This window comes from Hemiscyllium ocellatum, unplaced genomic scaffold (assembly GCF_020745735.1).
Source record: "Hemiscyllium ocellatum isolate sHemOce1 unplaced genomic scaffold, sHemOce1.pat.X.cur. scaffold_1614_pat_ctg1, whole genome shotgun sequence".
Lineage (NCBI taxonomy): Eukaryota > Metazoa > Chordata > Chondrichthyes > Orectolobiformes > Hemiscylliidae > Hemiscyllium > Hemiscyllium ocellatum.
The window spans coordinates 1-101,303 of NW_026867834.1; the positions used below are offsets into that span (position 1 = coordinate 1).

The 101,303-nt window shown below is 46.1% G+C and overlaps 1 protein-coding gene and 15 non-coding genes across 16 annotated transcripts; 15 read left to right on the forward strand and 1 right to left on the reverse strand.

The window, feature by feature from the left end:
- Positions 1 to 23,226: 23,226 nt before the first annotated feature.
- On the reverse strand, positions 23,227 to 23,298 carry trnae-uuc (transfer RNA glutamic acid (anticodon UUC)). Its single transcript has one exon. It is a non-coding gene; the product is annotated as a tRNA-Glu (tRNA).
- A 13,051-nt stretch (positions 23,299 to 36,349) lies between these two features.
- On the forward strand, positions 36,350 to 36,423 carry trnan-guu (transfer RNA asparagine (anticodon GUU)). Its single transcript has one exon. It is a non-coding gene; the product is annotated as a tRNA-Asn (tRNA).
- Positions 36,424 to 38,656: 2,233 nt separating this feature from the next.
- On the forward strand, positions 38,657 to 38,730 carry trnan-guu (transfer RNA asparagine (anticodon GUU)). Its single transcript has one exon. It is a non-coding gene; the product is annotated as a tRNA-Asn (tRNA).
- A 2,229-nt stretch (positions 38,731 to 40,959) lies between these two features.
- trnan-auu (transfer RNA asparagine (anticodon AUU)) lies at positions 40,960 to 41,033 on the forward strand. The gene has a single exon. It is a non-coding gene; the product is annotated as a tRNA-Asn (tRNA).
- Positions 41,034 to 43,261: 2,228 nt separating this feature from the next.
- trnan-guu (transfer RNA asparagine (anticodon GUU)) lies at positions 43,262 to 43,335 on the forward strand. The gene has a single exon. It is a non-coding gene; the product is annotated as a tRNA-Asn (tRNA).
- Positions 43,336 to 45,564: 2,229 nt separating this feature from the next.
- Positions 45,565 to 45,638, forward strand: trnan-guu (transfer RNA asparagine (anticodon GUU)). Its single transcript has one exon. It is a non-coding gene; the product is annotated as a tRNA-Asn (tRNA).
- Positions 45,639 to 47,872: 2,234 nt separating this feature from the next.
- Positions 47,873 to 47,946, forward strand: trnan-auu (transfer RNA asparagine (anticodon AUU)). Its single transcript has one exon. It is a non-coding gene; the product is annotated as a tRNA-Asn (tRNA).
- Positions 47,947 to 50,175: 2,229 nt separating this feature from the next.
- On the forward strand, positions 50,176 to 50,249 carry trnan-guu (transfer RNA asparagine (anticodon GUU)). Its single transcript has one exon. It is a non-coding gene; the product is annotated as a tRNA-Asn (tRNA).
- Positions 50,250 to 52,478: 2,229 nt separating this feature from the next.
- trnan-guu (transfer RNA asparagine (anticodon GUU)) lies at positions 52,479 to 52,552 on the forward strand. The gene has a single exon. It is a non-coding gene; the product is annotated as a tRNA-Asn (tRNA).
- Positions 52,553 to 54,781: 2,229 nt separating this feature from the next.
- On the forward strand, positions 54,782 to 54,855 carry trnan-guu (transfer RNA asparagine (anticodon GUU)). The gene has a single exon. It is a non-coding gene; the product is annotated as a tRNA-Asn (tRNA).
- A 2,234-nt stretch (positions 54,856 to 57,089) lies between these two features.
- trnan-guu (transfer RNA asparagine (anticodon GUU)) lies at positions 57,090 to 57,163 on the forward strand. The gene has a single exon. It is a non-coding gene; the product is annotated as a tRNA-Asn (tRNA).
- Positions 57,164 to 59,397: 2,234 nt separating this feature from the next.
- trnan-guu (transfer RNA asparagine (anticodon GUU)) lies at positions 59,398 to 59,471 on the forward strand. Its single transcript has one exon. It is a non-coding gene; the product is annotated as a tRNA-Asn (tRNA).
- Positions 59,472 to 61,700: 2,229 nt separating this feature from the next.
- trnan-guu (transfer RNA asparagine (anticodon GUU)) lies at positions 61,701 to 61,774 on the forward strand. The gene has a single exon. It is a non-coding gene; the product is annotated as a tRNA-Asn (tRNA).
- A 2,234-nt stretch (positions 61,775 to 64,008) lies between these two features.
- Positions 64,009 to 64,082, forward strand: trnan-guu (transfer RNA asparagine (anticodon GUU)). Its single transcript has one exon. It is a non-coding gene; the product is annotated as a tRNA-Asn (tRNA).
- Positions 64,083 to 66,311: 2,229 nt separating this feature from the next.
- trnan-guu (transfer RNA asparagine (anticodon GUU)) lies at positions 66,312 to 66,385 on the forward strand. Its single transcript has one exon. It is a non-coding gene; the product is annotated as a tRNA-Asn (tRNA).
- An 11,415-nt stretch (positions 66,386 to 77,800) lies between these two features.
- Positions 77,801 to 88,478, forward strand: LOC132810309 (gastrula zinc finger protein XlCGF8.2DB-like). Its single transcript, XM_060822643.1, has 2 exons — positions 77,801 to 77,901; positions 86,989 to 88,478. The coding sequence occupies exon 2, from the start codon at positions 87,388 to 87,390 to the stop codon at positions 88,309 to 88,311; it is 924 nt and encodes a 307-aa protein (XP_060678626.1). The 5' UTR covers positions 77,801 to 77,901; positions 86,989 to 87,387; the 3' UTR covers positions 88,312 to 88,478.
- The last annotated feature ends 12,825 nt before the right edge of the window (positions 88,479 to 101,303 follow it).

Below are 101,303 nucleotides of genomic sequence, written 5' to 3' on the forward strand. Positions count from 1 at the left end.
CTTCTTCTCTCTGCAGCTTCCAGTTGTCAGTTCCAGCTGTCCGCAGCAGTGGCCAGTATATTGGGTCCAGCTCCATGTGTTTGTTGATAGAATCTGTGAATGAGTGCCATGCCTCTAGGAATTCCCTGGCTGTTCTCTGTTTGGCTTGCCCTATAATAGTAGTGTTGTCCCAGTTGAATTCATGTTGCTTGTCATCGGCATGTGTGGCTACTAAGGATAGCTGGTCGTGTCGTTTCATGTCTAGTTGGTGTTCATGGATGCAGATCGTTAGCTGTCTTCCTGTTTGTCCTATGTAGTGTTTTGTGCAGTCCTTGCATGTGATTTTGTAAACTACATTGGTTTTGCTGATGCTGAGTATCGGGTCCTTCCTTCTGATGAGTTGTTGTCTGAGAGTGGCTGTTGGTTTGTGTGCTGTTATGAGTCCTAGTGGTCGCAGTAGTCTGGCTGTCAGTTCTGAAATGCTCCTTATGTATGGTAGTATGGCTAGTCCTTCGGGTTGCGGCATGTCCTCGTTCCGTTGTCTTTCTCTTAGGCATCTGTTGATGAAATTGCGTGGGTATCCGTTTTTGGCGAATACAGTGTTCTTCTCGCTCTTTTTGCAGTTCTGGTGTGCTGCAGTGTGTTGTGGCCCTTTTGATTAGTGTCTTGATGCAACTTCGTTTGTGTGTGTTGGGGTGGTTGCTTTCATAGTTCAGGACTTGGTCTGTGTGTGTGGCTTTCCTGTATACCTTTATGGTGAATTCTCCGTTCGGTGTTCTCTGTACCATCACGTCTAGGAATGGGAGTTGGTTATTCTTTTCTTTCCTCTCTCGTGAATCAGATTCCTGTGAGTGTGGCGTTGATGATCCGGTGTGTGTTCTCTATTTCTGTGTTCTTAATGATTACAAAGGTGTCATCCACATATCTGACCCAGAGTTTGGATTGAATTTTGTTTGACTGTTTGTTCTAACCTTTGCATTACTGCTTCTGCTATGAGTGCAGAGATCGGTGGGCCCATGGGGTGTTCCGTTGATTTGTTCGTATATCTGGTTGTTGAATGTGAAGTGTGTTGTGAGGCACAGGTCCAGTAGTTTAAGTATGCCGTCTTTGTTGATAGGTTCAATGGCCTGTTGTCTGTTCTGTATGTCCAGCAGGTTGGCTATTGTTTCTCTGGCTAGAGTTTTGTCAGTAGAGGTGAACAGTGCTGTTACATCGAATGAGACCATGGTATCTTCTTTGTCTATGTGTATATTTCTGATGATGTCCAAGAATTCCTGGATTGATTGTATAGAGTGTCTGGATCCGCTGATCAGGTGTTTCAGTTTCTGCTGCAGCTCTTCAGCCAGTTTGGTAGGTGTTGGTATCTGCAAGTAGTTGTTGCGCTTTTTGGATGTACTCTGCTTTGTCCAGGATGACCGTAATTCTGCCTTTGTCTGTTGGTCGTATGATTATGTTCTTATCGTTTCTTAGTGATTTTAGTGCTTCTCCCTCCTTGGTGTTGAGGTTATGTGTTTGTCTTTTCCTTGTTATCAGAGGTGCGATACTTTGTCTCACTGTTTGTTGTGTCTCTTCTGTCAGTCCATTGTTCCTGAGTGTGCATTCTAGTGATGCTAGGAAGTCTGCTGTCTTGGCGTCCCTGTGGTTGTAGTTAAGTCCCTTGGCCAGTATTATTCATTCCGTGTCTGTGAGCTGTCTGTGGGAGAGGTTTTTAACCCAGGTGTGTGTTGTGATGTCCTCTTCATTGTGTGTTAGTTTGGCCATTTTTTCTTTTAGTGCCTTTTTTTGCGGTGTTTGGTCCTGTTCTGTCCTATGGTGACGGCCTGTTCTATGGTCCGGGTCCATTCCTTCCATCCATTGGTGGATTTTGAAATTAACGATTTTTGGCACGGAATTTCTTGTATGTATTTTTGAAGTCTGTTGTGAGCGTCTGTAATCATTACCTGATCATCCCGAGTCCGTTCTGTCTGGCTGTGTCCCTGGCTTGTGGATTGTTGACTGGTGGGACCTCTATAAACAGGATGGTCTACACCTTAACCTGAGGGGCACCAGTATCCTTGGGGGGAGGTTTGCTAGTGCTGTCTGGTGGGGTTTAAACTAACTCTGCAGGGGCATGTGAACCTAGACGGTCGCTTTATGGTGTAGGACCTTGAGTGTAGGGAGGTTAGGTTCATGGCATCAATCTCGAAGGAGGGTGCCTGTAAACAGGAAGGTGATTTGAAGTGTGTATACTTCAATGCAAGAAGTATACGAAATAAAGTAGGTGAACTTGCAGCGTGGGTTGGTACCTGGGAGTTCAATGTTGTGGCTATGATGGAGACATGGGACAGAATTGGCTGTTGCAGATTCCAGTGTTTAAATGCTTTAGTAGGGTCAGAGGTGGGGTAAAAGAGGGGGAGGTGTGGCATTGTTTGTCAAGGATAGTATTACAGCGGTGAAAGGACGATAGATGAAGACTCGCCATCTGAGGTAGTTTGGGCTGAGGTTAGAAATAGGAAAGGTGAGGTCACCCTGTTAGGAGTTTTCTACAGGCCTCCTAATAGTCCAAGAGACATAGAAGACAGGATTGCGAATATGATTCAGGAGAAGAGGGAAAGTAATAGGGTGGTTGTTTTGGGGGTCTTTAACTTTCCAGATATTGACTGGAAAGCTATAGCTTGAGTACGTTAGATGGGTCGGTGTTTGTCCAATGTGTGCAGGAGGGTTTCCTGACACAATATGTTGACAGGCCAACAAGAGGTGAGGTCATACTGGATTTGTTTCTGGGTAACAAATCAGGCCAGGTGTTAGAATTGGAGTTAGGTGAGCGCTTTAGGAACAGTGACCACAATTCGGTGAATTCTACTCTGGTGATGAAGAGGGATAAGTGTGCACTGCAGGGCAAGAGTTATAGCTGGGGCAGGGAAATTGTGATGTGGTGAGGCATGACTTAGGATGCATGGCTTGGAAAAGTAGGCTTCAAGGGAAGGGCACAATCGATATGTGGAGCTTGTTCAAGGAGCAACTATTGAGTGTCCTTGATAAATATGTACCTGTCAGGCAGGGAGGAAAGGGTCGTGTGAGGGAGCCGTGGTTTTATAATGAATTGGAATCGCTTGTTAAAGCGACGAGGGCGGCTGATGTAAAGATGAGGCGTGAAGGTTCAATTGGGGTGATTGAAGGTTATAAGGTAGCCAGGAAGGAGCTAAAGAGAGAGCTAAGAGCAGCAAGGAGGGAACATGAAAAGTCCTTGGTTGGTAGGATTAGGGAAAACCCAAAGGCTTTCTATAGGTATGTCAGGAATAAAAGAATGACTAGGGTAGGAATAGGTCCAGTCAAGGATAGTAGTGGGAAGTTGCGCTTGGAGGCTGAAGAGATTGGGGAGACACTGAATGAATACTTTTAGTCAGTATTCACTCAGGAACAGGACATTGTTGCCAATGTGAATATTGAGTCACAATTAATTAGAATGGACGGCTTTGAAGTATGTAGGGAAGAGGTATTGGAAATTCTGAAAGGGTGAAAATAGATAAGTCCTCTGGGCCTGATGCATTTATCCTAGGATTCTCTGGGAAGCAAATGAGTTTGCAGAGCCATTGGCCTTGATTTTTATGTCCTCGTTGTCTACAGGAATAGTGCCAGAAGACTGGAGGATAGCAAATGTGGTTCCCTTGTTCAAGAAGGGTAGTAGAGACAACCCTGGTCTTCCACTTGATATCCTTCAGAAAAATTAACAAAGTGAGTGTACTGTTAAATGAAAATAGCATAGGCACCAAATTCCTGTAAACTGCCAGGTGCCTTCTGATCACACGTTATCCAGGACACCAAAACTGAAAACTGTCATGCAGCCAGTCAGCCAGCCTTAAGAAGCACCTAAGTGAAGCTTTCCTCCATACACAATGACCTAGAACAAGATGCTGTCAAAGATGCTGCAAATGGAGCTGAATCAAGGACATGAAAATGAAATATCAAGGCCGCTTGAGAAAAGAAAGCCATTTAAGTTGCTGAATGACTTCCTTCTATTCTATTAAATGAAAAAATGACAAGAAATATAGAATGTTATTAGAAGGTGAAACATATAAGCCATTAAACTTTTACAACAGTGAATAATCTTAGATATACTCAAAATGAAGCAACACATATGTACTTTTTATAACAATGTGCTAATCCCTTAAATGCTGCTCATTCCATGAGAAACTACGCTTTTAATTGTATAGGTGAGTAAAGAAGCTATCCATTTCTAGGGTGCAAATTGTATTCAAATGAATGTGTCAAATTAAGGAAAAAAGTGAAAATACATTTAAGAGGGACAGAGAGCATCTGAGCACCTTTGCAGAGTCTTGTCCCTCCCTGGATTCACTGCAGTTGCAATCAGTGAATAGTTTCCCCCATCTCTCCCTCCCAAGATGAAGAATGGAAAAGGGGAGACATTGCTTTGCTCCTCGGTGTTGTCTAGAGGAGGGAGTTTTACTCTGAAATTGAATGAAGATAGAGCTTCATTCCGGACTGCAACTTCCTTCCATTGTCCAACATGTGAGTACGGCACTTTCTGAGGAGGGGAGGCTTGTCAGGATAGATGCCAATAAAATGCTTCCTTGTCAGAGAATCTAGAACTCGATGACACAGATTATAAATAAGGGCTTTCCCATATCAGGCAGAATGAGGAATTTATTCTCTCTTCTTTATTGCAATGCTCTCACACAGAGAGTAATAGCGACAGGCTCTTTGAATGTATTCAAGGCTGAATTGAACTGAATTTTGAGTGACAGGGAATGAAAGGTTATTGAGTGCAGGTAGCAAATGAAGTTAACACTACAGCAGGACATGCATGATCTTCTTAATTGGAAAGTAAGCCTGGTGAATGGCAGTGGCAAGAGATTTAACACGTTCCATGTCTGAGTAGTCCTTCAAACAGTTGTCGAAGCTGGACAGAGACATGGATTCCCACATCATAGAGAAACCGTGGAAATGTGAGGACTGTGGGAAGGAATTCAAAATTCCATATTTGTTTGAACGTCATTGCCATGGTCACACTGGGGAGCAGCCATTCGCCTGCTCCATGTGCGGCAAGGGCTTCATTCATTTAATCCACCCTGATGATCCACCTGAAGAGTTTCACGAGGAAAGACCTTTTTTCTGCTTCGTGGGAAGGAGTTCATTTATTTATCACCCTGGTGACCCACCAGCCGGCTCACACCGGAGAGAGGCCGTTCGCCTGCCCTAAGTGCATGAACGGATTCACCCAGTCATCCGCCTTGCTGATCCACCAATAGGGCCATACCAGGGAAGAGACCACCCTCCTGCTCTGTCTGCATGAAGGTATTCATTAATTTGTCTGCCCTGCTTATGCACCTTCGGGTTCACACCAGGGAGAGACTGTTCTCCTGCTCCATGTGCAGGAAGGGGTTCATTCATTTATCCACCCTGGTGACTCACCAGCAGGTTCACACCGGGGAGAGGTCATTCACTCGGTCCAAGTGTGGGAAGGGATCCACTAAACCCACTGACCTGCAGACAAACTGGCACATTCACACCAGGGAGAGGCTGTTCATCTGCTTCGTCTGTGGGAAAGGGTTTAGCCATTCATCCATCCTGCTGGCGCACAGGCGCATCCACACTGAGGATAGACCGTTCTCCTGGTCTGTGTGTGGTAGGGGATTTACAGATTATTCCAGTTGCAGAGACACCAGCGGGTTCACACTGGGGAAAGGCCTTTCACCTGCTCCGTGTGCGGAAAGGGATTTAGTCAGTCATCCCATCTGCTCAGACACCAATCCAATCACACCAAGCAGAGCACGTTTGGATTCTTTGTGGGTGTGACTTGTATTAGTATCAAGAGGAAGGGGAGTATTGCTGAGGCAGAACTGACTGCAGGTAGAGTAGGTGGCGGTGCATGGCTGACAGCATGGAGCATAGGATCCGGAAAGAGAATTCTTGCTGAAGGTTTTGAATTTGTAGTGTGTACTGGGTATCCTGTTCAGGTTCAAACTGTGTTGGGCTGAATGTGGTCCGGAGTCCATGTGAGATCAGATGGTTCCATATGCAGTTCTGAGGAATAGCTCTGAAAACGTGTTGCTGGTTAAAGCACAGCAGGTTAGGCAGCATCCTAGGAACAGGAAATTCGACGTTTCGGGCCAGAGCCCTTCATTAGGAATGAGGAATTTCTGGCAGTTCTGAGGAATAGCTGATTTTGATGAAGAGCTTATGACTGAACATCGATCCTGATGAAGGTCATATGCCCAAAACATCGATTCTCCTGCTCCTGGGATGCTGCCTGACCTGCCGTCCTTTTCCAGCAACGCACTCTCGACTATTAATACTCAAGAGTGCTTACATTCACTGGTCAGTTGAGCACCTATTAAGACACACTTACTGATTTGGAACATGCAGCAGAGTCGGGAGATGTAAACCTTTTATGTTTGACTCTGTGAAGAAATCAATCCCATGGAAAGATTGGCTCCAGTTTGTCCCTTCCCCAGGAGGCTGTCGGGACGATAACATGGGAAACAGAGAATGATTGTCCATTACTGAAGGTTGAACAAATTGGAAAAATGACAGTTTCTGATAATGTCTTACAATCCTGGTGGCTTTTGGAGGTATTTTTGAAATTGTCATGGCCTGTGTGACCCACTGATGTTCCCAGAGTCTGAGCCACACCACAAATGGCAGGATGGAGAAGAGAATGCAGACATGGGTTATATCCCTACCATAGACTCATAGAACCTGACCGCATGGAAACAGACCTTTCTGTCCAACTCATCCATGCTGACCAGTTATCCCAAATTGGTGAGGCCACTTTTGAAATATTGTGTTCAATTCTGGCCTTCTTGCTATCAGGAGGATGTTAACGTTGAAAGGGTTCAGAAAAGATGCACAAGGATGTTGCCAGGCTTGGAGGGTTTGAGCTCCAGGGAGAGTCATAGAGCCTTAGAATCATGGAGATGTACATACGGAAACAGACCATTCATTCCAAATTGTCCATGCTGACTAGACATCCAATCCTTAACGAGTCCCACTTGCCAGCATTTGGCCCATATCCCTCAATCCCTTCCTATTCATATACCCATCCAGATGCCATTTTGAATGTTGTCATTGTAGCAGCCTCCACCACTTCCTTTAAGAGCGCATTCCATACATGTGCCACCCTCTGCGTGAAAAAGTTGCCCCTTAGGTCCCTTTTCTCACCGTAAACTTATGCCTGCTAGTTCTGGACTCCCCCATCCAGGGAAAAAAAACCTTGTCTATTTCCTCTCTCCGTGCCCCTCATGATTTTATAAACCCGTATAATGTCACCCCTCACCCTCTGACACTCCAGAGAAAGTAGCCCTATATTGGTCAGAGCATTGAGTATATGAATTGGGAGGTCTCTGTCCAATGATCACTTACTGTTCCCTTCAATAATTCCATAATTGGAAGTATATGACATAGCTAAAGGACATAAATACAACAGATAATTGTATTTGAATCTCGGAGGCTAGCACATTGAATATATAACCATTTAATAACACTAGATAGATCTCTGTCCCATCTCAAGTTCCAGTCCTGATAAATGCCTTGCGGATCTGAAAGCCTTGAGAGACAGAGAGAATCTGAAACCGCTTCTATTTGATTCATTTCCTCTTTTTCCAGCTGCTATCTTGAATAGTTTTACCCTTCCCCCTCTCATTCCCCGTCTCCAAGCCAGGATGAGGAATGGAAAGGGGAGACATTGATTTGTTCTGAAACTGGCCTCGTCCCGCGTGGTGACGTTCGCGATGGAGGGCGGGGCGTCGTGAAGGAGCCAATAGGAATCGCAGCGCCGAGCGGCGATGTCGCTGTGTTCTAAGTCCTTTTGGCCAACGGCCCGTACGTCGCACTGACCAATTGCAAACCCTGGAGAACCTGAAAGGAGTCTGGTCCTCCTGCCAATCAGAGCTCACCTATTGTCTAAATGAGCTCGGGAAGCTGCTACTACTTCTCTGAATGAAGATGGAGCTTCACCCCAGACTGCAACTCCCTTCCTCTGTCCAACATCTGTGACTACGGCACTTTTTTTCTACACCCTTCCCATCCTTTTCAATTTCTTTTCTCATTCTGGGGTTAAACTGATATCCCAGCCTTACCTCAGCTTCTCAGAGCACATCTCTGTTATGCTCATCCCAGTATACAGGCGTGTCAGACCGGTTCTGAAGCAGGTAAAACCTGGCCAGGTGGAGCCATTTCTGCTCTTCAAGACTGTTTTGAGCGCACTGACTGGTGGGTGTTCAGGGAGACCACAAATGATAGCGATTCCATCAATTTAGAGGAGTACATGGTGTCGGTGATTTCCTACGTTAGCAAGTGTATTGACGGTGTAATTGTGTTCAAGACCATCACTTCTTGCCCCAACCAGAAGCCATGAATGACTGCAAAGGTGTGTGCAATGCTGAGGGCCTGTGATTCTACCTTCATAGCAGATGACAAGGTGGGCCTGACAACAGTGAGGGCCAACCTGACCCAGGCATCAAAGAGTAAAAAATGAGGTCTGCAGATGCTGGAGATCACAGCTGCAAATGTGTTGCTGGTCAAAGCACAGCAGGTTAGGCAGCATCTCAGGAATAGAGAATTCGACGTTTCGAGCATAAGCCCTTCATCAGGAATAAGAGAGAGAGAGCCAAGCAGGCTGAGATAAAAGGTAGGGAGGAGGGACTAGGGGGAGGGGCGATGGAGGTGGGATAGGTGGAAGGAGGTCAAGGTGAGGGTGATAGGCCGGAGTGGGGTGGGGGCGGAGAGGTCAGGAAGAGGATTGCAGGTTAGGAGGGCGGTGCTGAGTTGAGGGAACCGACTGAGACAAGGTGGGGGGAGGGGGGGAAATGAGGAAGCTGGAGAAATCTGAATTCATACCTTGTGGTTGGAGGGTTCCCAGACGGAAGATGAGGCGCTCCTCCTCCAGCCGTCGTGTAGTTGTGTTCTGCCGGTGGAGGAGTCCAAGGACCTGCATGTCTTCGGTGGAGTGGGAGGGGGAGAAAGAGTCAAAATGTACATACACACAAAAAATACACAGCCACTTTCAGGACAGCAGTGATAAACTGAGCGTGTGGAAGGGCACCCAGGCCAACACTAACCACCGAACAGCATTGCCTGGTTGTGCTGGTGGTGCCTCCCCACTGCTGGATGAGTTGAACAACTTTTTATGCATAATTTGAGGCTCAAAATGATGTGGCAGTGAGGAACTCTAACCCCCACCCCCCCTCACAACCCACCTCCCAATTCAGTCTCTCACGACCAGACTGTGCAACAGTTTCCTCCCCCAAACCATCTGACTCCTTAACACTGTATGATTGGACTCTTTTTCTATCTGAAATTTTTTGCACAACTTCGAATTGCTGCTAGAAAAATGTCTATTCTTTATCATTCTTTTATTATGCGGTAACTTGTGTGTTTTGCACTCTGGTCCCTCGAAGTAGAGGAGATGACAGAAACATTGGAAGCTTCTGAGAGAGCGTTCTCAAAATTAATCCTGGGAATTGACGTGTTTGCTAATGATGCAATGTTGAGTAGCTTAGTTGAGCATTCGTTCGAGTTTGGAAGAATGAGAGGAGATCTTAATGAATAAATATCAGAATCTTAGTGGGCCTGAAAGGTTAGTTGCCAAAAAGGTAGTGTTCATTTGTGGGAGAGTCTCAGACCAGAAGGAATAGCCTCTAATCTTAACCGTTTGCATATTTATTATGGAGATGATGTGGATATCTTCTCTCAGCGGTTAATGAATGACAGGGCTACTGAAGTTCTATCACTAAGTATAGTCAAGGCATATGGTGGGCAGAATTTTAATCAATAAGGGAATCAATAATAAGGCATGAATGTGGATTTTTAGATTATAATATTAATAAATGGTGGAGCAGATTCAATGGGCTGAATGGATTATTTTGGTCAAAGATTTTATAAACATCCTGTGGGATCTTGACAGGGCAGATATGGATAAAGTGCTTCAACCTATGCACGATATTCAGACCTAGGGTTCCACAGGAACCAGAATTGTCTGTTTTGAATTTCTATCCTGTGCAGATGGTGATGCTTCCTGTAATCTCCTTTTACAGGATATGAGAAAGGGAAGGAATTGCAGCCAGAAATATCAAAACAAGATCTGATAGAGACAATCATCATCAGCCTTTGAATCTCTCAGGATTTATTATGTCTCTGCTGCCCTGTCTGCTTCAAAAGGTTTCAAACATCAGTGAGACTGAGGCACACTGAGTGAGAGTGTCGCAGTGAACTGACTGTGGGAAGAGCTCTAAGCGGATACACAGCCTGAAATAGTAACATCCCATTTGCAGTGACAAGAGACAGAACACATTCCGTGTGTGAGTGGTCTTTCAACTGATTGTCAAACCTGGAGAGAGACCAGGACTTCCACGTGATGGAGAAACCATGGAAATGTGAGGATTGGAGGAAAGACTTCAAATTCCTGTGTCTGCTTGATTCCCATCATCGTGGTCACACTGGGGAGAGGCCATTCACCTGCTCAGCGTATGGGAAGGCATTCGTTCACCTATCCACCTAGTGACTCACCGGCGGGTTCACACCGGGGAGAAGCCATTAATTTGCTCAGTGTGTGAGAAGGTCTTCACCCATTCGACTTCTCTGCTAACTCACCAGCACATTCACACCTGCGAGAAGCCATTCTCCTGCTCCACCTGCAGGGAGCACAGATTCCTCCGCCCCGCAGATACAGCAGTGTGTTCACACCGGGGAAAGACCATTTACCTGCTCAGTGTGTGGGAAGGCCTTCAGTCGGTCGTCCCATCTGCTGAGACACCTCTTCAGCCACACCGAGTAGAGAGTTTTTAAACTCTTTATGTAGGTGTGACTTGTATTTATATTCAAGATAGCACACATTCACTGGTCAGTTGAGCATCTATTAAGAGGCTCTTAACGATTTGGAACATGCAGTGACATCAGGAGGTATATACCTGAAATGTTTGACTCTTTGAAGAAATCTGAGTTGAAAAGTGTGGCACTGTAAGAAGTACAGCAGGCCAGGCAGCATCCGAGGGGCAGGAGAGTTGATGTTTCAAGCATAAGCCCTACATCACATTCCAGTGCCATACTTTTTGACACTGACTTTCTAGTATCTGCAGTCACTCGACTGCTCTGAGTCTGTGACGAAATCTGCCCCGTGTAAAGATTAGCTCCACTTTCTCCTTTCTCAGTAAGGCTGTCAGGATGACTACATGGGTAAAAGAGAGAGCTCTTCCAGTGCTGAAGGTTGGACAATTAAATTTAGGTAAAATAAAGTTTCTTACTGCGGCTACAATCCTGGTAGCTTATGTGAGAAATGCCTCAAGGTATTTGGACATTGTCAGAATCTGGTGACCAACTGAGATCCATGGTTTGAACCACACAACAAGTGGCAGGATGGAGGGGGGGGAATGTAGCCATGGGTTATGTCCCGACCATAGAGCCATAAAACTCCACTGCACAGAAACAGACCTTTCAGTCCAACACGTCTATGCCGACCAGATATCCCAAATTGATGAGGCTATTTCTGGAATACTATGTTCAGCTCCAGTCTCTCTGCTTTGGGAAGGATTTAACACTTAAACGATTCAGAAAAAGTTTACAAGGCTGTTGCCAAGATTGAAGAGTTTGAGGTAAAGAGAGAGGATGAATAGGCTGGGATTGGTTTTCTCTGAAGCATCAGAAGTTGAGGGGTGACCTTACTAAGGTTAAAAAATCATGAGTGGTATGGATAGGGTGAATACTGATGTTGTTTCCCCAGTGTGGGCGACTCCAAACCCACCCACCCCCACACCCCCGCCCCCGGATAAGGAATGGAAAGAGACATTGCTTTGTTCCCAGATGTTGCCCAGAGGGAGTCTCCCTTTGAAACAGGTAGATAAGATAGTGAAGAACATGTTTGTTATGCCTTCATTTTTTGGTCAGAGCATTCAGTATAGGAGTTGGGAGGTCGTGTTGCAGCTGTACAGGACGTTGGTAAGGCCACTTTTGGAATATTGCGTGCAATTCTGGTCTCCTTCCTATTGAAAGAATGTTATGAAACTTGAAATGATTCAGAAAAGATTTACAAGAATGTTGCCAGGGTTGGAGGATTTGAGCTATATTGAGAGGCTGAAAAGTCTGGGGCTGTTTTCCCTGGAGTGTCGGAGGCTAAGTGACCTTATAGGGGATTATAAAATAAGGGGCATGGGTAGGATAGAAATATTGGAACACAGACTTTAACCTAATGCATTATCTGAGCTGAGATGGCACCTATTGTTAAAGCTATCTTGAGAATGTAACTTTTAAAAAGTTGTGGGATTTACATATGAAGGAAACAAAACTAATGTGAACTTTGAATTGGTGGGGGGTAAATGACATCTGATTCACTCATATCCTTTTTAGGGAAGGAAATTGCCGTTGTGGGAAAGGATTCACTCAGTTGTCCTAGCTGCATTCTTTACCCAGTCTGGACTACATGTGACTTCAGACCCACAGCAGAATGGTTCACTCTTGATTGTCCCTCTTCCACCCAGGGAGACATTTACTTGAATGGCAGCACGGTGGCTCAGTAGTTACCACTGCTGCTTCACAGCACCGAAGTTCCCGGTTCGATTCCAGCCTCGGGTGACTGTCAGTGTGGAATTTGCACGTTCTCTGTGTCTGCGTGGGTTTCCTCAGAGTGCTCCGGTTTCCTCCCACAGTACAAGTATGTGCAGGTCAGGTGAATTGTCCATGTTAAATTGCCCATTGTGTTAGGTGTATTAGTCAGAGAGAAATGGGTCTGGGTGTGTTACTCTTCGGAGGGTTGGTGTGGACTGGTTGGGCTGAAGAGCCTGTTTCCACACTGTAGGGAATTTAACTAATCTAACCATATCCGAACTTAACCGTATCTCTCTAAACCCTTCCTATTCATATACCTATCCAGATTCCTATTAAACATTGTAAATGCACCAGCCTCCCCCACTTCGCCTGGCAGTTCATTCCGTACACACACCACACTCTGTGCGAAAAAGGTGCCTCTTCGGGCCATTTTAAATATTTCTCCCCTCACCTTAAACCGATGTCCTCCAGTTTACAACTTCATCTGCCCTGGTGAAAAGACTTACAAAAGTTGAGCAGCCAGACAAAATGAAAAAAGAATACAACGTCGAGCCACCCGGAAAAATAAAATTGTGGCTCCAGCCGTTTTTTCTCCTTTTGGCCTTTACATTCTTTACATCTGTCAGTAACAGTAGTCACCAAAGCGCACACTGCGCATGCTCCGAGGTGTCGGCGAGGAAGGCGCATGCTCATCGGTGTCAGCAAAGTAGTACGCATGCTCCTCGAAGTCCGAAGAACGGCACGCGACTTCCTTTAGATGGACCAATGGTAAAGCCTGGAGGACCGGATGGAGATTGGTCCTTCTGCCAGTTAGAGCACCCCTATTGTCTGAATGCAGAAGGAGGAGAATGAGCTTCTGTCGCTGCTGTGAAGATTGAGCTTCACCCCAGATTGTAACTTCCTTCTCTCTAATATCTGTGAGTACAGCACTTTCTTTTCTCATCCCCTTTTCCATTTAGTTTTCATTTTGGTGTTCAATTATAGTCATAGAGATGGACAATACGGAAACAGACCCTTCGGTCCAACTCGTCCATGTCGGCCAGATATTGCAACCTAATCTCGTCCTGCTTGCCAGCACCCAGCCGATATCCCTGTTCATGTAGTGTTGACTTGCAGCAACTGAAAGGAAAGGGAGTGATTCTCTGGGGTGCAGACAGACTCTGGAAATGTTGGACACAGTTGGCAAACACATGGCAAATGCAGTACCTCAATGTGAAGCTATAGCCTTTGTTGTGCAGAAAGGAGGTGCGTTTTTAAATGTGATACATTGGGATGTGGAGAAAGTGAGGATTGCAGATGCTGAAGATCAGAGTCGCAGTGTGGCATTGGAAAAATACAGCTAGTCAGGCAGTATGAGAGTTGATGTTTTGGGCACGAGCCCTTCATGAAGGATGATGTGTAGATGTACAATGGGACTTCAGTGTCCTTCTGCACCAGTCACTGCCAGTTGTCAGACAGGTGAAACAAGCAATCAGCAAGGCAAGTGGTATATTAGCAAGAGGAATTGAGTTCAGAAGTGGGGATGTCTTCCTGCAGTTAGGGGGTCATTGAACGTATTCACTGCTGAGTCCATCTGATATTTTGAACAAGAATGAAATGGGTGTTTATGGGGGATGTCAAGAAAATGGTTTCAAGACCAGTATAGAACTGTTCCAGTGTCAGACAGCACAGAAACAGACCCTTCAGTCCAACCAGTCCATGCTGACTATGTTCTCAAACTAAACTAGTCCCACCCGCCAGTATTTGGTCCATATCCTCTGAATCTTTCCTATTCAGATACCTAGCCAAATGTCCTTTAAGTGCGATAACTGCACCTGCATCACTTCCTCTGAACATTCATTCCACACATGAACCACTCTCTGTGTAAAACGAAAAATAGTGTCCCTCGTGTCTTTCAAATCTTTCTCCTCTCTCCTTCAAAATTTGTTCCCTAATCTTGAAACCCCCACCCAAGGGAAAGGACACCTGCCATTCATGTTAGCTATATCAGTCATGATTTAACCAACCTCAGCAATGTCACCTCTCAACATCCTATGTTCCAATGAAAACTGTCCCAGCCTATCCACCAAATTGTAGGTATTTTCATATCCAGTTATGATCTGTGCAATACTGGTCCAGGCTTGAAAAATCAAATGTCCTAGTCCTGCTCCCAATTCTCACCCTCTGTGTCCAGGACAGCAAGAGACCATAAGACATAGGAGTTGAGATTAGGCCATTCAGCCCATCAGGTCTGCTGATAGCACACAATCGCAGCTGACAAGTTTCTCAGCCCCATTCTCCTGCTTTCTCCCCGTAACTCTTGATCCTCAAGAACCTGTCTACCTCCGTCTTAAATATTCTCAATGACCTGTCCTTTACAGCCTTCTGTGGCAATGAATTCCAAAGATTCACCACTTTCCGGATGAAGAAGTTTCTCCTTATCGCTGTTCCAAAAGGGCCTTCCCTTTACTGTAAGGCTGTGCCTTCAGGTTCTTGTCTCTCCTACCAATGGAAACATCTTCCCAACGTCCAGTCTGTCCAGGCCATTCAGTATTCTGTATGTTTCAATTAGAGTGTGGGCCTGTGGATCAACATGAACCAAACCCTTCAGGATGAGATGCAGCAGGAATTAGGTTCAGCAAAGTGAGAATGGAGGGAATGTGTGTGGGAAGGAGATTTTCAGCTTCTAGGGAATAAGAGAGGAAAGAGAGTTTGCTATAAATGGGAATTGAGCAGATGGGTCATTGGGCCAAGGAGTGGGAGATGGAGTTTAATTTAGCCAAATGTGAGGAGTTGCATTTTGGTCAAGCAATCCAGGCAGAACTGACACAGTTGAGGGGAGTGTTGCTGAACAAAGACCTTGGAGTGCAGGTTCATAATTCTTTGAAAGTGGAGTCTTGGGTAGCTAGGGTAGTAAAGAAGGCATTCGGTATGCTTTCCTTTATTGGTCAGAACATTGAGTATGGGAGTTGGGAGGTCATGTGGCCGCTGCACACGAAATTGGTTGGGCCACTTTTGAAACACTGCATTCAAGTCTGGTCTCCTTGATATAGGAAAGATGTTGTGAAACTTTGAAAGAGGTTGGAAAAGATTTACAAGGCTGTTACCAGAGTTGGAGGGTTTGAACTACTGGGAGAGGCAGAATAGGCCAGGGATATTTTCCCTGGAGCATCAGAGACTGATGGATGACCTTATTGAGGTTGTAACGGGCATGGATAGGGTGAGTACCCAAGATCTTTTCCCCAGGATGGTGCAGTCCAAAACTAGACAGTGCATATTTGAGGTGAGAGGAGAATGATTCACAAGTGTGGTTGTGAAGACTGGACCTTCAGAACAGCTGTCAAAGATGTTTTGCCCTGACTGGGAGCAGAAGTTGTAACAGTGAAATCTTTCATTTAAGAGCAAACAACTGAGTGAGTCCGTCTATCCCAGATTTTGGTGGAAAGTGGGAATTCGTTGCTGTTGGGCGAGATAACACCTCAAGATTAGGGGGAGTAGCTTTCAAACAAGGATTAGGAGGAACTGTTTTTCCTGGAGAGTAGTGAATCTGTGGAATTTTCTGCCCAGTGAAGCAGTAGAGGCCACTTCAGTATATTGAAGACACAGTTGGATGGGTTTTTGCATGGTTGGTGAATTAAGGATAGCTTTGACAATGCAGGGAGGAGGAACTGCGATGGTGGATTGATCAGCCATGATCTTAATGAATGGCAGAGTAGGCCTGACAGGACAAGTGGCCTACTCCTGCTTTTATTACTGTGGAACTATAACCCTGCATTTCCAATGGCTAACCCAGCTTCAGGATGACAAGGATTGTATCCTGAATATTGAGGGGATAGTCAAATGGGAAGCGAGGTAAAGGTCGAGGGTTGGCACAGCTAATCAAAGTATTGATCCCAGGGTAGTCTGGTGTCAGCTCAGATTTCAGGTCCTGATTTCTCTCTCCTCTGTTGATCTCCCTGTTCGCTAAGAATAAGATGTTAGTCTGTCAGCTCTGCTGGATTTCTGCTGAAGCTTTGACACCCATTTTACACCATTTGGAACAATAAAACATTGAAGTCAATCGAGACCCAACACACCATCTCAGCCTGTCAACCATCCAGATACAGTGTTGTCATGGCAGGGAATCAAACAAGAAAAACGAAACAAAATTAGAAATAAATAGATACTTGTGCTTAATGTTTGTTCACTAGTAAGTAAACCAGAATAGGGTTCTCCCACGTTACTTATAGTGCCCTATTTTGAGGAATTCTGTCCCTTACATCTACTATTAGTACCCAGCTATAAATTACAACAACATTTACAACCACAGAAATAAAGCATCTGTTATCTCAATGTCTGTGTGATATGCAGCACAGAAATAGACATTTTATTTCTGTCATGCGTTTGTGTGTACACACAAGTCCATGGCAATGAATTTGTGTTTGCAGCATTATATTTGCTGATTCATTCTATTTTGCTCCTAAAATGAACAATCTCCAGGTAGTCAATACATGTAGTATTATGTAAATTCAACTTTGAAAATAGAACCAGGCTGACTCAAGGTTAGGATAGACAGGCTCTGATCTTACACCTTTCATGCATTGTCTGAGCTGAAACAGAGTCGTAGAGATGTACAGCACAGAAACAGACCCTGCGATCCAACTTGTCCATGCTGACTAGATATCCCAACCTATCTCGTCCAACCTTCCCACACCCAGCCCATATCCCTCCAAACCTTTGCTATTCATATATTCCATCCAGATCCCTTTCAAAGGTTGCAATTGTACTAGCCTCCACCTCTTCCTCTTGCAGAACATTCCATACACGTACCACCCTCTTTGTGAAAAGGTTGCCCCTTAGGTCTCTTTTATATCTTTCCCCTCTCACCCTAAACCTATGCCTTCTAGTTCTGCCCTCCGGTTCGGGTGGATTAGTCAGAGGGTGAATGTAGAGGAATGGGCGTGGACTCGTTGGGCCGAAATGCTTGCTTCCACCCTATGGGGATTTGTTGAAGGGAAGAGATTTTCCCAACTGTGCAGGGCAGCGCAGGTCCTGCGGCGGCCGTCTGGAGCGGGCGTAATGCGGGTCAGTCTGACACCGACCGCAGCAGGCGCAGTGAGGGCCAGCCGGATGCCGTCCGACCGCAGCAGGCGCAGTGAGGGCAGCCGGACGCCGGCCGTCTGGAGTAGGTGCAGTGAGGGTCAGCCGGATGCTGCCGTCTGGAGTAGGCACAGTGAGGGTCAGCCGGATGCTGCCGTCCCTCCGGAGCAGGTCCGTCGGATGCCGGCCATCTGGACCAGGCGTAATGCGGGTCAGTCGCACGCCGGCGTCCGGAGCCGGCGCAGTGCGGGGGCTGTGTGTTGGCCTAGGTCTGATCTTGTGAATCATTATTAATGTCACAACGTGGAAGTGGCCCTGTCAGTTTCAGAGTGAAATTCTTTCCGTCTGGGTAACTCTTTATCCTGGGGGCGAGAGAGAGAAGGGAGGGACCTTTGTTCACTTGAGCAACTGGAGTGAATTCAGGGAGGGAGCAAACTCAGGTATGAATCTTAATTATCCGGGTGAGTGAAGATGGAAGTATAGGATGGGGTTGTTTTCCCTAGTGCGGCAGAGTCTGAGGGGTGACTCACTGAGTAGAATTGCTTGTTCGGAGTTTCTACTCCGACTGACAGTGATGACATTTATAATCTCTTTTTACAGAGTATTTGAAGATAGAAGTTTCAAATCAACAGATGAAGGACTTATGCCCAAAACATCAACTCTCCTGCTCCTCAGATGCTGCCTGACCTGATGTGCTTTTCCAGCACACTTCTCGACTCACTGTACAGCATCTGCAATCCTCGCTTTGACATCAATATCTGAAAGTCACTCAATCCATCAGACCTCAGCTATTTTCAACTTAGATTCTGTGAGAAGGAGCAAAGCTTTTTGGTTCCTGTTTCAATACATTTTCAGCATCAGTGGGACTGGATGAGAGACCCGACTGTTGAACTGCACTGAGTGTGGAGCCTGGAAGAGTGATACGGCCAGGAACGAGGAATTCACGGCGGGGAGGAGCTATACACGTGTTTGTGTGCAGCTGAAGCTTTGGCCATGGAGAATCCCGAGGAATCTCGCCCTGTGGAGAAACCGTGGAAGTGTGGCGACTGTGGAATAGGCTTCCGTGTCCCGTCTGCCCTGGAGATTCATCAGCGCAGTCGCACCAGGGAGAGGCCATTCTCCTGCACGGCCGCCACCCTGCTGAGGCACCAGCAGGTCCACACGAGGGAGAGGCCATTCTCCCGCCCCGAGTGCGGGAAGGGCTTTACCCAGGCCTCCTCCATGCTGACCCACCAGCGGGTCCACACAGGAGAGAGGCCCTTCAACTGTCCCGAGTGTGGGAAGGGATTCAGTCAAGTGGGCACCATGCGGGAGCACCATCTGCTCCACACCGGGGGGGAGGCCCTTCAGCTGCCCCGAGTGCTGGAAAGCTTTCAGTGATTCCTCTGCCCTGCTGAGGCATCAGCTGGTCCACACGGGGTAATGGCCTTTCAGTTGTCCCGAGTGTGGGAAGGCCTTCAGCGATTCCTCTAATCTTCAGACCCACCGGCGGGTTCACACGACATCTGCAATTCTTTCAGATTTTTATTGAGAGAGAGTTGGAAATTGTTTCGAGAGACCTAAAGAGAGGGGGGAGAAACAGAACAGACATGAACTGTTGATCTCCGTTGTTACTCATAACGTAAAATCATTGTAGTGCGATCACTTCCCTCAAGCATGAATAGAGGGCCTTGGTGACACGTGAGTTTGTGGCGTAACGGTAGTACGTCTGACTCCAGATTAGAAGGTTGCATGTTCAAATCGTGTCAGGCTCACAAACAATCAGCTTCTTACCTTTCAAATCAAGGAAGGGTTACATTCACTTCATGTGGAAACTTTCGATCACACGTGAAGCTTTGCTGTCAGTTTGATTTGTGAACACTGTGTCAGGGAGGTGGTGTACCCAGTGTTTGGGTAAATGCTCAGCTCTCCCCAATGTGAGAATGAAAACACCAGCTATTCATCACTCGATTTAAACACAATGCCGCTTCCCTCTGCTGGTGACTGCGTGGTGTGAATAACATTATACCGATATTTTTACAACATAATCAAGAGATTACCAGTTTTGTGTTTCAATCTATCAGGGGTTTCCAGCTCCTCCTGTCATAGCAGAGTGACAGCGAGTTAATGTATGTTATTTGTTAACTTCCATGGAGCAGTTTCTCATCGGCCCTTTCGTTTCTTGGTCCAGAAAGAGTTATTGCTGACTCATGAAGCTATCAAAGTTCTGGAGTTTACAGGACCACACCACATTCCTCTCTGCCTCCGCCAGGAATAACGATTGCTCCTGAGACACTCGCATTTCCTGACATTCCTTGGTATCCCCAAATACAATCCATATGTCAGGAAATCACTGGTGCTGCCCTGACATCAGATAGTCGCTGTTGGAACAGAGGAATTATGGGGAGAAAATGAAGAAATCCGAAGTGCAAAGAGACTTGGGAGTTCAAGTCCAGTGTTTTCTCAGTGTAAACTTGCAGGTTGAGATGCACTTTCGCCTGCAACTGCCGAATGTGTGACACCAGCCCATTTACCTATTCCCTCCTCGCTATCTAAGGGGCCAAACTTACCTTCCAGGTGAAGTGGCACTTTACCTGCACTACCCACAACTCAGTGTACTGCATTTACTGCTCACAATATAGGCTCATCTCCATTGGGGAAAACGAAGCATAAACTGGGTGACTGCTTCGCAGAACATCTACGTTCTGCCTGCAAAAAAGACCCTGAGCTTCCAGTTGCCTGCCAATACCACACCCCATCCTATTCCCTGGCCAACATCTCTGTCTCAGGTTTGCTGTGTTGTCCCAGCGAAGCTCAGCACCAGCAGAACGAAGAGCACCGAATATTCCACTTGGAGACCATACATCCCTCCGGTCCCAATATCGAATTCAATAATTCTAGGGCCTGAACGAGACTCTTTTCACTGTCCCGCGTCAGTAAAAGTCCCTGAGAACATCAGAGACACGTCGCAGCGCTGTCAGAGGAGGGGAAGCTGAAATGGAACCACACGCTGCTCATGGGCACATTTCACTATCCCCAACTCACCGCCGCAACTCTTGGGAGAGGAAAGGGAACAAACACCAAAACGCAGTCTCCGTTTTGTGAATCTTCAGAAAATAAGAAACTTATTCATCCCTTCGGATTTTCTATCCTTGGCTGACAGGAATAGGTTTGTCACTCTTTTAGGAGAACATTGCAAGTGGATGCTTTGCAGAAAAGCACCACAATACAATCTGACAGTGACACCTGGTTAATCAGGACCTGGATGTTTTCGATCTTTGAATGTGATGTGCTCCAGAACATTGTTGTTCACAGTTTATATTACTTTTCTTCCCAGTCCCCTGTATCACTTGCTGAAAATGTTTAATCTGCGTCTTGTAATCCTTTCACTGTCTGCTAATGAGAACAGCATTTCTTTGCTTTACCTAAATTACTTTGATCTTGCATACGTCAAGCCTCAAGCTAATTTCACTGGAAACCTCCTCCAGTTCAAAAGCCACCTGATAATGATAGCTCTGTTTTCTGTCACGTAACAAATTTCAGATCGATGTTGTTATTATCGCTTTTACTACTTCAGGTCCCGATTTCGCTCACAGGGCTAGAACAGAACAGTTATAAAATACATTTACCAATCTACGTTCATCCTATCGATTGTATTCACATCATCAACACTTCTCATCAAAATAACTCCAGAGACTTTCATCACAATTTTCTGTGAACATTTCTACTTTAGCTTTCCTGAAAGAACCCCAAATTTCTTTATGTGTTTTCTTATTTTCGGCCTTAATTATTAATCTCTCTTTACATGGAAATGGATCTTTCCCACCCGCTCTACCTCTCATCAATGTGTGCAGTTCAGTTCAGTTTTCCATTAGCCTCCGCTGTTCTGATCAAATCCAGGAGAACAGGAAGCATTGGGGTTATGGTGCAGACATGACAAGCCCAATACTCACCTTTCCTGTTGGACCCATTCCATGAGAAATATTAGACCACAACTTGGGGTCTCTGGTTGTGGCTGAAAAACGTTGCTGCCTTAGACATCCTTTGAGATTCCCCCGACCAGGTTGGAATCCTGCTGAATTTGTTTACTTCGCTGGCGATTTTCAATGACTTCCTGTTGGCTGCATCATCGCTCAAACTTCACAAAACTCTTCTCAATAAAGCCATGTTTTCTCACATCAGGGAATTTATTGCCATGCAGGAAACTCGAGTTCTGAACAAAAAACATAGCACACCCAAAACGTCAGCTCCGTTTACCTTTCCACAGATGCTGCTCGACCCGTTTGCTTTCTGTAGTATTCGCTGTGTTTGTTCTACACAAATGCTGAATTCCATTAAAGAATCTCAAACCCTGTACTCTGGTAACTGACCCTGGTCAGTGGCAATAGGTTCTTCTGTCCATTCCCACCACTTCTTCTCCCATCATTGCCAACAGCCCCTGGATATCTCCAGTTAAACTTCTTCGCTGCAAAGAGAACATTCCCAAACTTGGGAATGTCTCCACAAAGTGGAAATGCCTCATCCATGAACATGATGCAAGTGTTACATGAGGGAAGAGATGTTGGCAAAAAGTTGTCAGTTAGCAGATGTTAAAATGTTCAGGAAATGAAACAGAAATCCCAGTCTCCAGCTTTGTGAATCTTGAGAAACTCTTTGCGAAGTGGAATTAGAGGAGAATGAAAGATGAACTGTCCGACTGAGCAGAGACAGTCCAGACATCATCCCCTTGTTTAAGACACCGGGAGATTGACTCTATAATTCTCGGGACATGAACTGAACAGAAACATTGAAAAAATTCTCGTTCATGCACATCAGGAAAACAAACCCCTTCTTGGCTCCAGATCAATGTGAAAAGTCAGGAACAGGCAAAACACTGAAAGGCACGATGGGCGATGGCCCCGGTGTTGGAGGGCTAATTCCTCGTGACATGGATGTGCCTGCCGATGGTGGGATCAGATTGTCCACCCAACCCACCCCCCGCCCCACACCCCCACACCTCCCCCCCCCCCCCGTCTTCACAATGAAGGGCGTAGGATTTATTATACAAAAGTAGAGGGCAATGATAATTCTGGGCACGGGAGGCTGAATTATGAATGAAAACAGCCTCCTCTAAGAGATTGTGCAAGCGGCAGTAAGAAGACTTTCACCAGTACATAAATCAATGTAATGTTTTGAAACCAAATGCTCGCGATGCGATCTCTGCAACATTGGGGAGACTGGAGAGTCAAGTCACATCTCCGGGACTCACCTGCGCGCCTTTATTGGAAAAAAGCACGGACCGGACCCGGAAGCTGGTGTAGCGCAAGCTTACCTGGGTAGGTTTTTTTTCCGATAAAGGCGCGCAGGAGAGTCCCAGAGATGTGACTTGACTCTCCAGTCTTCCCAATGTGATAGAGATCGCTTCGGGAGCAATGGATACAAAAATATTAAATTTAAACTGTTAAACAAACATAACCGCGTCTATAAACAGACATTGCCAAAAAGCACTGACCTGCTCCGCTGAGAGAGTGAGGATTGTTCACTCTTTTGTAGCTGCAGAAGCAATCATCCCAACACATGCAAACAAATCTGCATCAGGATGCTATTTCAACGAGCTACTTCACATTGCAGTGCCCAGGAATAACGAAGATCAAGAAACAACTGTACAGCGCATTAAGACCCGTTGAAAACTGCTTCCCTGACCGGGAATCGAACCCGGGCCGCGGCGGTGAAAGCGCCAAATCCTAACCACTAGACCACCAGGGAGACGTAAATCCGTTCTTGTAGCTGTGCTGAAAATTGCCTCGCTGCCTGGGAATCGAATCCGGGCTGCGGCAGGAAGAAGACTTTATCCGATCTCGAGAACATTGGGGAGACTGGAGAGTCAAGTCACATCTTCGGGACTCACCTGCGCGCCTTTATTGAAAAAAAGTGCGGACCGGACCCAGAAGCTGGTGGAGCGCAAGCTTACCTGGGTAGGTTTTTTTTTCCGATAAAGGCGCGCAGGAGAGGATCCCGAGGAACTACAGTGATAGTGCCTCCCACCCGCCCTCCTCCTCTAACCTTATAATAAGACCCATTGTGGTAAGCAGGTCAGTGCTGCATTTTGCTTGTTCTATTCTTCAGACCTAGTTTTTCTTAAAAGTTACTTTTAGAGGGATGGCAGTGAAGACAGTGCAATGTTCCTCTTGCAACATGTTTGAGGGGAGGGATGCCATGGTCGTCCCTGATGATTACACTTGCCGTAAGTGCACCCATCTCCAGCTCCTCCAAGAGCATGTTCGCGAACTGGAGCTGGAGTTGGATGAATTTAGAATCATTCGGGAGGCAGAGGGGGTCATAGATCGGTGCTTTAGGAAAGTAGCAACTCCAAAGATTGCAGACAGATGGGTGACAGTGAGGGTCTTGGAGAAAGCAGCCAATGCAGAGACCTCCTGCGGTCGTTCCCCTCAAGAACAAGTATACCATTTTGGATACTTGTTGGTACGACGACTTACCGGGGTAAGCAGTGGGGTTCAGGGCTCTGGCACGGAGCCTGTTCCTGTTGCTCAGAAGGGAAGGTTGGAGAAGAGCAGAGCAAGAGTTATTGGGGACTCGATAGTTTGGGGCACAGATAGCCGGTTTCGTGGGGGCGAGAGAGACTCACTTTTGGTATGTTGCCTCCCAGGTGCAAGGGTAAGTGACGTTTCTGATCGTGTTTTCCGGTTCCTTAAGGGGGGTGGGGGAGCAGCCCGAAGTCGTGGTCCACATTGGCAGCAACGACATAGGTAGGAAGAAGCATGAGGATGTTAGGCAGGCTTTCAGGGAGCTAGGTTGGAAGCGCAGTGTTCGAACAAACAGAGTTGTTGTCTCCGGTTTGTTACCCGTGCCACGTGATAGAGAGTTGAGGAATAGTGAGAGAGAACAGTTAAATGCGTGGCTACAGGGTTGGTGCAGGAGGGAGGGATTCCAGTATCTGGATAACTGGGGTTCTTTCTGGGGAAGGTGGTATCTGTATAAACAGGATGGTCTCCACCTGAGCCTGAGGTGCACCACCATCCTTTGGGGGAGGTTTGCTAGTGCTCTTTGGGAGGGTTTAAACTAACTCTGCAGGGACATGTAGACTGCAGCTTTAGGGTGCAGGACCTTGAGTGTAGGGAGGTTAGGAACATGGCATCAATCTCGAAGGAGGTTGCCTCTAAACAGGAAGGTGGCTTGAAGTGTATATACGTCAATGTGAGAAGTATACGAAATAAGGAAGGTGAACTTGCAATGTGGGTTGGTACCTGGGATTTCGATGTTGTGGCTATCACGGAGACATGGGTAGAACAGGGACAGGATTGGCTGTTGCAGGTTCCAGTTTTTAAATGTTTTAGTAGGGTCAGAGGTGGGGGTAAAAGAGGGTGTGTGTGGCATTGCTTGTAAAGGATAGTATTACAGCGGTGGAAAGGACGATGAATGAAGACTCGCCATTTGAGGTAGTTTGGGCTGAGGTTGGAAATAGGAAAGGTGAGGAGTTTTCTACAGGCCTAATAGTCCTAGAGACGTAGAAGAAAGGATTGCCGAGGTGATTCAGGAGAAGAGTGTAAGTAATAGGGTGGTTGTTATGGGGGTCTTTAACTTTCCAGATATTGACTGGGAAAGCTATAGCTCTAGTACGTTAGATGACACAATATGTTGACAGGCCAACAAGAGGTGAGGCCGTACTAGATTTGGTTCTGGGTAACGAACCAGGCCAGGTGTTAGAATTGGAGGTAGGTGAGCACTTTGGGGACAGTGACCACAATTCTGTGACTTTTACTCTGGTGATGAAGAGGGATAAGTGTGCACTGTAGGGCAAGATTTATAGCTGGGGACTGGGAAATTATGATGCGGTGAGGCATGACTTAGGATGCGTGGCTTGGAAAAGTAGGCTTCAATGGAAGGGTGCAATCGATATGTGGAGCTTGTTCAAGGAGCAACTATTGAGTGTCCTTGATAAGTATGTACCTGTCAGGCAGGGAGGAAAGGGTCATGTGAGTGAGCCATGGTTTAATAATGAATTGGAATCCCTTGTTAAAGTGAAGAGGGCGGCCTATGTAAAGATGAGGCATGAAATTCAATTGGGGCGATTGAGAGTTATAAGTTAGCCAGGGAGGATCTAAAGAGAGAGTTAAGAGCAGCAAGGAGGGGACACGAAAAGTAATTGGTTGGTAGGATTAGGGAAAACCCAAAGGCTTTCTATAGGTATGTCAGGAATAAAAGAATGACTCGGGTAGGAATAGGTCCAGTCAAGGATAGTAGTGGGAAGTTGCGCATGGAGGCCGAAGAGATTGGGGAGACACTGAATGAATACTTTTCATCAGAATTCACTCAGGAACAGGACATTGTTGCCGATATGAATATTGAAAATTGATGGCTTTGAAGTATGTAGGGAAGAGGTATTGGAATTTCTGGAAAGGGTGAAAATAGATAAGTCCCCTGGGCCTGATGGCATTAATACTAGGATTCTCTGGGAAGCAAGGGAGGAGATTGCAGAGCCATTGGCCTTGATTTTTATGACCTCGTTGTCTACAGGAATAGTGCCAGAAGACTGGAGGATAGCAAATGTGGTTTCCTTGTTCAAGGAGCAGAGTAGGGATAACCCTAGTAAGTATAAGCCGGTGAGTCTCACTTCTTTTGTGGGCAAAGTCTTAGAGAAAATTGTAAGGGATAGGATTTATGAACATCTGGATAAGAATAATGTGATCAAGGATACTCAGCATGGTTTTGTGAACTACGAAGAGCAGAAGAGAAAGATGTATATAGTGTATTTAAGGAGAACAGGTACCTAATAAACCCAGTCCGCTGATTTCTCAATTATGCTTCCAAGTTGACTTCAAAAATTCGGTTTGTCCTTCCCTTTTTTTCCTATTTTATTTTGCGAGTTTTAAAAACTTTCACAATCCTCTAACTTGAGTATAGGAGTTGGGAAGTTTCGTTGTGGCTGGACAGGACACTGGAATATTGTGGAATACATTTGGAATATTGTGTGCAATTCTGGTCTCACTCCTATCAGAAGGATATTGTGAAATTTGAAACGGTTCTGAAGCACCAATGAGTCCACAGTGAGGAGAGGCCCTTCTGCTGCCCCGAGTGCGGGAAGGCCTTTAGTGATTCCTCTGCCATGCGGACGCACTGGTTGATCCACACCTGGGACAACTGTTCTCAAGCCCTGAGTGCGAGATGGCCTTTAGCAGTTCTTCCCACCTGCTGAGACGCCAGTGGGTCCACACCGAGGAGAGGCCGTTCTTCTGCCCCGAGTGCATGAAGGGCTTTGCTCTTTCTTCTGACCTGCTGGCCCACTCGTGGGTCCACATGGGGGAGAGGTTGTTCAGTTGCTCTAAGTGCAGGAAGGCCTTCATCAAACCTCAGACCTGCATGTCTTTGGACAGGACCACCCAGAGAAAACCCACGCAGACACTGGGAGAATGTGCAAACTCCTCACAGACAGTCACTCAAGGCTGGAATCAAACCTGGATCTGCGGCACAGTGAGGCTGCGGTGGTAACCACTGAGCCACTACCTATTGCAACCCGAAGTAGGCAAGCAGGAGGTCGGGAGAATACAGCAAGCCAGGCAGCACCAGGATGTGGAGTAGTCAGCATTTTGGGTATTAACGCTTCTTCAGGGCTTAAACGTTGACTTCTCTATGAGAAACGATTTACGAAATGTTGCTGGGGGTTGGAGGGTTTGAGCTACAGGGAGAGTCTGAATAGGCTGGGGCTGTTTTCAGTGGAGCATTGGAAGTAGAGGAGTGACCTAATAGAGGTTACAAATTCATGAGAGGGATGGACAGGGTAAAAGACAAGGTATTTTCCCTGGGATGGAGGAGTCCAGAACTAGAGGGCATAGGTTAGGGTGAGAGGCGAAATATGTTAAAGGGTCAACTTCTTCATGCAGAGGGTGGTACATACATGAAATGAGCTGCCAGAGTATATGGGTCAGGTGCTGTCAAATGGGACTAGATTAATTTAGGTTATCAGGTCAGCATGGAAAAGTTGGACTGAAGGGTCTGTTTCCATGTTGTATGTGTCTCTGACTACTGGTCCCGATGTAAGTTTAAAAGAGAGTCCAAGTAACTTTGAATACTTCAATCTTGTTGAACTCACCTCCTCAAATATTTCAAATGACTCCCTCCGAGCGATACTGTTTAAACATGCTGAGTTGGACAAAATATCCTATCAAGTTCAACACAAACCCAGAGTTGAAGATGTCAGAAATCACACGATACCGAGGGGACCAAAACTGATCACAATATTCCAGGTGCAGCCTCATCAACGTTCTGTATAACTACACTATATCTTGCCAACATCTATACTCAATTCCCTAACTGATGAAGATTAGTGTGCCTAAACCTTTCTTCACTGCCTTGTGCAGCGATGTTATCAGAGATATAGGATCGACTTTAAACTGATCCACAATCCTGCGACTGGGAGCACTGAAGCAGAGTAGTGCAGTATGAGTGTGCTGGGCGCATAACCGAGGGGTCAAGACCATGTGATGCTATTGCTCAATGTCTCCATAAGCTGCTTTCCTTGGCAAAGGTGCTCTGTTCTGTATCTTGCCTTTGCATCTGCTTCCCAAAGCTTCTTCAGTAGAGCAGTGGCTGCTAGAGCCCAGGAGCTCAACAACCCCCCGGAGCTGGAGAAAACTCCGAGTTCCAAAAGGGGGGCTGGATTTGCTCAAGGCTTGTATCTATTAACTTATTTAAATGGTACCTACTGTATGGGGCTTTTGTTCACATTAAAACCGGAGGGTCATGTCAGAGTGTTTGTTTATATTTAGCAGTGGTAGTTCGTAAAATACACTCCCTGGAGGAGCACCTTCTGTGATGCTGCATTTCTTGCTTTCTGCACTTCCCCATTTATTATCTCCCATCTTGATTGTATATTTTTTTGGTCAAATTTGATTTCATATTTATCAGGCTTGGTATTCACTGTGTGCTACTAATTTGTTTGTTCGAATATTGTCAGTCAAAATTAATGTTGTAATTTCATTTCTGATGTCAGAGTTTGACATTGAATGTGCAGGTGTGAATACCAGTAAGTTGTGAAAATAAATCAAAAACTTGTGGTTTTACAGCAAAAAGAGCAGTTCACCGCTATCAATGGCATTTTCTCATTTCAAGGGGATGAGTTGAGCCTGACCAACAAACCGTTTCAAACAGTCACCCAATTTTATTAATATTTTCGTTATCTTCATTAAAGATAATAACTCCAGCATGCTAAAATTTATACAATTTGTTTATAAAATTTATTTATATGTCCATTGCTCTGCCACATTGGGGAGACTGGATGCCAACTTGCAGAACATTTCAGGAAACAGCTCTCGGACTCCAAACCTAAACGACCCCACCGCCCTGTGGCTGAATACTTTAACTTCCCCTCCCAATCCGTCAAGGGCATGCAAGTCCTGTGCCGCATCCCCCTGCAAGCTCTAGCTACCTGACGCTTGTAGGAAGAACACTTCATCTTTCGCCTTGGGACCCAGCAACTACATGGGATCAATATCGATCTCACCAGTTTCCATATTTCTCCTCACTCTCACTCCCACACCACGCGCCTTGTCCCAGATCCAACCTTCCAACTCGGCATTGGTCTCTTGAGCTGTCCTATATTTTCATCTTGCTTCCCACCTATTCGCTCCACCCTCCTGTCTTACCTCTCACGATAAATCAGCACCTCCATCGACCTATTTCATTCACAGCTACCTCCCCTCCATCCCCATCCCCTTCCCAATTATCTCTCAGCCCCGTTGGACCAACCTTCATTCCTGATGAAGAACTTATGCTCTGAACCAAGACTGTGGTGAAGGAACATCCTTAATAAGAAAGAGTTCCCAATTCAGATTTATTCCCCATTTGTTCCCCCGTTCTTCGAGAATTAAGAAATGTCTTTTTCTTCCACTAGAAAGTGATCTTACACTTTGCGGTGTCTGAAGTGTTATACCACTCCACTTTGTTGCCCACCTTTTAAGAATCCTTTCAACCTGTTTTTCAGACAATGGTGGCGGTGACCAAAAGCAATCATTTCACTCCTCTTCAATGCCCCATTTCTCCTCCTATGAACCACTTTTACAAGTTGTCTGAGTGTACTTGGTTTTCAAAATGTAATTTGGCCGTTGAAGTAAACAGGGTTAGTCTTTATCGATCGCTAGCTTTGTTTGCACCAACTGTAATTATCCACCAATTTGCTGGTTTTTTTTGTTCCAGCAGAGCTGGAAACAATGATCTATATTTATTTTGCACTCAGGTGTGAAAACTCATCCCAAGAATCGTCATATTATTATAGTTGATTGATGCTATAACAGGAGGAATTGTGTGGCAGTTTCAGACTAAACTCTTGGCTGGAAAGAATGTAGATTGATGATGAAAGTCAAAAAGCAGAATCTCTGGCCACAATCTATCAGTCTGGCTTGATTAATTGGTGGCTCTTCAAAAGCACTTCCAAGCCATCACCTCAACCACCAAGAGCAGGTAAGTGTGAACACAGCATTCCAACTGTGAAATATATCGCATTGCTTCTTTGTTATTGATCAACAACCTGGAACTCGCTCCTGAACATTATTGCAGACCAAATTATGTGAAGCAATTTAAGTGGCAGCTCAGCGCCACATTTTCAAGGACAGTTTGGGAAGGGTTATTGGCAGAGCCAATGATATTCACATCTCATGAAATAATAAGCAAAGAGGCATGGATAGAGGATTGGCTAACCAATGATACAATTGGGATAAGGGGCATGTTCAGGATAGCAAATTGTAATCAGTAGTTTGCCACAGGGATCAGTGCTGGGGCCAAAATTATTTACAATATGTATTATTTACAATTATTTACTTGGATAAGTGAAGTGAATGCACTGTTGCCAAGATTGCAGAAAAGATGGTTGATAGGAAGGCAGGTGGTGAGAAGACATGAAATATCTGCAGAGGTATATAGACAGGTTAAGCAAATGGCAAATGGAATAGAATTTGGGGAAATGAGGTTGTGCACTTTGCCAGGACGAACAGTGCTGAATGTTAAATGGAGAAAGCTGTTGAGGGGTTTGGAAGCCCATACCCATGCATCTCTTCATCCAAATTCAGTGAGTAATAGGGAAGGCAAATGGGAGGTTGACCTTTAAATAGAGTATAAATGTCGGGAGGTTATAGTGAACCTCTATCAGGCAACAGTCAGGCCAAAACTGAACACTGGGTGGGTCCTTTACCCAAGGAAAGATATACTGACTTTGGTGGCAGTCCAGAGAAGTTTGACCAGGATGAAAAGAATATCATATGAAGAGAAGTGAATTGGTTGGGCCTATACTTATTAGAAGTGAGAAGATTTAGAGGTAACCTTATTTTCACATAAGCGCTTCTGAGGAGACTTGACAGGCTTGATGTGGAAAAGTTTACCTTTGTGGGTGAGTCTAGCACCAGAGGGAATAACCTGCAAATGAGAGATTGCATGTTGAAGACAGATAGGAATTTTTACTGGGGACTGTAAATCTGTGGACCATGTTACTACAGGGGGTTGTTGAGCTTGGGTCGTTAAGTACATCCAAGGCTGTCAGTTTTTGTTTAACTAGTGAGGGAATCGAGGATTATGTGGAAATAGCAAGAAAGTGGAGTTGATCTTTACCAGAGCTAACGTGATCTGAATAAATGGCAGAATTGATTCAATGAGCTGAATTGAATAGTTAATAATAAAGGGGCCAGTACATCCTTCCTGATATATGGGACCCAAAATTGCGTTCAATACTCCAAATGCGGCTTGACCGGAGCCTTACAGAGCCTCAGAAGTATATCCCTGCCTTTATATTCAAGTCTGATCAAAATAAATGCCATCATTGCATTTGCCTCCCCAACTAGTGATTCAACCTTCAAGTTTACCTTGAGAGAATCCTGGAATAGAACTCCATCGTCTCTTTGCACATCTGATTTCTGAATTTTCTCCCCATAATCCTTCTGTTCCAGAGTAGCAGCAGAGATTTTCTGACAAACCGATTTTATTCAGGGATACCAAGGTGTCTCTGGAATTTCCAATATCTCAGAAGGAATAGTTATTCCTGGACAATGCAGAGAGGAATATGGTGTGGTCCTGTAAACTCCAGAACTTTCCAAACTACCTGGGTCAGCAATAACTCTTTCTGGACCAAGAAACAAAAGGGCCACTGAGAAACTGCAAAATCATAAGCCCTCAGAAGCAGAAATTAGGCAATTCAGCCCATTGAGTCTGCTCCACCATATAATCATTCTTAAGTATCAAGGGTTACGGGGAGAATGGGGATGAGAAAGTTATCAGCCAGGATTGAATGGTGGAGCAGATTCAATGGGCTGAATGGCCTAAATTCTGCCAGTTAACTATCCCTGGGAAGAAGGATGTATAACAACAAGCTGTTTCCTGGGACAGATGAGATAAGTTTTTAATAAACTCGTGACAAAAGGACAAGTTAGTCTGTCTGTGGAAGGATGGCCTTGACACCAAGAGGTTAATTGCAGGACAGGCTGTTTCAAACAGACAGCTAAACCTCAAGGCTAAGAAGGTATGCTACACACTGGAGGTCTCTAGCAATGTGGGGAGATGGTGTTAGGATCTAAAGAAACATCACACCACAGATTTCAAAGTGAGGAATCTCCACCAGAATTTAAACCCAGAAAGATGCAGCAGCAGTACTTGGAAGAACAACACTGCAGTGAATCCCTGAACACTTCCAGAGACAGATATTGTCGGTGGAAAGTCAGTTAAATTCTGCCATCAATTGGGTGATACCCAAGTTGGGACTGAGGTTGAACTTGGTGACTTGGTGGGGGGGGGGGGGTTATTTTTAGTTGCTACATACAATAAAGTGTAAATCATTGTTTCAGCAGTTGATTCTCTGCGCAGTTTCTGAGTCAGGAGCCAAATTAAGGCAATTCACCCACAGCCACAGTGAGGCTAGGATTAATATTGACTCCATTGCATTCAGCAGGACATCACAGCAGCATTCAAGATCTCAAACAGAAACACCCAGAGGAACATGTTGCCCTACATTAGGTAAAATTAGCCTGAAAAGTGGTGTAACCTGTTCTAGTGATAAAAATAAATCCCCAACACTTTAAAATCAATTATCAGCAATTTTTTTTATCCAATCGTTACAGTTAAAAAATAAACACAACTATTAACAAACTGGTTATAGGCCAGGAGCAGCCAGGTGGCATTAGTTTAGTTGGGGATCATGGACTGGTTGGTCTGAAGGGTATGTTTCTGGCCTACATGACTCCATAGCACTGGATGAATGGAGATCCATCCCAAAGATGATAAAGGTTTCGAGCACCACTTTACGCAAATATGTGGACCCCCCTCCTGAGGGCAGTAGGGCACTGAGGTTCAGTAGTTCAGACAGTCAGCCAGCAACATCTCTCTGGGAGACTTCTCTCAAGAAAAGAAGCGGTTTCCTGTCACATCAGTTAGATTATCCAGTTTGGAGCAGGTCCGATATGTCCAACAAAATAGGTAGACAGGGCAGTGAAGAAGGCTTAAGCCTCACTGGCCTTCATCAGTCAGGGCATTGAGTATAGAAGTTGACAAGTTATGTTGCAGTTAATCAGGATATTGGTGAGGCCACACTTGGAGTATTGTGATTCGTTTTGATCACCTTGCGAAACAAAGATGTTATTAAACTTGAAAAGAGTGCAGAAGACATTTACAAGAAACCAGGACTCAAGGTCTGAGTAATAAGGAGAGGTTGGACAAGCTAAGACGTTTTTATTTCGAGCATAAGAGCCTCGTGGGCGGGGTGGGGGGGTGTTGGGGCGGGCTTATAGATGTGAAGAGATCCTGAGAGGCATGGAGAGGGTGAATGCACTCAATCTTATTTCCCAGGATTGGGGAATTTCGAATATCAACATGCATTGAGAATCCCCATGAATACACGCAGCCTGCGTGGGAGTGCTCAAGGGCTCTAATTGCAGAGAGAACTTTAATTCTTTGGCGAAATGTGGACTAGTGTTCTCGCTGTAGACGAGCCTTTCATTGGATTGTTGAATCTGGCGGGTAACAACGACCCCTGCCCCGTGGAAACTCTATGGAAGCAAATTGATTTCCTCAAACTGACTGGAGTGTCACCAGGATTGGGCAGAAGCCAATCGGTTGCCGAGTGCTGGAGAGGGGATTCCTTGCAGCGCCAGGGACCTGGGTTTGAACCCACCCTCATGGTGACAGTGTGGATTTTGCCCTTTCCTACCCCTCCCCCACTCCCTGTCTACGTGGGTTTCCTCTGGGTGCTTGGTTTTCCTCCCATGTTCCAAAAATGTACTGGCTAGAATGGATTGGGAGTTCGAAATTCAGGGATAAGCTGTGGGGGTTATCGGGTGGGTCGGGGAGGGTATGTTCTTCCGAGTGTCAGTATGGACTTGGTGGGCCAAACGGCCTGTATCCACAGTGATTCCCCCAACGTGTCTCCAGCCTGGCTTCCAGCTCCATCTCTCTGTGCCGAAGGTCCTCCAGTGTGTGTTTTCCCTAGTTTCCAGCACCCAGAACGTCCCACCTTCTGCAAATCGAAAGACAAGTCCCACCCTGCCCTCTCCCATGTGTGTTGTGTAACTGCTTAATCACTTTTAGTGGCCCAGCAAAGGCTAATAGCCAATTTGGCAAACCAGGAGGATGGCCTCAACCGCGACCTTGGGTTCATGTCACATGACAGGTAACCCCACTTCACTGTTATGCTCTCTCTCTCTCTCTCTCACTCACACACACACACACTTACACACTCACACGCTCGTGCAGAGCCTTTCCGGAAGACATGCTCTCTCTCAGACACACAATAATATGTCCCTCCACTCACACCAATGCATACATCTTCGCACATGATTATATTCCATCTCACACACACACTTTACCCAGCATGCACACGCACTTACACACACACTCTCTCTCTCATGCACGCACTCACGCATTTGGAGTGAATTTGCATTTGCAGGATTATATATTTGGAAGTAGAACCAGTCTGACTCAAGATTGGGTTACAGACAGACTCTAACCTCACAGCTTTCATGCATTGTTTGACGTGAGGTGCTACCTCCTTTTATAAAACATTAAGTTTCCTGGAAAACGTGACTTAAAAGAAGTTCTGGAATGTACAGATTAATTAGCCGAAATCTGCAATCCATTTTGAAAGATGAATGATTTAACAGAAATCTAGGTTTCTTCAATTCATCACTTATGTTGCATGACACTATAATCTTTTTGCACTATATTCTGTGCCTTGTGATCCTACTCCACAGCTACCTGATGAAGGAGCAGCACTTCGAAACCCAGTGCCTCCAAATAAATCTGTTGGACTATACCCTGGTGTTTGTGAGATTTTAAAACTTTATTTCCAGTGAATACAGCCCACACCTCAAACTGTTGCCAGTAAACTTTGCAATGCAAATGAAACAATGAACCTGTAGTCCTGAAAAATATACAATTTCTAACAAGATTAGCTACTCATTCACTGATCCTTCTGAGACATGACACTAGTGCTGGAGGCTGAAAGAAATGAGCAGCTTTAAAACAAAAACCTGTTGGACCTCGCAGAGTCTGAACCTGGCGGTATGTTCAGGTAACCTTTACTACGACCTTATTTTATTACAGCTTCAGAATTCCCCAGGAAAAAAGGTATACAATAAGTGCTTTTAAAAGAAAACACCTCCAGCTCAAAGTGCACCCAGCCCCCCGACCCCACTTTCTTTGTTGGTCAGGTGAAATGTCCGTTTGTTACTGAATCCCTGGTACAGCCAGGTAAAGCATGCAGCTGGGATGACTGAGTGGACCCTTTCCTGCAACGGCAGTTTCCTTCACTAAAAAGGGACAGGAGTGAATCAGATGGTGTTTTTCTCCCCCACTGCGGCTCCTGGGAGTGGAAAGGAAACAATCACTAAAACCCAGTCTTAGCTTTGTGAATCTTCAGAAAATAAGCCAACGTTCATCCCTTCAGATTTTCTATCCTGAGCTTTGTCACTCTTTTGTAGGACATTACAAGTGGAAGTTTTGCAGAAGAGCACCACAATGCAATCTGATTTATCAGGACCTGGATGTTTTCAGTCTTTGAATGTGTGTGTTGTACTCCAGAACTTTGGTGTTCACAGTTTATATTACTTATCTTCCCAGTCCCCTGTATCACTTGTCGAAAATGTTTAATTTGCGTCTTGTAATCCTTTCACTGTCTGCTAAAGAGGCAAGTGTTTGCGTGTTTTCCCTAAGTTATGTTGACCTTGCATACCTCGAGCCTCCAGCTAATTTCACGAGAAACCTTCTCCAGTTCAAAAGCAAACTGTTAGTGATGGCTCTGTTTCTTGTCACGTATCCAATTTCAGATCGATGTTGTTAATGACCCTTTTATTCCTTCAGATCCACGTTTCGCTCACAGGGCTAGAACAGAACTGTCACCAAATACATTTACCAATCTACATTCATCCTACCGATTGTCCAGAGACAGTCCAGACATCGACCCCTTGTTGTAGAGGCCGGGAGGTTGACTCTGATGTCCTCGGGGTATGAACTGATCTGAGACATTGAAAGAATCGTCGTTCCTGCACATCAGGAATTCAAACCCCTTCTCTCCTCCGAGCCAATGAGAGAACTCGGGAACAGGCAAAACACTGAAAGGCTGGAAGGGCGACGGCCCCGGAGCACAAAGCTAGTTCCTCGTGACATGGATGTGTCTGCAGACTGTCCCCGGTGTCTCCACAATGAATGTCCCAGGCTTTATTATGTAAAAGTAAAACTGATAGACGACAATTGTAATTCTCGGTGGGGCCGGCTGAATTATGAACTCACTAACAGCCTCCCCTAAGCGATGGTGCGGCCCACACTCGCACCTGCCTCTGTGGCGCAATTGGTTAGCGCGTTCGGCTGTTAACCGAAAGGTTGGTGGTTCGAGCCCACCCAGGGGCGGTGTGTTTGCTGCCCGTTCTTGGCTTTGAAACCGTCCGCTTTTAATGGGGTCAGGAAAATGTTCCCCAAACAGAAATCTTTTCCCCAAAGGGGTTTCTGGTTTGAATTAATGTCTGACGTGAGGGAATGCGGATGCTGAGAAGCCGAGACAAAAAAGAAACTCGACAGTCCCTGTCGGAGAAAACTGAATTCTGAAACGCTGTCTCTGATTCTCATTCCACCGATGTTGCCTGACCTTCTCAGTTCCTCCTGCAGTCTCGTGTTTTGTTTTTGACTGAAAGTTCATTTCATCTTTTGCGATGAAACACCTAGACTCGCCGTGTGCAGATATTTAACCCTTTCGAATCACTGTGAAATGATTGGATTCAAACAAACTCTGCGATAATTCACTCTTTCTCTGCTCCACAGGCAGACAGACCTGGGAAGTGAAGCTGTCAGTGTGGTTCTGTATTCGTGGGCGGAGTGGTTAATGCGATGGACTTGAAATCCATTGCGCTTTCCCCACGCAGGTGTGAACCCCGCCGACTACAAAATGAGAAATGTCGCCGAAAAGAAAGGGAGCTTGCTCCCCGGCTTCTTCTTTAAGATTCAAATCAGTGGAGGGGGAAAAATATTTCACTCACATTGGGAGTGGTGGGAAACTGTAACCCACTGCCTGTTCGAGTGGAACAAGCAGATACACGCAGAGCTTCTTTTGAGGCTATGAGCCAAGTGTTTGGAAATGAGACTAGAACAGTGAGGGGCTGGAAATCGTGATCGAAATGAAGCAGGCACCTGAGGACAAGGGTGTTTCCTTTGCCAGTGAAAGATACTGCTTCACAAAGTTGTGACTGTGGAAGGGAAGCAGTGACACTGATTATCTTTGGTTGTTGACCTTGTGACTGTTCCCATTGCTGCGCATGTCCGTGTTAACGTCAGAACTCTGCAGCATGGTGGCGTAAGATACGCAAAGGGCCGGGGCGCAATGGATGACGCATCTGAGTCCACCTAACTGTTTGAAATGCAGCTCACAGCTTCTTCACACACCCCAATTAATCTTTCTCATTGTCCTGAAGCCGGCAAACGGTTTGAATTCCCGATCTGCGGGAATGAGAATCTTCTCATTGTCTCGCGTCAATAAATATCTCTGAGAACATCGGAGTCAAGTCACAGCGTTGTCAGATGAGAGGAAGCTGAAATAACCCCACACGCTGCTGACGGGCACGTTTTACTTTTCCCAACCCACCGCCCCAACCACTGCGGCTCCTGGGAGTGGAAAGGAAACAATCACCAAAACCCAGTCTTGGCTTTGTGAGTCTTCAGAAAATAAGCAAACGTTCATCCCTTCGGATTTTCTATCCTGGGCTGACAGGGATGGGTTTTGTCACTCTTTTGTAGGACATTACAAGTGGAAGTTTTGCAGAAAAGTACCACAATGCAATCTGATTAATCAGGACCTGGATGTTTTCGGTCTTTGAATGTAAGTATTGTGCTCCAGAACATTGGTGTTCACAGTTTATAATACTTATCTTCCCAGTCCCCTGTATCACTTGTCGAAAATGTTTAATTTGCGTCTTGTAATCCTTTCACTGTCTGCTAAAGAGGCAAGTGTTTGCGTGTTTTACCTAAGTTATGTTGACCTTGCATACCTCGAGCCTCAAGCTAATTTCACGAGAAACCTTCTCCAGTTCAAAAGCAAACTGTTAGTGATGGCTCTGTTTCTTGTCACGTATCCAATTTCAGATCGATGTTGTTAATGACCCTTTTATTCCTTCAGATCCACGTTTCGCTAGATCCACAGGGCTAGAACAGAACTGTCACCAAATACATTTACCAATCTACATTCATCCTAACGATTGTCCAGAGACAGTCCAGACAACGTCCTCTTGTTGTAGAGGCCGGGAGATTGACTCTGATGTTCTCGGGGTATGAACTGATCTGAGACATTGAAAGAATTGTCGTTCCTGCACATCAGGAATTCAAACCCCTTCTCTCCTCCGAGCCAATGAGAGAACTCGGGAACAGGCAAAACACTGAAAGGCTGGAAGGGCGACGGCCCCGGAGCACAAAGCTAGTTCCTCGTGACATGGATGTGTCTGCAGACTGTCCCCGGTGTCTCCACAATGAATGTCCCAGGCTTTATTATGTAAAAGTAAAACTGATGGACGACAATTGTAATTCTCGGTGGGGCCGGCTGAATTATGAACTCACTAACAGCCTCCCCTAAGCGATGGTGCAGCCCACACTCGCACGTGCCTCTGTGGCGCAATTGGTTAGCGCGTTCGGCTGTTAACCGAAAGGTTGGTGGTTCGAGCCCACCCAGGGGCGGTGTGTTTGCTGCCCGTTCTTGGCTTTGAAACCGTCCGCTTTTAATGGGGTCAGGAAAATGTTCCCCAAACAGAAATCCTTTCCCCAAAGGGGTTTCTGGATTGAATTAATGTCTGACGTGAGGGAATGCGGATGCTGAGAAGCCGAGACAAAAAGAGAAACTCGACAGTCCCTGTCGGAGAAAACGGAATTCTGAAACGCTGTCTCTGATTCTCATTCCACCGATGTTGCCTGACCTTCTCAGTTCCTCCTGCAGTCTCGTGTTTTGTTTTTGACTGAAAGTTCATTTCATCTTTTGCGATGAAACACCTAGACTCGCCGTGTGCAGATATTTAACCCTTTCGAATCACTGTGAAATGATTGGATTCAAACAAACTCTGCGATAATTCACTCTTTCTCTGCTCCACAGGCAGACAGACCTGGGAAGTGAAGCTGTCAGTGTGGTTCTGTATTCGTGGGCGGAGTGGTTAATGCGATGGACTTGAAATCCATTGCGCTTTCCCCACGCAGGTGTGGACCCCGCCGACTACAAAATGAGAAATGTCGCCGAAAAGAAAGGGAGCTTGCTCCCCGGCTTCTTCTTTAAGATTCAAATCAGTGGAGGGGGAAAAATATTTCACTCACATTGGGAGTGGTGGGAAACTGTAACCCACTGCCTGTTCGAGTGGAACAAGCAGATACACGCAGAGCTTCTTTTGAGGCTATGAGCCAAGTGTTTGGAAATGAGACTAGAACAGTGAGGGGCTGGAAATCGTGATCGAAATGAAGCAGGCACCTGAGGACAAGGGTGTTTCCTTTGCCAGTGAAAGATACTGCTTCACAAAGTTGTGACTGTGGAAGGGAAGCAGTGACACTGATTATCTTTGGTTGTTGACCTTGTGACTGTTCCCATTGCTGCGCATGTCCGTGTTAACGTCAGAACTCTGCAGCATGGTGGCATAAGATACGCAAAGGGCCGGGGCGCAATGGATGACGCATCTGAGTCCACCTAACTGTTTGAAATGCAGCTCACAGCTTCTTCACACACCCCAATTAATCTTTCTCATTGTCCTGAAGCCGGCAAACGGTTTGAATTCCCGATCTGCGGGAATGAGAATCTTCTCATTGTCTCGCGTCAATAAATATCTCTGAGAACATCGGAGTCAAGTCACAGCGTTGTCAGATGAGAGGAAGCTGAAATAACCCCACACGCTGCTGACGGGCACGTTTTACTTTTCCCAACCCACCGCCCCAACCACTGCGGCTCCTGGGAGTGGAAAGGAAACAATCACCAAAACCCAGTCTTGGCTTTGTGAGTCTTCAGAAAATAAGCAAACGTTCATCCCTTCGGATTTTCTATCCTGGGCTGACAGGGATGGGTTTTGTCACTCTTTTGTAGGACATTACAAGTGGAAGTTTTGCAGAAAAGTACCACAATGCAATCTGATTAATCAGGACCTGGATGTTTTCGGTCTTTGAATGTAAGTATTGTGCTCCAGAACATTGGTGTTCACAGTTTATAATACTTATCTTCCCAGTCCCCTGTATCACTTGTCGAAAATGTTTAATTTGCGTCTTGTAATCCTTTCACTGTCTGCTAAAGAGGCAAGTGTTTGCGTGTTTTACCTAAGTTATGTTGACCTTGCATACCTCGAGCCTCAAGCTAATTTCACGAGAAACCTTCTCCAGTTCAAAAGCAAACTGTTAGTGATGGCTCTGTTTCTTGTCACGTATCCAATTTCAGATCGATGTTGTTAATGACCCTTTTATTCCTTCAGATCCACGTTTCGCTCACAGGGCTAGAACAGAACTGTCACCAAATACATTTACCAATCTACATTCATCCTAACGATTGTCCAGAGACAGTCCAGACAACGTCCTCTTGTTGTAGAGGCCGGGAGATTGACTCTGATGTTCTCGGGGTATGAACTGATCTGAGACATTGAAAGAATTGTCGTTCCTGCACATCAGGAATTCAAACCCCTTCTCTCCTCCGAGCCAATGAGAGAACTCGGGAACAGGCAAAACACTGAAAGGCTGGAAGGGCGACGGCCCCGGAGCACAAAGCTAGTTCCTCGTGACATGGATGTGTCTGCAGACTGTCCCCGGTGTCTCCACAATGAATGTCCCAGGCTTTATTATGTAAAAGTAAAACTGATGGACGACAATTGTAATTCTCGGTGGGGCCGGCTGAATTATGAACTCACTAACAGCCTCCCCTAAGCGATGGTGCGGCCCACACTCGCACGTGCCTCTGTGGCGCAATTGGTTAGCGCGTTCGGCTATTAACCGAAAGGTTGGTGGTTTGAGCCCACCCAGGGGCGGTGTGTTTGCTGCTGGTTCTTGGCTTTGAAACCGTCCGCTTTTAATGGGGTCAGGAAAATGTTCCCCAAACAGAAATCCTTTCCCCAAAGGGGTTTCTGGGTTGAATTAATGTCTGACGTGAGGGAATGCGGATGCTGAGAAGCCGAGACAAAAAGAGAAACTCGACAGTCCCTGTCGGAGAAAACTGAATTCTGAAACGCTGTCTCTGATTCTCATTCCACCGATGTTGCCTGACCTTCTCAGTTCCTCCTGCAGTCTCGTGTTTTGTTTTTGACTGAAAGTTCATTTCATCTTTTGCGATGAAACACCTAGACTCGCCGTGTGCAGATATTTAACCCTTTCGAATCACTGTGAAATGATTGGATTCAAACAAACTCTGCGATAATTCACTCTTTCTCTGCTCCACAGGCAGACAGACCTGGGAAGTGAAGCTGTCAGTGTGGTTCTGTATTCGTGGGCGGAGTGGTTAATGCGATGGACTTGAAATCCATTGCGCTTTCCCCACGCAGGTGTGAACCCGCCGACTACAAAATGAGAAATGTCGCCGAAAAGAAAGGGAGCTTGCTCCCCGGCTTCTTCTTTAAGATTCAAATCAGTGGAGGGGGAAAGATATTTCACTCACATTGGGAGTGGTGGGAAACTGTAACCCACTGCCTGTTCGAGTGGAACAAGCAGATACACGCAGAGCTTCTTTTGAGGCTATGAGCCAAGTGTTTGGAAATGAGACTAGAACAGTGAGGGGCTGGAAATCGTGATCGAAATGAAGCAGGCACCTGAGGACAAGGGTGTTTCCTTTGCCAGTGAAAGATACTGCTTCACAAAGTTGTGACTGTGGAAGGGAAGCAGTGACACTGATTATCTTTGGTTGTTGACCTTGTGACTGTTCCCATTGCTGCGCATGTCCGTGTTAACGTCAGAACTCTGCAGCATGGTGGCGTAAGATACGCAAAGGGCCGGGGCGCAATGGATGACGCATCTGAGTCCACCTAACTGTTTGAAATGCAGCTCACAGCTTCTTCACACACCCCAATTAATCTTTCTCATTGTCCTGAAGCCGGCAAACGGTTTGAATTCCCGATCTGCGGGAATGAGAATCTTCTCATTGTCTCGCGTCAATAAATATCTCTGAGAACATCGGAGTCAAGTCACAGCGTTGTCAGATGAGAGGAAGCTGAAATAACCCCACACGCTGCTGACGGGCACGTTTTACTTTTCCCAACCCACCGCCCCAACCACTGCGGCTCCTGGGAGTGGAAAGGAAACAATCACCAAAACCCAGTCTTGGCTTTGTGAGTCTTCAGAAAATAAGCAAACGTTCATCCCTTCGGATTTTCTATCCTGGGCTGACAGGGATGGGTTTTGTCACTCTTTTGTAGGACATTACAAGTGGAAGTTTTGCAGAAAAGTACCACAATGCAATCTGATTAATCAGGACCTGGATGTTTTCGGTCTTTGAATGTAAGTATTGTGCTCCAGAACATTGGTGTTCACAGTTTATAATACTTATCTTCCCAGTCCCCTGTATCACTTGTCGAAAATGTTTAATTTGCGTCTTGTAATCCTTTCACTGTCTGCTAAAGAGGCAAGTGTTTGCGTGTTTTACCTAAGTTATGTTGACCTTGCATACCTCGAGCCTCGAGCTAATTTCACGAGAAACCTTCTCCAGTTCAAAAGCAAACTGTTAGTGATGGCTCTGTTTCTTGTCACGTATCCAATTTCAGATCGATGTTGTTAATGACCCTTTTATTCCTTCAGATCCACGTTTCGCTCACAGGGCTAGAACAGAACTGTCACCAAATACATTTACCAATCTACATTCATCCTAACGATTGTCCAGAGACAGTCCAGACAACGTCCTCTTGTTGTAGAGGCCGGGAGATTGACTCTGATGTTCTCGGGGTATGAACTGATCTGAGACATTGAAAGAATTGTCGTTCCTGCACATCAGGAATTCAAACCCCTTCTCTCCTCCGAGCCAATGAGAGAACTCGGGAACAGGCAAAACACTGAAAGGCTGGAAGGGCGACGGCCCCGGAGCACAAAGCTAGTTCCTCGTGACATGGATGTGTCTGCAGACTGTCCCCGGTGTCTCCACAATGAATGTCCCAGGCTTTATTATGTAAAAGTAAAACTGATGGACGACAATTGTAATTCTCGGTGGGGCCGGCTGAATTATGAACTCACTAACAGCCTCCCCTAAGCGATGGTGCAGCCCACACTCGCACGTGCCTCTGTGGCGCAATTGGTTAGCGCGTTCGGCTGTTAACCGAAAGGTTGGTGGTTCGAGCCCACCCAGGGGCGGTGTGTTTGCTGCCCGTTCTTGGCTTTGAAACCGTCCGCTTTTAATGGGGTCAGGAAAATGTTCCCCAAACAGAAATCCTTTCCCCAAAGGGGTTTCTGGATTGAATTAATGTCTGACGTGAGGGAATGCGGATGCTGAGAAGCCGAGACAAAAAGAGAAACTCGACAGTCCCTGTCGGAGAAAACTGAATTCTGAAACGCTGTCTCTGATTCTCATTCCACCGATGTTGCCTGACCTTCTCAGTTCCTCCTGCAGTCTCGTGTTTTGTTTTTGACTGAAAGTTCATTTCATCTTTTGCGATGAAACACCTAGACTCGCCGTGTGCAGATATTTAACCCTTTCGAATCACTGTGAAATGATTGGATTCAAACAAACTCTGCGATAATTCACTCTTTCTCTGCTCCACAGGCAGACAGACCTGGGAAGTGAAGCTGTCAGTGTGGTTCTGTATTCGTGGGCCGAGTGGTTAATGCGATGGACTTGAAATCCATTGCGCTTTCCCCACGCAGGTGTGGACCCCGCCGACTACAAAATGAGAAATGTCGCCGAAAAGAAAGGGAGCTTGCTCCCCGGCTTCTTCTTTAAGATTCAAATCAGTGGAGGGGGAAAAATATTTCACTCACATTGGGAGTGGTGGGAAACTGTAACCCACTGCCTGTTCGAGTGGAACAAGCAGATACACGCAGAGCTTCTTTTGAGGCTATGAGCCAAGTGTTTGGAAATGAGACTAGAACAGTGAGGGGCTGGAAATCGTGATCGAAATGAAGCAGGCACCTGAGGACAAGGGTGTTTCCTTTGCCAGTGAAAGATACTGCTTCACAAAGTTGTGACTGTGGAAGGGAAGCAGTGACACTGATTATCTTTGGTTGTTGACCTTGTGACTGTTCCCATTGCTGCGCATGTCCGTGTTAACGTCAGAACTCTGCAGCATGGTGGCGTAAGATACGCAAAGGGCCGGGGCGCAATGGATGACGCATCTGAGTCCACCTAACTGTTTGAAATGCAGCTCACAGCTTCTTCACACACCCCAATTAATCTTTCTCATTGTCCTGAAGCCGGCAAACGGTTTGAATTCCCGATCTGCGGGAATGAGAATCTTCTCATTGTCTCGCGTCAATAAATATCTCTGAGAACATCGGAGTCAAGTCACAGCGTTGTCAGATGAGAGGAAGCTGAAATAACCCCACACGCTGCTGACGGGCACGTTTTACTTTTCCCAACCCACCGCCCCAACCACTGCGGCTCCTGGGAGTGGAAAGGAAACAATCACCAAAACCCAGTCTTGGCTTTGTGAGTCTTCAGAAAATAAGCAAACGTTCATCCCTTCGGATTTTCTATCCTGGGCTGACAGGGATGGGTTTTGTCACTCTTTTGTAGGACATTACAAGTGGAAGTTTTGCAGAAAAGTACCACAATGCAATCTGATTAATCAGGACCTGGATGTTTTCGGTCTTTGAATGTAAGTATTGTGCTCCAGAACATTGGTGTTCACAGTTTATAATACTTATCTTCCCAGTCCCCTGTATCACTTGTCGAAAATGTTTAATTTGCGTCTTGTAATCCTTTCACTGTCTGCTAAAGAGGCAAGTGTTTGCGTGTTTTACCTAAGTTATGTTGACCTTGCATACCTCGAGCCTCGAGCTAATTTCACGAGAAACCTTCTCCAGTTCAAAAGCAAACTGTTAGTGATGGCTCTGTTTCTTGTCACGTATCCAATTTCAGATCGATGTTGTTAATGACCCTTTTATTCCTTCAGATCCACGTTTCGCTCACAGGGCTAGAACAGAACTGTCACCAAATACATTTACCAATCTACATTCATCCTAACGATTGTCCAGAGACAGTCCAGACAACGTCCTCTTGTTGTAGAGGCCGGGAGATTGACTCTGATGTTCTCGGGGTATGAACTGATCTGAGACATTGAAAGAATTGTCGTTCCTGCACATCAGGAATTCAAACCCCTTCTCTCCTCCGAGCCAATGAGAGAACTCGGGAACAGGCAAAACACTGAAAGGCTGGAAGGGCGACGGCCCCGGAGCACAAAGCTAGTTCCTCGTGACATGGATGTGTCTGCAGACTGTCCCCGGTGTCTCCACAATGAATGTCCCAGGCTTTATTATGTAAAAGTAAAACTGATGGACGACAATTGTAATTCTCGGTGGGGCCGGCTGAATTATGAACTCACTAACAGCCTCCCCTAAGCGATGGTGCAGCCCACACTCGCACGTGCCTCTGTGGCGCAATTGTTTAGTGCGTTCGGCTGTTAACCGAAAGGTTGGTGGTTCGAGCCCACCCAGGGGCGGTGTGTTTGCTGCCCGTTCTTGGCTTTGAAACTGTCCGCTTTTAATGGGGTCAGGAAAATGTTCCCCAAACAGAAATCCTTTCCCCAAAGGGGTTTCTGGATTGAATTAATGTCTGACGTGAGGGAATGCGGATGCTGAGAAGCCGAGACAAAAAGAGAAACTCGACAGTCCCTGTCGGAGAAAACGGAATTCTGAAACGCTGTCTCTGATTCTCATTCCACCGATGTTGCCTGACCTTCTCAGTTCCTCCTGCAGTCTCGTGTTTTGTTTTTGACTGAAAGTTCATTTCATCTTTTGCGATGAAACACCTAGACTCGCCGTGTGCAGATATTTAACCCTTTCGAATCACTGTGAAATGATTGGATTCAAACAAACTCTGCGATAATTCACTCTTTCTCTGCTCCACAGGCAGACAGACCTGGGAAGTGAAGCTGTCAGTGTGGTTCTGTATTCGTGGGCGGAGTGGTTAATGCGATGGACTTGAAATCCATTGCGCTTTCCCCACGCAGGTGTGAACCCCGCCGACTACAAAATGAGAAATGTCGCCGAAAAGAAAGGGAGCTTGCTCCCCGGCTTCTTCTTTAAGATTCAAATCAGTGGAGGGGGAAAAATATTTCACTCACATTGGGAGTGGTGGGAAACTGTAACCCACTGCCTGTTCGAGTGGAACAAGCAGATACACGCAGAGCTTCTTTTGAGGCTATGAGCCAAGTGTTTGGAAATGAGACTAGAACAGTGAGGGGCTGGAAATCGTGATCGAAATGAAGCAGGCACCTGAGGACAAGGGTGTTTCCTTTGCCAGTGAAAGATACTGCTTCACAAAGTTGTGACTGTGGAAGGGAAGCAGTGACACTGATTATCTTTGGTTGTTGACCTTGTGACTGTTCCCATTGCTGCGCATGTCCGTGTTAACGTCAGAACTCTGCAGCATGGTGGCGTAAGATACGCAAAGGGCCGGGGCGCAATGGATGACGCATCTGAGTCCACCTAACTGTTTGAAATGCAGCTCACAGCTTCTTCACACACCCCAATTAATCTTTCTCATTGTCCTGAAGCCGGCAAACGGTTTGAATTCCCGATCTGCGGGAATGAGAATCTTCTCATTGTCTCGCGTCAATAAATATCTCTGAGAACATCGGAGTCAAGTCACAGCGTTGTCAGATGAGAGGAAGCTGAAATAACCCCACACGCTGCTGACGGGCACGTTTTACTTTTCCCAACCCACCGCCCCAACCACTGCGGCTCCTGGGAGTGGAAAGGAAACAATCACCAAAACCCAGTCTTGGCTTTGTGAGTCTTCAGAAAATAAGCAAACGTTCATCCCTTCGGATTTTCTATCCTGGGCTGACAGGGATGGGTTTTGTCACTCTTTTGTAGGACATTACAAGTGGAAGTTTTGCAGAAAAGTACCACAATGCAATCTGATTAATCAGGACCTGGATGTTTTCGGTCTTTGAATGTAAGTATTGTGCTCCAGAACATTGGTGTTCACAGTTTATAATACTTATCTTCCCAGTCCCCTGTATCACTTGTCGAAAATGTTTAATTTGCGTCTTGTAATCCTTTCACTGTCTGCTAAAGAGGCAAGTGTTTGCGTGTTTTACCTAAGTTATGTTGACCTTGCATACCTCGAGCCTCGAGCTAATTTCACGAGAAACCTTCTCCAGTTCAAAAGCAAACTGTTAGTGATGGCTCTGTTTCTTGTCACGTATCCAATTTCAGATCGATGTTGTTAATGACCCTTTTATTCCTTCAGATCCACGTTTCGCTAGATCCACAGGGCTAGAACAGAACTGTCACCAAATACATTTACCAATTTACATTCATCCTAACGATTGTCCAGAGACAGTCCAGACAACGTCCTCTTGTTGTAGAGGCCGGGAGATTGACTCTGATGTTCTCGGGGTATGAACTGATCTGAGACATTGAAAGAATTGTCGTTCCTGCACATCAGGAATTCAAACCCCTTCTCTCCTCCGAGCCAATGAGAGAACTCGGGAACAGGCAAAACACTGAAAGGCTGGAAGGGCGACGGCCCCGGAGCACAAAGCTAGTTCCTCGTGACATGGATGTGTCTGCAGACTGTCCCCGGTGTCTCCACAATGAATGTCCCAGGCTTTATTATGTAAAAGTAAAACTGATGGACGACAATTGTAATTCTCGGTGGGGCCGGCTGAATTATGAACTCACTAACAGCCTCCCCTAAGCGATGGTGCGGCCCACACTCGCACGTGCCTCTGTGGCGCAATTGGTTAGCGCGTTCGGCTATTAACCGAAAGGTTGGTGGTTTGAGCCCACCCAGGGGCGGTGTGTTTGCTGCCGGTTCTTGGCTTTGAAACCGTCCACTTTTAATGGGGTCAGGAAAATGTTCCCCAAACAGAAATCCTTTCCCCAAAGGGGTTTCTGGGTTGAATTAATGTCTGACGTGAGGGAATGCGGATGCTGAGAAGCCGAGACAAAAAGAGAAACTCGACAGTCCCTGTCGGAGAAAACGGAATTCTGAAACGCTGTCTCTGATTCTCATTCCACCGATGTTGCCTGACCTTCTCAGTTCCTCCTGCAGTCTCGTGTTTTGTTTTTGACTGAAAGTTCATTTCATCTTTTGCGATGAAACACCTAGACTCGCCGTGTGCAGATATTTAACCCTTTCGAATCACTGTGAAATGATTGGATTCAAACAAACTCTGCGATAATTCACTCTTTCTCTGCTCCACAGGCAGACAGACCTGGGAAGTGAAGCTGTCAGTGTGGTTCTGTATTCGTGGGCGGAGTGGTTAATGCGATGGACTTGAAATCCATTGCGCTTTCCCCACGCAGGTGTGGACCCCGCCGACTACAAAATGAGAAATGTCGCCGAAAAGAAAGGGAGCTTGCTCCCCGGCTTCTTCTTTAAGATTCAAATCAGTGGAGGGGGAAAGATATTTCACTCACATTGGGAGTGGTGGGAAACTGTAACCCACTGCCTGTTCGAGTGGAACAAGCAGATACACGCAGAGCTTCTTTTGAGGCTATGAGCCAAGTGTTTGGAAATGAGACTAGAACAGTGAGGGGCTGGAAATCGTGATCGAAATGAAGCAGGCACCTGAGGACAAGGGTGTTTCCTTTGCCAGTGAAAGATACTGCTTCACAAAGTTGTGACTGTGGAAGGGAAGCAGTGACACTGATTATCTTTGGTTGTTGACCTTGTGACTGTTCCCATTGCTGCGCATGTCCGTGTTAACGTCAGAACTCTGCAGCATGGTGGCGTAAGATACGCAAAGGGCCGGGGCGCAATGGATGACGCATCTGAGTCCACCTAACTGTTTGAAATGCAGCTCACAGCTTCTTCACACACCCCAATTAATCTTTCTCATTGTCCTGAAGCCGGCAAACGGTTTGAATTCCCGATCTGCGGGAATGAGAATCTTCTCATTGTCTCGCGTCAATAAATATCTCTGAGAACATCGGAGTCAAGTCACAGCGTTGTCAGATGAGAGGAAGCTGAAATAACCCCACACGCTGCTGACGGGCACGTTTTACTTTTCCCAACCCACCGCCCCAACCACTGCGGCTCCTGGGAGTGGAAAGGAAACAATCACCAAAACCCAGTCTTGGCTTTGTGAGTCTTCAGAAAATAAGCAAACGTTCATCCCTTCGGATTTTCTATCCTGGGCTGACAGGGATGGGTTTTGTCACTCTTTTGTAGGACATTACAAGTGGAAGTTTTGCAGAAAAGTACCACAATGCAATCTGATTAATCAGGACCTGGATGTTTTCGGTCTTTGAATGTAAGTATTGTGCTCCAGAACATTGGTGTTCACAGTTTATAATACTTATCTTCCCAGTCCCCTGTATCACTTGTCGAAAATGTTTAATTTGCGTCTTGTAATCCTTTCACTGTCTGCTAAAGAGGCAAGTGTTTGCGTGTTTTACCTAAGTTATGTTGACCTTGCATACCTCGAGCCTCGAGCTAATTTCACGAGAAACCTTCTCCAGTTCAAAAGCAAACTGTTAGTGATGGCTCTGTTTCTTGTCACGTATCCAATTTCAGATCGATGTTGTTAATGACCCTTTTATTCCTTCAGATCCACGTTTCGCTCACAGGGCTAGAACAGAACTGTCACCAAATACATTTACCAATCTACATTCATCCTAACGATTGTCCAGAGACAGTCCAGACAACGTCCTCTTGTTGTAGAGGCCGGGAGATTGACTCTGATGTTCTCGGGGTATGAACTGATCTGAGACATTGAAAGAATTGTCGTTCCTGCACATCAGGAATTCAAACCCCTTCTCTCCTCCGAGCCAATGAGAGAACTCGGGAACAGGCAAAACACTGAAAGGCTGGAAGGGCGACGGCCCCGGAGCACAAAGCTAGTTCCTCGTGACATGGATGTGTCTGCAGACTGTCCCCGGTGTCTCCACAATGAATGTCCCAGGCTTTATTATGTAAAAGTAAAACTGATGGACGACAATTGTAATTCTCGGTGGGGCCGGCTGAATTATGAACTCACTAACAGCCTCCCCTAAGCGATGGTGCAGCCCACACTCGCACGTGCCTCTGTGGCGCAATTGGTTAGCGCGTTCGGCTGTTAACCGAAAGGTTGGTGGTTCGAGCCCACCCAGGGGCGGTGTGTTTGCTGCCCGTTCTTGGCTTTGAAACCGTCCGCTTTTAATGGGGTCAGGAAAATGTTCCCCAAACAGAAATCCTTTCCCCAAAGGGGTTTCTGGATTGAATTAATGTCTGACGTGAGGGAATGCGGATGCTGAGAAGCCGAGACAAAAAGAGAAACTCGACAGTCCCTGTCGGAGAAAACGGAATTCTGAAACGCTGTCTCTGATTCTCATTCCACCGATGTTGCCTGACCTTCTCAGTTCCTCCTGCAGTCTCGTGTTTTGTTTTTGACTGAAAGTTCATTTCATCTTTTGCGATGAAACACCTAGACTCGCCGTGTGCAGATATTTAACCCTTTCGAATCACTGTGAAATGATTGGATTCAAACAAACTCTGCGATAATTCACTCTTTCTCTGCTCCACAGGCAGACAGACCTGGGAAGTGAAGCTGTCAGTGTGGTTCTGTATTCGTGGGCGGAGTGGTTAATGCGATGGACTTGAAATCCATTGCGCTTTCCCCACGCAGGTGTGGACCCCGCCGACTACAAAATGAGAAATGTCGCCGAAAAGAAAGGGAGCTTGCTCCCCGGCTTCTTCTTTAAGATTCAAATCAGTGGAGGGGGAAAAATATTTCACTCACATTGGGAGTGGTGGGAAACTGTAACCCACTGCCTGTTCGAGTGGAACAAGCAGATACACGCAGAGCTTCTTTTGAGGCTATGAGCCAAGTGTTTGGAAATGAGACTAGAACAGTGAGGGGCTGGAAATCGTGATCGAAATGAAGCAGGCACCTGAGGACAAGGGTGTTTCCTTTGCCAGTGAAAGATACTGCTTCACAAAGTTGTGACTGTGGAAGGGAAGCAGTGACACTGATTATCTTTGGTTGTTGACCTTGTGACTGTTCCCATTGCTGCGCATGTCCGTGTTAACGTCAGAACTCTGCAGCATGGTGGCGTAAGATACGCAAAGGGCCGGGGCGCAATGGATGACGCATCTGAGTCCACCTAACTGTTTGAAATGCAGCTCACAGCTTCTTCACACACCCCAATTAATCTTTCTCATTGTCCTGAAGCCGGCAAACGGTTTGAATTCCCGATCTGCGGGAATGAGAATCTTCTCATTGTCTCGCGTCAATAAATATCTCTGAGAACATCGGAGTCAAGTCACAGCGTTGTCAGATGAGAGGAAGCTGAAATAACCCCACACGCTGCTGACGGGCACGTTTTACTTTTCCCAACCCACCGCCCCAACCACTGCGGCTCCTGGGAGTGGAAAGGAAACAATCACCAAAACCCAGTCTTGGCTTTGTGAGTCTTCAGAAAATAAGCAAACGTTCATCCCTTCGGATTTTCTATCCTGGGCTGACAGGGATGGGTTTTGTCACTCTTTTGTAGGACATTACAAGTGGAAGTTTTGCAGAAAAGTACCACAATGCAATCTGATTAATCAGGACCTGGATGTTTTCGGTCTTTGAATGTAAGTATTGTGCTCCAGAACATTGGTGTTCACAGTTTATAATACTTATCTTCCCAGTCCCCTGTATCACTTGTCGAAAATGTTTAATTTGCGTCTTGTAATCCTTTCACTGTCTGCTAAAGAGGCAAGTGTTTGCGTGTTTTACCTAAGTTATGTTGACCTTGCATACCTCGAGCCTCAAGCTAATTTCACGAGAAACCTTCTCCAGTTCAAAAGCAAACTGTTAGTGATGGCTCTGTTTCTTGTCACGTATCCAATTTCAGATCGATGTTGTTAATGACCCTTTTATTCCTTCAGATCCACGTTCCGCTCACAGGGCTAGAACAGAACTGTCACCAAATACATTTACCAATCTACATTCATCCTAACGATTGTCCAGAGACAGTCCAGACAACGTCCTCTTGTTGTAGAGGCCGGGAGATTGACTCTGATGTTCTCGGGGTATGAACTGATCTGAGACATTGAAAGAATTGTCGTTCCTGCACATCAGGAATTCAAACCCCTTCTCTCCTCCGAGCCAATGAGAGAACTCGGGAACAGGCAAAACACTGAAAGGCTGGAAGGGCGACGGCCCCGGAGCACAAAGCTAGTTCCTCGTGACATGGATGTGTCTGCAGACTGTCCCCGGTGTCTCCACAATGAATGTCCCAGGCTTTATTATGTAAAAGTAAAACTGATGGACGACAATTGTAATTCTCGGTGGGGCCGGCTGAATTATGAACTCACTAACAGCCTCCCCTAAGCGATGGTGCAGCCCACACTCGCACGTGCCTCTGTGGCGCAATTGGTTAGCGCGTTCGGCTGTTAACCGAAAGGTTGGTGGTTCGAGCCCACCCAGGGGCGGTGTGTTTGCTGCCCGTTCTTGGCTTTGAAACCGTCCGCTTTTAATGGGGTCAGGAAAATGTTCCCCAAACAGAAATCCTTTCCCCAAAGGGGTTTCTGGATTGAATTAATGTCTGACGTGAGGGAATGCGGATGCTGAGAAGCCGAGACAAAAAGAGAAACTCGACAGTCCCTGTCGGAGAAAACGGAATTCTGAAACGCTGTCTCTGATTCTCATTCCACCGATGTTGCCTGACCTTCTCAGTTCCTCCTGCAGTCTCGTGTTTTGTTTTTGACTGAAAGTTCATTTCATCTTTTGCGATGAAACACCTAGACTCGCCGTGTGCAGATATTTAACCCTTTCGAATCACTGTGAAATGATTGGATTCAAACAAACTCTGCGATAATTCACTCTTTCTCTGCTCCACAGGCAGACAGACCTGGGAAGTGAAGCTGTCAGTGTGGTTCTGTATTCGTGGGCGGAGTGGTTAATGCGATGGACTTGAAATCCATTGCGCTTTCCCCACGCAGGTGTGGACCCCGCCGACTACAAAATGAGAAATGTCGCCGAAAAGAAAGGGAGCTTGCTCCCCGGCTTCTTCTTTAAGATTCAAATCAGTGGAGGGGGAAAAATATTTCACTCACATTGGGAGTGGTGGGAAACTGTAACCCACTGCCTGTTCGAGTGGAACAAGCAGATACACGCAGAGCTTCTTTTGAGGCTATGAGCCAAGTGTTTGGAAATGAGACTAGAACAGTGAGGGGCTGGAAATCGTGATCGAAATGAAGCAGGCACCTGAGGACAAGGGTGTTTCCTTTGCCAGTGAAAGATACTGCTTCACAAAGTTGTGACTGTGGAAGGGAAGCAGTGACACTGATTATCTTTGGTTGTTGACCTTGTGACTGTTCCCATTGCTGCGCATGTCCGTGTTAACGTCAGAACTCTGCAGCATGGTGGCGTAAGATACGCAAAGGGCCGGGGCGCAATGGATGACGCATCTGAGTCCACCTAACTGTTTGAAATGCAGCTCACAGCTTCTTCACACACCCCAATTAATCTTTCTCATTGTCCTGAAGCCGGCAAACGGTTTGAATTCCCGATCTGCGGGAATGAGAATCTTCTCATTGTCTCGCGTCAATAAATATCTCTGAGAACATCGGAGTCAAGTCACAGCGTTGTCAGATGAGAGGAAGCTGAAATAACCCCACACGCTGCTGACGGGCACGTTTTACTTTTCCCAACCCACCGCCCCAACCACTGCGGCTCCTGGGAGTGGAAAGGAAACAATCACCAAAACCCAGTCTTGGCTTTGTGAGTCTTCAGAAAATAAGCAAACGTTCATCCCTTCGGATTTTCTATCCTGGGCTGACAGGGATGGGTTTTGTCACTCTTTTGTAGGACATTACAAGTGGAAGTTTTGCAGAAAAGTACCACAATGCAATCTGATTAATCAGGACCTGGATGTTTTCGGTCTTTGAATGTAAGTATTGTGCTCCAGAACATTGGTGTTCACAGTTTATAATACTTATCTTCCCAGTCCCCTGTATCACTTGTCGAAAATGTTTAATTTGCGTCTTGTAATCCTTTCACTGTCTGCTAAAGAGGCAAGTGTTTGCGTGTTTTACCTAAGTTATGTTGACCTTGCATACCTCGAGCCTCAAGCTAATTTCACGAGAAACCTTCTCCAGTTCAAAAGCAAACTGTTAGTGATGGCTCTGTTTCTTGTCACGTATCCAATTTCAGATCGATGTTGTTAATGACCCTTTTATTCCTTCAGATCCACGTTCCGCTCACAGGGCTAGAACAGAACTGTCACCAAATACATTTACCAATCTACATTCATCCTAACGATTGTCCAGAGACAGTCCAGACAACGTCCTCTTGTTGTAGAGGCCGGGAGATTGACTCTGATGTTCTCGGGGTATGAACTGATCTGAGACATTGAAAGAATTGTCGTTCCTGCACATCAGGAATTCAAACCCCTTCTCTCCTCCGAGCCAATGAGAGAACTCGGGAACAGGCAAAACACTGAAAGGCTGGAAGGGCGACGGCCCCGGAGCACAAAGCTAGTTCCTCGTGACATGGATGTGTCTGCAGACTGTCCCCGGTGTCTCCACAATGAATGTCCCAGGCTTTATTATGTAAAAGTAAAACTGATGGACGACAATTGTAATTCTCGGTGGGGCCGGCTGAATTATGAACTCACTAACAGCCTCCCCTAAGCGATGGTGCGGCCCACACTCGCACTTGCCTCTGTGGCGCAATTGTTTAGTGCGTTCGGCTGTTAACCGAAAGGTTGGTGGTTCGAGCCCACCCAGGGGCGGTGTGTTTGCTGCCCGTTCTTGGCTTTGAAACCGTCCGCTTTTAATGGGGTCAGGAAAATGTTCCCCAAACAGAAATCCTTTCCCCAAAGGGGTTTCTGGATTGAATTAATGTCTGACGTGAGGGAATGCGGATGCTGAGAAGCCGAGACAAAAAGAGAAACTCGACAGTCCCTGTCGGAGAAAACGGAATTCTGAAACGCTGTCTCTGATTCTCATTCCACCGATGTTGCCTGACCTTCTCAGTTCCTCCTGCAGTCTCGTGTTTTGTTTTTGACTGAAAGTTCATTTCATCTTTTGCGATGAAACACCTAGACTCGCCGTGTGCAGATATTTAACCCTTTCGAATCACTGTGAAATGATTGGATTCAAACAAACTCTGCGATAATTCACTCTTTCTCTGCTCCACAGGCAGACAGACCTGGGAAGTGAAGCTGTCAGTGTGGTTCTGTATTCGTGGGCGGAGTGGTTAATGCGATGGACTTGAAATCCATTGCGCTTTCCCCACGCAGGTGTGAACCCCGCCGACTACAAAATGAGAAATGTCGCCGAAAAGAAAGGGAGCTTGCTCCCCGGCTTCTTCTTTAAGATTCAAATCACTGGAGGGGGAAAAATATTTCACTCACATTGGGAGTGGTGGGAAACTGTAACCCACTGCCTGTTCGAGTGGAACAAGCAGATACACGCAGAGCTTCTTTTGAGGCTATGAGCCAAGTGTTTGGAAATGAGACTAGAACAGTGAGGGGCTGGAAATCGTGATCGAAATGAAGCAGGCACCTGAGGACAAGGGTGTTTCCTTTGCCAGTGAAAGATACTGCTTCACAAAGTTGTGACTGTGGAAGGGAAGCAGTGACACTGATTATCTTTGGTTGTTGACCTTGTGACTGTTCCCATTGCTGCGCATGTCCGTGTTAACGTCAGAACTCTGCAGCATGGTGGCGTAAGATACGCAAAGGGCCGGGGCGCAATGGATGACGCATCTGAGTCCACCTAACTGTTTGAAATGCAGCTCACAGCTTCTTCACACACCCCAATTAATCTTTCTCATTGTCCTGAAGCCGGCAAACGGTTTGAATTCCCGATCTGCGGGAATGAGAATCTTCTCATTGTCTCGCGTCAATAAATATCTCTGAGAACATCGGAGTCAAGTCACAGCGTTGTCAGATGAGAGGAAGCTGAAATAACCCCACACGCTGCTGACGGGCACGTTTTACTTTTCCCAACCCACCGCCCCAACCACTGCGGCTCCTGGGAGTGGAAAGGAAACAATCACCAAAACCCAGTCTTGGCTTTGTGAGTCTTCAGAAAATAAGCAAACGTTCATCCCTTCGGATTTTCTATCCTGGGCTGACAGGGATGGGTTTTGTCACTCTTTTGTAGGACATTACAAGTGGAAGTTTTGCAGAAAAGTACCACAATGCAATCTGATTAATCAGGACCTGGATGTTTTCGGTCTTTGAATGTAAGTATTGTGCTCCAGAACATTGGTGTTCACAGTTTATAATACTTATCTTCCCAGTCCCCTGTATCACTTGTCGAAAATGTTTAATTTGCGTCTTGTAATCCTTTCACTGTCTGCTAAAGAGGCAAGTGTTTGCGTGTTTTACCTAAGTTATGTTGACCTTGCATACCTCGAGCCTCAAGCTAATTTCACGAGAAACCTTCTCCAGTTCAAAAGCAAACTGTTAGTGATGGCTCTGTTTCTTGTCACGTATCCAATTTCAGATCGATGTTGTTAATGACCCTTTTATTCCTTCAGATCCACGTTTCGCTAGATCCACAGGGCTAGAACAGAACTGTCACCAAATACATTTACCAATCTACATTCATCCTAACGATTGTCCAGAGACAGTCCAGACAACGTCCTCTTGTTGTAGAGGCCGGGAGATTGACTCTGATGTTCTCGGGGTATGAACTGATCTGAGACATTGAAAGAATTGTCGTTCCTGCACATCAGGAATTCAAACCCCTTCTCTCCTCCGAGCCAATGAGAGAACTCGGGAACAGGCAAAACACTGAAAGGCTGGAAGGGCGACGGCCCCGGAGCACAAAGCTAGTTCCTCGTGACATGGATGTGTCTGCAGACTGTCCCCGGTGTCTCCACAATGAATGTCCCAGGCTTTATTATGTAAAAGTAAAACTGATGGACGACAATTGTAATTCTCGGTGGGGCCGGCTGAATTATGAACTCACTAACAGCCTCCCCTAAGCGATGGTGCAGCCCACACTCGCACGTGCCTCTGTGGCGCAATTGGTTAGCGCGTTCGGCTGTTAACCGAAAGGTTGGTGGTTCGAGCCCACCCAGGGGCGGCGTGTTTGCTGCCCGTTCTTGGCTTTGAAACCGTCCGCTTTTAATGGGGTCAGGAAAATGTTCCCCAAACAGAAATCCTTTCCCCAAAGGGGTTTCTGGATTGAATTAATGTCTGACGTGAGGGAATGCGGATGCTGAGAAGCCGAGACAAAAAGAGAAACTCGACAGTCCCTGTCGGAGAAAACGGAATTCTGAAACGCTGTCTCTGATTCTCATTCCACCGATGTTGCCTGACCTTCTCAGTTCCTCCTGCAGTCTCGTGTTTTGTTTTTGACTGAAAGTTCATTTCATCTTTTGCGATGAAACACCTAGACTCGCCGTGTGCAGATATTTAACCCTTTCGAATCACTGTGAAATGATTGGATTCAAACAAACTCTGCGATAATTCACTCTTTCTCTGCTCCACAGGCAGACAGACCTGGGAAGTGAAGCTGTCAGTGTGGTTCTGTATTCGTGGGCGGAGTGGTTAATGCGATGGACTTGAAATCCATTGCGCTTTCCCCACGCAGGTGTGGACCCCGCCGACTACAAAATGAGAAATGTCGCCGAAAAGAAAGGGAGCTTGCTCCCCGGCTTCTTCTTTAAGATTCAAATCAGTGGAGGGGGAAAAATATTTCACTCACATTGGGAGTGGTGGGAAACTGTAACCCACTGCCTGTTCGAGTGGAACAAGCAGATACACGCAGAGCTTCTTTTGAGGCTATGAGCCAAGTGTTTGGAAATGAGACTAGAACAGTGAGGGGCTGGAAATCGTGATCGAAATGAAGCAGGCACCTGAGGACAAGGGTGTTTCCTTTGCCAGTGAAAGATACTGCTTCACAAAGTTGTGACTGTGGAAGGGAAGCAGTGACACTGATTATCTTTGGTTGTTGACCTTGTGACTGTTCCCATTGCTGCGCATGTCCGTGTTAACGTCAGAACTCTGCAGCATGGTGGCGTAAGATACGCAAAGGGCCGGGGCGCAATGGATGACGCATCTGAGTCCACCTAACTGTTTGAAATGCAGCTCACAGCTTCTTCACACACCCCAATTAATCTTTCTCATTGTCCTGAAGCCGGCAAACGGTTTGAATTCCCGATCTGCGGGAATGAGAATCTTCTCATTGTCTCGCGTCAATAAATATCTCTGAGAACATCGGAGTCAAGTCACAGCGTTGTCAGATGAGAGGAAGCTGAAATAACCCCACACGCTGCTGACGGGCACGTTTTACTTTTCCCAACCCACCGCCCCAACCACTGCGGCTCCTGGGAGTGGAAAGGAAACAATCACCAAAACCCAGTCTTGGCTTTGTGAGTCTTCAGAAAATAAGCAAACGTTCATCCCTTCGGATTTTCTATCCTGGGCTGACAGGGATGGGTTTTGTCACTCTTTTGTAGGACATTACAAGTGGAAGTTTTGCAGAAAAGTACCACAATGCAATCTGATTAATCAGGACCTGGATGTTTTCGGTCTTTGAATGTAAGTATTGTGCTCCAGAACATTGGTGTTCACAGTTTATAATACTTATCTTCCCAGTCCCCTGTATCACTTGTCGAAAATGTTTAATTTGCGTCTTGTAATCCTTTCACTGTCTGCTAAAGAGGCAAGTGTTTGCGTGTTTTACCTAAGTTATGTTGACCTTGCATACCTCGAGCCTCAAGCTAATTTCACGAGAAACCTTCTCCAGTTCAAAAGCAAACTGTTAGTGATGGCTCTGTTTCTTGTCACGTATCCAATTTCAGATCGATGTTGTTAATGACCCTTTTATTCCTTCAGATCCACGTTTCGCTAGATCCACAGGGCTAGAACAGAACTGTCACCAAATACATTTACCAATCTACATTCATCCTAACGATTGTCCAGAGACAGTCCAGACAACGTCCTCTTGTTGTAGAGGCCGGGAGATTGACTCTGATGTTCTCGGGGTATGAACTGATCTGAGACATTGAAAGAATTGTCGTTCCTGCACATCAGGAATTCAAACCCCTTCTCTCCTCCGAGCCAATGAGAGAACTCGGGAACAGGCAAAACACTGAAAGGCTGGAAGGGCGACGGCCCCGGAGCACAAAGCTAGTTCCTCGTGACATGGATGTGTCTGCAGACTGTCCCCGGTGTCTCCACAATGAATGTCCCAGGCTTTATTATGTAAAAGTAAAACTGATGGACGACAATTGTAATTCTCGGTGGGGCCGGCTGAATTATGAACTCACTAACAGCCTCCCCTAAGCGATGGTGCAGCCCACACTCGCACGTGCCTCTGTGGCGCAATTGGTTAGCGCGTTCGGCTGTTAACCGAAAGGTTGGTGGTTCGAGCCCACCCAGGGGCGGTGTGTTTGCTGCCCGTTCTTGGCTTTGAAACCGTCCGCTTTTAATGGGGTCAGGAAAATGTTCCCCAAACAGAAATCCTTTCCCCAAAGGGGTTTCTGGATTGAATTAATGTCTGACGTGAGGGAATGCGGATGCTGAGAAGCCGAGACAAAAAGAGAAACTCGACAGTCCCTGTCGGAGAAAACGGAATTCTGAAACGCTGTCTCTGATTCTCATTCCACCGATGTTGCCTGACCTTCTCAGTTCCTCCTGCAGTCTCGTGTTTTGTTTTTGACTGAAAGTTCATTTCATCTTTTGCGATGAAACACCTAGACTCGCCGTGTGCAGATATTTAACCCTTTCGAATCACTGTGAAATGATTGGATTCAAACAAACTCTGCGATAATTCACTCTTTCTCTGCTCCACAGGCAGACAGACCTGGGAAGTGAAGCTGTCAGTGTGGTTCTGTATTCGTGGGCGGAGTGGTTAATGCGATGGACTTGAAATCCATTGCGCTTTCCCCACGCAGGTGTGGACCCCGCCGACTACAAAATGAGAAATGTCGCCGAAAAGAAAGGGAGCTTGCTCCCCGGCTTCTTCTTTAAGATTCAAATCAGTGGAGGGGGAAAAATATTTCACTCACATTGGGAGTGGTGGGAAACTGTAACCCACTGCCTGTTCGAGTGGAACAAGCAGATACACGCAGAGCTTCTTTTGAGGCTATGAGCCAAGTGTTTGGAAATGAGACTAGAACAGTGAGGGGCTGGAAATCGTGATCGAAATGAAGCAGGCACCTGAGGACAAGGGTGTTTCCTTTGCCAGTGAAAGATACTGCTTCACAAAGTTGTGACTGTGGAAGGGAAGCAGTGACACTGATTATCTTTGGTTGTTGACCTTGTGACTGTTCCCATTGCTGCGCATGTCCGTGTTAACGTCAGAACTCTGCAGCATGGTGGCGTAAGATACGCAAAGGGCCGGGGCGCAATGGATGACGCATCTGAGTCCACCTAACTGTTTGAAATGCAGCTCACAGCTTCTTCACACACCCCAATTAATCTTTCTCATTGTCCTGAAGCCGGCAAACGGTTTGAATTCCCGATCTGCGGGAATGAGAATCTTCTCATTGTCTCGCGTCAATAAATATCTCTGAGAACATCGGAGTCAAGTCACAGCGTTGTCAGATGAGAGGAAGCTGAAATAACCCCACACGCTGCTGACGGGCACGTTTTACTTTTCCCAACCCACCGCCCCAACCACTGCGGCTCCTGGGAGTGGAAAGGAAACAATCACCAAAACCCAGTCTTGGCTTTGTGAGTCTTCAGAAAATAAGCAAACGTTCATCCCTTCGGATTTTCTATCCTGGGCTGACAGGGATGGGTTTTGTCACTCTTTTGTAGGACATTACAAGTGGAAGTTTTGCAGAAAAGTACCACAATGCAATCTGATTAATCAGGACCTGGATGTTTTCGGTCTTTGAATGTAAGTATTGTGCTCCAGAACATTGGTGTTCACAGTTTATAATACTTATCTTCCCAGTCCCCTGTATCACTTGTCGAAAATGTTTAATTTGCGTCTTGTAATCCTTTCACTGTCTGCTAAAGAGGCAAGTGTTTGCGTGTTTTACCTAAGTTATGTTGACCTTGCATACCTCGAGCCTCAAGCTAATTTCACGAGAAACCTTCTCCAGTTCAAAAGCAAACTGTTAGTGATGGCTCTGTTTCTTGTCACGTATCCAATTTCAGATCGATGTTGTTAATGACCCTTTTATTCCTTCAGATCCACGTTTCGCTCACAGGGCTAGAACAGAACTGTCACCAAATACATTTACCAATCTACATTCATCCTAACGATTGTCCAGAGACAGTCCAGACAACGTCCTCTTGTTGTAGAGGCCGGGAGATTGACTCTGATGTTCTCGGGGTATGAACTGATCTGAGACATTGAAAGAATTGTCGTTCCTGCACATCAGGAATTCAAACCCCTTCTCTCCTCCGAGCCAATGAGAGAACTCGGGAACAGGCAAAACACTGAAAGGCTGGAAGGGCGACGGCCCCGGAGCACAAAGCTAGTTCCTCGTGACATGGATGTGTCTGCAGACTGTCCCCGGTGTCTCCACAATGAATGTCCCAGGCTTTATTATGTAAAAGTAAAACTGATGGACGACAATTGTAATTCTCGGTGGGGCCGGCTGAATTATGAACTCACTAACAGCCTCCCCTAAGCGATGGTGCAGCCCACACTCGCACGTGCCTCTGTGGCGCAATTGGTTAGCGCGTTCGGCTGTTAACCGAAAGGTTGGTGGTTCGAGCCCACCCAGGGGCGGTGTGTTTGCTGCCCGTTCTTGGCTTTGAAACCGTCCGCTTTTAATGGGGTCAGGAAAATGTTCCCCAAACAGAAATCCTTTCCCCAAAGGGGTTTCTGGATTGAATTAATGTCTGACGTGAGGGAATGCGGATGCTGAGAAGCCGAGACAAAAAGAGAAACTCGACAGTCCCTGTCGGAGAAAACGGAATTCTGAAACGCTGTCTCTGATTCTCATTCCACCGATGTTGCCTGACCTTCTCAGTTCCTCCTGCAGTCTCGTGTTTTGTTTTTGACTGAAAGTTCATTTCATCTTTTGCGATGAAACACCTAGACTCGCCGTGTGCAGATATTTAACCCTTTCGAATCACTGTGAAATGATTGGATTCAAACAAACTCTGCGATAATTCACTCTTTCTCTGCTCCACAGGCAGACAGACCTGGGAAGTGAAGCTGTCAGTGTGGTTCTGTATTCGTGGGCGGAGTGGTTAATGCGATGGACTTGAAATCCATTGCGCTTTCCCCACGCAGGTGTGGACCCCGCCGACTACAAAATGAGAAATGTCGCCGAAAAGAAAGGGAGCTTGCTCCCCGGCTTCTTCTTTAAGATTCAAATCAGTGGAGGGGGAAAAATATTTCACTCACATTGGGAGTGGTGGGAAACTGTAACCCACTGCCTGTTCGAGTGGAACAAGCAGATACACGCAGAGCTTCTTTTGAGGCTATGAGCCAAGTGTTTGGAAATGAGACTAGAACAGTGAGGGGCTGGAAATCGTGATCGAAATGAAGCAGGCACCTGAGGACAAGGGTGTTTCCTTTGCCAGTGAAAGATACTGCTTCACAAAGTTGTGACTGTGGAAGGGAAGCAGTGACACTGATTATCTTTGGTTGTTGACCTTGTGACTGTTCCCATTGCTGCGCATGTCCGTGTTAACGTCAGAACTCTGCAGCATGGTGGCGTAAGATACGCAAAGGGCCGGGGCGCAATGGATGACGCATCTGAGTCCACCTAACTGTTTGAAATGCAGCTCACAGCTTCTTCACACACCCCAATTAATCTTTCTCATTGTCCTGAAGCCGGCAAACGGTTTGAATTCCCGATCTGCGGGAATGAGAATCTTCTCATTGTCTCGCGTCAATAAATATCTCTGAGAACATCGGAGTCAAGTCACAGCGTTGTCAGATGAGAGGAAGCTGAAATAACCCCACACGCTGCTGACGGGCACGTTTTACTTTTCCCAACCCACCGCCCCAACCACTGCGGCTCCTGGGAGTGGAAAGGAAACAATCACCAAAACCCAGTCTTGGCTTTGTGAGTCTTCAGAAAATAAGCAAACGTTCATCCCTTCGGATTTTCTATCCTGGGCTGACAGGGATGGGTTTTGTCACTCTTTTGTAGGACATTACAAGTGGAAGTTTTGCAGAAAAGTACCACAATGCAATCTGATTAATCAGGACCTGGATGTTTTCGGTCTTTGAATGTAAGTATTGTGCTCCAGAACATTGGTGTTCACAGTTTATAATACTTATCTTCCCAGTCCCCTGTATCACTTGTCGAAAATGTTTAATTTGCGTCTTGTAATCCTTTCACTGTCTGCTAAAGAGGCAAGTGTTTGCGTGTTTTACCTAAGTTATGTTGACCTTGCATACCTCGAGCCTCAAGCTAATTTCACGAGAAACCTTCTCCAGTTCAAAAGCAAACTGTTAGTGATGGCTCTGTTTCTTGTCACGTATCCAATTTCAGATCGATGTTGTTAATGACCCTTTTATTCCTTCAGATCCACGTTTCGCTAGATCCACAGGGCTAGAACAGAACTGTCACCAAATACATTTACCAATCTACATTCATCCTAACGATTGTCCAGAGACAGTCCAGACAACGTCCTCTTGTTGTAGAGGCCGGGAGATTGACTCTGATGTTCTCGGGGTATGAACTGATCTGAGACATTGAAAGAATTGTCGTTCCTGCACATCAGGAATTCAAACCCCTTCTCTCCTCCGAGCCAATGAGAGAACTCGGGAACAGGCAAAACACTGAAAGGCTGGAAGGGCGACGGCCCCGGAGCACAAAGCTAGTTCCTCGTGACATGGATGTGTCTGCAGACTGTCCCCGGTGTCTCCACAATGAATGTCCCAGGCTTTATTATGTAAAAGTAAAACTGATAGACGACAATTGTAATTCTCGGTGGGGCCGGCTGAATTATGAACTCACTAACAGCCTCCCCTAAGCGATGGTGCAGCCCACACTCGCACGTGCCTCTGTGGCGCAATTGGTTAGCGCGTTCGGCTGTTAACCGAAAGGTTGGTGGTTCGAGCCCACCCAGGGGCGGTGTGTTTGCTGCCCGTTCTTGGCTTTGAAACCGTCCGCTTTTAATGGGGTCAGGAAAATGTTCCCCAAACAGAAATCCTTTCCCCAAAGGAGTTTCTGGATTGAATTAATGTCTGACGTGAGGGAATGCGGATGCTGAGAAGCCGAGACAAAAAGAGAAACTCGACAGTCCCTGTCGGAGAAAACGGAATTCTGAAACGCTGTCTCTGATTCTCATTCCACCGATGTTGCCTGACCTTCTCAGTTCCTCCTGCAGTCTCGTGTTTTGTTTTTGACTGAAAGTTCATTTCATCTTTTGCGATGAAACACCTAGACTCGCCGTGTGCAGATATTTAACCCTTTCGAATCACTGTGAAATGATTGGATTCAAACAAACTCTGCGATAATTCACTCTTTCTCTGCTCCACAGGCAGACAGACCTGGGAAGTGAAGCTGTCAGTGTGGTTCTGTATTCGTGGGCGGAGTGGTTAATGCGATGGACTTGAAATCCATTGCGCTTTCCCCACGCAGGTGTGGACCCCGCCGACTACAAAATGAGAAATGTCGCCGAAAAGAAAGGGAGCTTGCTCCCCGGCTTCTTCTTTAAGATTCAAATCAGTGGAGGGGGAAAAATATTTCACTCACATTGGGAGTGGTGGGAAACTGTAACCCACTGCCTGTTCGGGTGGAACAAGCAGATACACGCAGAGCTTCTTTTGAGGCTATGAGCCAAGTGTTTGGAAATGAGACTAGAACAGTGAGGGGCTGGAAATCGTGATCGAAATGAAGCAGGCACCTGAGGACAAGGGTGTTTCCTTTGCCAGTGAAAGATACTGCTTCACAAAGTTGTGACTGTGGAAGGGAAGCAGTGACGCTGATTATCTTTGGTTGTTGACCTTGTGACTGTTCCCATTGCTGCGCATGTCCGTGTTAACGTCAGAACTCTGCAGCATGGTGGCGTAAGATACGCAAAGGGCCGGGGCGCAATGGATGACGCATCTGAGTCCACCTAACTGTTTGAAATGCAGCTCACAGCTTCTTCACACACCCCAATTAATCTTTCTCATTGTCCTGAAGCCGGCAAACGGTTTGAATTCCCGATCTGCGGGAATGAGAATCTTCTCATTGTCTCGCGTCAATAAATATCTCTGAGAACATCGGAGTCAAGTCACAGCGTTGTCAGATGAGAGGAAGCTGAAATAACCCCACACGCTGCTGACGGGCACGTTTTACTTTTCCCAACCCACCGCCCCAACCACTGCGGCTCCTGGGAGTGGAAAGGAAACAATCACCAAAACCCAGTCTTGGCTTTGTGAGTCTTCAGAAAATAAGCAAACGTTCATCCCTTCGGATTTTCTATCCTGGGCTGACAGGGATGGGTTTTGTCACTCTTTTGTAGGACATTACAAGTGGAAGTTTTGCAGAAAAGTACCACAATGCAATCTGATTAATCAGGACCTGGATGTTTTCGGTCTTTGAATGTAAGTATTGTGCTCCAGAACATTGGTGTTCACAGTTTATAATACTTATCTTCCCAGTCCCCTGTATCACTTGTCGAAAATGTTTAATTTGCGTCTTGTAATCCTTTCACTGTCTGCTAAAGAGGCAAGTGTTTGCGTGTTTTACCTAAGTTATGTTGACCTTGCATACCTCGAGCCTCAAGCTAATTTCACGAGAAACCTTCTCCAGTTCAAAAGCAAACTGTTAGTGATGGCTCTGTTTCTTGTCACGTATCCAATTTCAGATCGATGTTGTTAATGACCCTTTTATTCCTTCAGATCCACGTTTCGCTCACAGGGCTAGAACAGAACTGTCACCAAATACATTTACCAATCTACATTCATCCTAACGATTGTCCAGAGACAGTCCAGACAACGTCCTCTTGTTGTAGAGGCCGGGAGATTGACTCTGATGTTCTCGGGGTATGAACTGATCTGAGACATTGAAAGAATTGTCGTTCCTGCACATCAGGAATTCAAACCCCTTCTCTCCTCCGAGCCAATGAGAGAACTCGGGAACAGGCAAAACACTGAAAGGCTGGAAGGGCGACGGCCCCGGAGCACAAAGCTAGTTCCTCGTGACATGGATGTGTCTGCAGACTGTCCCCGGTGTCTCCACAATGAATGTCCCAGGCTTTATTATGTAAAAGTAAAACTGATAGACGACAATTGTAATTCTCGGCGGGGCCGGCTGAATTATGAACTCACTAACAGCCTCCCCTAAGCGATGGTGCAGCCCACACTCGCACCTGCCTCTGTGGCGCAATTGGTTAGCGCGTTCGGCTGTTAACCGAAAGGTTGGTGGTTCGAGCCCACCCAGGGGCGGTGTGCTTGCTGCCCGTTCTTGGCTTTGAAACCGTCCGCTTTTAATGGGGTCAGGAAAATGTTCCCCAAACAGAAATCCTTTCCCCAAAGGGGTTTCTGGATTGAATTAATGTCTGTCGTGAGGGAATGCGGATGCTGAGAAGCCGAGACAAAAAGAGAAACTCGACAGTACCTGTCGGAGAAAACGGAATTCTGAAACGTTGTCTCTGATTCTCATTCCACCGATGTTGCCTGACCTTCTCAGTTCCTCCTGCAGTCTCGTGTTTTGTTTTTGACTGAAAGTTCATTTCATCTTTTGCGATGAAACACCTAGACTCGCCGTGTGCAGATATTTAACCCTTTCGAATCACTGTGAAATGATTGGATTCAAACAAACTCTGCGATAATTCACTCTTTCTCTGCTCCACAGGCAGACAGACCTGGGAAGTGAAGCTGTCAGTGTGGTTCTGTATTCGTGGGCCGAGTGGTTAATGCGATGGACTTGAAATCCATTGCGCTTTCCCCACGCAGGTGTGAACCCCGCCGACTACAAAATGTGAAATGTCGTCGAAAAGAAAGGGAGCTTGCTTCCCGGCTTCTTCTTTAAGATTCAAATCAGTGGAGGGGGAAAATATTTCACTCACATTGGGAGTGGTGGGAAACTGTAACCCACTGCCTGTTCGGGTGGAACAAGCAGATACACGCAGAGCTTCTTTTGAGGCTATGAGCCAAGTGTTTGGAAATGAGACTAGAACAGTGAGGGGCTGGAAATCGTGATCGAAATGAAGCAGGCACCTGAGGACAAGGGTGTTTCCTTTGCCAGTGAAAGATACTGCTTCACAAAGTTGTGACTGTGGAAGGGAAGCAGTGACGCTGATTATCTTTGGTTGTTGACCTTGTGACTGTTCCCATTGCTGCGCATGTCCGTGTTAACGTCAGAACTCTGCAGCATGGTGGCGTAAGATACGCAAAGGGCCGGGGCGCAATGGATGACGCATCTGAGTCCACCTAACTGTTTGAAATGCAGCTCACAGCTTCTTCACACACCCCAATTAATCTTTCTCATTGTCCTGAAGCCGGCAAACGGTTTGAATTCCCGATCTGCGGGAATGAGAATCTTCTCATTGTCTCGCGTCAATAAATATCTCTGAGAACATCGGAGTCAAGTCACAGCGTTGTCAGATGAGAGGAAGCTGAAATAACCCCACACGCTGCTGACGGGCACGTTTTACTTTTCCCAACCCACCGCCCCAACCACTGCGGCTCCTGGGAGTGGAAAGGAAACAATCACCAAAACCCAGTCTTGGCTTTGTGAGTCTTCAGAAAATAAGCAAACGTTCATCCCTTCGGATTTTCTATCCTGGGCTGACAGGGATGGGTTTTGTCACTCTTTTGTAGGACATTACAAGTGGAAGTTTTGCAGAAAAGTACCACAATGCAATCTGATTAATCAGGACCTGGATGTTTTCGGTCTTTGAATGTAAGTATTGTGCTCCAGAACATTGGTGTTCACAGTTTATAATACTTATCTTCCCAGTCCCCTGTATCACTTGTCGAAAATGTTTAATTTGCGTCTTGTAATCCTTTCACTGTCTGCTAAAGAGGCAAGTGTTTGCGTGTTTTACCTAAGTTATGTTGACCTTGCATACCTCGAGCCTCAAGCTAATTTCACGAGAAACCTTCTCCAGTTCAAAAGCAAACTGTTAGTGATGGCTCTGTTTCTTGTCAGATGTGCAGATTTACGCTGGGAAGGCGAGAGAATGAAACGAATAGAGACACACGTTGACTTAAGTGTAGAACCAGCAGAGCGAAGGTGGGCCGCATGGCCTCCGTCTGCGCTGCGACACATGCTGTGATTCAGTGTGAAATCACAGTTCGACCAACAGAATGTGGGAATTTAGTAAAAACGTTTCTATTTACACAGCCTCCATACGTCTGCGAAACAGCATTTTACACGACAGCAGCGGAGGTCTTTGACATCAGTCTCGAACGTGCATGCCGCGTGCCAGATGAAAACCTGAAGTGCTCTGTGGGCAGCGGTCACACAAGCAGAGTGGCGCAGCGGGAGCGTGGTCGTTGGATCGAAACCGTCCTCTACTATTGTTCAATGCTACCTCGAGCTGCTTTCCTTTGGATCGGCGCTCTCTTCTGAATGGCATGTAGCATATCCGTGCACTCGCCAACTCCACTCCATTCAAGGGGCATGGTTTTAGAAGTCTCAGTGGCATTCTGTTCTTCAGCAGTTTTCTCTGAACTGAATCGCAAAACCAGTTCTCTGCGATGCCAATCAGCTGGTCAAGTTGAAACAAATGCCTTGCGTTTTCGTCCATTCCCTGCAGTGATTCGCCACCCTGGTTCAGACGTGAATGACAAGCATGTCAAATACCTCATCACGACTCAGACACAGTTCCCCAACGATTCGGACGGATCCCACCGATTGTGAGTAACCTCAGAGAGAGAGAGACAGGCAGTCGCCGTGGACTCGATGGGCTGAACGGCTTGTGTCTACTCGAGAATGGTGCTACGTGTTTATGCCGTCCCACTGCCTGTCTCTGGGACAGAGAGGCTGAGGGAGCAAAACTGGTTCATTTTTAACTGTCCCTTCCGTGTTGGACTGCCTGCAGTCCCTCAGCTCAGGGCCGTGGGGAGGACTCTCAGTGAGTGAAGGTTTCACTCGGATTCTCTTCATCTGCGACACTTGGGGCTCAGATGTTAACTGCTGCGCGGTAGCAACAAAGAAAGCGATGCCCACTTTGCAATAGACTTTCCGTAAGATTGCTGCGTGAAGACGATTTCTGAACACCAACAAGGATGCACAACAATGTGAATTTACCTGGGCGAAGAGTCCTCGGTGTCCATTTCTTTCTGTCCTGCCAGCACAGCATCTTTCTATCTCTCCGATAACAGACCTTTGGAGAAAGTTCACAATCAAAGTTGTTCATGTTCCCCGCGTTAGTATAACTGACACCTCTCACCCCAAGGGTTTCAGGGAGAGAGGGAGAAAGAGAGAGAGAGAGAGCAGAAGAGCGAATGGACTCTACCCTCCACCAACCCTAAATCCGCCCCCCCCCCCCCCTCCTCCCAGAACAACGTGCAAGTAGAAATAAACTGGTTTAATTATCTACCAGTGGAGATAGTCCAGTTCCTGGGGATGAGACAAACATCAGCGCCTCGGGGACAGAATGGCAAGCAGATTTTCTGGAAACGCTTTGCTGCTTGCAATTCTTGGAGCAATGTGGAATGTACTTCACACTGAGCAAGTTTCAGCTGGCTCAGAGTCTCCAATGTACATTGCTGTGTTTGCCGCCAGCACAGGGAGAGAACAATAGGAAGGACGTAGGAGTGAATAACGATCCGCGTGAGAGGGCGAATAACTGTTCATGGAGACTGTTAGTGGCTAACAATACGTAGTGTGTCATAGCAGACGAGGTGATAACAAGGAGTCGTTTGTGTGGTAGGGGTCAAGGACATGGGGGAGTTCAAGCCCTAAAGTTCTGGAACTCGATATTGAAGACCGGAGGGCTGGAAGGTCTCCAAGTGGAAAATGAGGTGTTGTTCTTTCATCTGGAGCTAGAACACTGCTGCAAGCCTGAGACAGAGATGTTGGCCAGGGAACAGGGTGATGTGTTAAAGTGGCAGACAACCGCCAGGTCAGGGCCTTTTTCCTCCGGGCAGAACCGGGATGTTCTGCGAAGCAGTCACCTAGTTTATGCTTCATGCTACATTGGGGAAACGACACTGCGAGCAGTGAATGCAGTGGACTAGGTTGTGGCAAAAGTGCTGCTTCACCTGGCAGGTATGTTTGAGCCCTTGGATATTCTGGAGGGGGCAGGTAAATGGGCAGGTGTTACACATTCGGCGGTTGCAGGCGAAAGTGACTTGGCACAATGGGAGGTGGGTGTGGGGTGTTGCGATTGAAGGAAGAGTGGACCCGAAGTGTAACCCCTGGCACAACGGGTGTGTGTTGGGACCATAACCCATTCTCTCCTATTCACTCAATGTCGTCTTTAGCAGCTTTCCCGTATAAAAGCGCTCTGTTCTGCACCTCGCCTTCTCATCTGCTTCCGAAAAAAGCTTGGGGCATAAATATTTCACAGTGATATACTGATCCAATGTGCACAGTCGAGTTGATACACTTGTGGAGATCTGCGTGGTCTTCTCCTGTTCTCTGTATCCTATGGTGAGGAGGGTAATGCTTGTCACTGGCCGCTCGGGTGTCAGAGACGAGTTTTAACCTTCCCTTCCGTGTTGGATTGCCTGCAGGCCCTCAGCTCAGGGTCGTGGGGATGACTCTCAGTGAGTGAAGGTTTCACTCGGATTCTCTTCATCTGGGACACTTGGGGCTCTCAAAAAGCACCTTGATGAAACGAGGTTGGGCTGTCTGGAGTACGAACGAGGCTGAAAACACGGAAGTGAAATGGTTGGAGATAGTGTTGAACAGGTTGACGTGAGCTGTGCGGTGTTTGAGGAATGTCAGCAATGAAGGTAGTTTGCAAAATTGGGTCAGCTTTCCTCAGAGAACCGAAGTTTTCCAAGTCATGTGGGACCGAGAAAAAGGAAGATAAAATGACATTATAAAGGACGTTTTCGTGCAGAGAGTGGTTCGGGTCAGATTTCCACTGTTGCGCTGGCTCCCTTGTGGAGCTCTGAGTTGTTTCGTGCTCTTCTGTCGGTGTGTTCTGACCTCATGTGAAACCTCTTCTCTCAGGATGGTAATGAACTGGTGAAGTTGAAACACATGACTTGCTGTTTTTGTCCATTTCCTGCGGTAAAGTAACAGACGCCCGTGTAACAAAATACTTTCTGCAGGATTGCTGTGTCAAGGCAAATTCTGAACACCAAACAGGCTGCGCAAGAAGGCACTCGTATCAATTTACCTGAGGGAAGACTCTCCGGTGTCCATTTCTGTCTGTCCCGATAGCACATCACCTTTCCATTTCTCCCATAACAGACCTTTGGAACAAGTTCAAAGTTGTCATTTGATGCATTCGTGTCAATGACGTCTCCTACCCCATGTGATAGTGAGAGGGAGCAGAAGAGCGAATGGGCTCTGCCTTCCACCAGCACAGCTTGCAAGTAGAAACAAAATGGATCAATTATCCGCTAGTGGAGAGAGCCCGGTCCCTGGGGACGGGACAAACAGCAGTGTCCTGGGAACAGGGAGACAGATTGAAAAGCAGATGTTCTTGAAACTCGTTGCTGCTTGAAATTCTGGGAGCAATGTACAATGTATTTCATACTGAGCAAGTCTCAGCTGCTTCTGGAGCTGGCTGCGCCCATGGCATGTAGCTCGTTGGTCTCAGGGTATGAACAGGTTGACGTGAATGGTGCCGTGCCTGAGGAGTGTCAACAATGAAGGTAGATTGGAAAGTTGGGACAGATCTCCTTGGACCTGTGGTTCTGTGGAGGAGGATCATAAGACACAGAATATAGAATAAAAGATTATAGTGTTATGCAACATAAATGATATATTGAAGAAACCTAGATTGCTGTTGAGTCTTTCATCTTTTAAAACGGGTTGTAGATTTCGATTCATTCATCTGTAAACCCCAGAACTTTTTAAAAGTCACATTCTCCAGGTAACCTAAGGTTCAATAAAAGGTGGTGACACCTCAGGTCAGACAATGCATGAAAGCTGTGAGGGTAGGGTCTGTCTGCATTCTTATCTTGAGTGAGACTGGTTCTATTTCCAAATATGTAATCCTGCAAACGCAGATTCACCCCAAAGACTTCTATATGTGAGTGCATGCATGAGAGAGAGTGGGTGAGTTTGCGTGTGCATGCTGGATATGATGTGTGTGTGTGTGTGTGTGTGTGTGATGGAATATAAGCATGTGAGATGGTGTGTGCGTGAGTTTGAGTGTGGGGATGTATTACTGCGTATCTGAGAGAGAGCAGGTCTATCAGAGAGGGTCTGCATGAGCGTGTGAGTATGTAAGAGAGTGTGCTTGTGTGTGTGAGTGTATTGTGTAGGTGGGTCTCCTGTAGTGTGAAATGAACCCAGTGTCTCGGCTGAGGCCATCCTCATGTGTTCTAAACTTGGCTATCAGCCTCTGCTCGGCCACTAGATCAAAGAGGGCTGAGGCACGAGAAAGGATGGGCGGGGGCACTGGTGGTGGTGGAGAAGGGAGAGAAATGGAGAGGGGCAGAGGTTGGGGAGTAGAGAATGACCGGGGTTCAGAGGGTTGGGGAGAGAATCGGGGTGCAGTGTGAAACGGGGAGAAAGGGCAGGGGGCAGTGGGTGGGGAGAAAATGGACAAGGGGCAGAATGTGAAGCGAGAGACAGCACAAATCCCACCTTTCCCAGGACTGGTGTCAGTGTCCCACGAACTGGAACCCACTCGTCCCATAGCAGATTTAAGGCAATCCTTTTTCAATATAAGCATGGCTAAGGCATATCATCCCTGCAGGCCATCACATCGACCTTCCCAACAGCATCCCACCCAGACCCACTCGATTAAGCCAGTTCCCCATGGCTATTTTCTGATGAAGTTTTTGCCCAAAACATCGAATATCCTGCTCCTCAGATGCTGCCTGACCTGCTGTGCTTTTCCAGCACACAGTCTCGACCCTAATCTCCAGCATCTGCAGTCCTCACCTTCGCACTGTAAGGGATGTATGTTATATTCTTAGTCTTTTAAATCTTTTAAAATCTTTTCCCCTCACCCTAAACCTATACCCTGTAGTTTTGGAATACCTCTACCCTGGGGAATGGACAGAAACATTGAGCAGCCAGACAAAATGCAAAAGGAATAACATGTCAAGGCACAGGGGAAAAACATTTCGACAAAAAATTGCTTTGGTATTTTTCTCTCGTATTCGCAGTTGGACACTTAAAATTTGTCATGATGTGGAGGTGCCCGTGATGGACTGGGGTGTACCAAGTTAAAAATCACACAACAGCAGGTTACAGTCCAATCGGCTTGTTTGGAAGCACTAGCTTTCGGAGCGCCGCTCCTTCATCAGGCGGTGGTGGAGTATAAGATCATAAATTCTGTGTCTTACGATCTTACACTCCACAATCACCCGGTGAAGGAGCAGCGCTCTGAAAGCTAGTGCTTCCAAATCAGTCTGTTGGACTCTAACCAGGTGTTTTGTGATTTTTAACTTTAAAATCTGTAACAACTTCCTGCATACTGAGCATGCTCCGCGGTGTCAGCAAAGCACTGCGCACATTCCTTGGTGCCCGCAGAAACTGTGCGTCAGCTCCTTTCCATTCACCAATGAAGAACCTTGGAGGACCGGAAAGAGACTGGTCCTCCTGCCAATCAGAGCCGGCCATTGTCGAAATGTGGCGATTGGACCGTGAGCTCTGAAGCTGCTGCTCCTCCTTCCTCTGTGAACTTTACCCCAGACTGTAACTTCCTTCCTCTGTCTCACTTTTGTAAGTACAACAGTCTGTTTATGACCAATTTTTCCATTTTTTGTTTCATTCTGGGGTTCAATTGTTTACATGCAGCAACTGAAAGGAAAGAGTGAATTGAGGCGTGGGGGAGGGGACAGACTCTGGAAAAGTTGATCCAGGTCTGTGTCTCAATTTGCAAACACATGGCAAATGAATTGACACAATCTAAAGCTTTTGATATTAAAAAACGCAGAGAAGAGGCGCATTGTTTAAATGGTGATTTGTTGAGATGTGGCGAAAGTGAGATGATGGAGATCAGAGTTGAAAAGTGTGGCGCTGGAAAAGCACAGGAGGTCAGTCAGCAACTGAGGAGGAGGAGAGTCAATGTTTTGGGCACGAGCCCTTCATCAGGAATGATGTGTGGATGGACAGAGGGGCCTCAGCGTCCTTCTACACCAGTCACTGTCTGTTGTCAGACAGGAGCAGCAAGCAATCAGCAAGGCCAGTGATATATTAGCAAGAGAAGTTGGGTTCACAAGTGGCGATGTCTTCCTGCAGTTAGATCAGTCATTGAATGTATTCAACGCTGAGTTCATTTGACTTTGAAGAACAAAGTGGATGGGTATTGGGGAAGGTGAGAAACTGGTTTTAAGACCAGTATAGAACAGTTACAGGGTCATACAGGACAGAAACAGACCATTAAGTCCAACTAGTCCATGCTGACTGTGTTCTGAAACTAAACTAGTCCCACCTGCCAGTGTTTGGTCCAGACTCTCTGAACCTTTCCTATTACAATTGCAACATTTAAGAGGCATTTGGATGGGTATATGAATAGGAAGGGTTTGGAGGGATATTGGCCGGGTGCTGGCAGGTGGGACTAGATTGGGTTGGGATATCTGGTCAGCAGGCACGGGTTGGACCGAAGGGTCTGTTTCCATACTGTACATCTCTATGACTCTATGTACTTATCCAAATGTCTTTTAAACACTGTAACTGTACCTGCATCCACCACCTCCTCTGGACATTGATACCACATGAGAACTATTCTCTGTCTTAAAATAAAAAGGTGCCCCTCATGTCTTTTTAAAACGCCATCCCATACTCCTAATTTCTTCGTCTCCGCCGCATCTGCTCCCAGGAGGACCAGTTCCAATACAGTAAAACCCAAATGGCCACCTTCTTCAAAGACCGCAATTTCCCCCCAGACGTGATCGATGATGCCCTCCACTGCATCTCCTCCACTTCCCGCTCCTCCGCCCTTGAGCCCCGCCCCTCCAATCGCCACCAGGGCAGAACCCCACTGGTCCTCACCTACCACCCCACCAACCTACACCCGGACTAACCAACCCAACCACCCGTGGCTCAACACTTCCACTCCTCCTCCCACTCCACCAAGGACATGCAGGTCCTGGGGCTCCATCGTCAGACCATAGCAACACGACGGCTGGAAGAAGAGCACCTCATCTTTCGCCTAGGAACCCTCCAACCACAACGGATGAACCTAGATTTCTCCAGTTTCCTCATTTCCCCTCCCCTCACCTTGTCTCAGTCAAATCCCTCAAATTCGGCACCGCCTTCCTAACCTGCAATCTTCTTCCTGACATCTCCGTCCCCACCCCCTCTCCGGCCTATCACCCTCACCTTGACCTCCTTCCACCTATCGCATTTCCAATGCCCCTCCCGCAAGTCCCTCCTCCCTACCTTTTATCTTAACCTGCTGGACACACTTTCCTCATTCCTGAAGAAGGGCTCATGCCAGAAATGTCGATTCCCCTGCTCTTTGGATGCTGCCTGACCTGCTGCGCTTTTCCAGCAACACATTTTCAGTTCTGCAAGGAAGTGTACAAACAACTGAACAGGAACACGACAGGCAACTACCAGAAGATCTGACCAAAGAGCACAACCGTGAACTGACAGCATTCATCAAGACTTCTGATCCAATCCTTCCAGAAGCTCAGCATCCACAGACGAGTTGAATCCGTGAACATGTCAGTATTCTACACCAGCATTCCTCACGATCATGGCATCACGGTAACAGCCTCAGTACTCAATACCAACAACTGCCAATCTCTGAGCACTGTCCTACAACTCATCCGCTTCATTCTCAACCACAACATTTTCACCTTTAACAACCAGTTCTTCATCCAGACACATGGAACAGCCATGGGGACCAAATTTGCACCCCAGTATGCCAACGCTTCATGCACAGTTTCGAACAAGGCTTTTTTTCTGCACAGGACCTCCAACCAACAATATACACTAGATATATGAATGACATTTCTTCCTCTGGACCCAAGGTGAGGAGTCACTGAAACAACGATCCTGTGGTATTAACAAGTTTCATCCCACCATCACACTCGTCACACTATTTAGTATCTGTCTCATTTTTGAACACATGCAGCTCTATCAAGGATGGATATCTCAGCACTTCTCTACACCGCAAACCCACGGATAACCTGACAGTGCTACACTTCTCTAGTGAAACATATTAAAACAGCCATTCCCTCTGGACAAGCCCTTCACATAAACAGGATCTGTTCAGGTGAGGAGGAACATGACAGACACTTTGAAGTACACAAACGTGCTCTCATTAGAACGGGGTACAATGCTCAACTCATCAACTGCCAGTTCCAATGTGTCACAGCAAGAAACTGTAATGACTTCCTTTAGGAGACAGACATGAGCTGCAACCAAAATGGTACCCTTTGTTGTCCAGTACTTCTCAGGAGCCGAAACACTACGCCACATTCTTCGCAGCCTGCAACACATTATTGATGAGGATGAGCACCTCGCCAAGACCTTCCCCATGACTCCACTTCTCGCCTTCAAACAACCACTAAACTTTACACAGATAATTGTTCGCAGAAAATCACCTAGCCTTCAGGACAACACGATACAACTCTGTCACGGCAGATGATGAAAGACGTATCAGAGTGTTGACACGCTTACCACCATTACACATGGGGACACCACCCACCATGAGTGCAGCAGGTACTCATGTGACTCAGCCAGCATTGTTTACCTCATACGTTGCAGGCAACAATGCCCTGAGTCTTGGTATATTGGTGAGACCGAGCAGAGGCTACAGCAACAAATGAACGGACACTGCACAACAATCACCAGCTAGGAGTGTTCCCTCCCAGTTGAACCTTGGACCTTCGGGTGACCATCCTTCAAGGTAGACTTCAGGATAGGCAAAAAAGGAAAGTGGCTGAGCAGAGACTGATAGCCAAGTTCAAAATCCATGGAGGTGGCCTCAACCAGGACTGTAGGTTCATGTCACACTACAGGTGACGCCACTACACTCTCTCTCTCTCTCACTCACTCACTCACTCACATACACCCTCACACAGACTTATACCCCATTATACTCTCTCACACACACATGATCACTCGGTTTCTCCTGCGCGCACACACACACAAATTTGTGGGTTGAATTTGTACTTGCAGAATCGCATTTTATTTTGCAGAAAAACGCATAAACGTAAGATTCTGTAATACCACGATAGAAATAGAATCCGTCTGACCTAACATTGGGACACAGACAGACTTTAACTTAACACCTTCAATGCATTATCTGATTGAGATGACACCTATTGTTAAAAGCTATCTTGAGAACGTAACTTTGAAAAGTTCTGGGATTTACAGATGTAGGAATCAAAACTAACATGGTCATTCTAAAAGATGGTAGAGGTCAGCTGAAGTTGTTTAATATTACATCTCATGACACTGCAATCCTGTTGCTATAAAGTCTGTGTGTTATGATTCTGCTCCACAACCAACCGATGAAGAAGCAGCGCTTCGAAAACTAGTGATTCCAAATTAACCTGTTGGACTAAAACCTGGCATTGTGTGAATTTTAACTTTGAAAATCTGTCAGTAATGCCAACATCTCCGTACTGCGCATGCTACTCGGTGTCAGCAACCCAGTGCGCATGTTCCACGGTGTCAGCAAAACATTACGCATACTCACGCAAAAGGCGGAAACACTCTGTGATCTTGTTTTGATGGACCAATGAGAAGCTCTGGAGGACCGGATGGAGACTGGTCCTCCTGCCGATCACAGCAAACCCATTGTCTGGATGCGGAAGTAGGACCATGAACTTCTGAAGTTGCTGCTGCTGTTCCTCTCTCTCTGAATGAAGATTGAGCTTCACCCCAGACTGCAACTTCCTTCCTCTCTCCAACATCTGTGAGTACAGCACGCTCTTTTCTCAACCCCTTTTCCATTCAGGAACTGAAGGGAAACGGAGTGAATCCAGGGAGGGGAGAGACTCTGGGAAAGTTAGTCCAGGTCTTTTTTCAATGGAAAATACAGGAGAATTGACATTTCAGGCTCGAGCCTTGCATCAGAAATGATGTGTGGATGTACAAAGGAGTCTCTGCGTCCTTCTAATCCAGTCAGTGCAAGTTGTCAGACAAGTGCAGCAATAGTGAGCAAGGCAAGTGGGATATTAGCAAGAAGAATTGAGTTGAGAAGTGGGGACGCCTTCCTGCAGTTTGGGAGTAACTGAATATATCCAAGGCTGAGTTCATCTGATTTTCGAACAACAAAGAAGTGATGGTTATGGGGGAGGCAAGACCAGTACAAATCAGTTATAGAAACAGACCCTTCAGTCCAACTAATCCACGCTGACTATGTTCTCAAACTAAACTGGACCCACCTGCCTGTGTTAAACCTATATCCCTCTGAATCTTTTATATTGGAGTCATAGAGATGTACAGCACAGAAACAGACCCTTCGGTTCAATTTGTCCATGCCTACCAGTTATCCTAATGTAGTCTATTTGCCAGCCCCGGGCCCATATCCCTTCTATTATAGACCAATCCAAATGCCTTTTTAAATTCTGTAATTATACCAGTCTCCACCACTTCCTCTGGCTGGTCATTTCATATATGCACTATTGTGTGAAAAGGCTCCCCTTAGAGGTTCACCTACCTCCCAACTCCTTTACTCAGTGCTGTAATCGATGAAGGAAAGCATACCTTCAAGGAACTATGAACCTGCACTCCAAGGTCTCTGTTCAGCAACACACCCCAGGACTTTACCATAAAGTGTATAAGTCCTGCTCTGATTTGCTTTTCCAAAATCCAGTGCTTCACATTTATTTAAAATCAACTTCATCATTCATGTACTAATCCAAATGTCTTTTAAATGTTCTAACTGTATCTGCATCCACCCCTTTGTCTGGAAATTCATTCCACACACAAACCACTCTCTTGGGGACGGAATAAATGGAGACCGTCATGTCCTTTTATAATCTTTCTCCTCTCTTTCTTTCAAAATTTGCTCCGTAGTCTTGAATTCCCAGCCTAGAGAAAGGATTTTGGCCATTCACCTCATCTATACCCCTCACGATTTTATAATCCTCCTCTGCTCCAGTGGAAAAATTTCCAGCCTATTAACCTGAATGTAGGTATATTCATGGCAGGTCAGGCAGCATCCGAGGAGCTGCCTGACCTGCTGTGCTTTTCCAGCACCACTCTAATCTAGACTCTGGTTTCCAGCATCTGCAGTCCTTGTTTATACCCTTTAGATCATATCTACTTATGATCTGTTCAATGCTGGTGCAAACCTGACAGGCTAAATGGCCTATTCCTGCTCCCAATTTGCACACTCCTAGTCCAGGACAGCAAGAGACCATAAAACACAGGAGCAGAAATTAGGCCTCTCAGCCCATCAGGGCTGCTCCACTATTAGGTTCTGGCTGATCAGTTTCTCAATCCCATTCTCCCACTTTCTCTCTGTAACCCTCGATCCCCTTGATACTCAAGAACCATCTATCTACATCTGAAATCTACTCCGTGACCTGGCCTCCACAGCCTTCTGTAGCAATGAATTCCACATATTCACCACTCACCGGCTGAAAATGTTTCACCTTATCTTTGTTCTAAAAGATATTCCTTTTACTCTGATGCTGTGCCCTCAGGTCCTAGACTCTCCTACCAATAGGAACATCTTCCCCTGAACTCTGTCCAGGCCAGTCAGAATTCTGTCTGTTTCAATTTGATCTCCACCTCCCCCGAGTGAGAGTCTGTTAATCAGGATGAACCACACCCTTCAGGATGAGTTACAGCAGGAATTAGGTTCAGCAAAGTCAGAATGGAGGAAGTGATTGTAGGATGGAGATTCTCAGCTTTTAGGGGATGAGAGAGGAAACAAAGTTCAATATAAATTAGAATTGATCGGATGGGCTGATGGGCCAAGGAGTGGCAGAATGAGTTTAATTTAGATAAATGTGAGGAGTTTCATTTTGTAAGGCAAATCAGGGCACGACCTACATAGTTAAAGGAGAGTGTTGCTAAACAAAGTGTCCTTGCAGGTTCATAATTCCTTGAAAGTGGAATTGCAGGGAGACAGGATAATGAAGAAGGCATTTGGTACACTTTCCTTTATTGGTCAGAGCATTGAGTACAGGGGTTGGGAGGTCATGTTAGGCCACTTTTAGAAAACTGTGTGCAATTCCAGTTGCCGCCCTCTGGAAGAATGTTGTGAAACTTAAAAGGGTTCAGAAAAGCTTTACAAAGATGTAGGCAGAGTTGGAGGGTTTGAGCGATAGGAAGATGCTGAATACGCCAGGGATAATTTCCCTGGAGCATTGGAGGCTGATGGGTGGCCTTAAAGAAGTTTATAAGGGGTATGGATAGGTTGGACAACCAAACTCTTTTCCCCATGGTAGGCGACTCCAAACCTAGAGGGCATAGGTTTCACGTGAAAGGGGAAAGATCTAAAACTGACCTGAGGGACAACTTTTTCACACGGGGTAGTGCATGTTTGGAATGAGCTGCCAGAGGAAGTGGGGAGGCTGCTACAATTACCCATCCAGATGCCTTTTAAACGTTGTATGTGAATAAGAAGAATTTAGAGGGATACAGGCCAAATGCTGGCAAATGGGATTAGATGAGTTTCGGATATCTGGTCAGCAAGGATGAGTTGGACTGAAGGCTGTGTTTCTGTGCTGTATGACTTTAATCATCTTGCGTGAAAGCAGAAGTGTTGTTGTGAAGAGTGGACTTTCAGAGCAGCTTTCAAAGATGTTTTGCCTTTACTGAAGCAGAAGAAGTTACAATGAAATATTTAATTGGTGAGACAGCAACTGAGTACATGAGTACTTCTAGGATTTTGGTGGAATGTGGGAATTCATTGCACTGTGGGGGTGAAGTGCTTTAAGGCTTACCAGCAGTAAGGACAGTGTGCTGATTGGGGTGCCCAGTGAAGGGCTAGGTGGAATTTTGAGTTAAACTGCTCATTTCTGTTAGCCTTCGATGTTTTGTTTCCAATGCTATCCATCAGGAGCGGTGAATGAGTAACTGGTATTGTTAGAAGCCTTACAGTTTTCAGTACTGCAGGAATTGCATTATTTCATCAGCATTGTAAAGGTTACTGGCAGCAGCAGGAGGTGTGGGCTGTATTCACTAGAAATGATTAAGCATTTAGATCACATACATACAAGAGGGCTGGGGCGGGGGGACTTGTCTTTTGATTTGCAGAAGGTGGGAGATTCTGGGAGCTGTGATCTGAGGCAAACACAACTGCGGTAAATCATAGAAGTCCTACAGCGTGGAAGCAGGCCAATCAGCCCATCAAGTCCATTCTGACCCCTCCAGAGAGCATCCTGCTCCCGCCCCTACCCCTCAGGGAATCAAGGGTAGTCGGGATAATGCAAGTAAGAAGAGGTGAGATGATGGATAGATCAGTCACGATCTTAATAAATGGTGAAGCAGCTTAACAGGCCAAATGGCCTACTCCTGCTTCTATTAAGACGAAACTATAACCCAGCATTTCCCATTGGCTAAGCCACCTAACCTGTACATCCCTGGGCACTATGGGCAATTTAGTAAGGCCAATCCAAATCAAGGTAGATAAGCAATGTAGTGATGTGGAAAATGGACATCAGAGAACAATAGAAAGGAACAAGGAGAATAAACGTACCAGCAATTAAAACTGGATTCAAAAGATTACAAACAATAAAACTAAAAGGTCAGTGTCTGACTGTGTGCTTGTTATGAAGGTGTAGAGGTACTGTACCTTGAAGAGAGTTTAAAAATCGAGCAGAACAAAGTGTTCTAAACAAGATGAGAATGTAATATTTGGTCAACACAAATAGAGCAACTGGGTTGCCATGAGGCACAAACAAATTTAAATTTGGCCAATCAGTTTAAATTTTGCCCCAAAATACCAAAGTCCAATCAAGTTTGAATTAAGTATTTTGATAATATTAACACCAATAAAATGATCCGATGTTTGGACTATAAAACTGGGCATTTCTGTGAGTTTTAAAATTCTCTGTTGGACGTAAAGAGTAAAGTTGTTAAATGTTTACTTTTAAATATTTACCTTTGGGATAGTTCTTTGCCTCTCGAACTTTTACAGATTACTGCATGGGGTGAATCATCTCTATATTGCTGGTTTAATTGAGCAGAGGGGGTTACCCGTGTCGTAATAGCGCTGCAACGTAACAAAAGTGAATGAATTGACTGCTCACATTGAAGAGAATAATTATGATCTGAGACTCCTTACAGAGACATAGCTTCAGGGTGACAAGGATTGGATCCTAAATATTGAGGGCAGATGTGGCATTCAAGTCGAATGCGAAGCTAGGTAAAGGTAGAGGGTTGACACTGCTAATCAAAGCAACTGACCACAGGGTAGTCTGGTGTCAGCTCGGATTTCTGGTTTCTTTGTCCTTGGTTGATCTTCCTGTTCCCACACAGTTGTTGTCTGTTCTCAGCTGTGCTTCATTTCTGCTGAAGCTTTAACCTCCTTTGACACCTTCTGGAACAATAAAACATTCACTCAATCAAAGTCCAACCTACAGTCTCCCAGCCTGTAAACCATCCAGACACAGAATCATATTACCAGAAAATATAACAGAAAAGCGAAAAATTAGAATTAAATAGGTGTTTGTGTTTGTTCATTGGCAAGTAAACTAGAAATAGGGGTCTGCTAGGATTCTTATAGTGCCCTAATTGAAGAATTCTCTCTCCCTTACATCTAAGTATTAGCACCCAGCTATGATTTATAACAATATTTACATCAACAGAAATAAAGCATCTGTTATGCAATACAGTATGGAACTAGACTTTTTCTCTCTCTCATGTACGCGACACACACACACCCACACACGTCTATGGGGTGTATTTGTATTTGCAGATACATTGTGCATTTTGCTCAAAAAATGCACAATCTGCAGGCAGACAATACATGAAATATTTTATAAATTCCACTTTGGAAATAGAACCAGTCTGACTCAAAAACTGGGATACAGACAGACTCTGGCCTCACACCTTTAATGCATTGCCTGAGTTGAGTTGTCATCTTTTCTAATAAAACCTTAAGTTATCTCGAGTAGGTGTCTTATTAGAAGTTCTGGGATTTACATATTAATGACACCAGCAACTCATTCTAAAAGATGAAAGACTTTACAATCCAGGGTTCTTCAATGTATCATTTCAGTGGCATGACTCTGTAATGTTTTGCTGTAAACTCCGTGTATTATGATCTTATACTCCACAACCACCTGAAGAAGGAGCAGCGCTCCAAAAGCTAGTGCTTCCAAATAAACCTGTTGGACAGGTGTCATGTGATTTTTATCTTTGCCCAGGTTAGGGTGGATTGGCCCTGCTAAATTACCCACAGTGTTCAGGGTTTTGCGGGTGTGGGAGAATTGTTAGAAGCGATTTGATGCCACCTTCTCGTGACTGTCTGTGTGAACTTTGGTATGTTCTCCCCCTTCTGTCTGCGCAGGTTACCTCTGGGTGCTCCGGTTTCCTCCCACAGTCCAAACATCAGCAGTTTCAGATGGATCGGATTCTTATGGTACCAAACTGGAGGAATTCTCTCTCCCTTACATCTAACTATTAGTACCCAACTCTGATTTATAACAACATTTACAGAAATAAAGCATTTGTTATCAAAATAGACATAGAGACAAACAGCATAGACATCAACATTTGCTTTCTCTCATGCATGCATATAAGTGTAAAGGGTGAATTTGTATTTGCAGAATTATATTTTTACACACATAGAACATTACAGCGCAGTGCAGACCCTTCAGCCCTCAATATTGCATCGACCTGTGGAACCAATCTGAAGCTCATCTAACCAACACTATTCCATTCTCGTTCAGATGCCTATCCAATGACCATTTAAATGCCCTTAAAGTTGGCGAGTCTACTACTATTGGAGGCAGTATGTTCCACACCTCTACTACTGAGTAAAGAAACTACCTCTGACCATCTGTCCTATATCTATCACCCCTCAATTTAAAGTTATATCCCCTCGTGCTAGCCGTTGCCATCCAAGGAAAAAGGCTTTCACTGTCCAGCCTAACTCTCTGATTATCTTCTGTCTCACTTAAGTCATCTTTCAACCTTCTCCCTAAAGAAAACAGCCGCACGCCCGTCAGCCTTTCCTCCTAAGACCTTCCCTCCATACCAGGTAACATCCTAGTAAATCTCCTCTGAACCTTTCCCAAAGCTTCCACATCCTTTCTATAATGCGGTGACCAGAACTGTACGCAATACTCCAAATCTGGCCGCACCAGAGTTTTGTACAGCTGCAGCATGATTTCATGGTTCTGAAACTCAATCCCTCTACCAACAAAAGCTAACACACTGTATGCCTTCTTAACAGCCCTATCAACCTGGGTAACTTTCAAGGATCTACGTACTTGGAAACAGAGGTCTCTCTGCTCATCTACACGACCAAGAATCTGACCATGAGCCCAGTACACTCATTCCTGTTGCTCTTTCCAAAGTGAATCACCTCACACTTTTCCACATTAAACTCCATTTTGAACCTCTCAGTCCAGCTCTGCAGCTTATCTATGTCCCTCTGTAACTGCCAACATCCTTAGTCAGTATGCACAACTCTACCGCCTTTAGTGTCATCTGCGAATTTACGAACCCACCTTCTATGCCCTCATCCAGGTCATTTATAAAATGATGAAGAGCAGTGGACCCAAAACAGATCCTTGTGGTACCTCACTAGTAACTGAACTCCAGGATGAATATTTCCCATTAACCACCACCCTCTGTCGTCTTTCAGCTAGCCAATTTCTAATGCAAAACTTTGATTTGTTCAAAAAATGCGCAAAATGCTGGCAGTCAATGCAGGCAGTGAATGCATATAATAGTTTGTAAATTTCACTTTGGAAACCGAACCTGTCAGATTCAAAATTGGGATACAGACTGACTGTGACCTCGTACCTTTAATGCATTGTCTGAGCTGAGGTGTCACCTTTTGTTACAAACCTTAAGTTATCTCGAGAAGGTGATTTGTTAGAAGTTCTGAGATTTACATATTAATGATTCCTACAACCCATTCTGAAAGATTAAAGACTGATGGTTTGCCACGTCTGTATGTTGAGTTTCTCTCTGGTGTTGGTGTCAATGCCTTGACCCCGGGTCTGGTCGTTTCTAAAGACGCTGTATTGCAGGTTTATCCTGAATTTAGACAGTTTTTCTTTGCTTTCCAAAATCAGATCTGCTCACACTGAGCAGTATCCCAATGTTGTGAAAGATGTGAACTTTCAGGTAGTGTTATTCAAAAGAGATGTTTTTACTTTTTTGGCCCTGTAAGATCCTGAATTAGCACCCTTCAGGAGAATTAGAGTGGAGTGAGAATGGATGGGGGGGGGGGGGTGGGATGGTGCTTTCAATTTTGTAGAATAACAAACGAAAAGATTGTTCTGCAGAAAAAGAATTGCTTGTTGTGAATTTCTACCCTGGACTGATGTGAAAGTGAAGATTTGAGACCGCCCAGGGAATCCCTTGTGGACTCAGACCTGTAAAGCCTCTCTCTTGGTTCGTCCCGGAAATCGTACTGTTTGGAAGTCTGGAATAAAAACTTGTTAGTTATGGACAGTTTAGTATAATTTTAGTTATCTCCTTTATTCACTAATAGCATCACTGTGACAACATAACATTGATACCTATAAGCTAAACTAACTAGGTTCTAATAATCTAGGAGAGTAGGTTACCAGCTGTCCAGATGCCCAGCAGGCGACTCCAATGTATTGATACAAAGTGGCTTCCTTTCTACAAAAGTTTGAAAAAGGAATTGCATGTTCTTAATTAGACAGATAACAGTGAAAGACAATAATTCATAAGGAAGAAAAGCTCATTGACAGATCTGTGAAGCTTGACTAATCACTCCTACAGGCCCGAAGCCATTCGTCAGGTGGGAAAAACAGCTGAGTTAGGCGCCTGCGAGCGAGATAACCTCCTCTCATAAAGAGGTATCAGTCTCAGCTAATTGGAGAGTTCACAAGATAACCTCGCACAGCTCACATGTCAGATACAGTTGTTTTATAAAACAGCTTCTTAGTAAGGAGGGCAAACGTTCAATCATAAAATGGTTTCCCGACACATTGTGCAAGAATCTCTTCAATATCCGACCGAGAATAATTTCTAAGCTGGGAGCAGACTCCTGCTTTTTAAGCCCTAAATCATTCTGTCCCTGAGGCTGAGATGTTACCGTGAGGTTTCATTTCAACTGATTCATTCGTCTTCGAATGGAACATGCCTTCTTTTCAAGTTTGTGATTGAAATTCGAATAAGACATAAGATCTGATTAGTTAGAATTGATAGTGGGGCAGTCTGTAAAGTCTGTAAAAACAGCAAGTAAGTTAAAGCTTTATCAATATTTCCTTTCACAGAGTTTGCATTTCATAACCAGAATTGGCTACTCAAAAGCACCAAAAAGTCTCGAAGCGCAATTAAAGTCAATCCATAGCAGCTAAGCACTAAGAGTTAATTTTCTACTGGATTCAACAGGCTCAGCACTAAAATGGTGTCCTTTTGAACTCTCAGGTCAGGGTTTTGTAACAGCAAAGATTTATTTTCTCTGGGACTGCCCTGCTTGCAAGGGGTATAAGAATCCATTATAACTGACAGCAACTGACCGTTAATTACAAAGCTTTTGATAGTACCGAGTTTCGTTTCAGGGTCAGAATCAAACACGGTCATTAATTTCACAAGGGAATGGCTGTGAATGTTATCACTTGGTGTCCTGTTCATACAGATTCACTGATGCTAAGGCAAACGTTCTTAATTGTCTTACAGCATCCTGTTATCACTTGGTAAGCCCAGGTGTCCCTATCTTTTGCATTCTTTCGGATCCCCCCTTTTCTGAGCCTTGCTGTCTGTCTATTTTCTAGTGCAATAAATGTGTTCTATAATTCAGCATTACATTGAGTCTAAATGTTTAAAGACAAGTTTTAAGGCTATAGACCTTCTCAGTGACAATGATGACTTTTGTAATCTCTTTTTACAGAGTATTTGATATGAAAACTGAAGTTTAAAAAACAACAGATGAAGGGCTTATGCCCAAAACACCGACTCTCCTGCTCCTCAGATGCTGCCTGACCTGCTGTGCTTTTCCACACTTTTCGACTCGGACTCCCAAGCGTCTGCTGTCCTCAATTTCAAGTCAATGTCTGACAGTCGTTCAGTCCATTGGGCCTGTAACGAGTTTTGACTAAGATTCTGTGAGAAGGAGCAAAGTTTTTTGGTCCCTGTTTCAGTACGTTTTCAGCATCAGTGGGACGGAATGAGAGATCCTACTGTTACAGTGCACTGAGTGTGGAACCTAAAACAGTTATTCAGCCTGGAAAGAGGAATTCACGGTGGGGAGGGACTGTACACATGTTTGTGTACCGCTGAAGCTTCAGCCATGGAGAAACCCGAGGAATCCCTCCCCGTGGAGAAATCTTGGAAGTGTGGCGACTGTGGGAAAGGCTTCCATGTCCCGTCTGTCCTGGAGGCTCATCGGCGCAGTCACACTGGGGTCAGGCCATTCTCCTGCCCTGAGTGTGGGAAGGGGTTCAGCAGTTCCTCCACCCTGCTGAGGCACAGACGGGTCCACACAGGGGAGAGGCCCTTCAGCTGCTCCGAGTGCGGGAAGGCCTTCAGCAATTCCTCTGACCTACTGAAGCACCAGCGTGTCCACACCGGGGAGAGACCATTTGCCTGCCCAGAGTGCGGGAAGGGGTTCAGCAGTTCCTCCGCCTTGCTGACCCACCAGTGGGTCCACACAGGGGAGAAGCCCTTCAGCTGCCCCAAGTGTGGGAAGGCCTTCACCCAGGCCTTTTCCCTGCTGAGGCACCAGAGTGTCCACACCAGGGAGAGACCATTCGCCTGCCCAGAGTGCGGGAAGGGGTTCAGCGATTCCTCTGCCCTGCTGACCCACCGGCGGGTCCACACAGGGGAGAGGCCTTTCAGCTGTCCTGAGTGTGGGAAGGCCTTCACACATGCCTCCAACCTGCTGACCCACCGGTGGGTCCATACCAGGGAGACGCCCTTCAGTTGCCCCGAGTGTGGGAAGGCCTTCAGCAATTTCTCCCACGTGGTGATCCACCGGCGGGTCCACTCCGGGGAGAGGCCATTCACTTGTCCTGAGTGCGGGAAGGCCTTCAGCAATTCCTCTGACCTACTGAAGCACCAGCGGGTTCACACCGGCAAGCGGCCCTTCAGCTGCCCTGTGTGTGGGAAGGCCTTCACCCAGTCCTGCAACTTGCAGAGGCACCAGCGGGGGCACCAGCGCTCCCAACAATCGGATTCTGCCGGTGAGGCTGCTGTGGGTCACCCCCAGGACTGAACCTCCTGCCCAGTCTGACAGTGGGAGAGTTGGTGGGCTTGTTTTGTTTTCTGCTGGACAGCACCCACTCCCACGGTGGCTCAGTGGTGAGTAGCATTGCCTCCCAGTGCCAGGGACCTGGCTTTGATTCCACTATTGGGGCAACTATCTGTGTGGAGTTTGCACATTCTCCTCCTGTGCCTGTGTGGGGTTTCCTCTGGGTGTTCCGGTTTCCTCCCACAGTCCAAAGGTGTGCAGGCAGGGTGGATTGGCGAAGCTAAATTGTCCCAGTGTTCAGGGATGTGTAGGTGTGGTGTATTAGTCAGGGGAAATGTCGAGTAATAGGGTAGGGAAATGGGTCTGGGTGGGTTACTCTTCAGAGGGTCAGTTTGAACTTGTTGGGCTGAAGGACTTGTGTCCCCACTGTAGGGATTCTGTGATTCTATGAACGCTGCTGCTCATTGAGCCCGGGACTGCGCATTCCCACTGAAACAATCTGCACAAACCTAAGCCTGCAAGGCCATTGGAGCAGAAGTTAGGCCATTCAGCCCATCGAGTCTGCTCTGCCATTCGTTAGAGACAAAAATAAACTGCAGATGCTGGAATCCAGAGTAGGCAAGCAGGAGGCTGGGAGAACACAGCAAGCCAGGCAGCAGCAGCAGTGAAGTCAGTGTTTCAGGTATTAACCCAAATCATTGACTTCTCTACCAGAAATGATTTACCAGGATGTTGCCGAGAGGTTGAATAGACTGGGGCTGTTTTCGCTGGAGTGTCAGAGGTTGTGGGGTGACCTTATATGGGCTTATAAAATCATGAGGGGTATGGATAGGGTAAATAATCTCCCTGGAGGTTGCACAGTCCAGAACCAGAGGGTTTATGGTGAGAGGGGAAAGATTTAAATGGGACCTAAAGGGCAACCTTTTCATCCAGAGGGTGATGCATGTATGGAATGAGCTGCCAGAAGAAGTGGTGGAGGCTGGTACAATGACAGCTTTTAACTGGCATCTGGATGGGGACATGAATAGGAATGGTTGAGGGGGATGTAGGCCAAGTGCTGGAAACCGATCCTTTGGTCCAACTCATTCATGCTGACCAGATATCCGAAATTACTCTAGTCCCGTTTGCCAGCACTTGGCTTGTATCCCTCTAAACTCTTCCTGTACATACACCCATCCAGGTGCTTTTCGATTAGATTCCCTGCAGCTTGGAAACAGGCCCTTCGGCCCAACACGTTCTCACCGACCCTCCGAAGAGTAACCCACCCTAACACTACAGGCAACTTAGCATGGCCAATTCACCGAACCTGCACATCTTTGTGACTGTCGGAGGAAACCCGCGCAGAGATGGGGAGAGTGTGCAAACTCCACACGCAGTTGCCAGAGGCTGGAATCGAACCTGGGAACCCTAGTGCTGTGAGGCAGCAATGCTAACCACTGAGCCACCGTGTCACCCAAGGCTTGTGCATGTTGACATTGTCCCAGCATCCACTACTTCCTTTGGCAGCTCACTGCATCCATGCACCACCCTCTGTATGAAAAAGTTGCCCCTCGCGTCCCTTTTAAAATGTTTCTCCTTTCACTTTAAACCTATTCCCGCTAGTCCTGGACTCGCAGGGAAAAGACCTTGACTATTTACCCTATCCGTGCCCCTCATGGCTTTTTAGACCTCGATAAGGCAACCCCTCAGCCTCTGAGACCCCAGGGTAAACAACCCCAGCTTATTCAGCCTCTCCCTGTCCCTCCAAACCTTTCCTACTCATGCACTTATCCAAATGTCTTTTAAATGTTGTAATTGTGCCCATGTCCACCACTTCCTCTGGAGGTTCATTCCACACGTGAACCACACTCTCCACATGTCTTTTTGTCAATCTCTCTTCTCTCACTAAGTTTGTGCCCCCTGGACTTGAATCTCCCATTCTAGCGAAGAGACAATTACCATTAACACTATCTATGCCCCTCATGATTTTACAAAACTCACCTCTCAACTTCCTCTGCTGCAGCGGAAAAAAAAATCCAGCCTTAATTCCAATTCGCTAATAATAGTGCAGCAATGATTTCAGGTCTTTGTGTGTGTCAAGGATCTCTCCTTTCTAAGCCAATGCAGTCCCTCTTATGTTCACCTGATCTTAAAATGAATGGTGCCCTATTCATTTAAAATGTGTGTTTTCTGGGCAAAGTCAGTCCTGGTGGGGAAATAGCCGGTGACGTCTTATTCTGGGAGGCTGCTTCTGACCAGGTTTAGATTAGATTAGACTAGATTACTTACATTGTGGAAACAGGCCCTTCAGCCCAACAAGTCCACACCGACCCTCCGAAGAGCAACCCACCCAGACTCATTCCCTCTGCACCTAACACTACAGACAATTTAGCACGGCCAATTCACCTGACACACTTTTGGCCTGTGGGAGGAAACCCACACAGCCATGGGGAGAATGTGCAAACTCCACACAGACGGTTTGTATGCTCTGTTTTGAGATGTAGGAGTAGAATTTCACAATAAAAGATGAATGCAGCCTTTATTCATGACTCATTATTAAAGACACTTTCTGCATTTACAAATGTGATTCAGAAGCTTCTACAAATGAATCTTTAATGTCAGTCAGGATTTTGAGAGTCACTGTGGCTCTGTCACAGCACAGGGGAGGACTCTTTTTCAGACAGAAAAGAATCCTGCAGAAAACTCTCCCACATCAGATGACCAAAACCAACATGTTTGTAACAAGCTGTGAAACTTGAAAGGGCTCTGAAAAGATTGACAAGTATGTTGGTAGGGTTGGAAGGTTTGAGCCACAGGAAGGGATTGAATAGGCAGGGGCTATTTTCACTGCAACATCGGAGGCTGAGGGGTGACCTCAGATTTATAAAATCCATGAGGATCTTTTAGGCAGAGGTATCCCAGGAGTGATAAATTTGGCCAAACCACAAGGTCTTTTCCCCTGGGTGGGGGGGAATCCAGAACTAGAGAACAGAGGTTTGGGTGAGAGGGGGAAAATTTAGAAGGGACCTCAAAGGGACAAGTTTTCTCACACAGGGTGGTGCATGTACAGAATGAGCTGCCAGAGGAAGTGGTGGAGGTTGGTACAATTACAACATTTAAAAGGCATCTGGATGGGTACATGAGCTAAATGCTGACAAATGGGAGTAGATTAAATTTTGGATGTCTGGTCAGCATGGACGAGTTGTACCGAAGGATCTGTTTCAGTGCTGTACATCCCTACGACTAGGCCCCTCGGGTTCACACACAAAGAAACTGTCAGCAACGTTGGGTTTCAGAGTTCGGTTGAAGTAATGTGGTATCTTTTAGAGACTTCGACTCAAAAGAGATGCACAGCAGGGAAACAGACCCTTCAGTCCAACTTGTCCATGCTGGCTGTATATCCTAAATTAATCTCATCCCATTTGCCAGCACTTGTCCATATCCCTCTAAACTCTTCCTATTCATGTTCCAATCCAGGTGCCTTTTAGATGTTGAAATTGTACCAGCCTCCACCACTTCCTCTGGCAGCTCATTCCATACACACACCACACTCTCCGTGAAAAGGTCTCCCCTCAGGTCCCTGTTAAATCTTTTCCCCCTCATCATAAACCTCTCGTTTTGGATTCCCCACCCCAGGGAAAAGATTTTGACTATTTACCCTATCTGTGCCCCTCAATTTTATAAATATCTACCAGGTCACTCCTCAGCCTCTGATGTTCCAGGGAAAATACCTGCAATTTATTCACTCTCTCCCTCTAACTCAAACCCTCCTACCTCAGAATCATCCAATCATTTCAAGTTTCACTACATCCTTTCTGGAGACACAATTTGCAGGTGTACAGTGTTATGGACCAGGCCAGATCCCCTCAAAACATTCTAGGAAGGTAGCCCAGGCCCTAACTTTTTTTAGTTGTTTCAGGCAGAGGTACCTCAGGAGTGATGTAGCTGGTCAAATCACTTGGCTTCGAGGAAAACAATTTACTTACACACCGCCGAATGAAACAAAAGCAAAAGGAATCAGAATTTAGAATAGCAGCCATTTATAAACCCGACCGTCACGACCTCCCCACAACTTAAGAAAGCAGCTGTTCAGATTTCCTGAAACATTCTCATAAACACACCCCCACGGCAAAAAAGAATGGTCAGTTCAAACACAGATTCTTAGAGGAGAGATTTTAGTGAGAGAGAGTCAGCCAGAAACATTTGTTGGAATCAGGGAACCTTTCTCCCCCCAGTAGCTTCAGACAGACTGCTTGCTCAAACTCAAACCAAATCAGGGTTAACAAAAAGGAGAACCGTCCTTTCATCGTACAAGCGTTTTAGAAAAAAAAAGTCTCAAACCCTTTTTCCCGATTGTTGCCTTAGCCAGTATCTGTTAGCCATTAGCAAAGTCCCTAACCCCAGATGAATCAGAACCTCTGCCTTTTACAACCTCTCTTCAAAAAAAAACCAAGAACAACATCATCTTAAAGGAGCAGCATTGTCACAACAGAGAGCACCTGAACTGAAACATTTGTATTGAAAGGCCAGACAGTTAGCAGGCTAAGACAACAGTTCTTCAATTTAGCCAATCAATTTAAACCAGGCCCTTTGGCTTCCAAAAACCTGTTAAATTTCAATCTGATGGTTTTGAAAACAGAGAAACAATCCTATCATAAAAAAGAAAGATATGTCATCAAGGGTACAAAAGGGGGCAGTTGGACAGAAGCCTGAGCTAAACAAGGAACAAAGAAAGCTACGGCACGGGAACAGGTTCTTTGGCCCTCCAAGCCTGTGCCAACCCAGATCCTCTATCTAAACCTGTTGCCTGTCTTCTAAGGATTTGTATCTCTCTGCTCCCTGCCCTTTCATGTATCTGTCTAGATACATCTTAAATGACACTATCATGTCCGCCTCTAAGACCTCCTGTGGCTACGCGTTCCAGGCACCCACCACCCTCTGCATCAGGAACTTGACACGCATATCCTCCTTAAACTTTTCCCCATTCACCTTGAACTTGTGACCCCCACCTAGTAATTGTGTCTCCCACTCTGGGAATAAAAGCTTCTTGTTCTCTACTTCGATTAGATACACTATTGTATGGAAACAGGCCCTTCAACCCTTCAAGTTCACACCAACCACCTGAAGAGTAACCCACCCAGAGACATTCTCCTACCCTTTACTTACCCCTGACCTGGCAACTTAGCATCACCAATTCACTTGACCCACACATCTTTGGATTGTGGGAAGAAACTAAAGCACCTGGAGGACAAACAATCAGAGACGGGGAGAATGTGCAAACTCCACACACATGCCCAAGGCGGGATTAAATCCAGAGGCCTGGTGCTGAGGCAGAGGTGCTAACCACTGAGCCACCATGCCACCCCATGGTTTGTAGATCTCATTCAGGTTCCCCCCCTCAATCCCCATCTTTCTAATGAAATAATCCTAATCTACTCAACCTCTCCTCATAGCTAGCGCCCTGTTTACCAGGCAACATCCTGGTGAAACTCCTCTGCACCCTCTCCAAAGCATCCACATCCTTTTGGTAATGTGGCAACCAGAACTGTGTGAAGTATTCCAAATGTGGCCGAACCAAAGTCCTATACAACTGTGACATAACCTGCCAACCCTTGTACTCAATCTCAGGGAAGGAAAGCATTCCATATGCCTTCGTGACCACTCCATTGACCTGTGTTGCCACCTTCAGGGTACAATCGACTGAACACCCAGATCTCTAACTCCCCCTCACGAGAGCTAAGAGTCCTCAGTTCTATTGAGGGGGGGAAATTGGCTGTCAGTCATCTCTGTATTAGAGAATGCATCATTTTAAAAAAACTGAGAAGGACATTCCTGAGAGAAGATTCAACAGAAGGCGGCACAGAGTATTCCAAACGACACGGAACCTGGCTGTAATCTGAGAGACTAAATTCTATTTTTTGTTACGAGAGGGAATCATATTTATTGGATCAGCATATCACAAGAAACTTGTTTTATTCCGGAACAGTCAGTAGTTAGAAGGAATTTATTCGGTTTGTTAATAGTTTAGTTCATCTGTTCACCGTTACTGTTGGATAAATAAATGGATTTTTGTTGATTTTAAAAAGTGCCAGGGATTTATTTTTAAACTTTAGAGCAGGTTACACCACTTTTCACATTAATTTTACAGATTATAGGGCGATGCACTTCTCTTTGGATCGCTGGTGGGGTGGGAGTTGGTGTCAGCTTTCGCTTTCTAACAGTATTGACGTGATGTCATGCTGAATGCAGTGGAGTCAATATTAATCCCAGCGTCCTGCTCTGGTTGTGGGTGAATCGCCTTAATTTGGCCACTGACTCAGAAACAACACACAGAACCAACTGCTGAAACAATGATTCACACTTCATTGCATATAGCAACCAAAGCTAAAAACCCTCAAGTAAGCAAGTTCAGCCTCACCGCTGCCACCCTCCCCCAACCCCGGCTATCACCTGATTGCTGGCAGAATTTAACCGAGTTTCCATCGACAGTGCGCATCTCTGGAAGTGTCAAGGGGTTTGAAGCAATTTTGTTCTTCCAATACTGCTGCTGCATCGTTCTGGAACGAGCACATGGAACAATACAGCACAGTTCAGACCCTTCAGCCCTCGGTGTTGTACCAGCCTTTTATCCAACTTGAAGATGAGACTAGCCTGCACATCCCTCAATTTACTGCCGTGGATGCTCTGGGAGAGGATGCAGAGAAGGTTCACAAGGACGTTGCCTCTCATGAAAGCAAAAATCCTCTTTGGATTTCTTTTGATTAGCGTAAACAGGTACTAATGTGGGTCTTCTGTAAAAGCAAAGTTGCATAAAGCAAACGTGCGATAAGTGGGGGATATCAGTTTGCTGATGAGGGATGGGAAGGGACGATGAAGAAGGGTGGGTGGAGGCTCAGGCAGAGCGAAAACACTGAGCTGACCAGCCGGGCCCTGTGCTGGAGACTCAATGGGACAGAGACAAATGTATCTATTTCAGATCCACCTGCAGGGGTTGGACAAACATTACGTTTCACCCAGGATAAAAATGTCCTCCATCTGCTCCTGCAATTCAATTCTGTCAGACAGCACTGGTAGTAAAGTGGGTGTGAGAGCAGCAAGTCCGGCAGAAAGGATCCTCTTGCCCTTCCCACTTCACCCACTAAATAGGGTTCAAGGGGTGACTCAGCGGCAGTAACAGCAGAATATACTGGCACTAGAGTGTGTCCAGCAGAGATTCTCACGATCGATCCCTGGAATGGTACGATTAACATACGATGAATGGCTGATGGTCCTGGGATTGTACTCATTAGCGTTCAGAATGTTGAGGAGAGATCTAATAGAAACTTACAAGATTATGCTTGGCTTAGAAAGGGTGGATAGTGGGAAGTTGTTTCCATTAGGCGGAGGAGACTAGGATCCAGGGACACAGGCTGATAATTAGAGGGGGTCAATTTAGAACAGAAATTAGGAGACATTTCTTCAGCCAGAGAGTGTGGGCCTGTGGAATTTATTGCCAGCGAGCCCAGTGGAGGCCAGGACATTAAATATCTTCAAGGCAGAGATTGATAAATTCTTGATTAAGGAATTAAGGGCTACGGGGAGAGTGTGGGTAAATGGAGCTGAAATGCCCATCAGCCATGAGTAAATGGCAGAATGGACTCAATGGGCTGAATGGCCTTACTTCCACTCCTATGTCTTATGGTCTTAATTCATTGATGTTGACTAGATATTCTAAATTAATCTAGTCCCATATGCCAGCACATGGCCCATACCCCTCTGAACCCTTCCTATTCAGAAACCATCCAGATGCCATTCCCATATTGTAATTGTACCAGACTCTACCATTTCCTCTGGCAGCTCTTTCTTTACGCTCACTACTCTCTGAGTTAAAAAGTTGCCCTTAGGTTTCTCTTAAATCTTTGCTCATCCACGTCATCCTAAAACTATTACACTTTAGTTCTGGACACCCCCAGACCCAGGGGATAATACCTTGTCTATTTATCCAATCCATGCCTTTCATGATTTTATAAATGTATACAAACGCCTCTGCCACACTCGGGAAAACAGCCCAAAACAATTCAGCTCAAACCCTCCAACACTGGCAGCATCCTTGTAAATCTTTTCTGAACGCTTTCAAGTTTCACAACGTCCCTTTGATAGGAGAGAGACCAGAGTTGCACACAATATTCCAAAAGTGGCCTAACCAATGTCCTGTACAGCCACAACATCACCTCCCAACTCCGATACACAGAGGATTGGGAAAGTTGTATTTTGTGGGTTTTGAAATCTGGGAAAGAATGGAGGTATAACCTGAACTTTTGAGGGTCAGCTTGGAAGCATCAACACTTTGGGGGGTGGGGGGGGTGGTGCAGGAAGAAAAGATGAGGGAAGGAAGCCAAATGTGCTGCAGCCAACACAGAGGAAGAACAGAGGATGTAAAACTGTTGCAGCCAGCTTGAAGCTGCAATGTGGATCATTGCGTGTGCTCTACTTGAACCTGATGCATTTATTTGTGAGAATCAGATGCATTTTAAAAATAAAAATAAGGTATCGCCCCTTCCCCATTTGCTATTATCCGTCCCTCCTCACCCGGGTAATTAAGACATACCTGAGTTGGCAGAGTAGATTCCCGCCTTGGATTCACTCCAGTTGCTACAAGTGAACAGATTCCCCCCTCCCTCTCTCCCTCCCAGGATGAGGAGTTGCCCAGAGGAGGGTGTTTCACATTGAAACTGATACAGCCACTTCAGCGTTGTGATGTCAAAAATGGGGCAGGGAGCGGGGACAGGCCAACAGTGGAACTCTGCAGCAGATGGAAGGAGAGCAGTTTGCAAAAATCCCTTCCCTTCAAAAGAATCCTCACAGTGTGGAAGCAGGCCACTCGAGCCAACAAGTCCAAACCAATGTTCTGAATGGTAATTCACCCATACTCCTTCCCTTATTGCCCTACATTTATCCCAGAGTAATACACTGAACTTACACATCTTTGGACACGATGAGGGAATTTAGCATGGCTAATCCACCCTTGAAGATCTGGATCCCAGGCGGGACCCCTCCGTTTTGAGATTGGTCAAAGAATGAATGGAATGCAGACTGTACAAAGCAAAGTTATCAGTTTCATAAAGCAAGGCAGTCTGACGCAATTCTGTCCAGCAACACAGAAGTTAAAGCTTCTGTGCTCCGTGGTGAAATTACAGAATTACTTTCGAAAATTACACATCATTTACATGTTTTCTAAGAGACAGCACAGCCTTAAAAGACCAATCAAATGTAATAAGATGACATGATTGACAGCAGCTTAGTCCAATATTTCCTAGGAAACAGACTGTTTTACTCTCAAAATCATCCCGTGCTTGCTAGTTCAAGGTTAGTTCGAATACCAAATTCATATGATTCATATTATTCAACTCCATTGTTTTCTTTTCCCCAAAGCTAACCAACTCAGCAAAGCAGCAATTCAAGTTCACAGTGTCAAATCATAACCTGAAGCCATTTTAAAGTGAAAAGCCATTTTGTGGTTAATAAAAACCTACATACACCTGTTGCTCCTAACAAGAGCCTAAATTCAAATTTTAAATTCTCATCTCCCCCTGGATTCATCTCCATCATTGCAAGCTCATCAGACGAGCCCCTTGTAAGGTGGGGGGTGGGGGTGGGGAGTGGGTTGTGGGGGTGTTGGGGGGCTGTGGGGATGGGGTTGGGTGGGGGGGGGTGGGGGGAGTGGATGATAATAAAGATCGAACTTGCCCTGCTGTATGGATTTGCCATTGCCAGCATTGGTGCACAAGGAGGAACAGTTTACCTGTGAATCCTGAGCAACCAGAGACTGTGCACCAACTATGCCAGGAAGATGTCCTCGTTTGCTGAGGGACTGAACATTACCAAGAATGACTATTGCAGTGGTCAGAGACTGAACAGTTCATTTACAAAGCAAGTCTAAACGGTCTTTACCCTGTAAAGGTGTTGTGTGCCAGTTTGATACCAGTTGTGCTGTGGGCTACCCTGGTAAGCCTTGCCCCATCCAAATAAGTCACACCGCAAAAGAGAAGATAGGGAAATGTTATCTTTCGGATACAATTTGTTTCTTCAAAGTCACAATAGAATATTTGGCAGGGACGAATGTACTGACCTCAGCAAAAGACTTTTTGACCCCAAATGGCACCAATGTCTTCCCAATTATGGGATGGGTGGTACTTTTCTGGGACAACAACCGCATCTCTTACCAAAAGACTCATGTATTGAACAGCCTCAAGGAAGTCACAAAGGTAGGCATGCCTCTTATTTGCAAGGTCCCTCCCTTACCTACATGAAACCTGGTTATTATTTTGAATCAAGTAAGTACTCCTCGTGCTGTAACTGTAGGAACATAGTCTCCCCTGAGTTTTGCACAGAATGGAAGAATCCAAGAGCTCTACAAAACAGTAATATCACACTTTGGGATATGCAGCTCTCAGTGACTTTTTGTTTTGTAGGAGGATTTTCAGGAGTTATTAGCCATCAAAACCGTATTTATATCGTTTGTGGTCTCACCCTTTTGGGTAATGAGACAACTGCTGCTTTATTGAGATCAGGATTTAAAATTTGAATGTAGGCTGTTGTTAGGAGCAACAGGTGTATGTAGGTTTTTATTAACCACAAAATGGCATTTCAATTTTAAATAATATTTTAAAATAATATAACAAAATGGCTTCAGGTTATGATTTGACATTGAACTTGAATTGCTGCTTTGTTGAGTTGGTTGGATTTAGAAATAAAAGAGAACAATGGAGTTTGCATAATGTGAATCATAAGTAATTTGGTATTCGAACTAATCTTGAACTAGCAAGCGTGGGATGATTTTGCACGTAAAACAATGTTTCCCAGGAAATATCATTGGACTAACCTGCTGTCAATCATGTCACCTTATTACATTTTATTGGTCTTTTCTTGTCATTAAGGCTGTGCTGTCTCAAAAATAAATAATGTGTAATTTTCAAATGTAATTGTGTAATTTTGCCACGTAACATAGAAGCTTTTAACCTGAGTTGCTGGACAAATCTGTGCGGGCTGCCTTATTTCATTAAGCTGATAACCTTGCTTTAAATAGATCGTACTCCTAGTGATTCTTTTGACCGATCTCGGGGGTCCAGACCTTCACCCTAACCTGCAGAACCCCGAACACTATGGATACACTTACCTCGGCCAATCCACTCTAACCTGCACATCTCTGGACACTGCGGGTAAATTAGCATGGCCAACATACACTAACCAGACCATCCTTGGGCATTATCAATAATTTAGCATGGCTGAGCCCCCCTAACCTGCACATCACTACACTGTGTGGGGAATGAAGCTCGGCCAAGGCCGGGGCTGCCACGAGGTTGGAATTCTCTCCCAGAAATGACAGTTGATGGTGCCCTCACCAAGATGGCCGCCCGCGCTCCCGCCCCAAGACAACATGCGCCTTGCCCTCACAAAGATGGCGCCCGGTTGCCAGGCAACTCGCCGGTGAAGTAAACACTGGGCCTGTGGGGCTTTTATTCGCGGCCTGCGGCCTCCCCCTAGGAGTTTATAAACTCCCCAGTCTCCCTCCTCCCGCGGTTCCCAATCCTACCCTGTCTCACTGTCTCCTCTCCCCGGGGGCAGGAGCCAGGTCTTGGCGCTCGGACCTGGCGACCTCCCCGGATGTTTCTGAAACCTGGTCCTGTTCTGAAGAAGGATCCCCGGACCCGAAACACGTCCTCACATTTCTCTCAACACGAGCTGCCGGACCTGCTCAGCTTTTCCAGCGGTTTCTGTTCTTGTTCCTTCAGCCGCCGGCGCCATTCCTCTCCCACACTCAGTAACACGGTCTTTGTCCGGCCGCGGGACCTACACTGCACATGCGCCAGCAAACAAGGGGCGGGGTCCCGCCGTGACGTCATGGCGGGCTGAGGGGGCGTGGTTGTGGAGATAACCAAACAATCGGAGACAATGGGGGCGGGGCGATCGTTTTCCGGCCCCCAGCCGCCAGAAAGGTGTCATTTAAAAAAGTTTCAAAGTAGTTTTTTAAAAACTTTTCAGCCAGTTGTGAAATGTTATTCTAGACCTCTGGAAGGGTCAAACATTAGGAAAGTTTCAAACATGAACAAAGGGATAGTAAAAACGATAAATAAAAATAGGTAAGTTAACTTACAAAAGAAACCTCGCACTAAATATCAAAAAGGACAACAAAAGCTTCTGTTGGTATGTTAATGGGAACAGAGTCGCTGAGCTAAGTGTGGTACCTTGGAAGATGAGAACTGTGAGTTCATGGGGGAACACTGAAGTGGCAGAGATGATCTCAGTTTTTATATTGGCAGACAACAGAACTATTCCTATTAGAATTGGCAAGTCTGGGGCTATAGAAAGAGTAGAACTTAAACAATCAACATTGAGAGGGTAAAGGTACACAGCAAGCTATTTGGATTGAGGACAGACAAGTCGACTGGTGCTGATGGCCTACATCCTGGGTCCTGAAGGAAGTGGCAGTGGAGATAGTGAATTCATTACTTACAAAATTCCAAAAATCTCTGAACATGGGAAAGATTCATTGCGTTTATTTAAGACTTGATATATATATGTTCTTGATTGTCAAGGGGATCAAAGGTTACGGGAAGAAAGCTGGAGAATGGAGTTGAGAAACATCTCAGCCATGATTGAATGGTGGAGCAGACTCGATGGGCTGAATGGCCTAAATTCTGCTCCTGTGTCGTATGATCTTATGGTTCCATTGGTTGGAAAAATGCTAATGTAACACCTGTATTCAAAATGGGAGGGAGGCCATATGTGGGAAATTGCAGACCAGTTCGTTGAACATTTGTTATAGAGTCATAGAGATGGAGGACCGGAAAATTTGTGGCTGTAAGAGCTGCTCCTTTTTTGAGGTATTTTTCTGTTTTGGAGGTGATTTCCTTGAATTCCAGGAACAGCTATTAATGTTTTATATGTTGATGCATTGTTTTGGAACTTTGGAGTAAAAAAATCAAGACAACAGCAATTTCAAAATGGAGAAAGACAGCCAAGGCAGTGAGCACATGGTCTGTAAGGGAGAGAGAGAG

What these genes read in the sequence shown, in the direction of transcription:
- LOC132810309 (XM_060822643.1), top strand. Translation starts at nt 87,388, where the DNA reads ATGGAGAAACCCGAGGAATCCCTCCCCGTGGAGAAATCTTGGAAGTGT.